Raw genomic sequence first — 144179 nt, forward strand, 5'->3', positions numbered from 1 at the left:
CTACAACTTCTAATTCCAACATTTTGTCCACAGTAGCTTGCCATTGATGCCCGAGAAGTTTCAAAAAGATCGATAAAAATCCCTAGGACGAGTTTTCGTTTGTATCCGTTACTAAAGGTGCTTTTTTATGAAAATTCAAGATGGCCGCCCCTTCCCAAGGTCAAAGGTCAACAAAACTTCTTTGGTTATTGTAGAATCATGGTCTTGGCATGTGTGTGCAATTTCGTGAAAATCGCTTAAACAAAAGTGTCATTTTCCCATATTGTCAAAAAACACGAATATCGCCATTTCTCTGAATTGGCCACAAAATGGCCGCCAAGCCGTAGGTCGTGTGGCCATCCCATAATGATTTCAAAACTTCTTTGGGATATCTCCAACACGCGTGTTTTGGTTTCGTTGCTCTAATTTGAAATAATTTTTTTTGGCCCCATAAGCGATTTTCGGCCCATTCATTTTTTTTACGGGACCGCTCGCTGTGATGTCATCGACTTCGGGGGGGTGACGTTCTCTTTGCCGAAAATTCATTTTCAATTTATCCCAGATGTGTGCCAATTTTGGTGAGTTTTCGGGTATGTGGCGGGGGTCAAAATTAAGCTCAAAGACGCCGTTAGTGTGCAAGAATAATAATAATTAAAGCCGCAAGCGGCGTTGTATGGCCCGCAGACGCAACCCGCCTTCCACGCCCAACTCTACGCACCACCGCCTCCATGCCCAAATTTACGCACCACCGCCTCCCTCACCGCCCACTTTTGATAAAGGCTAATCAAAACGGCATTTGCTAATTATGCTAACTATGCTAACTATCCTAATGTGGCTAAAAGTGCAAGCATAGCGATCAGCATCATCAACTGACTCAGGAAAACACATTTTTAAAAATGCTAATTATGCTTACTATGCTAGTTATGCTAACACAGCTAAAAGTGCTGGCATAGCGATCAGCATCATCAACTGACTCAGAAAAACACATTACCTAAAATGCTAATTATGCTAACTACGCTAGCTATGCTATTGTGGCTAAAAGTGCTAGCATAGCGATCAGCATCATCAACTGACTAGAAAAAACACATTCCTCCATTGGTGAGAGCTATATGTCATAAGTTGATTAAAAAACCCACTTTTTCCAAAATGGCAGCTTTTCTGTTGATTTTATCTCCATAGCAACCATTTTATGTTTTGGTCCCCTTGGGAGGACGAACAGGTTGACGTCAGTTTCGGACAAATCGGTAAAAGTAAACTTTTTGTTGTCCTTAGCAACAGTGGTTTTATGCTAACCACGCCCACATTCCTTATATGTCCATATCCAGTGTTTTTCAACGTATTCTGTTTCAGGCATTAATGCATGCATTCAAATTTCACAGTAGTCCTTTGAAAAACATAGGAGTTATAACAGTGCGCCACTTTGCTAGTTCGCCACGCGCACACCGTTCAAAATCTACAACTTCTAATTCCAACATTTTTTCCAGAGTAGCTGGCCGTTGGTGCCCGAAAAGTTACGAGACGATTGATGAAAATTCCAACGACGAGTTTTCGTTTGTATCTGGTGCTAAAGGTGCTTTTTTGAGAAAATTCCAGATGGCGGCCTTTTCCCAAGGTCAAAGGTCAACGACACTTCTAGGGTGTTTGTAGACTGGAGCTGGCAGCAAGTGTGTGCAATTGCTTGAAAATCGTTCAAACAAAAGTGTCTTTTCCCCATATTGTGGGAAAACACGAAAATCGCCAATTCTCAGAGTTCGCCACAAAATGGCCGCCAAGCCGTAGGTCGTGTGGCCGTCCCATAATGATTTCAAAACATCTTTGGGATATCCCCGACACGTGTGTATTGGTTTGGCGACTGTATTTTGAAGTACATTTTGTTCGGCCCCATACGCGATTTTCGGCCCATTCATTTTTTTGACGGGATCGCTGGCCGTGATGTCATCGTCTTCGGGGGGGTGACGTTGACTTTGTGGAAAATTCATTTGCAATTTATCCCAGGTGTGTGCACATTTTGGTGACTTTTCGAGCATGCGGCGGGGGTCAAATTCTCGCTGAAAGGCGGCGAAGTCGTCGTTCCAACTGCGAAAACAATATGGTCCTTGCAGTCAGTGACTGCTGCTGCGGGCCATAATAAGGTATGAGGAATAGCAGTGCGCGACTTTGCGAGCTCGCCACGCGGACGCCGTTCAAAATCTACAACTTCTAATTGCAACATTTTTTTCACAGTAGCTTGACGTTGATGCCCAAAAAGTTTCGAGACGATCGCGGAAAATTCCAACGACAAGTTTACGATTGAATCCAGGGGTAAAGGCGTTTTTTATAGAAAATTCAAGATGGCGGCCTTTTCCCGAGGTCAAAGGTGGACGAAACTCCAGAGGTAGTTGTGGACTTGCTCTAGCAACATGTGAGTCGAATTTCGTGAAAAACGCTCGAAAAAATGTTTATTTTTCCATATTGTGTAAAAACGCGAAAAACGCAAAACGACAGATTTTGGCACAAAATGGCCGCCAAACCGTAGGTCGTGTCACCATCCCGTAATGATTTCAAAATGTCCTTTGGATATCGCGGACAAGGGTATATTGGTTTCGTTAGTCGATTCTCAAAAAAAAAGTTCCGAATGTTTTCGTTTTTGCCGAGTCGGCACATTTTTTTGCGACGGTTTTTTGCTTACCACGCCCACATTCCTTTATCGATCTTGTCGTGCGTAGCATCGTTTTGTTCAGCGCGGGCCAAGGAATCGCATATTTCCTCTTCACGACGTTCCAATGAAAAATGTGCGAGCTAGCCAAGATGGCAACGGTTGCTAGCTCGCCACGCGCACGCCGTTCAAAATCTACAACTTCTAATTCCAACATTTTTTCCAGAGTAGCTGGCCGTTGGTGCCCGAAAAGTTACGAGACGATTGATGAAAATTCCAACGACGAGTTTTCGTTTGTATCTGGTGCTAAAGGTGCTTTTTTGAGAAAATTCCAGATGGCGGCCTTTTCCCAAGGTCAAAGGTCAACGACACTTCTAGGGTGTTTGTAGACTGGAGCTGGCAGCAAGTGTGTGCAATTGCTTGAAAATCGTTCAAACAAAAGTGTCTTTTCCCCATATTGTGGGAAAACACGAAAATCGCCAATTCTCAGAGTTCGCCACAAAATGGCCGCCAAGCCGTAGGTCGTGTGGCCGTCCCATAATGATTTCAAAACATCTTTGGGATATCCCCGACACGTGTGTATTGGTTTGGCGACTGTATTTTGAAGTACATTTTGTTCGGCCCCATACGCGATTTTCGGCCCATTCATTTTTTTGACGGGATCGCTGGCCGTGATGTCATCGTCTTCGGGGGGGTGACGTTGACTTTGTGGAAAATTCATTTGCAATTTATCCCAGGTGTGTGCACATTTTGGTGACTTTTCGAGCATGCGGCGGGGGTCAAATTCTCGCTGAAAGGCGGCGAAGTCGTCGTTCCAACTGCGAAAACAATATGGTCCTTGCAGTCAGTGACTGCTGCTGCGGGCCATAATAATAATAATAATAATGAAACGAAGCAGAAACAATATAGAAGTTTTTGCAGTCAGGTGGCCTATGTATTTCAATGCGGCCTGTCTTTTACTATAGGCTGGGCATGTCTTTTTGGCTTTAAACCCGTTCTTTGAGGGCCTTTTGGGGTTTTTTTGGTTTTTTGTCGTCATTTTTGCGACTACAATTTTGACGTTTGTGCGTTGGTGTTGTGCGTGTGTGTGTGTATTTTTGTTGTGTTACACAATTGTCGTGTCGTTTTGTGCTTTGGGCGACTTTTAACCCCATTTTTTGGCGTTTTGACGCGTTTTTTTGACGTTTTGGACTTTTTGAGTGTTCGACCCTCGTACCAGTTACAATATGGTCCTTGCAGTCTATGACTGCTGCGGGCCATAATAATAAAAATGAAACGAAGCAGAAACAATATAGAAGTTTTTGCAGTCAGGTGGCCTATGTATTTCAATGCGGCCTGTCTTTTACTATAGGCTGGGCATGTCTTTTTGGCTTTAAACCCGTTCTTTGAGGGCTTTTTGGGGCTTTTTTGTGTCTTTGTCGTCATTTTTGCGACTACAAATTTGTCGTTTGTGTGGGGGTGTTGTGCGTGTGTGTGTGTATTTTTTTTGCGTTACACAATTGTCGTCTCGTTGTGTGCTTTGGGCGACTTTTGACCCCATTTTTTGGCGTTTTGACGCGTTTTTTTGACGTTTTGGACTTTTTGAGTGTTCGACCCTCGTACCAGTTACAATATGGTCCTTGCAGTCTATGACTGCTGCGGGCCATAATAAAGCCGCAAGCGGCGTTGTATGGCCCGCAGACGCAACCCGCCTTCCACGCCCAACTCTACGCACTACCGCGGCCCTCTCCGCCCTCACCGCCCACAAATTAAAAGCTAATCAAGGCTGGATTTGCTCATAATGCTAACTATGCTAACTATGCTAATGTGACTAAAAGTCCTAGCATAGCGATCAGCATAATCAACTCTCTCAGAAAAACACATTTCCTAAAATGCTAATTATGCTAACTATGCTAGCTATGCTAATGTGCCTAAATGAGCTAGCATTGCGATTAGCATCATCAACTGACTCAAAAAAACACATTTCCTAAAATGCTAATTATGCTAACTATGCTAGCTATGCTAATGTGGCTAAAATTGCTAGCATAGCGATCAGCATCATCAACTGACTCAGAAAAACACATTCCTCCATTGGTGAGAGTTATATGTCATAAGTTGCTAAAAAGCCCACTTTTTCCAAAATGGCGGCTTTTCTGTTGATTTTATCTCCATAGCAACCATTTTATGTTTTTGTCCCCTTGGGAGGACGAACAGATTGACGTCAGTTTCGGACAAATCGGTAAAAGTAAACTTTTTGTTGTCCTTAGCAACAGTGGTTTTATGCTAACCACGCCCACTTTCCTTATATGTCCATATCCAGTGTTTTTCAATGTATTCTGTTTCAGGCATTAATGCATGCATTCAATTTTCACTGTATTGTATTGAAACGCATGGGAGTTATAACAGTGCGCCACTTTGCTAGCATGCCACGCGCACGCCGTTCAAAATCTACAACTTCTAATTCCAACATTTTTTCCACAGTAGCTTGCCATTGATGCCCAAAAAGTTTCGAGACAATCGATGAAAATTTCAACGACAAGTTTAAGTTTGAATCCAGTGGTAAAGGTGTTTTTTATATAAAATTCAAGATGGCCGCCTTTTCCCGAGGTCAAAGGTCGACGAAACTCCAAAGGTGATTGTAGACTTACGCTAAGGACATGCGAGTCAAATTTCGTCAAAATCGCTCGAAAAAAAGTTCATTTTTCCATATTGTGTAAAATCGCGAAAGACTCTAAATGGCAGATTTTGGCACAAAATGGCCGCCAAACCGTAGGTCGTGTTGCCATCACGTAATGATTTCAAAACTTTATTTGGATATACCCGACAAAGTTATCTGGGTTTCGTTAGCCGATTCATAAAAATAAAATCCGATTTTTTTTTTTTTTTGCCGAGTCAGCACTTTTTTTTGCGATCGTTTTTTGTTTACCACGGCCACATTCCTTTATCGATTTTGTCGTATGTGATATCGTTTTGTTCAGTGTGGGCCAGGGAATCGCATATTTTAGTTTCAGGCTATTCCGATAAAATATGTGCGAGCTAGCTAAAACGGCGACGGTTGCGAATTCGCCACGCGGACACGTTTCAAATTCTACAACTTCTAATTCCAACATTTTGTCCACAATTGATTGCCATTGATGCCCGAGAAGTTTCAAAAAGATCGAAAAAAATCCCTAGGACGAGTTTTCGTTTGTATCCGTTACTAAAGGTGCTTTTTTATGAAAATTCAAGATGGCCGCCCCTTGCCAAGGTCAAATGTCAAAGAAACTTCTTTGGCAGTTGTAGAATCGTGCTAGTGGCATGTGTGTGCAATTTCGTGAAAATCGCTCAAACAAAAGTATCGTTTTCCCATATTGTCAAAAAACACGAAAATCGCCATTTCTCTGTGTTTGCCACAAAATGGCCGCCAAGCCGTAGGTCGTGTGGCCATCCCATAATGATTTCATAACTTCTTTGGGATATCTCCAACACACGTGTTTTGGTTTCGTAACTGTATTTCGAAATATTTTTTTTTGGCCCCATAAGCGATTTTAGGCCCATTCATTTTTTTGACGGGAACGCTCGCCGTGATGTCATCATCGTGGGGGGGGTGATGTTCTCTTTGCCGAAAATTCATTTTCAATTTATCCTAGGTGTGTGCCAATTTTGGTGAGTTTTCGGGTATGTGGCGGGGGTCAAATTTGCGATCTACGGATCCGTTAGAAACGGGAAGAATAATAATAATAATAATTAAAGCCGCAAGCGGCGTTGTATGGCCCGCAGACGCAACCCGCATTCTACGCCCAACTCTACGCACCACCGCCCTCACCGCCCTCGCCGCCCACTTTTGATGAAGGTTAGTCAAAACTGCATATGCTAATTATGCTAACTATGCTAGCTATGCTAATGTGGCTAAAAGTGCTAGCATAGCGATCAGCATCATCAACTGACTCAGAAAAACACATTACCTAAAATGCTAATTATGCTAACTATGCTAGCTATGCTAATGTGGCTAAAAGTGCTAGCATAGCGATCAGCATCATCAACTGACTCAGAAAACACATTACCTAACATGCTAATTATGCTAACTATGCTAGCTATGCTAATGTGGCTAAAAGTGCTAGCATAGTGATCAGCATCATCAACTGACTCAGAAAAACACATTACCTAAAATGCTAATTATGCTAACTGTGCTAGCTATGCTAATGTGGCTAAAAGTGCTAGCATAGCGATCAGCATCATCAACTGACTCAGAAAAACACATTACCTAAAATGCTAATTATGCTAACTATGCTAGCTATGCTAATGTAGCTAAAAGTGCTAGCATAGCGATCAGCATCATCAACTGACTCAGAAAAACACATTCCTCCATTGGTGAGAGCTATATGCCATAAGTTGATTAAAAAAAAACACTTTTTCCAAAATGGCGGCTTTTTTGTTTATTTTATCTCCATAGCAACCATTTTATGTTTTGGTCCCCTTGAGAAGACGAACAGGTTGACGTCAGTTTCGGACAAATCGGTAAAAGTAAAGTTTTTGTCGTCCTTAGCAACAGTGGTTTTATGCTAACCACGCCCACTTTCCTTATATGTCCATATCCAGTGTTTTTCAATGTATTCAGTTTCAGGCATGAATGCATGCATTCAATTTTCACTGTATTGTATTGAAAGGCATGGGAGTTATAACAGTGCGCCACTTTGCTAGCTTGCCACACGCATGCCGTTTAAAATCTACAACTTCTAATTCCAACATTTTTTCCACAGTAGCTTGCCATTGATGCCCAAAAAGTTTCGAGACGATCGATAAAAATTCCAACGACAAGTTTACGTTTGAATCTGGTGGTAAAGGTGTTTTTTATAGAAAATTCAAGATGGCGGCCTTTTCCCGAGGTCAAAGGTCGACGAAACTCCAGAGGTGATTGTAGACTTACGCTAGGGACATGCGCGTCAAATTTCATGAAAATCGCTCGAAAAAAAGTTCATTTTTCCATATTGTGTAAAAACGCGAAAAACTCAAAATGGCAGATTTTGGCACAAAATGGCCGCCAAACCGTAGGTCGTGTCGCCATCACGTAATGATTTCAAAACTTTCTTTAAATATAACCGAAAAAGTTATCTGGGTTTCGTTAGCCGATTCTTAAAAATAAAATCCTAAAAAAAATTTTTTTGCCGAGTCAGCACTTTTTTTTGCGATCGTTTTTTGTTTACCACTGCCACATTCCTTTATCGATTTTGTCGTATGTGACATCGTTTCGTTCAGTGTGGGCCAGGGTATCGCATATTTCAGTTTCAGGCTATTCCGATAAAATATGTGCGAGCTAGCTAAAATGGCGACGGTTGCGAATTCGCCACGCGCACGCGTTTCAAATTCTACAACTTCTAATGCCAACATTTTGTCCACAGTAGCTTGCCATTGATGCCCGAGAAGTTTCAAAAAGATCGAAAAAAATCCCTAGGACGAGTTTTCGTTTGTATCCGTTACTAAAGGTGCTTTTTTTGAAAATTCAAGATGGCCGCCCGTTCCCAAGGTCAAAGGTCAACTAAACTTCTTTGGCAGTTGTAGAATCGTGTTAATGGCACGTGTATGCAATTTCGTGAAAATCGCTTGAACAAAAGTGTCGTTTTCCCATATTGTGAAAAAACACGAAAATCGCCATTTCTCTGAGTTCGCCACAAAATGGCCGCCAAGCCGTAGGTCGTGTGGCCATCCCATAATGATTTCAAAACTTCTTTAGGATATCTCCAACACCCATGTTTTGGTTTCGTAACTGTATCTTGAAAAAAAAAAAATCGGCTCCATTTGAGATTTCGGCCCCATTCATTTTTTTTACGGTTTTGCCGACTGTGAGGTCATCGGGTTTGGGGGGGGGGCGTTCACTTCGCCGAAAATTCATTTTGAATTAATCCTAGGTGTGTGCCAATTTTGGTGAGTTTTCGAGTATGTGGCGGGGGTCAAATTTGAGCTCAAAGACGCAGTAAGAAAGAAGAAACGTAATAAAAATGAAACAAAGCAGAAACAATATAGAAGTTTTTGCGGTTAGGATTTCCTATGTATTTCAATGCGGCCTGTCTTTTACTATAGGCTGGGCAGGTCTTTTTGGCTTTAAACCCTTCTTTTGAGGGCTTTTTGGGGGTTTTTCGTGTTATTGTCGTCATTTTTGCGATTACAAATTTGACGTTTTTGCGTTGGTGTTGTGCGTGTGTGTGTGTATTTTTGTTGCGTTACACAATTGTCGTGTCGTTTTGTGCTTTGGCGACTTTTGACCCCATTTTTTGGCGTTTTGACGCGTTTTTTTGACGTTTTGGACTTTTTGAGTGTTCGACCCTCGTACCAGTTACAATATGGTCCTTGCACTCTGTGAGTGCTGCGGGCCATAATAATAATGAAACGAAGCAGAAACAATATAGAAGTTTTTGCAGTCAGGTGGCCTATGTATTTCAATGCGGCCTGTCTTTTACTATAGGCTGGGCATGTCTTTTTGGCTTTAAACCCGACTTTTGAGGGCTTTTTTGGGCTTTTGTCGTCATTTTTGCGACTACAATTTTTACGTTTTTGCGTTGGTGTTGTGCGTGTGTGTGTGTATTTTTGTTGCGTTACACAATTGTCGTGTTGTTTTGTGCTTTGGGCGACTTTTGACCCCATTTTTTGGCGTTTTGACGCGTTTTTTTGACGTTTTGGACTTTTTGAGTGTTCGACCCTCGTACCAGTTACAATATGGTCCTTGCACTCTGTGAGTGCTGCGGGCCATAATAATAAAAAAACATTCGAAAAACAATATAGAAGTTTTTGCAGTCAGGCGGCCTATGTATTTCAATGCGGCCAGTCTTTTACTATAGGCTGGGCATGTCTTTTTGGCTTTAAACCCGTCTTTTGAGGGCTTTTTGGGGCTTTTTGGGGTTTTTGTCGTCATTTTTGCGACTACAATTTTGACGTTTGTGCGGTGGTGTTGTGCGTGTGTGTGTTTTTTTTTGTTGCGTTACATAATTGTCGTGTCGTTGTGTGCTTTGGGCGACTTTTGACCCCATTTTTTGGCGTTTTGACGCGTTTTTTTGACGTTTTGGACTTTTTGAGTGTTCGACCCTCGTAGCAGTTACAATATGGTCCTTGCACTCTGTGAGTGCTGCGGGCCATAATTAAAGCCGCAAGCGGCGTTGTATGGCCCGCAGACGCAACCCGCCTTCCACGCCCAACTCTACGCACCAACGCCCTCACCGCCCTCACCGCCCTCACCGCCCACTTTTGATAATGGCTAGTAAAAACTGCATATGCTAATAATGCTAACTGTGCTAGCTATGCTAATGTGGCTAAAATTGCTAGCATAGCGATCAGCATCATTTACTGACTCAGAAAAACATATTCCTCCATTGGTGAGAGTTATATGTCATAAGTTGATAAAAAAACGACTTTTTACAAAATGGCGGCTTTTCTGTTTATTTTATCTCCATAGCAACCATTTTATGTTTTGGTCCACTTCAGAAGACGAACAGATTGACGTCAGTTTCGGAAAAATCGGTAAAAGTAAACCCTTTGTCGTCCTTAGCAACAGTGGTTTTATGCTAACCACGCCCACATGCCTTATATGTCCATACCCAGTGTTTTTCAATGTATGCAGTTTCAGGTATTATTGCAGGCATTCAAATTTCACAGTAGTCCTTTGAAAAACACAGGAGTTATAACAGTGCGCCACTTTGCTAGCTCGCCACGCGCACGCCGTTTAAAATCTACAACTTCCAATTCCAACATTTTTTCCACAGTAGCTTGCCATTGATGCCCAAAAAGTTTCGAGACGATCGATGAAAATTCCAACGACAAGTTTACGTTTGAATCTGGTGGTAAAGGTGTTTTTAATAGAAAATTCAAGATGGCCGCCTTTTCCCAAGGTCAAAGGTCGACGAAACTCCAGAGGTGATTGTAGACTTACGCTAGGGACATGCGCATCAAATTTCGTGAAAATCGCTCGAAAAAAAGTTCATTTTTCCATATTGTGTATAAACGCGAAAAACGAAAAATGGTAGATTTTGGCACAAAATGGCCGCCAAACCGTAGGTCGTGTCGCCATCACGTAATGATTTCAAAACTTTCTTTGGATATACCCGACAAAGTTATCTGAGTTTCGTTAGCCGATTCTTAAAAATAAAATCCGAAAAATTTTTTTTTGCCGAGTCAGCACTTTTTTTTGCGACGGTTTTTTGTTTACCACGGCCACATTCCTTTATGGATTTTGTCGTATGTGACATCATTTTGTTCAGTGTGGGCCAGGGTATCGCATATTTCATTTTCAGGCTATTCCGATAAAATATGTGCGAGCTAGCTAAAATGGCGACGGTTGCGAATTCGCCAAGCGCACGCGTTTGAAATTCTACAACTTCTAATTCCAACATTTTGTCCACAGTAGCTTGCCATTGATGCCCGAGAAGTTTCAAAAAGATCAATAAAAATCCCTAGGACGAGTTTTCGTTTGTATCCGTTACTAAAGGTGCTTTTTTATGAAAATTCAAGATGGCTGCCCCTTGCCAAGGTCAAAGGTCAACAAAACTTCTTTGGTAGTTGTAGAATCGTGTTTGTGGCATGTGTGTGCAATTTCGTGAAAATCGCTTGAACAAAAGTGTCGTTTTCCCATATTGTGAAAAAACACGAAAATCGCCATTTCTCTGAGTTCGCCACAAAATGGCCGCCAAGCCGTAGGTCGTGTGGCCATCCCATAATGATTTCAGAACTTCTTTGGGATATCTCCAACACGCGTGTTTTGGTTTCGTTGCTCTAATTTGAAATATTTTTTTTTTGGCCCCATAAGCGATTTTCGGCCCATTCATTTTTTTTACGGGAACGCTCGCTGTGATGTCATCGACTTCGGGGGGGTGACGTTCTCTTTGCCGAAAATTCATTTTCAATTTATCCCAGATGTGTGCCAATTTTGGTGAGTTTTCGGGTATGTGGCGGGGGTCAAAATTAAGCTCAAAGACGCCGTTAGTGTGCAAGAAGAATAATAATTAAAGCCGCAAGCGGCGTTGTATGGCCCGCAGACGCAACCCGCCTTCCACGCCCAACTCTACGCACCACCGTCCTCACCGCCCATGAAAATAAAGGCTAGTCAAAATTGTATTCGGTAATTATGCTAACTATGCTAGCTATGCTAATGTGGCTAAAAGTACTAGCATAGCGATCAGCATCATCAATTGACTCAGAAAAACACATTACCTAAAATGCTAATTATGCTAACTATGCTAGCTATGCTAATGTGGCTAAAAGTGCTAGCATAGCGATCAGCATCATCAACTGACTCAGAAAAACACATTACCAAAAATGCTAATTATGCTAACTATGCTAGCTATGCTAATGTGGCTAAAGTGCTAGCATAGCGATCAGCATCATCAACTGACTCAGAAGAACACATTACCTAAAATGCTAATTATGCTAACTATGCTAGCTATGCTAATGTGGCTAAAAGTGCTAGCATAGCGATCAGCATCATCAACTGACTCAGAAAACCACATTACTAAAAATGCTAATTATGCTAACTATGCTAGCTATGCTAATGTGGCTAAAAGTGCTAGCATTGCGATCAGCATCATCAACTGACTCAGAAAAACACATTGCCTAAAATGCTAATTATGCTAACTATGCTAGCTATGCTAATGTGGCTAAAAGTGCTAGCATATCGATCAGCATCATCAACTGACTCAGAAAAACACATTCCTCCATTGGTGAGAGCTATATGCCATAAGTTGATAAAAAAACCCACTTTGTCCAAAATGGCGGCTTTTTTGTTGATTTTATCTCCATAGCAACCATTTTATGTTTTGTTCCCCTTGAGAAGACGAACAGATTGACGTCAGTTTCGGACAAATCGGTAAAAGTAAACTTTTTGTCGTCCTTAGCAACAGTGGTTTTATGCTAACCACGCCCACATTCCTTATATGTCCAGAACCAGTGTTTTTCAATGTATTCAGTTTCAGGCATGAATGCATGCATTCAATTTTCACTGTATTGTATTGAAATGCATGGGAGTTATAACAGTGCGCCACTTTGCTAGCTTGCCACGCGCACGCCGTTCAAAATCTACAACTTCTAATTCCAACATTTTTTCCACAGTAGCTTGCCATTGATGCCCAAAAGGTTTCGAGACGATCGCTGAAAATTCCAACGACAAGTTTACGTTTGAATCTGGTGGTAAAGGTGTTTTTTATAGAAAATTCAAGATGGCCGCCTTTTCCCGAGGTCAGAGGTCAACGAAACTCCAGACGTGATTGTAGACTTACGCTAGGGACATGCGCGTCAAATTTCGTGAAAATCGCTTGAAAAAAAGTTCATTTTTCCATATTGTGTAAAAACGCGAAAAACTCAAAATGGCAGATTTTGGCACAAAATGGCCGCCAAACCGTAGGTCGTGTCGCCATCACGTAATGATTTCAAAACTTTCTTTGGATATACCCGACAAAGTTATCTGGGTTTCGTTAGCCGATTCTTAAAAATAAAATCCCCAAAAAATTTTTTTTGACGAGTCAGCACTTTTTTTTGCGATCGTTTTTTGTTTACCACGGCCGCATTCCTGTATGGATTTTGTCGTATGTGACATCATTTTGTTCAGTGTGGGCCAGGGTATCGCATATTTCAGTTTCAGGCTATTCCGATAAAATATGTGCGAGCTAGCTAAAATGGCGACGGTTGCGAATTCGCCACGCGCACGGGTTTCAAATTCTACAACTTCTAATTCCAACATTTTGTCCACAGTAGCTTGCCATTGATGCCCGAGAAGTTTCAAAAAGATCGATAAAAATCCCTAGGACGAGTTTTTGTTTGTATCTGTTACTAAAGGTGCTTTTTTTTGAAAATCCAAGATGGCCGCCCCTTGCCAAGGTCAAAGGTCAACGAAACTTCTTTGGTTATTGTAGAATCATGGTCTCGGCATATGTGTGCAATTTCGTGAAAATCGCTTGAACAAAAGTGTCGTTTTCCCATAATGTCAAAAAACACGAAAATCGCCATTTCTCTGAGTTCGCCACAAAATGCCCGCCAAGACGTAAGTCGTGTGGCCATCCCATAATGATTTTATAACTTCTCTGGGATATCTCCAACACGCGTGTTTTGGTTTCGTAACTGTATTTCAAAATATTTTTTTTTGGCCCCATAAGCGATTTTCGGCCCATTCATTTTTTTTACGGGAACGCTCGCCGTGATGTCATTGTCGTGGGGGGGGTGACGTTCTCTTTGCCGAAAATTCATTTTCAATTTATCCCAGGTGTGTGCCAATTTTGGTGAGTTTTCGGGTATGTGGCGGGGGTCAAATTTGCGATCTACGGATCCGTTAGAAACGGGAAGAATAATAATAATAATTAAAGCCGCAAGCGGCGTTGTATGGCCCGCAGACGCAACCCGCCTCCACGCCCAACTCTACGCACCACCGCTGACCTCACCGCCCTCACAGCCCGCAAATTAAAAGCTAGTCAAGGCTGGATTTGCTAATTATGCTAACAATGCTAACTATGCTAGTGTGGCTAAAAGTAATAGAATTGCGATCAGCATCATCAAGTAACTCAGAAAAACACATTATTTAAAATGCTAATTATGCTAACTATGCTAGCTACGCTAATGTGGCTTAAAGTGCTAGCATTGCGATCAGCATCATCAATGGACTCATATAAATACATTACCTATAATGCTAATTATGCTAACTATGCTAGTTATGCTAATGTGGCTAAAAGTGCTAGCATAGCGATCAGCATCATCAACTGACTCAGAAAAACACATTACCTAAAATGCTAATTATGCTAACTATGCTAGTTATGCTAACATAGCTAAAAGTGCTAGCATAGCGATCAGCGTCATCAACTGACTCACAAAAACATATTACCTAAAATGCTAATTATGCTAACAATGCTAGCTATGCTAATGTGGCTAAAAGTGCTAGCATAGCGATCAGCATCATTAACTGACTCAGAAAAACACATTACCTAAAATGCTAAATATGCTAACTATGCTAGTTATGCTAACATAGCTAAAAGTGCTAGCATAGCGATCAGCATCATCAACTGACTCAGAAAAACACATTACCTAAAATGCTAATTATGCTAACTATGCTAGCTATGCTAACATAGCTAAAAGTGCTAGCATAGCGATCCGCATCATCAACTGACTCAGAAAATCACATTCCTCCATTGGTAAGAGTTATATGTCATAAGTTTCTAAAAAACCCACTTTTTCCAAAATGGCGGCTTTTCTGTTGATTTTATCTCCATAGCAACCATTTTATGTTTTGGTCCCCTCGGGAGGACGAACAGATTGACGTCAGTTTCGGACAAATCCGTAAAAGTAAACTTTTTGTCGTCCTTAGCAACAGTGGTTTTATGCTAACCACGCCCACATTCCTTATATGTCCATATCCAGTGTTTTTCAATGTATTCAGTTTCAGGCATGAATGCATGCATTCAATTTTCACTGTATTGTATTGAAATGCATGGGAGTTATAACACTGCGCCACTTTGCTAGCTCGCCACGCGCACGCCGTTCAAAATCTACAACTTCTAATTCCAACATTTTTTCCACAGTAGCTTGCCATTGATGGCCAAAAAGTTTCGCAACGATCGATAAAAATTCCAACGACAAGTTTACGTTTGAATCCAATGGCAAAGGAGTTTTTTATAGAAAATTCAAGATGGCCGCCTTTTCCCGAGGTCAAAAGTCGACGAAACTCCAGAGGTAATTGTAGACTTATGGTATGGACATGCGAGTCAAATTTCGTGAAAATCGCTCGAAAAAAAGTTCATTTTTCCATATTGTGTAAAAACGCGAAAAACGCAAAATGGCAGATTTTGGCACAAAATGGCCGCCAAACCGTAGGTCGTTTCGCCATCACGTAATGATTTTAAAACTTTGTTTGGATATACCCGACAAAGTTATCTGGCTTTCGCTAGCTGATTCTTAAAAAAAAAATCCGAAATTTTTTTTTTTTAGCCGAGTCAGCACTTTTTTTTGCGATCGTTTTTTGCTTACCACGGCCACATTCCTTTATCGATTTTGTCGTATGTGACATCATTTTGTTCAGTGTGGGCCAGGGTATCGCATATTTCAGTTTCAGGCTATTCCGATAAAATATGTGCGAGCTAGCTAAAATGGCGACGGTTGCGAATTCGCCACGCGCACGCGTTTCAAATTCTACAACTTCTAATTCCAACATTTTGTCCACAGTAGCTTGCCATTGATGCCCGAGAAGTTTCAAAAAGATCGATAAAAATCCCTAGGACGAGTTTTCGTTTGTATCCGTTACTAAAGGTGCTTTTTTTTTAAAATTCAAGATGGCCGCCCCTTCCCAAGGTCAAAGGTCAACAAAACTTCTTTGGTAGTTGTAAAATCGTGTTTGTGGCATGTGTATGCAATTTCGTGAAAATCGCTTAAACAAAAGTGTCGTTTTCCCATATTGTCAAAAAACACGAAAATCGCCATTTCATAGAGTTCGTCACAAAATGGCCGCCAAGCCGTAGGTCGTGTGGCCATCCCATAATGATTTCATAACTTCTTTGGGATATCTCCAACACGTGTGTTTTGGTTTCATAACTGTATTTCGAAATATTTTTTTTTGGCCCCATAAGCGATTTTCGGCCCATTCATTTTTTTTACGGGAACGCTCGCTGTGATGTCATCGACTTCGGGGGGGTGGCGTTTTCTTTGCCGAAAATTCATTTTCAATTTATCCTAGGTGTGTGCCAATTTTGGTGAGTTTTCGGGTATGTAGCGGGGGTCAAATTTGCGATCTACGGATCCGTTAGAAACGGGAAGAATAATTAAAGCCGCAAGCGGCGTTGTATGGCCCGCAGACGCAACCCGCCTTCCACGCCCAACTCTACGCACCACCGCTGACCTCACCGCCCTCACAGCCCTGCAAATTAAAAGCTAGTCAAGGCTGGATTTGCTAATTATGCTAACAATGCTAACTATGCTAATGTGGCTAAAAGTGCTAGCATAGCGATCCGCATCATCAACTGACTCAGAAAAACACATTACCTAAAATGCTAATTATGCTAACTATGCTAGCTATGCTAATGTGGCTAAAAGTGCTAGCATAGCGATCAGCATCATCAACTGACTCAGAAAAACACATTACCTAAAATGCTAATTATGCTAACTATGCTAACTATGCTAATGTGGCTAAAATTGCTAGCATAGTGATCAGCATCATTAACTGACTCAGAAAAACACATTACCTACAATGCTAATCATGCTAACTATGCTAGCTATGCTAATGTGGCTAAAAGTGCTAGCATAGCGATTAGCATCATCAACTGACTCAGAAAAACACATTACCTAAAATGCTAATTATGCTAACTATGCTAGCTATGCTAATGTGGCTAAAATTGCTAGCATAGTGATCAGCATCATTAACTGACTCAGAAAAACACGTTACCTACAATGCTAATCATGCTAACTATGCTAGCAATGCTAACATAGCTAAAAGTGCTAGCATAGCGATCAGCACCATCAAACCACTCAGTAAAACGGCTTTTCTGTTGAATTTATCTCCATAGCAACCATTTTATGTTTTGGTCCCCTCGGGAGGACGAACAGATTGACGTCAGTTTCGGACAAATCGGTAAAAGTAAACTTTTTGTCGTCCTTAGCAACAGTGGTTTTATGCTAACCACGCCCACATTCCTTATATGTCCATATCCAGTGTTTTTCAATGTATTCAGTTTCAGGCATTAATGCATGCATTCAATTTTCACTGTATTGTATTGAAATGCATGGGAGTTATAACAGTGCGCCACTTTGCTAGCTTGCCACGCGCACGCCGTTCAAAATCTACAACTTCTAATTCCAACATTTTTTCCACAGTAGCTTGCCATTGATGCCCAAAAAGTTTCGAGACGATTGATGAAAATTCCAACGACAAGTTTACGTTTGAATCCGGTGGTAAAGGTGTTTTTTATAGAAAATTCAAGATGGCCGCCTTTTCCCGAGGTCAAAGGTCGACGAAACTCCAAAGGTGATTGTAGACTTATGGTATGGACATGCGAGTCAAATTTCGTGAAAATCGCTCGAAAAAAAGTTCATTTTTCCATATCGTGTAAAAACGCGAAAAACTCAAAATGGCAGATTTTGGCACAAAATGGCCGCCAAACCGTAGGTCGTGTGGCCATCACGTAATGATTTCAAAACTTTCTTTGGATATACCCGACAAAGTTATCTGGGTTTCGTTAGCCGATTCTTAAAAATAAAATCCGAAAAATTTTTTTTTTGCCGAGTCAGCACTTTTTTTTGCGACGGTTTTTTGTTTACCACGGCCACATTCCTTTATCGATTTTGTCGTATGTGACATCGTTTTGTTCAGTGTGGGCCAGGGTATCGCATATTTCAGTTTCAGGCTATTCCAATAAAATATGTGCGAGCTAGCTAAAATGGCGACGGTTGCGAATTCGCCACGCGCACGCGTTTCAAATTCTACAACTTCTAATTCCAACATTTTGTCCACAGTAGCTTGCCATTGATGCCTGAGAAGTTTCAAAAAGATCGATAAAAATCCCTAGGACGAGTTTTCGTTTGTATCCGTTACTAAAGGTGCTTTTTTATGAAAATTCAAGATGGCCGCCCCTTCCCAAGGTCAAAAGTCAACAAAACTTCTTTGGTAGTTGTAGAATCGTGTTTGTGGCATGTGTATGAAATTTCGTGAAAATCGCTTTAACAAAAGTGTAGTTTTCCCATATCGTCAAAAAACACGAAAATCGCCATTTCTCTGAGTTCGCCACAAAATTGCCGCCAAGCCGTAGGTCGTGTGGGCATCCCATAATGATTTCATAACTTCTTTGGGATATCTCCAACACGCGTGTTTTGGTTTCGTAACTGTATTTCAAAATTTTTTTTTTTGGCCCCATAAGCGATTTTCGGCCCATTCATTTTTTTTACGGGATCGCTCGCCGTGATGTCATCGACTTCGGGGGGGTGGCGTTCTCTTTGCCAAAAATTCATTTTCAATTTATCCCAGGTGTGTGCCAATTTTGGTGAGTTTTCGGGTATGTGGCGGGGGTCAAAATTAAGCTCAAAGACGCCGTTATAGGACAAGAAGAATAATAATAATTAAAGCCGCAAGCGGCGTTGTATGGCCCGCAGACGCAACCCGCCTTCCACGCCCAACTCTACGCACCACCGTCCTCACCGCCCATGAAAATAAAGGCTAGTCAAAATTGTATTCGGTAATTATGCTAACTATGCTAGCTATGCTAATGTGGCTAAAAGTACTAGCATAGCGATCAGCATCATCAATTGACTCAGAAAAACACATTACCTAAAATGCTAATTATGCTAACTATGCTAGCTATGCTAATGTGGCTAAAAGTGCTAGCATAGCGATCAGCATCATCAACTGACTCAGAAAAACACATTACCAAAAATGCTAATTATGCTAACTATGCTAGCTATGCTAATGTGGCTAAAGTGCTAGCATAGCGATCAGCATCATCAACTGACTCAGAAAAACACATTACCTAAAATGCTAATTATGCTAACTATGCTAGCTATGCTAATGTGGCTAAAAGTGCTAGCATAGCGATCAGCATCATCAACTGACTCAGAAAACCACATTACTAAAAATGCTAATTATGCTAACTATGCTAGCTATGCTAATGTGGCTAAAAGTGCTAGCATTGCGATCAGCATCATCAACTGACTCAGAAAAACACATTGCCTAAAATGCTAATTATGCTAACTATGCTAGCTATGCTAATGTGGCTAAAAGTGCTAGCATATCGATCAGCATCATCAACTGACTCAGAAAAACACATTCCTCCATTGGTGAGAGCTATATGCCATAAGTTGATAAAAAAACCCACTTTGTCCAAAATGGCGGCTTTTTTGTTGATTTTATCTCCATAGCAACCATTTTATGTTTTGTTCCCCTTGAGAAGACGAACAGATGGACGTCAGTTTCGGACAAATCGGTAAAAGTAAACTTTTTGTCGTCCTTAGCAACAGTGGTTTTATGCTAACCACGCCCACATTCCTTATATGTCCATTTCCAGTGTTTTTCAATGTATGCAGTTTCAGGCATTATTGCATGCATTCAAATTTCACAGTAGTCCATTGAAAAACATAGGAGTTATAACACTGCGCCACTTTGCTAGCTCGCCACGCGCACGCCGTTTAAAATCTACAACTTCTAATTCCAACATTTTTTCCACAGTAGCTTGCCAATGATGCCCAAAAAGTTTCGAGACAATCGATGAAAATTCCAACGACAAGTTTACGTTTGAATCTGGTGGTAAAGGTGTTTTTTATAGAAAATTCAAGATGGCGGCCTTTTCCCGAGGTCAAAGGTCGACGAAACTCCAAATGTGATTGTAGACTTACGCTAGGGACATGCGCGTCAAATTTCGTGAAAATCGCTCGAAAAAAAGTTCATTTTTCCATATTGTGTAAAAACGCGAAAAACTCAAAATGGCAGATTTTGGCACAAAATGGCCGCCAAACCGTAGGTCGTGTCGCCATCATGTAATGATTTCAAAACTTTCTTTGGATATACCCGACAAAGTTATTTGGGTTTCGTTAGCCGATTCTTAAAAATAAAATCCGACATTTTTTTTTTTGCCGAGTCAGCACTTTTTTTTGCGATCGTTTTTTGTTTACCACGGCCGCATTTCTTTATCGATTTTGTCGTATTTTACATTGTTTTGTTCAGTGTGGGCCAGGGAATCGCATATTTCAGTTTCAGGCTATTCCGATAAAATATGTGCGAGCTAGCTAAAATGGCGACGGTTGCGAATTCGCCACGCGCACGCGTTTCAAATTCTACAACTTCTAATTCCAACATTTTGTCCACAGTAGCTTGCCATTGATGCCCGAGAAGTTTCAAAAAGATCAATAAAAATCCCTAGGACGAGTTTTCGTTTGTATCCGTTACTAAAGGTGCTTTTTTTGAAAATTCAAGATGGCCGCCCGTTCCCAAGGTCAAAGGTCAACGAAACTTCTTTGGCAGTTGTAGAATCGTGTTAGTGGCACGTGTATGCAATTTCGTGAAAATCGCTTAAACAATAGTTTCGTTTTCCTATATTGTCAAAAAACATGAAAATCGCCATTTCTCTGAGTTCGCCACAAAATGGCCGCCAAGCCGTAGGTCGTGTGGCCATCCCATAATGATTTCAAAACTTGTTTAGGATATCTCCAACACCCGTGTTTTGGTTTCGTAACTGTATCTTGAAAAAAAAAAAATCGGCTCCATTTGAGATTTCGGCCCCATTCATTTTTTTTACTGTTTTGCCGACTGTGACGTCATCGGGTTTGGGGGGGGGGCGTTCACTTCGCCGAAAATTCATTTTGAATTTATCCTAGGTGTGTGCCAATTTTGGTGAGTTTTCGAGTATTTGGCGGGGGTCAAATTTGAGCTCAAAGACGCAGTAAGAAAGAAGAAACGTAATAATAATTAAAGCCGCAAGCGGCGTTGTATGGCCCGCAGACGCAACCCGCCTTCCACGCCCAACGCCACGCACCACCGCCCTAGTCAAAACTGCATATGCTAATTATGCTAACTATGCTAGCTATGCTAATGTGGCTAAAACTGCTAGCATTGCGATCAGCATCATCAACTGACTCAGAAAAACACATTACCTAAAATGCTAATTATGCCAACTATGCTAATGTGGCGAAAAGTGCTAGCATAGCGATCAGCATCATCAACTGACTCAGAAAAACACATTATCCAAAATGCTAATTATGCTAACTATGCTAACTATGCTAATGTGGCTAAAAGTGCTAGCATAGCGATCAGCATCATCAACTGACTCAGAAAAACACATTACCTAAAATGCTAATTATGCTAACTATGCTAGCTATGCTAATGTGGCTAAAAGTACTAGCATTGCGATCAGCATGATCAACTGATTCAGGAAAACACATTATTAAAAAATGCTAATTATGCTAATTATGCTAACTATGCTAACATAGCTAAAAGTGCTAGTATAGCGATCAGCATCATCAACTGACTCAGAAAAACACATTACCTAAAATGCTAATTATGCTAACTATGCTAGCTATGCTAATGTGGCTAAAAGTGCTAGCATAGCGATCAGCATCATCAACTGACTCAGAAAAACACATTACCTAAAATGCTAATTATGCTAACTATGCTAGCTATGCTAATGTGGCTAAAAGTGCTAGCATAGCGATCAGCATCATCAACTGACTCAGAAAAACACATTACCTAAAATGCTAATTATGCTAACTATGCTAGCTATGCTAATGTGGCAAAAAGTGCTAGTATAGCGATCAGCATCATCAACTGACTCAGAAAAACACATTACTAAAAATGCTAATTATGCTAACTATGCTAGCTATGCTAATGTGGCTAAAAGTGCTAGCATAGCGATCAGCATCATCAACTGACTCAGAAAAACACATTCCTCCATTGGTGAGAGCTATATGCCATAAGTTGATAAAAAACCCACTTTTTCCAAAATGGCGGCTTTTTTGTTTATTTTATCTCCATAGCAACCATTTTATGTTTTGTTCCCCTCGGGAGGACGAACAGATTGACGTCAGTTTCGGACAAATCGGTAAAAGTAAACTTTTTGTCGTCCTTAGCAACAGTGGTTTTATGCTAACCACGCCCACATTCCTTATATGTCCATATCCAGTGTTTTTCAATGTATTCAGTTTCAGGCATTAATGCATGCATTCAATTTTCACTGTATTGTATTGAAATGCATGGGAATTATAACAGTGCGCCACTTTGCTAGCTCGCCACGCGCACGCCGTTCAAAATCTACAACTTCTAATTCCAAGATTTTTTCCACAGTAGCTTGCCATTGATGTCAAAAAAGTTTCGAGACAATCGATGAAAATTCCAACGACAAGTTTACGTTTGAATCTGGTGGTAAAGGTGTTTTTTATAGAAAATTCAAGATGGCCGCCTTTTCCCGAGGTCAAAGGTCAACGAAACTCCAGAGGTGATTGTAGACTTTTGCTATGGACATGCACGTCAAATTTCGTGAAAATCGCTCGAAAAAAAGTTCATTTTTCTATATTGTGTAAAAACGCGAAAAACTCAAAATGGCAGATTTTGGCACAAAATGGCCGCCAAACCGTAGGTTGTGTCGCCATCACGTAATGATTTCAAAACGTCCTTTGGATATACCCGACAAAGTTATCTGGGTTTCGTTAGCCGATTCTTTAAAAAAAAATCCGAAAATTTTTTTTTTTGCCGAGTCAGCATTTTTTTTGCGATCGTTTTTTGTTTACCACGGCCACATTCCTTTATCGATTTTGTCGTATATGACATCGTTTCGTTCAGAGTGGGTCAGGGAATCGCATATTTCAGTTTCAGGCTATTCCGATAAAATATGTGCGAGCTAGCCAAAATGGCGACGGTTGCGAATTCGCCACGCGCACGCGTTTCAAATTCTACAACTTCTAATTCCAACATTTTTTCCACAGTAGCTTGCCGTAGATGCCCAAAAAGTTGTGAGACGATCAATGAAAATTCCAACGACAAGTTTACGTTTGAATCTGGTGGTAAAGGTGTTTTTTATAGAAAATTCAAGATGGCCGCCTTTTCCCGAGGTCAAAGGTCGAAGAAACTCCAGAGGTGATTGTAGACTTACGCTAGGGACATGCGAGTAAAATTTCGTGAAAATCGCTCGAAAAAAAGTTCATTTTTCCATATTGTGTAAAAACGCGAAAAACTCAAAATGGCAGATTTTGGCACAAAATGGCCGCCAAACCGTAGGTCGTGTCGCCATCACGTAATGATTTCAAAACGTCCTTTGGATATACCCGACAAAGTTATCTGGGTTTCGTTAGCCAATTCTTAAAAATAAAATCCGAAAAAAATTTTTTTTGCCGAGTCAGCACTTTTTTTTGCGATCATTTTTTGTTTACCACGGCCACATTCCTTTATCGATTTTGTCGTATGTGACATCGTTTTGTTCAGTGTGGGCCAGGGTATCGCATATTTCAGTTTCAGGCTATTCCGATAAAATATGTGCGAGCTAGCTAAAATGGCGACGGTTGCGAATTCGCCACGCGCACGCGTTTCAAATTCTACAACTTCTAATTCCAACATTTTGTCCACAGTAGCTTGCCATTGATGCCCGAGAAGTTTCAAAAAGATCGATAAAAATCCCTAGGACGAGTTTTCGTTTGTATCCGTTACTAAAGGTGCTTTTTTATGAAAATTCAAGATGGCCGCCCCTTCCCAAGGTCAAAGGTCAACAAAACTTCTTTGGTTATTGTAGAATCATGGTCTTGGCATGTGTGTGCAATTTCGTGAAAATCGCTTAAACAAAAGTGTCATTTTCCCATATTGTCAAAAAACACGAATATCGCCATTTCTCTGAATTGGCCACAAAATGGCCGCCAAGCCGTAGGTCGTGTGGCCATCCCATAATGATTTCAAAACTTCTTTGGGATATCTCCAACACGCGTGTTTTGGTTTCGTTGCTCTAATTTGAAATAATTTTTTTTGGCCCCATAAGCGATTTTCGGCCCATTCATTTTTTTTACGGGACCGCTCGCTGTGATGTCATCGACTTCGGGGGGGTGACGTTCTCTTTGCCGAAAATTCATTTTCAATTTATCCCAGATGTGTGCCAATTTTGGTGAGTTTTCGGGTATGTGGCGGGGGTCAAAATTAAGCTCAAAGACGCCGTTAGTGTGCAAGAATAATAATAATTAAAGCCGCAAGCGGCGTTGTATGGCCCGCAGACGCAACCCGCCTTCCACGCCCAACTCTACGCACCACCGCCTCCATGCCCAAATTTACGCACCACCGCCTCCCTCACCGCCCACTTTTGATAAAGGCTAATCAAAACGGCATTTGCTAATTATGCTAACTATGCTAACTATCCTAATGTGGCTAAAAGTGCAAGCATAGCGATCAGCATCATCAACTGACTCAGGAAAACACATTTTTAAAAATGCTAATTATGCTTACTATGCTAGTTATGCTAACACAGCTAAAAGTGCTGGCATAGCGATCAGCATCATCAACTGACTCAGAAAAACACATTACCTAAAATGCTAATTATGCTAACTACGCTAGCTATGCTATTGTGGCTAAAAGTGCTAGCATAGCGATCAGCATCATCAACTGACTAGAAAAAACACATTCCTCCATTGGTGAGAGCTATATGTCATAAGTTGATTAAAAAACCCACTTTTTCCAAAATGGCAGCTTTTCTGTTGATTTTATCTCCATAGCAACCATTTTATGTTTTGGTCCCCTTGGGAGGACGAACAGGTTGACGTCAGTTTCGGACAAATCGGTAAAAGTAAACTTTTTGTTGTCCTTAGCAACAGTGGTTTTATGCTAACCACGCCCACATTCCTTATATGTCCATATCCAGTGTTTTTCAACGTATTCTGTTTCAGGCATTAATGCATGCATTCAAATTTCACAGTAGTCCTTTGAAAAACATAGGAGTTATAACAGTGCGCCACTTTGCTAGTTCGCCACGCGCACACCGTTCAAAATCTACAACTTCTAATTCCAACATTTTTTCCAGAGTAGCTGGCCGTTGGTGCCCGAAAAGTTACGAGACGATTGATGAAAATTCCAACGACGAGTTTTCGTTTGTATCTGGTGCTAAAGGTGCTTTTTTGAGAAAATTCCAGATGGCGGCCTTTTCCCAAGGTCAAAGGTCAACGACACTTCTAGGGTGTTTGTAGACTGGAGCTGGCAGCAAGTGTGTGCAATTGCTTGAAAATCGTTCAAACAAAAGTGTCTTTTCCCCATATTGTGGGAAAACACGAAAATCGCCAATTCTCAGAGTTCGCCACAAAATGGCCGCCAAGCCGTAGGTCGTGTGGCCGTCCCATAATGATTTCAAAACATCTTTGGGATATCCCCGACACGTGTGTATTGGTTTGGCGACTGTATTTTGAAGTACATTTTGTTCGGCCCCATACGCGATTTTCGGCCCATTCATTTTTTTGACGGGATCGCTGGCCGTGATGTCATCGTCTTCGGGGGGGTGACGTTGACTTTGTGGAAAATTCATTTGCAATTTATCCCAGGTGTGTGCACATTTTGGTGACTTTTCGAGCATGCGGCGGGGGTCAAATTCTCGCTGAAAGGCGGCGAAGTCGTCGTTCCAACTGCGAAAACAATATGGTCCTTGCAGTCAGTGACTGCTGCTGCGGGCCATAATAAGGTATGAGGAATAGCAGTGCGCGACTTTGCGAGCTCGCCACGCGGACGCCGTTCAAAATCTACAACTTCTAATTGCAACATTTTTTTCACAGTAGCTTGACGTTGATGCCCAAAAAGTTTCGAGACGATCGCGGAAAATTCCAACGACAAGTTTACGATTGAATCCAGGGGTAAAGGCGTTTTTTATAGAAAATTCAAGATGGCGGCCTTTTCCCGAGGTCAAAGGTGGACGAAACTCCAGAGGTAGTTGTGGACTTGCTCTAGCAACATGTGAGTCGAATTTCGTGAAAAACGCTCGAAAAAATGTTTATTTTTCCATATTGTGTAAAAACGCGAAAAACGCAAAACGACAGATTTTGGCACAAAATGGCCGCCAAACCGTAGGTCGTGTCACCATCCCGTAATGATTTCAAAATGTCCTTTGGATATCGCGGACAAGGGTATATTGGTTTCGTTAGTCGATTCTCAAAAAAAAAGTTCCGAATGTTTTCGTTTTTGCCGAGTCGGCACATTTTTTTGCGACGGTTTTTTGCTTACCACGCCCACATTCCTTTATCGATCTTGTCGTGCTTAGCATCGTTTTGTTCAGCGCGGGCCAAGGAATCGCATATTTCCTCTTCACGACGTTCCAATGAAAAATGTGCGAGCTAGCCAAGATGGCAACGGTTGCTAGCTCGCCACGCGCACGCCGTTCAAAATCTACAACTTCTAATTCCAACATTTTTTCCAGAGTAGCTGGCCGTTGGTGCCCGAAAAGTTACGAGACGATTGATGAAAATTCCAACGACGAGTTTTCGTTTGTATCTGGTGCTAAAGGTGCTTTTTTGAGAAAATTCCAGATGGCGGCCTTTTCCCAAGGTCAAAGGTCAACGACACTTCTAGGGTGTTTGTAGACTGGAGCTGGCAGCAAGTGTGTGCAATTGCTTGAAAATCGTTCAAACAAAAGTGTCTTTTCCCCATATTGTGGGAAAACACGAAAATCGCCAATTCTCAGAGTTCGCCACAAAATGGCCGCCAAGCCGTAGGTCGTGTGGCCGTCCCATAATGATTTCAAAACATCTTTGGGATATCCCCGACACGTGTGTATTGGTTTGGCGACTGTATTTTGAAGTACATTTTGTTCGGCCCCATACGCGATTTTCGGCCCATTCATTTTTTTGACGGGATCGCTGGCCGTGATGTCATCGTCTTCGGGGGGGTGACGTTGACTTTGTGGAAAATTCATTTGCAATTTATCCCAGGTGTGTGCACATTTTGGTGACTTTTCGAGCATGCGGCGGGGGTCAAATTCTCGCTGAAAGGCGGCGAAGTCGTCGTTCCAACTGCGAAAACAATATGGTCCTTGCAGTCAGTGACTGCTGCTGCGGGCCATAATAATAATAATAATAATGAAACGAAGCAGAAACAATATAGAAGTTTTTGCAGTCAGGTGGCCTATGTATTTCAATGCGGCCTGTCTTTTACTATAGGCTGGGCATGTCTTTTTGGCTTTAAACCCGTTCTTTGAGGGCCTTTTGGGGTTTTTTTGGTTTTTTGTCGTCATTTTTGCGACTACAATTTTGACGTTTGTGCGTTGGTGTTGTGCGTGTGTGTGTGTATTTTTGTTGTGTTACACAATTGTCGTGTCGTTTTGTGCTTTGGGCGACTTTTAACCCCATTTTTTGGCGTTTTGACGCGTTTTTTTGACGTTTTGGACTTTTTGAGTGTTCGACCCTCGTACCAGTTACAATATGGTCCTTGCAGTCTATGACTGCTGCGGGCCATAATAATAAAAATGAAACGAAGCAGAAACAATATAGAAGTTTTTGCAGTCAGGTGGCCTATGTATTTCAATGCGGCCTGTCTTTTACTATAGGCTGGGCATGTCTTTTTGGCTTTAAACCCGTTCTTTGAGGGCTTTTTGGGGCTTTTTTGTGTCTTTGTCGTCATTTTTGCGACTACAAATTTGTCGTTTGTGTGGGGGTGTTGTGCGTGTGTGTGTGTATTTTTTTTGCGTTACACAATTGTCGTCTCGTTGTGTGCTTTGGGCGACTTTTGACCCCATTTTTTGGCGTTTTGACGCGTTTTTTTGACGTTTTGGACTTTTTGAGTGTTCGACCCTCGTACCAGTTACAATATGGTCCTTGCAGTCTATGACTGCTGCGGGCCATAATAAAGCCGCAAGCGGCGTTGTATGGCCCGCAGACGCAACCCGCCTTCCACGCCCAACTCTACGCACTACCGCGGCCCTCTCCGCCCTCACCGCCCACAAATTAAAAGCTAATCAAGGCTGGATTTGCTCATAATGCTAACTATGCTAACTATGCTAATGTGACTAAAAGTCCTAGCATAGCGATCAGCATAATCAACTCTCTCAGAAAAACACATTTCCTAAAATGCTAATTATGCTAACTATGCTAGCTATGCTAATGTGCCTAAATGAGCTAGCATTGCGATTAGCATCATCAACTGACTCAAAAAAACACATTTCCTAAAATGCTAATTATGCTAACTATGCTAGCTATGCTAATGTGGCTAAAATTGCTAGCATAGCGATCAGCATCATCAACTGACTCAGAAAAACACATTCCTCCATTGGTGAGAGTTATATGTCATAAGTTGCTAAAAAGCCCACTTTTTCCAAAATGGCGGCTTTTCTGTTGATTTTATCTCCATAGCAACCATTTTATGTTTTTGTCCCCTTGGGAGGACGAACAGATTGACGTCAGTTTCGGACAAATCGGTAAAAGTAAACTTTTTGTTGTCCTTAGCAACAGTGGTTTTATGCTAACCACGCCCACTTTCCTTATATGTCCATATCCAGTGTTTTTCAATGTATTCTGTTTCAGGCATTAATGCATGCATTCAATTTTCACTGTATTGTATTGAAACGCATGGGAGTTATAACAGTGCGCCACTTTGCTAGCATGCCACGCGCACGCCGTTCAAAATCTACAACTTCTAATTCCAACATTTTTTCCACAGTAGCTTGCCATTGATGCCCAAAAAGTTTCGAGACAATCGATGAAAATTTCAACGACAAGTTTAAGTTTGAATCCAGTGGTAAAGGTGTTTTTTATATAAAATTCAAGATGGCCGCCTTTTCCCGAGGTCAAAGGTCGACGAAACTCCAAAGGTGATTGTAGACTTACGCTAAGGACATGCGAGTCAAATTTCGTCAAAATCGCTCGAAAAAAAGTTCATTTTTCCATATTGTGTAAAATCGCGAAAGACTCTAAATGGCAGATTTTGGCACAAAATGGCCGCCAAACCGTAGGTCGTGTTGCCATCACGTAATGATTTCAAAACTTTATTTGGATATACCCGACAAAGTTATCTGGGTTTCGTTAGCCGATTCATAAAAATAAAATCCGATTTTTTTTTTTTTTTGCCGAGTCAGCACTTTTTTTTGCGATCGTTTTTTGTTTACCACGGCCACATTCCTTTATCGATTTTGTCGTATGTGATATCGTTTTGTTCAGTGTGGGCCAGGGAATCGCATATTTTAGTTTCAGGCTATTCCGATAAAATATGTGCGAGCTAGCTAAAACGGCGACGGTTGCGAATTCGCCACGCGGACACGTTTCAAATTCTACAACTTCTAATTCCAACATTTTGTCCACAATTGATTGCCATTGATGCCCGAGAAGTTTCAAAAAGATCGAAAAAAATCCCTAGGACGAGTTTTCGTTTGTATCCGTTACTAAAGGTGCTTTTTTATGAAAATTCAAGATGGCCGCCCCTTGCCAAGGTCAAATGTCAAAGAAACTTCTTTGGCAGTTGTAGAATCGTGCTAGTGGCATGTGTGTGCAATTTCGTGAAAATCGCTCAAACAAAAGTATCGTTTTCCCATATTGTCAAAAAACACGAAAATCGCCATTTCTCTGTGTTTGCCACAAAATGGCCGCCAAGCCGTAGGTCGTGTGGCCATCCCATAATGATTTCATAACTTCTTTGGGATATCTCCAACACACGTGTTTTGGTTTCGTAACTGTATTTCGAAATATTTTTTTTTGGCCCCATAAGCGATTTTAGGCCCATTCATTTTTTTGACGGGAACGCTCGCCGTGATGTCATCATCGTGGGGGGGGTGATGTTCTCTTTGCCGAAAATTCATTTTCAATTTATCCTAGGTGTGTGCCAATTTTGGTGAGTTTTCGGGTATGTGGCGGGGGTCAAATTTGCGATCTACGGATCCGTTAGAAACGGGAAGAATAATAATAATTAAAGCCGCAAGCGGCGTTGTATGGCCCGCAGACGCAACCCGCCTTCCACGCCCAACTCTACGTACCACCGCTGACCTCAACGCCCTCACAGCTAGCAAATTAAAAGCTAATCAAGGCTGGATTTGCTAATTAGGCTAACAATGCTAACTATGCTAATGTGGCTAAAAGTGCTAGCATTGCAATCAGCATCATCAACTGACTCAGAAAAACACATTACCTAAAATGCTAATTATGCTAACTATGTTAGCTATGCCAATGTGGCTAAAAGTGCTAGCATAGCGATCAGCATCATCAACTGACTCAGAAAAACACATTACCTAAAATGCAAATTATGCTAACTATGCTAGCTATGCTAATGTGGCTAAAAGTGCTAGCATAGCGATCAGCATCATCAACTGACTCAGAAAAACACATTACCAAAAATGCTAATTATGCTAACTATGCTAGTTATGCTAACATAGCTAAAAGTGCTAGCATAGCGATCAGCATCATCAACTGACTCAGAAAAACACATTCCTCCATTGGTGAGAGCTATATGTCATAAGTTGATAAAAAAAAAAAACACTTTCCAAAATGGCGGCTTTTCTGTTGATTTTATCTCCATAGCAACCATTTTATGTTTTGGTCCCCTCGGGAGGACGAACAGATTGACGTCAGTTTCGGACAAATCGGTAAAAGTAAACTTTTTGTCGTCCTTAGCAACAGTGGTTTATGCTAACCACGCCCACATTCCTTATATGTCCATATCCAGTGTTTTTCAATGTATTCAGTTTCAGGCATTAATGCATGCATTCAATTTTCACTGTATTGTATTGAAATGCATGGGAGTTATAACAGTGCGCCACTTTGCTAGCTTGCCACACGCACGCCGTTCAAAATCTACAACTTCTAATTCCAACATTTTTTACACAGTAGCTTGCCATTGATGCCCAAAAAGTTTTGAGACGTTCGAAGAAAATTCCAACGACAAGTTTACGTTTGAATCTGGTGGTTAAGGTGTTTTTTATAGAAAATTCAAGATGGCCGCCTTTTCCCGAGGTCAAAGGTCGACGAAACTCCAAAGGTGATTGTAGACTTACGCTAGGGACATGTGAGTCAAATTTCCTGAAAATCGCTCGAAAAAAAGTTCATTTTTCCATATCGTGTAAAAACGCGAAAAACTCAAAATGGCAGATTTTGGCACAAAATGGCCGCCAAACCGTAGGTCGTGTGGCCATCACGTAATGATTTCAAAACTTTCTTTGGATATACCCGACAAAGTTATCTGGGTTTCGTTAGCCGATTCTTAAAAATAAAATCCGAAAAAAATTTTTTTTTAGCCGAGTCAGCACTTTTTTTTGCGACGGTTTTTTGTTTACCACGGCCACATTCCTTTATCGATTTTGTCGTATGTGACATCGTTTTGTTCAGTGTGGGCCAGGGTATCGCATATTTCAGTTTCAGGCTATTCCGATAAAATATGTGCGAGCTAGCTAAAATGGCGACGGTTGCGAATTCGCCACGAGCACGCGTTTCAAATTCTACAACTTCTAATTCCAACATTTTGTCCACAGTAGCTTGCCATTGATGCCCGAGAAGTTTCAAAAAGATCGATAAAAATCCCTAGGACGAGTTTTCGTTTGTATCCGTTACTAAAGGTGCTTTTTTATGAAAATTCAAGATGGCCGCCCCTTCCCAAGGTCAAAGGTCAACGAAACTTCATTGGTAGTTGTAGAATCATGGTCTTGGCATGTGTGTGCAATTTCGTGAAAATCGCTTAAACAAAAGGGTCGTTTTCCCATTTTGTCAAAAAACACGAAAATCGCCATTTCTCTGTGTTCGCCACAAAATGGCCGCCAAGCCGTAGGTCGTGTGGCCATCCCATAATGATTTCATAACTTCTCTGGGATATATCCAACACGCGTGTTTTGGTTTCGTAACTGTATTTCAAAATATTTTTTTTTGGCTCCTTAAGCGATTTTCGGCCCATTCATTTTTTTTACGGGAACGCTCGCCGTGATGTCATCGTTGTGGGGGAGGTGACGTTCTCTTTGCCGAAAATTCATTTTCAATTTATCCCAGGTGTGTGCCAATTTTGGTGAGTTTTCGGGTATGTGGCGGGGGTCAAATTTGAGCTCAAAGGCGCGATAAGAAAGCGGAATAATAATAATGAAACAAAGCAGAAACAATATAGAAGTTTTTGCGGTTAGGATTTCCTATGTATTTCAATGCGGCCTGTCTTTTACTATAGGCTGGGCATGTCTTTTTGGCTTTAAACCCGTCTTTTGAGGGCTTTTTGGGGCTTTTTTGTGTTTTTGTCGTCATTTTTGCGACTACAATTTTTACGTTTTTGCGTTGGTGTTGTGCGTGTGTGTGTGTATTTTTGTTGCATTACACAATTGTCGTGTTGTTGTGTGCTTTGGGCGACTTTTGACCCCATTTTTTGGCGTTTTGACGCGTTTTTTTGACGTTTTGGACCTTTTTGAGTGTTCGACCCTCGTACCAGTTACAATATGGTCCTTGCACTCTGTGAGTGCTGCGGGCCATAATAATAATTAAAGCCGCAAGCGGCGTTGTATGGCCCGCAGACGCAACCCGCATTCTACGCCCAACTCTACGCACCACCGCCCTCACCGCCCTCGCCGCCCACTTTTGATGAAGGTTAGTCAAAACTGCATATGCTAATTATGCTAACTATGCTAGCTATGCTAATGTGGCTAAAAGTGCTAGCATAGCGATCAGCATCATCAACTGACTCAGAAAAACACATTACCTAAAATGCTAATTATGCTAACTATGCTAGCTATGCTAATGTGGCTAAAAGTGCTAGCATAGCGATCAGCATCATCAACTGACTCAGAAAAACACATTACCTAACATGCTAATTATGCTAACTATGCTAGCTATGCTAATGTGGCTAAAAGTGCTAGCATAGTGATCAGCATCATCAACTGACTCAGAAAAACACATTACCTAAAATGCTAATTATGCTAACTGTGCTAGCTATGCTAATGTGGCTAAAAGTGCTAGCATAGCGATCAGCATCATCAACTGACTCAGAAAAACACATTACCTAAAATGCTAATTATGCTAACTATGCTAGCTATGCTAATGTAGCTAAAAGTGCTAGCATAGCGATCAGCATCATCAACTGACTCAGAAAAACACATTCCTCCATTGGTGAGAGCTATATGCCATAAGTTGATTAAAAAAAAACACTTTTTCCAAAATGGCGGCTTTTTTGTTTATTTTATCTCCATAGCAACCATTTTATGTTTTGGTCCCCTTGAGAAGACGAACAGGTTGACGTCAGTTTCGGACAAATCGGTAAAAGTAAAGTTTTTGTCGTCCTTAGCAACAGTGGTTTTATGCTAACCACGCCCACTTTCCTTATATGTCCATATCCAGTGTTTTTCAATGTATTCAGTTTCAGGCATGAATGCATGCATTCAATTTTCACTGTATTGTATTGAAAGGCATGGGAGTTATAACAGTGCGCCACTTTGCTAGCTTGCCACACGCATGCCGTTTAAAATCTACAACTTCTAATTCCAACATTTTTTCCACAGTAGCTTGCCATTGATGCCCAAAAAGTTTCGAGACGATCGATAAAAATTCCAACGACAAGTTTACGTTTGAATCTGGTGGTAAAGGTGTTTTTTATAGAAAATTCAAGATGGCGGCCTTTTCCCGAGGTCAAAGGTCGACGAAACTCCAGAGGTGATTGTAGACTTACGCTAGGGACATGCGCGTCAAATTTCATGAAAATCGCTCGAAAAAAAGTTCATTTTTCCATATTGTGTAAAAACGCGAAAAACTCAAAATGGCAGATTTTGGCACAAAATGGCCGCCAAACCGTAGGTCGTGTCGCCATCACGTAATGATTTCAAAACTTTCTTTGGATATACCCGACAAAGTTATCTGAGTTTCGTTAGCCGATTCTTAAAAATAAAATCCGAAAAAATTTTTTTTGCCGAGTCAGCACTTTTTTTTGCGACGGTTTTTTGTTTACCACGGCCACATTCCTTTATGGATTTTGTCGTATGTGACATCATTTTGTTCAGTGTGGGCCAGGGTATCGCATATTTCATTTTCAGGCTATTCCGATAAAATATGTGCGAGCTAGCTAAAATGGCGACGGTTGCGAATTCGCCAAGCGCACGCGTTTGAAATTCTACAACTTCTAATTCCAACATTTTGTCCACAGTAGCTTGCCATTGATGCCCGAGAAGTTTCAAAAAGATCAATAAAAATCCCTAGGACGAGTTTTCGTTTGTATCCGTTACTAAAGGTGCTTTTTTATGAAAATTCAAGATGGCTGCCCCTTGCCAAGGTCAAAGGTCAACAAAGCTTCTTTGGTAGTTGTAGAATCGTGTTTGTGGCATGTGTGTGCAATTTCGTGAAAATCGCTTGAACAAAAGTGTCGTTTTCCCATATTGTGAAAAAACACGAAAATCGCCATTTCTCTGAGTTCGCCACAAAATGGCCGCCAAGCCGTAGGTCGTGTGGCCATCCCATAATGATTTCAGAACTTCTTTGGGATATCTCCAACACGCGTGTTTTGGTTTCGTTGCTCTAATTTGAAATATTTTTTTTTTGGCCCCATAAGCGATTTTCGGCCCATTCATTTTTTTTACGGGAACGCTCGCTGTGATGTCATCGACTTCGGGGGGGTGACGTTCTCTTTGCCGAAAATTCATTTTCAATTTATCCCAGATGTGTGCCAATTTTGGTGAGTTTTCGGGTATGTGGCGGGGGTCAAAATTAAGCTCAAAGACGCCGTTAGTGTGCAAGAAGAATAATAATTAAAGCCGCAAGCGGCGTTGTATGGCCCGCAGACGCAACCCGCCTTCCACGCCCAACTCTACGCACCACCGTCCTCACCGCCCATGAAAATAAAGGCTAGTCAAAATTGTATTCGGTAATTATGCTAACTATGCTAGCTATGCTAATGTGGCTAAAAGTACTAGCATAGCGATCAGCATCATCAATTGACTCAGAAAAACACATTACCTAAAATGCTAATTATGCTAACTATGCTAGCTATGCTAATGTGGCTAAAAGTGCTAGCATAGCGATCAGCATCATCAACTGACTCAGAAAAACACATTACCAAAAATGCTAATTATGCTAACTATGCTAGCTATGCTAATGTGGCTAAAGTGCTAGCATAGCGATCAGCATCATCAACTGACTCAGAAAAACACATTACCTAAAATGCTAATTATGCTAACTATGCTAGCTATGCTAATGTGGCTAAAAGTGCTAGCATAGCGATCAGCATCATCAACTGACTCAGAAAACCACATTACTAAAAATGCTAATTATGCTAACTATGCTAGCTATGCTAATGTGGCTAAAAGTGCTAGCATTGCGATCAGCATCATCAACTGACTCAGAAAAACACATTGCCTAAAATGCTAATTATGCTAACTATGCTAGCTATGCTAATGTGGCTAAAAGTGCTAGCATATCGATCAGCATCATCAACTGACTCAGAAAAACACATTCCTCCATTGGTGAGAGCTATATGCCATAAGTTGATAAAAAAACCCACTTTGTCCAAAATGGCGGCTTTTTTGTTGATTTTATCTCCATAGCAACCATTTTATGTTTTGTTCCCCTTGAGAAGACGAACAGATTGACGTCAGTTTCGGACAAATCGGTAAAAGTAAACTTTTTGTCGTCCTTAGCAACAGTGGTTTTATGCTAACCACGCCCACATTCCTTATATGTCCAGAACCAGTGTTTTTCAATGTATTCAGTTTCAGGCATGAATGCATGCATTCAATTTTCACTGTATTGTATTGAAATGCATGGGAGTTATAACAGTGCGCCACTTTGCTAGCTTGCCACGCGCACGCCGTTCAAAATCTACAACTTCTAATTCCAACATTTTTTCCACAGTAGCTTGCCATTGATGCCCAAAAGGTTTCGAGACGATCGCTGAAAATTCCAACGACAAGTTTACGTTTGAATCTGGTGGTAAAGGTGTTTTTTATAGAAAATTCAAGATGGCCGCCTTTTCCCGAGGTCAGAGGTCAACGAAACTCCAGACGTGATTGTAGACTTACGCTAGGGACATGCGCGTCAAATTTCGTGAAAATCGCTCGAAAAAAAGTTCATTTTTCCATATTGTGTAAAAACGCGAAAAACTCAAAATGGCAGATTTTGGCACAAAATGGCCGCCAAACCGTAGGTCGTGTCGCCATCACGTAATGATTTCAAAACTTTCTTTGGATATACCCGACAAAGTTATATGGGTTTCGTTAGCCGATTCTTAAAAATAAAATCCCCAAAAAATTTTTTTTGACGAGTCAGCACTTTTTTTTGCGATCGTTTTTTGTTTACCACGGCCGCATTCCTGTATGGATTTTGTCGTATGTGACATCATTTTGTTCAGTGTGGGCCAGGGTATCGCATATTTCAGTTTCAGGCTATTCCGATAAAATATGTGCGAGCTAGCTAAAATGGCGACGGTTGCGAATTCGCCACGCGCACGGGTTTCAAATTCTACAACTTCTAATTCCAACATTTTGTCCACAGTAGCTTGCCATTGATGCCCGAGAAGTTTCAAAAAGATCGATAAAAATCCCTAGGACGAGTTTTTGTTTGTATCTGTTACTAAAGGTGCTTTTTTTTGAAAATCCAAGATGGCCGCCCCTTGCCAAGGTCAAAGGTCAACGAAACTTCTTTGGTTATTGTAGAATCATGGTCTCGGCATATGTGTGCAATTTCGTGAAAATCGCTTGAACAAAAGTGTCGTTTTCCCATAATGTCAAAAAACACGAAAATCGCCATTTCTCTGAGTTCGCCACAAAATGCCCGCCAAGACGTAAGTCGTGTGGCCATCCCATAATGATTTTATAACTTCTCTGGGATATCTCCAACACGCGTGTTTTGGTTTCGTAACTGTATTTCAAAATATTTTTTTTTGGCCCCATAAGCGATTTTCGGCCCATTCATTTTTTTTACGGGAACGCTCGCCGTGATGTCATTGTCGTGGGGGGGGTGACGTTCTCTTTGCCGAAAATTCATTTTCAATTTATCCCAGGTGTGTGCCAATTTTGGTGAGTTTTCGGGTATGTGGCGGGGGTCAAATTTGCGATCTACGGATCCGTTAGAAACGGGAATAATAATAATTAAAGCCGCAAGCGGCGTTGTATGGCCCGCAGACGCAACCCGCCTTCTACGCCCAACTCTACGCACCACCGCCCTCACCGCCCTCGCCGCCCACTTTTGATGAAGGTTAGTCAAAACTGCATATGCTAATTATGCTAACTATGCTAGCTATGCTAATGTGGCTAAAAGTGCTAGCATAGCGATCATTATCATCAACTGACTCAGAAAAACACATTACCTAAAATGCTAATTATGCTAACTATGCTAGCTATGCTAATGTGGCTAAAAGTGCTAGCATAACAATCAGCATCATCAACTGACTCAGAAAAACACATTACCTAACATGCTAATTATGCTAACTATGCTAGCTATGCTAATGTGGCTAAAAGTGCTAGCATAGTGATCAGCATCATCAACTGACTCAGAAAAACACATTACCTAAAATGCTAATTATGCTAACTATGCTAGCTATGCTAATGTGGCTAAAAGTGCTAGCATAGCGATCAGCATCATCAACTGACTCAGAAAAACACATTACCTAAAATGCTAATTATGCTAACTATGCTAGCTATGCTAATGTAGCTAAAAGTGCTAGCATAGCGATCAGCATCATCAACTGACTCAGAAAAACATATTCCTCCATTGGTGAGAGCTATATGCCATAAGTTGATTAAAAAAAACCACTTTTTCCAAAATGGCGGCTTTTTTGTTTATTTTATCTCCATAGCAACCATTTTATGTTTTGGTCCCCTTGAGAAGACGAACAGGTTGACGTCAGTTTCGGACAAATCGGTAAAAGTAAAGTTTTTGTCGTCCTTAGCAACAGTGGTTTTATGCTAACCACGCCCACTTTCCTTATATGTCCATATCCAGTGTTTTTCAATGTATTCAGTTTCAGGCATGAATGCATGCATTCAATTTTCACTGTATTGTATTGAAAGGCATGGGAGTTATAACAGTGCGCCACTTTGCTAGCTTGCCACACGCATGCCGTTTAAAATCTACAACTTCTAATTCCAACATTTTTTCCACAGTAGCTTGCCATTGATGCCCAAAAAGTTTCGAGACGATCGATAAAAATTCCAACGACAAGTTTACGTTTGAATCTGGTGGTAAAGGTGTTTTTTATAGAAAATTCAAGATGGCGGCCTTTTCCCGAGGTCAAAGGTCGACGAAACTCCAGAGGTGATTGTAGACTTACGCTAGGGACATGCGCGTCAAATTTCATGAAAATCGCTCGAAAAAAAGTTCATTTTTCCATATTGTGTAAAAACGCGAAAAACTCAAAATGGCAGATTTTGGCACAAAATGGCCGCCAAACCGTAGGTCGTGTCGCCATCACGTAATGATTTCAAAACTTTCCTTAAATATAACCGAAAAAGTTATCTGGGTTTCGTTAGCCGATTCTTAAAAATAAAATCCTAAAAAAATTTTTTTTGCCGAGTCAGCACTTTTTTTTGCGATCGTTTTTTGTTTACCACTGCCACATTCCTTTATCGATTTTGTCGTATGTGACATCGTTTCGTTCAGTGTGGGCCAGGGTATCGCATATTTCAGTTTCAGGCTATTCCGATAAAATATGTGCGAGCTAGCTAAAATGGCGACGGTTGCGAATTCGCCACGCGCACGCGTTTCAAATTCTACAACTTCTAATTCCAACATTTTGTCCACAGTAGCTTGCCATTGATGCCCGAGAAGTTTCAAAAAGATCGAAAAAAATCCCTAGGACGAGTTTTCGTTTGTATCCGTTACTAAAGGTGCTTTTTTTGAAAATTCAAGATGGCCGCCCGTTCCCAAGGTCAAAGGTCAACTAAACTTCTTTGGCAGTTGTAGAATCGTGTTAATGGCACGTGTATGCAATTTCGTGAAAATCGCTTGAACAAAAGTGTCGTTTTCCCATATTGTGAAAAAACACGAAAATCGCCATTTCTCTGAGTTCGCCACAAAATGGCCGCCAAGCCGTAGGTCGTGTGGCCATCCCATAATGATTTCAAAACTTCTTTAGGATATCTCCAACACCCATGTTTTGGTTTCGTAACTGTATCTTGAAAAAAAAAAAATCGGCTCCTTTTGAGATTTCGGCCCCATTCATTTTTTTTACGGTTTTGCCGACTGTGAGGTCATCGGGTTTGGGGGGGGGGCGTTCACTTCGCCGAAAATTCATTTTGAATTAATCCTAGGTGTGTGCCAATTTTGGTGAGTTTTCGAGTATGTGGCGGGGGTCAAATTTGAGCTCAAAGACGCAGTAAGAAAGAAGAAACGTAATAAAAATTAAAGCCGCAAGCGGCGTTGTATGGCCCGCAGACGCAACCCGCCTTCTACGCCCAACTCTACTCACCAACGCCTACCTCACCGCCCTAACAGCCCACGAATTAAAACCTAGTCAAAGCTGCATTTGCTAATTATGCTAACTATGCTAGCTATGCTAATGTGGCTTAAAGTGCTAGCATTGCGATCAGCATCATCAACTCTCTCAGAAAAACACATTGTTCAAAATGCTAATTATGCTAACTATGTTATCTATGCTAATATGGCTAAAAGTGCTAGCATAGTAATCAGCATCATTAACTGACTCAGAAAAACACATTACCTAAAATGCTAATTATGTTAACTATGGTAGCTATGCTAATGTGGCTAAAAGTGCTAGCATAGCGAGCAGCATCATCAACTGACTCAGAAAAACACATTCCTCCATTGGTGAGAGCTATTCGTCATAATTTAGTAAAAAAAAAAAAACACTTTTTTCAAAATGGCGGCTTTTCTGTTGTTTTTATCTCCATAGCAACCATTTTATGTTTTGGTCCCCTCAGGAGGACGAACAGATTGACGTCAGTTTCGGACATATCGGTAAAAGTAAACTTTTTGTCGTCCTTAGCAACAGCGGTTTTATGCTAACCACGCCCACATTCCTTATATGTCCATATCCAGTGTTTTTCAATGTATGCAGTTTCAGGCATCATTGCATGCATTCAAATTTCACAGTAGTCCTTTGAAAAACATAGGAGTTATAACAGTGCGCCACTTTATTAGCTTGCCACGCCGTTTAAAATTTACAACTTTTAATTCCAACATTTTTTCCACAGTAGCTTGCCATTGATGCCCAACATTGGTTATTGGTTTCGTTAGTCCATTCTCAAAAAAAAAGTTCCGAATTTTTTCGTTTTTGCCGAGTCGGCACATTTTTTTGCGACGGTTTTTTGCTTACCACGGACACATTCCTTTATCGATCTTGTCGTGCGTAGCATCGTTTTGTTCAGCGCGGGCCAAGGAATCGCATATTTCCTCTTCACGACATTCCGATGAAAAATGTGCGAGCTAGCCAAGATGGCAACGGTTGCTAGCTCGCCACGCGCACGCCGTTCAAAATCTACAACTTCTAATTCCAACATTTTGTCCAGAGTAGCTGGCCGTTGGTGCCCGAAAAGTTACGAGACGATTGATGAAAATTCCAACGACGAGTTTTCGTTTGTATCTGGTGCTAAAGGTGCTTTTTTGAGAAAATTCCAGATGGCGGCCTTTGCCCAAGGTCAAAGGTCAACGACACTTCTGGGGTGTTTGTAGAGTGGAGCTGGCAGCAAGTGTGTGCAATTGCGTGAAAATCGCTCCAACAAAAGCGTCTTTTCCCCATATTGTGGGAAAACACGAAAATCGCCAATTCTCAGAGTTCGCCACAAAATGGCCGCCAAGCCGTAGGTCGTGTGGCCGTCCCATAATGATTTCAAAACATCTCTGGGATATCCCCGACACGTGTGTCTTGGTTTCGCGGCCGTATTTTGAAGTACATTTTGTTCGGCCCCATACGCGATTTTCGGCCCATTCATTTTTTTGACGGGATCGCTGGCCGTGATGTCATCGTCTTCGGGGGGGTGACGTTGACTTTGTGGAAAATTTATTTGCAATTTATCCCAGGTGTGTGCACGTTTTGGTGACTTTTCGAGCATGCGGCGGGGGTCAAATTCTCGCTGAAAGGCGGCGAAGTCGTCGTTCCAACTGCGAAAACAATATGGTCCTTGCAGTCAGTGACTGCTGCTGCGGGCCATAATAAGGTATGAGGAATAGCAGTGCGCGACTTTGCGAGCTCGCCACGCGGACGCCGTTCAAAATCTACAACTTCTAATTGCAACATTTTTTTCACAGTAGCTTGCCGTTGATGCCCAAAAAGTTTCAAGACGGTCGCGGAAAATTCCAACGACAAGTTTACGATTGAATCCAGCGGTAAAGGCGTTTTTTATAGAAAATTCAAGATGGCGGCCTTTTCCCGAGGTCAAAGGTGGACGAAACTCCAGAGGTAGTTGTGGACTTGCTCTAGCAACATGCGAGTCAAATTTCGTGAAAATCGCTCGAAAAAAAGTTCATTTTTCCATATTGTGTAAAAACGCGAAAAACGCAAAATGGCAGATTTTGGCACAAAATGGCCGCCAAACCGTAGGTCGTGTCACCATCCCGTAATGATTTCAAAACGTCCTTTGGATATCGCGGACAAGGGTATATTGGTTTCGTTAGTCCATTCTCAAAAAAAAAGTTCCGAATTTTTTCGTTTTTGCCGAGTCGGCACATTTTTTTGCGACGGTTTTTTGCTTACCACGGCCACATTCCTTTATCGATCTTGTCGTGCGTAGCATCGTTTTGTTCAGCGCGGGCCAAGGAATCGCATATTTCCTCTTCACGACATTCTGATGAAAAATGTGCGAGCTAGCCAAGATGGCAACGGTTGCTAGCTCGCCACGCGCACGCCGTTCAAAATCTACAACTTCTAATTCCAACATTTTGTCCAGAGTAGCTGGCCGTTGGTGCCCGAAAAGTTACGAGACGATTGATGAAAATTCCAACGACGAGTTTTCGTTTGTATCTGGTGCTAAAGGTGCTTTTTTGAGAAAATTCCAGATGGCGGCCTTTGCCCAAGGTCAAAGGTCAACGACACTTCTGGGGTGTTTGTAGAGTGGAGCTGGCAGCAAGTGTGTGCAATTGCGTGAAAATCGCTCCAACAAAAGCGTCTTTTCCCCATATTGTGGGAAAACACGAAAATCGCCAATTCTCAGAGTTCGCCACAAAATGGCCGCCAAGCCGTAGGTCGTGTGGCCGTCCCATAATGATTTCAAAACATCTCTGGGATATCCCCGACACGTGTGTCTTGGTTTCGCGGCCGTATTTTGAAGTACATTTTGTTCGGCCCCATACGCGATTTTCGGCCCATTCATTTTTTTGACGGGATCGCTGGCCGTGATGTCATCGTCTTCGGGGGGGTGACGTTGACTTTGTGGAAAATTTATTTGCAATTTATCCCAGGTGTGTGCACGTTTTGGTGACTTTTCGAGCATGCGGCGGGGGTCAAATTCTCGCTGAAAGGCGGCGAAGTCGTCGTTCCAACTGCGAAAACAATATGGTCCTTGCAGTCAGTGACTGCTGCTGCGGGCCATAATAAGGTATGAGGAATAGCAGTGCGCGACTTTGCGAGCTCGCCACGCGGACGCCGTTCAAAATCTACAACTTCTAATTGCAACATTTTTTTCACAGTAGCTTGCCGTTGATGCCCAAAAAGTTTCAAGACGATCGCGGAAAATTCCAACGACAAGTTTACGATTGAATCCAGCGGTAAAGGCGTTTTTTATAGAAAATTCAAGATGGCGGCCTTTTCCCGAGGTCAAAGGTGGACGAAACTCCAGAGGTAGTTGTGGACTTGCTCTAGCAACATGCGAGTCAAATTTCGTGAAAATCGCTCGTAAAAAAGTTCATTTTTCCATATTGTGTAAAAACGCGAAAAACGCAAAATGGCAGATTTTGGCACAAAATGGCCGCCAAACCGTAGGTCGTGTCACCATCCCGTAATGATTTCAAAACGTCCTTTGGATATCGCGGACAAGGGTATATTGGTTTCGTTAGTCCATTCTCAAAAAAAAAGTTCCGAATTTTTTCGTTTTTGCCGAGTCGGCACATTTTTTTGCGACGGTTTTTTGCTTACCACGGCCACATTCCTTTATCGATCTTGTCGTGCGTAGCATCGTTTTGTTCAGCGCGGGCCAAGGAATCGCATATTTCCTCTTCACGACATTCCGATGAAAAATGTGCGAGCTAGCCAAGATGGCAACGGTTGCTAGCTCGCCACGCGCACGCCGTTCAAAATCTACAACTTCTAATTCCAACATTTTGTCCAGAGTAGCTGGCCGTTGGTGCCCGAAAAGTTACGAGACGATTGATGAAAATTCCAACGACGAGTTTTCGTTTGTATCTGGTGCTAAAGGTGCTTTTTTGAGAAAATTCCAGATGGCGGCCTTTGCCCAAGGTCAAAGGTCAACGACACTTCTGGGGTGTTTGTAGAGTGGAGCTGGCAGCAAGTGTGTGCAATTGCGTGAAAATCGCTCCAACAAAAGCGTCTTTTCCCCATATTGTGGGAAAACACGAAAATCGCCAATTCTCAGAGTTCGCCACAAAATGGCCGCCAAGCCGTAGGTCGTGTGGCCGTCCCATAATGATTTCAAAACATCTCTGGGATATCCCCGACACGTGTGTCTTGGTTTCGCGGCCGTATTTTGAAGTACATTTTGTTCGGCCCCATACGCGATTTTCGGCCCATTCATTTTTTTGACGGGATCGCTGGCCGTGATGTCATCGTCTTCGGGGGGGTGACGTTGACTTTGTGGAAAATTCATTTGCAATTTATCCCAGGTGTGTGCACGTTTTGGTGACTTTTCGAGCATGCGGCGGGGGTCAAATTCTCGCTGAAAGGCGGCGAAGTCGTCGTTCCAACTGCGAAAACAATATGGTCCTTGCAGTCAGTGACTGCTGCTGCGGGCCATAATAAGGTATGAGGAATAGCAGTGCGCGACTTTGCGAGCTCGCCACGCGGACGCCGTTCAAAATCTACAACTTCTAATTGCAACATTTTTTTCACAGTAGCTTGCCGTTGATGCCCAAAAAGTTTCAAGACGATCGCGGAAAATTCCAACGACAAGTTTACGATTGAATCCAGCGGTAAAGGCGTTTTTTATAGAAAATTCAAGATGGCGGCCTTTTCCCGAGGTCAAAGGTGGACGAAACTCCAGAGGTAGTTGTGGACTTGCTCTAGCAACATGCGAGTCAAATTTCGTGAAAATCGCTCGTAAAAAAGTTCATTTTTCCATATTGTGTAAAAACGCGAAAAACGCAAAATGGCAGATTTTGGCACAAAATGGCCGCCAAACCGTAGGTCGTGTCACCATCCCGTAATGATTTCAAAACGTCCTTTGGATATCGCGGACAAGGGTATATTGGTTTCGTTAGTCCATTCTCAAAAAAAAAGTTCCGAATTTTTTCGTTTTTGCCGAGTCGGCACATTTTTTTGCGACGGTTTTTTGCTTACCACGGCCACATTCCTTTATCGATCTTGTCGTGCGTAGCATCGTTTTGTTCAGCGCGGGCCAAGGAATCGCATATTTCCTCTTCACGACATTCCGATGAAAAATGTGCGAGCTAGCCAAGATGGCAACGGTTGCTAGCTCGCCACGCGCACGCCGTTCAAAATCTACAACTTCTAATTCCAACATTTTGTCCAGAGTAGCTGGCCGTTGGTGCCCGAAAAGTTACGAGACGATTGATGAAAATTCCAACGACGAGTTTTCGTTTGTATCTGGTGCTAAAGGTGCTTTTTTGAGAAAATTCCAGATGGCGGCCTTTGCCCAAGGTCAAAGGTCAACGACACTTCTGGGGTGTTTGTAGAGTGGAGCTGGCAGCAAGTGTGTGCAATTGCGTGAAAATCGCTCCAACAAAAGCGTCTTTTCCCCATATTGTGGGAAAACACGAAAATCGCCAATTCTCAGAGTTCGCCACAAAATGGCCGCCAAGCCGTAGGTCGTGTGGCCGTCCCATAATGATTTCAAAACATCTCTGGGATATCCCCGACACGTGTGTCTTGGTTTCGCGGCCGTATTTTGAAGTACATTTTGTTCGGCCCCATACGCGATTTTCGGCCCATTCATTTTTTTGACGGGATCGCTGGCCGTGATGTCATCGTCTTCGGGGGGGTGACGTTGACTTTGTGGAAAATTCATTTGCAATTTATCCCAGGTGTGTGCACGTTTTGGTGACTTTTCGAGCATGCGGCGGGGGTCAAATTCTCGCTGAAAGGCGGCGAAGTCGTCGTTCCAACTGCGAAAACAATATGGTCCTTGCAGTCAGTGACTGCTGCTGCGGGCCATAATAAGGTATGAGGAATAGCAGTGCGCGACTTTGCGAGCTCGCCACGCGGACGCCGTTCAAAATCTACAACTTCTAATTGCAACATTTTTTTCACAGTAGCTTGCCGTTGATGCCCAAAAAGTTTCAAGACGATCGCGGAAAATTCCAACGACAAGTTTACGATTGAATCCAGCGGTAAAGGCGTTTTTTATAGAAAATTCAAGATGGCGGCCTTTTCCCGAGGTCAAAGGTGGACGAAACTCCAGAGGTAGTTGTGGACTTGCTCTAGCAACATGCGAGTCAAATTTCGTGAAAATCGCTCGTAAAAAAGTTCATTTTTCCATATTGTGTAAAAACGCGAAAAACGCAAAATGGCAGATTTTGGCACAAAATGGCCGCCAAACCGTAGGTCGTGTCACCATCCCGTAATGATTTCAAAACGTCCTTTGGATATCGCGGACAAGGGTATATTGGTTTCGTTAGTCCATTCTCAAAAAAAAAGTTCCGAATTTTTTCGTTTTTGCCGAGTCGGCACATTTTTTTGCGACGGTTTTTTGCTTACCACGGCCACATTCCTTTATCGATCTTGTCGTGCGTAGCATCGTTTTGTTCAGCGCGGGCCAAGGAATCGCATATTTCCTCTTCACGACATTCCGATGAAAAATGTGCGAGCTAGCCAAGATGGCAACGGTTGCTAGCTCGCCACGCGCACGCCGTTCAAAATCTACAACTTCTAATTCCAACATTTTGTCCAGAGTAGCTGGCCGTTGGTGCCCGAAAAGTTACGAGACGATTGATGAAAATTCCAACGACGAGTTTTCGTTTGTATCTGGTGCTAAAGGTGCTTTTTTGAGAAAATTCCAGATGGCGGCCTTTGCCCAAGGTCAAAGGTCAACGACACTTCTGGGGTGTTTGTAGAGTGGAGCTGGCAGCAAGTGTGTGCAATTGCGTGAAAATCGCTCCAACAAAAGCGTCTTTTCCCCATATTGTGGGAAAACACGAAAATCGCCAATTCTCAGAGTTCGCCACAAAATGGCCGCCAAGCCGTAGGTCGTGTGGCCGTCCCATAATGATTTCAAAACATCTCTGGGATATCCCCGACACGTGTGTCTTGGTTTCGCGGCCGTATTTTGAAGTACATTTTGTTCGGCCCCATACGCGATTTTCGGCCCATTCATTTTTTTGACGGGATCGCTGGCCGTGATGTCATCGTCTTCGGGGGGGTGACGTTGACTTTGTGGAAAATTCATTTGCAATTTATCCCAGGTGTGTGCACGTTTTGGTGACTTTTCGAGCATGCGGCGGGGGTCAAATTCTCGCTGAAAGGCGGCGAAGTCGTCGTTCCAACTGCGAAAACAATATGGTCCTTGCAGTCAGTGACTGCTGCTGCGGGCCATAATAAGGTATGAGGAATAGCAGTGCGCGACTTTGCGAGCTCGCCACGCGGACGCCGTTCAAAATCTACAACTTCTAATTGCAACATTTTTTTCACAGTAGCTTGCCGTTGATGCCCAAAAAGTTTCAAGACGATCGCGGAAAATTCCAACGACAAGTTTACGATTGAATCCAGCGGTAAAGGCGTTTTTTATAGAAAATTCAAGATGGCGGCCTTTTCCCGAGGTCAAAGGTGGACGAAACTCCAGAGGTAGTTGTGGACTTGCTCTAGCAACATGCGAGTCAAATTTCGTGAAAATCGCTCGTAAAAAAGTTCATTTTTCCATATTGTGTAAAAACGCGAAAAACGCAAAATGGCAGATTTTGGCACAAAATGGCCGCCAAACCGTAGGTCGTGTCACCATCCCGTAATGATTTCAAAACGTCCTTTGGATATCGCGGACAAGGGTATATTGGTTTCGTTAGTCCATTCTCAAAAAAAAAGTTCCGAATTTTTTCGTTTTTGCCGAGTCGGCACATTTTTTTGCGACGGTTTTTTGCTTACCACGGCCACATTCCTTTATCGATCTTGTCGTGCGTAGCATCGTTTTGTTCAGCGCGGGCCAAGGAATCGCATATTTCCTCTTCACGACATTCCGATGAAAAATGTGCGAGCTAGCCAAGATGGCAACGGTTGCTAGCTCGCCACGCGCACGCCGTTCAAAATCTACAACTTCTAATTCCAACATTTTGTCCAGAGTAGCTGGCCGTTGGTGCCCGAAAAGTTACGAGACGATTGATGAAAATTCCAACGACGAGTTTTCGTTTGTATCTGGTGCTAAAGGTGCTTTTTTGAGAAAATTCCAGATGGCGGCCTTTGCCCAAGGTCAAAGGTCAACGACACTTCTGGGGTGTTTGTAGAGTGGAGCTGGCAGCAAGTGTGTGCAATTGCGTGAAAATCGCTCCAACAAAAGCGTCTTTTCCCCATATTGTGGGAAAACACGAAAATCGCCAATTCTCAGAGTTCGCCACAAAATGGCCGCCAAGCCGTAGGTCGTGTGGCCGTCCCATAATGATTTCAAAACATCTCTGGGATATCCCCGACACGTGTGTCTTGGTTTCGCGGCCGTATTTTGAAGTACATTTTGTTCGGCCCCATACGCGATTTTCGGCCCATTCATTTTTTTGACGGGATCGCTGGCCGTGATGTCATCGTCTTCGGGGGGGTGACGTTGACTTTGTGGAAAATTTATTTGCAATTTATCCCAGGTGTGTGCACGTTTTGGTGACTTTTCGAGCATGCGGCGGGGGTCAAATTCTCGCTGAAAGGCGGCGAAGTCGTCGTTCCAACTGCGAAAACAATATGGTCCTTGCAGTCAGTGACTGCTGCTGCGGGCCATAATAAGGTATGAGGAATAGCAGTGCGCGACTTTGCGAGCTCGCCACGCGGACGCCGTTCAAAATCTACAACTTCTAATTGCAACATTTTTTTCACAGTAGCTTGCCGTTGATGCCCAAAAAGTTTCAAGACGATCGCGGAAAATTCCAACGACAAGTTTACGATTGAATCCAGCGGTAAAGGCGTTTTTTATAGAAAATTCAAGATGGCGGCCTTTTCCCGAGGTCAAAGGTGGACGAAACTCCAGAGGTAGTTGTGGACTTGCTCTAGCAACATGCGAGTCAAATTTCGTGAAAATCGCTCGAAAAAAAGTTCATTTTTCCATATTGTGTAAAAACGCGAAAAACGCAAAATGGCAGATTTTGGCACAAAATGGCCGCCAAACCGTAGGTCGTGTCACCATCCCGTAATGATTTCAAAACGTCCTTTGGATATCGCGGACAAGGGTATATTGGTTTCGTTAGTCCATTCTCAAAAAAAAAGTTCCGAATTTTTTCGTTTTTGCCGAGTCGGCACATTTTTTTGCGACGGTTTTTTGCTTACCACGGCCACATTCCTTTATCGATCTTGTCGTGCGTAGCATCGTTTTGTTCAGCGCGGGCCAAGGAATCGCATATTTCCTCTTCACGACATTCCGATGAAAAATGTGCGAGCTAGCCAAGATGGCAACGGTTGCTAGCTCGCCACGCGCACGCCGTTCAAAATCTACAACTTCTAATTCCAACATTTTGTCCAGAGTAGCTGGCCGTTGGTGCCCGAAAAGTTACGAGACGATTGATGAAAATTCCAACGACGAGTTTTCGTTTGTATCTGGTGCTAAAGGTGCTTTTTTGAGAAAATTCCAGATGGCGGCCTTTGCCCAAGGTCAAAGGTCAACGACACTTCTGGGGTGTTTGTAGAGTGGAGCTGGCAGCAAGTGTGTGCAATTGCGTGAAAATCGCTCCAACAAAAGCGTCTTTTCCCCATATTGTGGGAAAACACGAAAATCGCCAATTCTCAGAGTTCGCCACAAAATGGCCGCCAAGCCGTAGGTCGTGTGGCCGTCCCATAATGATTTCAAAACATCTCTGGGATATCCCCGACACGTGTGTCTTGGTTTCGCGGCCGTATTTTGAAGTACATTTTGTTCGGCCCCATACGCGATTTTCGGCCCATTCATTTTTTTGACGGGATCGCTGGCCGTGATGTCATCGTCTTCGGGGGGGTGACGTTGACTTTGTGGAAAATTCATTTGCAATTTATCCCAGGTGTGTGCACGTTTTGGTGACTTTTCGAGCATGCGGCGGGGGTCAAATTCTCGCTGAAAGGCGGCGAAGTCGTCGTTCCAACTGCGAAAACAATATGGTCCTTGCAGTCAGTGACTGCTGCTGCGGGCCATAATAATAATAATGAAACAAAGCAGAAACAATATAGAAGTTTTTGCAGTCAGGTGGCCTATGTATTTCAATGCGGCCTGTCTTTTACTATAGGCTGGGCAGGTCTTTTTGGCTTTAAACCCTTCTATTGAGGGCTTTTTGGGGCTTTTTCGTGTTATTGTCGTCATTTTTGCGATTACAAATTTGACGTTTTTGCGTTGGTGTTGTGCGTGTGTGTGTGTATTTTTGTTGCGTTACACAATTGTCGTGTCGTTTTGTGCTTTGGGCGACTTTTGACCCCATTTTTTGGCGTTTTGACGCGTTTTTTTGACGTTTTGGACTTTTTGAGTGTTCGACCCTCGTACCAGTTACAATATGGTCCTTGCAGTCTATGACTGCTGCGGGCCATAATAAAGCCGCAAGCGGCGTTGTATGGCCCGCAGACGGAACCCGCCTTCCACGCCCAACTCTACGCACCACCGCCCTCACCGCCCTCACCGCCCACTTTTGATGAAGGCTAGTCAAAAACTGCATATGCTAATTATGCTAACTATGTTAGCTATGCTAATGTGGCTAAAAGTGCTAGCATAGCGATCAGCATCATCAACTGACTCAGAAAAACACATTACCTAAAATGCTAATTATGCTAACTATGCTAGTTATGCTAACATAGCTAAAAGTGCTAGCATAGCCATCAGCATCATCAACTGACTCAGAAAAACACATTACCTAAAATGCTAATTATGCTAACTATGCTAGCTATGCTAATGTGGTTAAAAGTGTTAGCATAGCGATCAGCATCATTAACTGACTCAGAAAAACACATTACCTAAAATGCTAATTATGCTAACTATGCTAGCTATGCTAACATAGCTAATAGTGCTAGAATAGCGATCAGCATCATCAACTGACTCAGAAAAACACATTACCTAAAATATTAATTATGCTAACTATGCTAGCTATGCTAATGTGGCTAAAAGTGCTAGCATAGCGATCAGCATCATTAACTGACTCAGAAAAACACATTACCTAAAATGCTAATTATGCTAACTATGTTAGCTATGCTAACATAGCTAAAAGTGCTAGCATAGCGATCAGCATCATCAACTGACTCAGAAAAACACATTACCTAAAATGCTAATTATGCTAACTATGCTAGCTATGTTAATGTGGCTCAAAGTGCTAGCATAGCGATCAGCATCATTAACTGACTCAGAAAAACACATTCCTCCATTGGTGAGGGCTATATGCCATAAGTTGATAAAAAACCCACTTTTTCCAAAATGGCGGCTTTTTTGTTTATTTTATCTCCATAGCAATTATATTATGTTTTGGTCCCCTTGAGAAGACGAACAGATGGACGTCAGTTTCGGACAAATCGGTAAAAGTAAAGTTTTTGTCGTCCTTAGCAACAGTGGTTTTATGCTAACCACGCCCACATTCCTTATATGTCCATTTCCAGTGTTTTTCAATGTATGCAGTTTCAGGCATTATTGCATGCATTCAAATTTCACAGTAGTCCATTGAAAAACATAGGAGTTATAACACTGCGCCACTTTGCTAGCTCGCCACGCGCACGCCGTTTAAAATCTACAACTTCTAATTCCAACATTTTTTCCACAGTAGCTTGCCAATGATGCCCAAAAAGTTTCGAGACAATCGATGAAAATTCCAACGACAAGTTTACGTTTGAATCTGGTGGTAAAGGTGTTTTTTATAGAAAATTCAAGATGGCGGCCTTTTCCCGAGGTCAAAGGTCGACGAAACTCCAAATGTGATTGTAGACTTACGCTAGGGACATGCGCGTCAAATTTCGTGAAAATCGCTCGAAAAAAAGTTCATTTTTCCATATTGTGTAAAAACGCGAAAAACTCAAAATGGCAGATTTTGGCACAAAATGGCCGCCAAACCGTAGGTCGTGTCGCCATCATGTAATGATTTCAAAACTTTCTTTGGATATACCCGACAAAGTTATTTGGGTTTCGTTAGCCGATTCTTAAAAATAAAATCCGACATTTTTTTTTTTTGCCGAGTCAGCACTTTTTTTTGCGATCGTTTTTTGTTTACCACGGCCGCATTTCTTTATCGATTTTGTCGTATTTTACATTGTTTTGTTCAGTGTGGGCCAGGGAATCGCATATTTCAGTTTCAGGCTATTCCGATAAAATATGTGCGAGCTAGCTAAAATGGCGACGGTTGCGAATTCGCCACGCGCACGCGTTTCAAATTCTACAACTTCTAATTCCAACATTTTGTCCACAGTAGCTTGCCATTGATGCCCGAGAAGTTTCAAAAAGATCAATAAAAATCCCTAGGACGAGTTTTCGTTTGTATCCGTTACTAAAGGTGCTTTTTTTGAAAATTCAAGATGGCCGCCCGTTCCCAAGGTCAAAGGTCAACGAAACTTCTTTGGCAGTTGTAGAATCGTGTTAGTGGCACGTGTATGCAATTTCGTGAAAATCGCTTAAACAATAGTTTCGTTTTCCTATATTGTCAAAAAACATGAAAATCGCCATTTCTCTGAGTTCGCCACAAAATGGCCGCCAAGCCGTAGGTCGTGTGGCCATCCCATAATGATTTCAAAACTTGTTTAGGATATCTCCAACACCCGTGTTTTGGTTTCGTAACTGTATCTTGAAAAAAAAAAAAATCGGCTCCATTTGAGATTTCGGCCCCATTCATTTTTTTTACTGTTTTGCCGACTGTGACGTCATCGGGTTTGGGGGGGGGGCGTTCACTTCGCCGAAAATTCATTTTGAATTTATCCTAGGTGTGTGCCAATTTTGGTGAGTTTTCGAGTATTTGGCGGGGGTCAAATTTGAGCTCAAAGACGCAGTAAGAAAGAGGAAACGTAATAATAATTAAAGCCGCAAGCGGCGTTGTATGGCCCGCAGACGCAACCCGCCTTCCACGCCCAACTCTACGCACTACCGCGGCCCTCTCCGCCCTCACCGCCCACAAATTAAAAGCTAATCAAGGCTGGATTTGCTCATAATGCTAACTATGCTAACTATGCTAATGTGACTAAAAGTCCTAGCATAGCGATCAGCATAATCAACTCTCTCAGAAAAACACATTTCCTCAAATGCTAATTATGCTAACTATGCTAGCTATGCTAATGTGCCTAAATGAGCTAGCATTGCGATGACCATCATCAACTGACTCAAAAAAACACATTTCCTAAAATGCTAATTATGCTAACTATGCTAGCTATGCTAATGTGGCTAAAAGTGCTAGCATAGCGATCAGCATCATCAACTGACTCAGAAAAACACATTACCTAAAATGCTAATTATGCTAACTATGCTAACTATGCTAATGTGGCTAAAAGTGCTAGCATAGCAATCAGCATCTTCAACTGACTCAGAAAAACACATTACCTAAAATGCTAATTATGCTAACTATGCTAGCTATGCTAACATAGCTAAAAGTGCTAGCATAGCGATCAGCATCATCAACTGACTCAAAAAAACAATGCCTGAAATGCTAATTATGCTAACTATGCTAGCTATGCTAATGTGGCTAAAATTGCTAGCATAGCGATCAGCATCATCAACTGACTCAGAAAAACACATTCCTCCATTGGTGAGAGTTATATGTCATAAGTTGCTAAAAAGCCCACTTTTTCCAAAATGGCGGCTTTTCTGTTGATTTTATCTCCATAGCAACCATTTTATGTTTTGGTCCCCTCGGGAGGACGAACAGATTGACGTCAGTTTCGGACAAATCGGTAAAAGTAAACTTTTTGTCGTCCTTAGCAACAGTGGTTTTATGCTAACCACGCCCACATTCCTTATATGTCCATATCCAGTGTTTTTCAATGTATTCAGTTTCAGGCATTAATGCATGCATTCAATTTTCACTGTATTGTATTGAAATGCATGGGAGTTATAACAGTGCGCCACTTTGCTAGCTTGCCACGCGCACGCCGTTCAAAATCTACAACTTCTAATTCCAACATTTTTTCCACAGTAGCTTGCCATTGATGCCCAAAAGGTTTCGAGACGATTGATGAAAATTCCAACGACAAGTTTACGTTTGAATCCGGTGGTAAAGGTGTTTTTTATAGAAAATTCAAGATGGCCGCCTTTTCCCGAGGTCAAAGGTCGACGAAACTCCAAAGGTGATTGTAGACTTACGCTAGGGACATGCGAGTCAAATTTCGTGAAAATTGCTCGAAAAAAAGTTCATTTTTCCATATCGTGTAAAAACGCGAAAAACTCAAAATGGCAGATTTTGGCACAAAATGGCCGCCAAACCGTAGGTCGTGTGGCCATCACGTAATGATTTCAAAACTTTCTTTGGATATACCCGACAAAGTTATCTGGGTTTCGTTAGCCGATTCTTAAAAATAAAATCCGAAAAAATTTTTTTTTGCCGAGTCAGCACTTTTTTTTGCGACGGTTTTTTGTTTACCACGGCCACATTCCTTTATCGATTTTGTCGTATGTGACATCGTTTTGTTCAGTGTGGGCCAGGGTATCGCATATTTCAGTTTCAGGCTATTCCGATAAAATATGTGCGAGCTAGCTAAAATGGCGACGGTTGCGAATTCGCCACGCGCACGCGTTTCAAATTCTACAACTTCTAATTCCAACATTTTGTCCACAGTAGCTTGCCATTGATGCCTGAGAAGTTTCAAAAAGATCGATAAAAATCCCTAGGACGAGTTTTCGTTTGTATCCGTTACTAAAGGTGCTTTTTATGAAAATTCAAGATGGCCGCCCCTTCCCAAGGTCAAAAGTCAACAAAACTTCTTTGGTAGTTGTAGAATCGTGTTTGTGGCATGTGTATGAAATTTCGTGAAAATCGCTTTAACAAAAGTGTAGTTTTCCCATATCGTCAAAAAACACGAAAATCGCCATTTCTCTGAGTTCGCCACAAAATGGCCGCCAAGCCGTAGGTCGTGTGGGCATCCCATAATGATTTCATAACTTCTTTGGGATATCTCCAACACGCGTGTTTTGGTTTCGTAACTGTATTTCAAAATTTTTTTTTTGGCCCCATAAGCGATTTTCGGCCCATTCATTTTTTTTACGGGATCGCTCGCCATGATGTCATCGACTTCGGGGGGGTGGCGTTCTCTTTGCCAAAAATTCATTTTCAATTTATCCCAGGTGTGTGCCAATTTTGGTGAGTTTTCGGGTATGTGGCGGGGGTCAAAATTAAGCTCAAAGACGCCGTTATAGGACAAGAAGAATAATAATAATTAAAGCCGCAAGCGGCATTGTATGGCCCGCAGACACAACCCGCCTTCCACGCCCAACTCTACGCACCACCGCCCTCACCGCCCACTTTTGATAATGGCTAGTCAAAACTGCATATGCTAATTATGCTAACTATGCTAGCAATGCTAATGTGGCTAAAAGTGCTAGCATAGCGATCAGCACCATCAACTGACTCAGAAAAACAAATTACCTAAAATGCTAATTATGCTAAATATGTAAGCTATGCTAATGTGGCTAAAATTGCTAGCATATTGATCAGCATCATTAACTGACTCAGAAAAACACATTACCTACAATGCTAATCATGCTAACTATGCTAGCTATGCTAATGTGGCTAAAAGTGCTAGCATAGCGATCAGCATCATCAACTGACTCAGAAGAACACATTACCTAAAATGCTAATTATGCTAACTATGTTAGCTATGCTAATGTGGCGAAAAGTGCTAGCATAGCGATCAGCATCATCAACTGACTCAGAAAAAGACATTACCTAAAATGCTAATTATGCTAACTATGCTAGTTATGCTAACATAGCTAAAAGTGCTAGCATAGCGATCAGCATCATCAACTGACTCAGAAAAACACATTCCTCCATTGGTGAGAGTTATATGTCATAAGTTGCTAAAAAAACCACTTTTTCCAAAATGGCGGCTTTTCTGTTGATTTTATCTCCATAGCAACCATTTTATGTTTTGGTCCCCTCGGGAAGACGAACAGATTGACGTCAGTTTCGGACAAATCGGTAAAAGTAAACTTTTTGTCGTCCTTAGCAACAGTGGTTTTATGCTAACCACGCCCACATTCCTTATATGTCCATATCCAGTGTTTTTCAATGTATTCAGTTTCAGGCATTAATGCATGCATTCAATTTTCACTGTATTGTATTGAAATGCATGGGAGTTATAACAGTGCGCCACTTTGCTAGCTTGCCACGCGCACGCTGTTCAAAATCTACAACTTCTAATTCCAACATTTTTTACACAGTAGCTTGCCATTGATGCCCAAAAAGTTTTGAGACGATCGAAGAAAATTCCAACGACAAGTTTACGTTTGAATCTGGTGGTTAAGGTGTTTTTTATAGAAAATTCAAGATGGCCGCCTTTTCCCGAGGTCAAAGGTCGACGAAACTCCAAAGGTGATTGTAGACTTACACTAGGGACATGCGAGTCAAATTTCGTGAAAATCGCTCGAAAAAAAGTTCATTTTTCCATATCGTGTAAAAACGCGAAAAACTCAAAATGGCAGATTTTGGCACAAAATGGCCGCCAAACCGTAGGTCGTGTGGCCATCACGTAATGATTTCAAAACTTTCTTCGGATATACCCGACAAAGTTATCTGGATGTCGTTAGCCGATTCTTAAAAATAAAATCCGAATTTTTTTTTTTTTTGCCGAGTCAGCACTTTTTTTTGCGACGGTTTTTTGTTTACCACGGCCACATTCCTTTATCGATTTTGTCGTATGTGACATCGTTTTGTTCAGTGTGGGCCAGGGTATCGCATATTTCAGTTTCAGGCTATTCCGATAAAATATGTGCGAGCTAGCTTAAATGGCGACGGTTGCGAATTCGCCACGCTCACGCGTTTCAAATTCTACAACTTCTAATTCCAACATTTTGTCCACAGTAGCTTGCCATTGATGCCTGAGAAGTTTCAAAAAGATCGATAAAAATCCCTAGGACGAGTTTTCGTTTGTATACGTTACTAAAGGTGCTTTTTTATGAAAATTCAAGATGGCCGCCCCTTCCAAAGGTCAAAGGTCAACGAAACTTCTTTGGTTATTGTAGAATCAAGGTCTTGGCATGTGTGTGCAATTTCGTGACAATCGCATAAACAAAAGTGTCGTTTTCCCATATTGTCAAAAAACACGAAAATCGCCATTTCTCTGAGTTCGCCACAAAATGGCCGCCAAGCTGTAGGTCGTGTGGCCATCCCATAATGATTTCAAATCTTCTTTGGGATATCTCCAACACGCGTGTTTTGGGTTCGTAACTGTATTCCAAAATATTTTTTTTTGGCCCCATAAGCGATTTTCGGCCCATTCATTTTTTTTACGAGAACGCTCGCCGTGATGTCATCGTCGTGGGGGGGTTGACGTTTTCTTTGCCGAAAATTCATTTTCAATTTATCCCAGATGTGTGCCAATTTTGGTGAGTTTTCGGGTATGTGGCGGGGGTCAAATTTGAGCTCAAAGACGCCGTTAGAAACGAGAAGAATAATTAAAGCCGCAAGCGGCGTTGTATGGCCCGCAGACGCAACCCGCCTTCCACGCCCAATTCTACGCAACACCGCGGCCCTCTCCGCCCTCACCGCCCACAAAATAAAAGCTAGTCAAGGCTGGATTTGCTAATAATGCTAACTATGCTAACTATGCTAATGTGACTAAAAGTCCTAGCATAGCGATTAGCATAATCAACTCTCCCCGAAAAACACATTACCTAAAATGCTAATTATGCTAACTATGCTAATGTGGCTAAAAGTGCTAGCATTGCGATCAGCATATTCAACTTACTCAGAAAAACACATAACCTAAAATGCTAATTATGCTAACTATGCTAGTTATGCTAACATAGCTCAAAGTGCTAGCATAGCGATCAGCATCATCAACTGACTCAGAAAAACACATTACCTAAAATGCTAATTATGCTAACTATGCTAGCTATGCTAACATAGCTAAAATTGCTAGCATATCGATCAGCATCATCAACTGACTCAGAAAAACACATTACCTAAAATGCTAATTATGCTAACTATGCTAGCTATGCTAATGTGGCTAAAAGTGCTAGCATAGCGATCAGCATCATCAACTGACTCAGAAAAACACATTACCTAAAATGCTAATTATGCTAACTATGTTAGCTATGCTAATGTGGCTAAAAGTGCTAGCATAGCGATCAGCATTATCAACTGACTCAGAAAAACACATTCCTCCATTGGTGAGAGCTATGTCATAATTTGATAAAAAAAAACACTTTTTCCAAAATGGCGGCTTTTCTGTTGATTTTATCTCCATAGCAACCATTTTGTGTTTTGGTCCCCTCAAAAGGACGAACAGATTGACGTCAGTTTCGGACAAATCGGTAAAAGTAAACTTTTTGTTGTCCTTAGCAACAGTGGTTTTATGCTAACCACGCCCACATTCCTTATATGTCCATATCCAGTGTTTTTCAATGTATTCTGTTTCAGGCATTAATGCATGCATTCAATTTTCACTGTATTGTATTGAAATACATGGGAGTTATAACAGTGCGCCACTTTGCTAGCATGCCACGCGCACGCCGTTCAAAATCTACAACTTCTAATTCCAACATTTTTTCCACAGTAGCTTGCCATTGATGTCAAAAAAGTTTCGAGACAATCGATGAAAATTCCAACGACAAGTTTACGTTTGAATCTGGTGGTAAAGGTGTTTTTTATATAAAATTCAAGATGGCCGCCTTTTCCCGAGGTCAAAGGTCGACGAAACTCCAAAGGTGATTGTAGACTTACGCTAAGGACATGCGAGTCAAATTTCGTCAAAATCGCTCGAAAAAAAGTTTATTTTTCCATATTGTGTAAAATCGCGAAAAACTCTAAATGGCAGATTTTGGCACAAAATGGCCGCCAAACCGTAGGTCGTGTCGCCATCACGTAATGATTTCAAAACTTTATTTGGATATACCCGACAAAGTTATCTGGGTTTCGTTAGCCGATTCTTAAAAATAAAATCCGATTTTTTTTTTTTTTTGCCGAGTCAGCACTTTTTTTTGCGATCGTTTTTTGTTTACCACGGCCACATTCCTTTATCGATTTTGTCGTATGTGATATCGTTTTGTTCAGTGTGGGCCAGGGAATCGCATATTTCAGTTTCAGGCTATTCCGATAAAATATGTGCGAGCTAGCAAAAACGGCGACGGTTGCGAATTCGCCACCCGGACGCGTTTCAAATTCTACAACTTCTAATTCCAACATTTTGTCCACAATTGATTGCCATTGATGCCCGAGAAGTTTGAAAAAGATCGAAAAAAATCCCTAGGACGAGTTTTCGTTTGTATCCGTTACTAAAGGTGTTTTTTTATTAAAATTCAAGATGGCCGCCCCTTGCCAAGGTCAAAGGTCAACAAAACTTCTTTGGCAGTTGTAGAATCGTGCTAGTGGCATGTGTGTACAATTTCGTGAAAATCGCTCAAACAAAAGTATCGTTTTCCCATATTGTCAAAAAACACGAAAATCGCCATTTCTCTGTGTTTGCCACAAAATGGCCGCCAAGCCGTAGGTCGTGTGGCCATCCCATAATGATTTCATAACTTCTTTGGGATATCTCCAACACGCGTGTTTTGGGTTCGTAACTGTATTCCAAAATATTTTTTTTTGGCCCCATAAGCGATTTTCGGCCCATTCATTTTTTTTACGAGAACGCTCGCCGTGATGTCATCGTCGTGGGGGGGTTGACGTTTTCTTTGCCGAAAATTCATTTTCAATTTATCCCAGATGTGTGCCAATTTTGGTGAGTTTTCGGGTATGTGGCGGGGGTCAAATTTGAGCTCAAAGGCGCGATAAGAAAGCGGAATAATAATAATGAAACAAAGCAGAAACAATATAGAAGTTTTTGCGGTTAGGATTTCCTATGTATTTCAATGCGGCCTGTCTTTTACTATAGGCTGGGCATGTCTTTTTGGCTTTAAACCCGTCTTTTGAGGGCTTTTTGGGGCTTTTTTGTGTTTTTGTCGTCATTTTTGCGACTACAATTTTGACGTTTGTGCGTTGGTGTTGTGCGTGTGTGTGTGTATTTTTGTTGCGTTACACAATTGTCGTGTCGTTGTGTGCTTTGGGCGACTTTTGACCCCATTTTTTGGCGTTTTGACGTGTTTTTTGACGTTTTGGACCTTTTTGAGTGTTCGATCCTCGTAGCAGTTACAATATGGTCCTTGCACTCTGTGAGTGCTGCGGGCCATAATTAAAGCCGCAAGCGGCGTTGTATGGCCCGCAGACGCAACCCGCCTTCCACGCCCAACTCTACGCACTACCGCGGCCCTCTCCGCCCTCACCGCCCACAAATTAAAAGCTAATCAAGGCTGGATTTGCTCATAATGCTAACTATGCTAACTATGCTAATGTGACTAAAAGTCCTAGCATAGCGATCAGCATAATCAACTCTCTCAGAAAAACACATTTCCTCAAATGCTAATTATGCTAACTATGCTAGCTATGCTAATGTGCCTAAATGAGCTAGCATTGCGATGACCATCATCAACTGACTCAAAAAAACACATTTCCTAAAATGCTAATTATGCTAACTATGCTAGCTATGCTAATGTGGCTAAAAGTGCTAGCATAGCGATCAGCATCATCAACTGACTCAGAAAAACACATTACCTAAAATGCTAATTATGCTAACTATGCTAACTATGCTAATGTGGCTAAAAGTGCTAGCATAGCAATCAGCATCTTCAACTGACTCAGAAAAACACATTACCTAAAATGCTAATTATGCTAACTATGCTAGCTATGCTAACATAGCTAAAAGTGCTAGCATAGCGATCAGCATCATCAACTGACTCAAAAAAACAATACCTGAAATGCTAATTATGCTAACTATGCTAGCTATGCTAATGTGGCTAAAATTGCTAGCATAGCGATCAGCATCATCAACTGACTCAGAAAAACACATTCCTCCATTGGTGAGAGTTATATGTCATAAGTTGCTAAAAAGCCCACTTTTTCCAAAATGGCGGCTTTTCTGTTGATTTTATCTCCATAGCAACCATTTTATGTTTTGGTCCCCTCGGGAGGACGAACAGATTGACGTCAGTTTCGGACAAATCGGTAAAAGTAAACTTTTTGTCGTCCTTAGCAACAGTGGTTTTATGCTAACCACGCCCACATTCCTTATATGTCCATATCCAGTGTTTTTCAATGTATTCAGTTTCAGGCATTAATGCATGCATTCAATTTTCACTGTATTGTATTGAAATGCATGGGAGTTATAACAGTGCGCCACTTTGCTAGCTTGCCACGCGCACGCCGTTCAAAATCTACAACTTCTAATTCCAACATTTTTTCCACAGTAGCTTGCCATTGATGCCCAAAAGGTTTCGAGACGATTGATGAAAATTCCAACGACAAGTTTACGTTTGAATCCGGTGGTAAAGGTGTTTTTTATAGAAAATTCAAGATGGCCGCCTTTTCCCGAGGTCAAAGGTCGACGAAACTCCAAAGGTGATTGTAGACTTACGCTAGGGACATGCGAGTCAAATTTCGTGAAAATTGCTCGAAAAAAAGTTCATTTTTCCATATCGTGTAAAAACGCGAAAAACTCAAAATGGCAGATTTTGGCACAAAATGGCCGCCAAACCGTAGGTCGTGTGGCCATCACGTAATGATTTCAAAACTTTCTTTGGATATACCCGACAAAGTTATCTGGGTTTCGTTAGCCGATTCTTAAAAATAAAATCCGAAAAAAATTTTTTTTGCCGAGTCAGCACTTTTTTTTGCGACGGTTTTTTGTTTACCACGGCCACATTCCTTTATCGATTTTGTCGTATGTGACATCGTTTTGTTCAGTGTGGGCCAGGGTATCGCATATTTCAGTTTCAGGCTATTCCGATAAAATATGTGCGAGCTAGCTAAAATGGCGACGGTTGCGAATTCGCCACGCGCACGCGTTTCAAATTCTACAACTTCTAATTCCAACATTTTGTCCACAGTAGCTTGCCATTGATGCCTGAGAAGTTTCAAAAAGATCGATAAAAATCCCTAGGACGAGTTTTCGTTTGTATCCGTTACTAAAGGTGCTTTTTATGAAAATTCAAGATGGCCGCCCCTTCCCAAGGTCAAAAGTCAACAAAACTTCTTTGGTAGTTGTAGAATCGTGTTTGTGGCATGTGTATGAAATTTCGTGAAAATCGCTTTAACAAAAGTGTAGTTTTCCCATATCGTCAAAAAACACGAAAATCGCCATTTCTCTGAGTTCGCCACAAAATGGCCGCCAAGCCGTAGGTCGTGTGGGCATCCCATAATGATTTCATAACTTCTTTGGGATATCTCCAACACGCGTGTTTTGGTTTCGTAACTGTATTTCAAAATTTTTTTTTTTGGCCCCATAAGCGATTTTCGGCCCATTCATTTTTTTTACGGGATCGCTCGCCGTGATGTCATCGACTTCGGGGGGGTGGCGTTCTCTTTGCCAAAAATTCATTTTCAATTTATCCCAGGTGTGTGCCAATTTTGGTGAGTTTTCGGGTATGTGGCGGGGGTCAAAATTAAGCTCAAAGACGCCGTTATAGGACAAGAAGAATAATTAAAGCCGCAAGCGGCGTTGTATGGCCCGCAGACGCAACCCGCCTTCCACGCCCAACTCTACGCACCACCGCCCTCACCGCCCACTTTTGATGAAGGCTAGTCAAAACTGCATATGCTAATTATGCTAATTATGCTAGCTATGCCAATGTGGCTTAAAGTGCTAGCATAGCGATCAGCATCATTAACTGACTCAAAAAACACATTACCTAAAATGCTAATTATGCTAACTATGCTAGCTATGCTAATGTGGCTAAAAGTGCTAGCATAGCGATCAGCATCATTAACTGAATCAGAAAAAAACATTACCTAAAATGCTAACTATGCTTACTATGCTAGCTATGCTAATGTGGCTAGAAGTGCTAGCATAGCGATCAATATCATCAACTGACTCAGAAAAACACATTACCTAAAATGCTAATTATGCTAACTATGCTAGCTATGCTAATGTGGCTAAAAGTGCTAGCATAGCGATCAGCATCATCAACTGACTCAGAAAAACACATTACCTAAAATGCTAATTATGCTAACTTTGCTAGTAATGCTAACATAGCTAAAATTGCTAGCATAGCGATCTGCATCATCAACTGACTCAGAAAAACACATTACCTAAAATGCTAATTATGCTAACTATGCTAGTTATGCTAACATAGCTAAAATTGCTAGCATAGCGATCTGCATCATCAACTGACTCAGAAAAACACATTCCTCCATTGGTGAGAGCTACATGTCATAAGTTGATAAAAAAACACTTTTTCCAAAATGGCCGCTTTTTTGTTGATTTTATCTCCATAGCAACCATTTTATGTTTTGGTCCCCTCGGGAGGACGAACAGATTGACGTCAGTTTCGGACAAATCGGTAAAAGTAAACTTTTTGTTGTCCTTAGCAACAGGGGTTTTATGCTAACCACGCCCACATTCCTTATATGTCCATATCCAGTGTTTTTCAATGTATTCTGTTTCAGGCATTATTGCATGCATTCAATTTTCACTGTATTGTATTGAAATGCATGGGAGTTATAACACTGCGCCACTTTGCTAGCTTGCCACGCGCACGCCGTTTAAAATCTACAACTTCTAATTCCAACATTTTTTCCACAGTAGCTTGCCATTGATGCCCAAAAATTTTTAGACGATTGATGAAAATTCCAACGACAAGTTTACGTTTGAATCCGGTGGTAAAGGTGTTTTTTATAGAAAATTCAAGATGGCCGCCTTTACCCGAGGTCAAAAGTCGACGAAACTCCAGAGGTGAATGTAAAATTACGCTAGGGACATGCGAGTCAAATTTCGTGAAAATCGCTCGAAAAAAAGTTCATTTTTCCATATTGTGTAAAAACGCGAAAAACTCAAAATGGCAGATTTTGGCACAAAATGGCCGCCAAACCGTAGGTCGTGTCGCCATCACGTAATGATTTCAAAACTTTTTTTGGATATACCCGACAAAGTTATCTGGGTTTCGTTAGCCGATTCTTAAAAATAAAATCCGAAATATTTTTTTTTTGCCGAGTCAGCACTTTTTTTTGCGATCGTTTTTTGTTTACCACGGCCACATTCCTTTATCGATTTTGTCGTATGTGACATCGTTTTGTTCAGTGTGGGCCAGGGTATCGCATATTTCAGTTTCAGGCTATTCCGATAAAATATGTGCGAGCTAGCTAAAATGGCGACGGTTGCGAATTCGCCACGCGCACGCGTTTCAAATTCTACAACTTCTAATTCCAACATTTTGTCCACAGTAGCTTGCCATTGATGCCCGAGAAGTTTCAAAAAGATCGATAAAAATCCCTAGGACGAGTTTTCGTTTGTATCCGTTACTAAAGGTGCTTTTTTATGAAAATTCAAGATGGCCGCCCCTTCCCAAGGTCAAAGGTCAACGACACTTCATTGGTAGTTGTAGAATCATGGTCTTGGCATGTGTGTGCAATTTCGTGAAAATCGCTTAAACAAAAGGGTCGTTTTCCCATTTTGTCAAAAAACACGAAAATCGCCATTTCTCTGTGTTCGCCACAAAATGGCCGCCAAGCCGTAGGTCGTGTGGCGATCCCATAATGATTTCATAACTTCTCTGGGATATATCCAACACGCGTGTTTTGGTTTCGTAACTGTATTTCAAAATATTTTTTTTTGGCCCCATAAGCGATTTTCGGCCCATTCATTTTTTTTACGGGAACGCTCGCCGTGATGTCATCGTTGTGGGGGAGGTGACGTTCTCTTTGCCGAAAATTCATTTTTAATTTATCCCAGGTGTGTGCCAATTTTGGTGAGTTTTCGGGTAAGTGGCGGGGGTCAAATTTGAGCTCAAAGGCGCGATAAGAAAGCGGAATAATAATTAAAGCCGCAAGCGGCGTTGTATGGCCCGCAGACGCAACCCGCCTCCACGCCCAACTCTACGCACCACCGCTGACCTCACCGCCCTCACAGCCCGCAAATTAAAAGCTAGTCAAGGCTGGATTTGCTAATTATGCTAACAATGCTAACTATGCTAATGTGGCTAAAAGTGCTAGCATTGCGATCAGCATCATCAACTGACTCAGAAAAACACATTATCTAAAATGCTAATTATGCTAACTATGCTAGCTACGCTAATGTGGCTAAAAGTGCTAGCATAGCGATCAGCATCATCAACTGACTCAGAAAAACACATTACCTAAAATGCTAATTATGCTAACTATGCTAGCTATGCTAATGTGGCTAAAAGTGCTAGCATAGCGATCAGCATCATCAACTGACTCAGAAAAACACATTACCTAAAATGCTAATTATGCTAACTATGCTAGCTATGCTAATGTGGCTAAAAGTGCTAGCATAGCGATCAGCATCATCAACTGACTCAGAAAAACACATTACCTAAAATGCTAATTATGCTTACTATGCTAGCTATGCTAATGTGGCTAAAATTGCTAGCATAGCGATAAGCATCATTTACTGACTCAGAAAAACATATTCCTCCATTGGTGAAAGCTATATGTCATAAGTTGATAAAAAAAACGACTTTTTCCAAAATGGCGGCTTTTCTGTTTATTTTATCTCCATAGCAACCATTTTATGTTTTGGTCCACTTCAGAAGACGAACAGATTGACCTCAATTTCGGAAAAATCGGTAAAAGTAAACTTTTTGTCGTCCTTAGCAACAGTGGTTTTATGCTAACCACGCCCACATTCCTTATATGTCCATGTCCAGTCTTTTTCAATGTATTCTGTTTCAGGCATGAATGCATGCATTCAATTTTCACTGTATTGTATTGAAATGCATGGGAGTTATAACAGTGCGCCACTTTGCTAGCTTGCCACGCACACGCCGCTCAAAATCTACAACTTCTAATTCCAACATTTTTTCCACAGTAGCTTGCCATTGATGCCCAAAAAGTTTCGAGACAATCGATGAAAATTCCAACGACAAGTTTACGTTTGAATCTGGTGGTAAAGGTGTTTTTTATAGAAAATTCAAGATGGCCGCCTTTTCCCGAGGTCAAAGGTCGACGAAACTCCAGAGGTGATTGTAGACTTACGCTACGGACATGCGAGTCAAATTTCGTGAAAATCGCTCGAAAAAAAGTTCATTTTTCCATATTGTGTAAAAACGCGAAAAACGCAAAATGGCAGATTTTGGCACAAAATGGCCGCCAAACCGTAGGTCGTGTCGCCATCACGTAATGATTTCAAAACTTTCTTTGGATATACCCGACAAAGTTATCTGGGTTTCGTTAGCTGATTCTTTAAAAAAAAATCCAAAAAAAATTTTTTTTGCCGAGTCAGCACTTTTTTTTGCGATCGTTTTTTGTTTACCACGGCCACATTCCTTTATCGATTTTGTCGTATATGATATCGTTTTGTTCAGAGTGGGTCAGGGAATCGCATATTTCAGTTTCAGGCTATTCCGATAAAATAAGTGCGAGCTAGCTAAAATGGCGACGGTTGCGAATTCGCCACGGGCACGCGTTTCAAATTCTACAACTTCTAATTCCAACATTTTGTCCACAGTAGCTTGCCATTGATGCCCGAGAAGTTTCAAAAAGATTGATAAAAATCCCTAGGACGAGTTTTCGTTTGTATCTGTTACTAAAGGTGCTTTTTTTTGAAAATCCAAGATGGCCGCCCCTTGCCAAGGTCAAAGGTCAACGAAACTTCTTTGGCAGTTGTAGAATCGTGTTTTTGGCATGTGTATGCAATTTCGTGAAAATAGCTTGAACAAAAGTGTTGTTTTCCCATATTGTGAAAAAACACGAAATTCGCCATTTCTCTGAGTTCGCCACAAAATGGCCGCCAAGCTGTAGGTCGTGTGGCCATCCCATAATGATTTCAAAACTTCTTTGGGATATCTCCAACACATGTGTTTTGGTTTCGTAACTGTATTTCAAAAAAAATTTTTTTGGCCCCATAAGCGATTTTCGGCCCATTCATTTTTTTTACGGGAACGCTCGCTGTGATGTCATCGACTTCGGGGGGGTGACGTTCTCTTTGCCGAAAATTCATTTTCAATTTATCCCAGATGTGTGCCAATTTTGGTGAGTTTTCGGGTATGTGGCGGGGGTCAAAATTAAGCTCAAAGACGCCGTTAGTGTGCAAGAAGAATAATAATAATAATTAAAGCCGCAAGCGGCGTTGTATGGCCCGCAGACGCAACCCGCCTCCACGCCCAACTCTACGCACCACCGCTGACCTCACCGCCCTCACAGCCCGCAAATTAAAAGCTAGTCAAGGCTGGATTTGCTAATTATGCTAACAATGCTAACTATGCTAATGTGGCTAAAAGTGCTAGCATTGCGATCAGCATCATCAACTGACTCAGAAAAACACATTATCTAAAATGCTAATTATGCTAACTATGCTAGCTACGCTAATGTGGCTAAAAGTGCTAGCATAGCGATCAGCATCATCAACTGACTCAGAAAAACACATTACCTAAAATGCTAATTATGCTAGCTATGCTAATGTGGCTAAAAGTGCTAACATAGCAATCAGCATCATCAACTGACTCGGAAAAACACATTACCTAAAATGCTAACTATGCTAGCTATGCTAATGTGGCTAAAAGTGCTAGCATAGCGATCAGCATCATCAACTGACTCAGAAAAACACATTACTTAAAATGCTAATTATGCTAGCTATGCTAATGTGATTAAAAGTGCTAGCGTAGCGATCAGCATCATCAACTGACTCAGAAAAACACATTACCTAAAATGCTTATTATGCTAACTATGCTAGTTCTGCTAACATAGCTAAAAGTGCTAGCATAGCGATCAGCATCATCAACTGACTCAGAAAAACACATTCCCTAAAATGCTAATTATGCTAACTATGCTAGCTACGCTAATGTGGCTAAAAGTGCTAGCATAGCAATCAGCATCATCAGCTGACTCAGAAAAACATATTACCTAAAATGCTAAGTATGCTAACTATGCTAGCTATGCTATGTGGCCAAAAGTGCTAGCATAGCGATCAGCATCATCAACTGACTCAGGAAAACAGATTATTAAAAATGCTAATTATGCTAACTATGCTAGCTATGCTAATGTGGCTAAAAGTGCTAGCATAGCAATCAGCATCATCAACTGACTCAGAAAAACATATTACTTAAAATGCTAATTATGCTAACTATGCTAGCTATGCTAATGTGGCTAAAAGTGCAAGCATTGCGATCAGCACCATCAACTGACTCAGAAAAACACATTACCTAAAATGCTAATTATGCTAACTATGCTAGCTATGCTAATGTGGCCAAAAGTGCTAGCATAGCGATCAGCATCATCAACTGACTCAGAAAAACACATTACCTAAAATGCTAATTATGCTAACTATGCTAGTTATGCTAACGTAGCTAAAAGTGCTAGCATAGCGATCAGCGTCATCAACTGACTCAGAAAAAAACATTCCTCCATTGGCGAGAGCTATATGTCATAAGTTGATAAAAAAAACCACTTTTTCCAAAATGGCGGCTTTTCGGTTGATTTTATCTCCATAGCAACCATTTTATGTTTTGGTCCCCTCGGGAGGACGAACAGATTGACGTCAGTTTCGGACAAATCAGTAAAAGTAAACTTTTTGTTGTCCTTAGCAACAGAAGTTTTATGGTAACCACGCCCACATTCCTTATATGTCCATATCCAGTGTTTTTCAATGTATTCAGTTTCAGGCATTAATGCATGCATTCAATTTTCACTGTATTGTATTGAAATGCATGGGAGTTATAACAGTGCGCCACTTTGCTAGCTTGCCACGCGCACGCCGTTCAAAATCTACAACTTCTAATTCCAACATTTTTTCCACAGTAGCTTGCCTTAGATGCCCAAAAAGTTGTGAGACGATCAATGAAAATTCCAACGACAAGTTTACGTTTGAATCTGGTGGTAAAGGTGTTTTTAATAGAAAATTCAAGATGGCCGCCTTTTCCCAAGGTCAAAGGTCGACGAAACTCCAGAGGTGATTGTAGACTTACGCTAGGGACATGCGCATCAAATTTCGTGAAAATCGCTCGAAAAAAAGTTCATTTTTCCATATTGTGTAAAAACGCGAAAAACGCAAAATGGTAGATTTTGGCACAAAATGGCCGCCAAACCGTAGGTCGTGTCGCCATCACGTAATGATTTCAAAACTTTCTTTGGATATACCCGACAAAGTTATCTGAGTTTCGTTAGCCGATTCTTAAAAATAAAATCCGAAAAAATTTTTTTTGCCGAGTCAGCACTTTTTTTTGCGACGGTTTTTTGTTTACCACGGCCACATTCCTTTATGGATTTTGTCGTATGTGACATCATTTTGTTCAGTGTGGGCCAGGGTATCGCATATTTCATTCTCAGGCTATTCCGATAAAATATGTGCGAGCTAGCTAAAATGGCGACGGTTGCGAATTCGCCACGCGCACGCGTTTGAAATTCTACAACTTCTAATTCCAACATTTTGTCCACAGTAGCTTGCCATTGATGCCCGAGAAATTTCAAAAAGATCGATAAAAATCCCTAGGACGAGTTTTCGTTTGTATCCATTACTAAAGGTGCTTTTTTTTGAAAATTCAAGATGGCCGCCCCTTCCCAAGGTCAAAGGTCAACGAAACTTCTTTGGTTATTGTAGAATCATGGTCTTGGTATGTGTGTGCAATTTCGTGAAAATCGCTTAAACAAAAGTCTTGTTTTCCCATATTGTCAAAAAACACGAAATTCGCCATTTTTCTGAGTTCGCCACAAAATGGACGACAAGCCGTAAGTCGTGTGGCCATCCCATAATGATTTCATAACTTCTTTGGGATATCCCCAACACGCGTGTTTTGGTTTCGTAACAGTATTTCAAAATATTTTTTTTTGGCCCCATAAGCGATTTTCGGCCCATTCATTTTTTTTACGGGAACGCTCGCCGTGATGTCATCATCGTGGGGGGGGTGATGTTGTCTTTGCCGAAAATTCATTTTCAATTTATCCCAGCTGTGTGCCAATTTTGGTGAGTTTTCGGGTATGTGGCGGGGGTCAAATTTGAGCTCAAAGACGCCGTTAGAAAGAATAATAATAATAATAAAAAAACATTCGAAAAACAATATAGAAGTTTTTGCAGTCAGGTGGCCTATGTATTTCAATGCGGCCTGTCTTTTACTATAGGCTGGGCATGTCTTTTTGGCTTTAAACCCGTTCTTTGAGGGCTTTTTGGGGCTTTTTTGGTTTTTTGTCGTCATTTTTGCGACTACAATTTTGACGTTTGTGCGTTGGTGTTGTGCGTGTGTGTGTGTATTTTTGTTGTGTTACACAATTGTCGTGTCATTTTGTGCTTTGGGCGACTTTTGACCCCATTTTTTGGCGTTTTGACGCGTTTTTTTGACGTTTTGGACTTTTTGAGTGTTCGACCCTCGTACCAGTTACAATATGGTCCTTGCAGTCTATGACTGCTGCGGGCCATAATAATGAAACGAAGCAGAAACAATATAGAAGTTTTTGCAGTCAGGTGGCCTATGTATTTCAATGCGGCCTGTCTTTTACCATAGGCTGGGCATGTCTGTTTGGTTTTAAACCCGGCTTTTGAGGGCTTTTTGGGGCTTTTTTGTGTTTTTGTCGTCGTTTTTGCGACTACAATTTTAACGTTTGTGCGATGGTGTTGTGCGTGTGTGTGTGTATTTTTGTTGCGTTACACAATTGTCGTGTCGTTTTGTGCTTTGGGCGACTTTTGACCCCATTTTTTGGCGTTTTGACGCGTTTTTTTGACGTTTTGGACTTTTTGAGTGTTCGACCCTCGTACCAGTTACAATATGGTCCTTGCAGTCTATGACTGCTGCGGGCCATAATAATAATAATGAAACGAAGCAGAAACAATATAGAAGTTTTTGCAGTCAGGTGGCCTATGTATTTCAATGCGGCCTGTCTTTTACTATAGGCTGGGCATGTCTTTTGGGCTTTATACCTGTCTTTTGAGGGCTTTTTGGGGCTTTTTTGTGCTTTTGTCATCATTTTTGCGACTACAATTTTTACGTTTTTGCGTTGGTGTTGTGCGTGTGTGTGTGTATTTTTGTTGCGTTACACAATTGTCGTGTCGTTGTGTGCTTTGGGCGACTTTTGACCCCATTTTTTGGCGTTTTGACGCGTTTTTTTGACGTTTTGGACCTTTTTGAGTGTTCGACCCTCGTACCAGTTACAATATGGTCCTTGCAGTCTATGACTGCTGCGGGCCATAACAAGCGTTACTTAATTTCCTGGCACCAATTTCACATGTTATTACATTACATATGTTCTAGTTGAGATGAAATCCTTCTGGAACCGGAAGAACAGAGTCAAGTGAAGATGAAACAACAGTGAAATCAGGGAATCACTGGAGTGATAAAGGACTTAAGTAATTTTTAAGTCATTGTGCCTGTCTTTAGCTAACAAGAGAAAGGTTGAGGCTCGTCTGACTGGTGGGTCCACCATCATTTCCACTCGTTCCTCTAGGTACGTAATTACAGTGTGTCACTTATGACCAAATGGACTTTATAGGTGTATTATTGAATAACTGTATTTTATACAATGTGTCTAAAAGTAATTACAATCAGTAATGTGAACTGACTGAGAAAAACACTGTACTTAATGTACTAATTATGCGAACTATGCTAGTTATGCTAATGTGACTAAAAATGCTAGCATTGTAATCAGCATCATCAACTGACTGAAAAAGATTGCTTAAAATGCTTATTATGTTAACTATGCTAGTTTTTCTAGTGTGGCTAAATGTGCTAGCATAATGATCAGCATCATCAACCCACTCAGAAAAAACATTAAGATGCTAGTTATGTTAGCAATGCTAACGTGGCTAAGAGTGCTAGCTTAAAGATCAGCTTAAAGAGCATCAAAAACTGACTCAGAAACACACATTGCTTAAGATACTAATTATGCTGACTATGTTAGTTATGCTAATGTGGCTAAAAGTGCTAGCATAGCAATCAGCATAAACTCTCAGAAAAACACATTGCTCAAACAGCTAATTATGCTAACTATGTTAGCCATGCTAATAGGGCAAAAGTGCTAGCATAACAGTCAGCATCATCAAACTGACTCAGAAAAACACATATTTTAAGATGCTAATTATAATAACTATGCTAGCTATGCTAATGTGATTAAAGGTGCTACCATAGCGATTTGCATCATCAACTCTCTAGGATAAACACATTACCTAAAATGCTAATTATGCTAGCTATGCTAATGTGGCTAAAAGTGCTAGCATAGCAAGCCGCATCATGAACTGACTCAGGAAAACACATTGCTCCATTGGTGAAAGCTATGTGTGGTAAATTGATTTTAAAAAAAATCTAACTTTTTTCAAAATGGCGGCTTTTCAGTTGATTTTATCTCCATATTCACCATTTTATGTTTTAGTCGCCTCGAGATGACGAACAGATCGACGTTAGTTTCAGACGAAAAATGCCTTCTGTTGTCCTTAGCAACAGTGGTTTAATGCTAACCACACCCACATTTCTTATATGTCCATATCCAGTGTTATTCATTATGTTTAGTTCCTGACATGGATGCATGCATTCAATTTTCACTGTATTCCAATGAAAGGCATGGGATTTATAACTATGCTAATGTGGCTAAAAGTGCTAGCATTGCGATCAGCATCATCAACTGACTCAGAAAAACACACTACATAAAATGCTAATTTTGCTAACTATGCTAGTTATGCTAACATAGCTAAAAGTGCTAGCATAGCGATCATCATCATCAACTGACTCAGAAAAACACATTACCTAAAATGCTAATTTTGCGAACTATGCTAGCTATGCTAATGTGGCTAAAAGTGCTAGCATAGCGATCATCATCATCAACTGGCTCAGAAAAACACATTACCTAAAATGCTAATTATGCTAACTATGCTAGTTATGCTAACATAGCTAAAAGTGCTAGCATAGCGATCAGCATCATCAACTGACTCAGAAAAACACATTACCTAAAATGCTAATTATGCTTACTATGCTAGCTATGCTAATGTGGCTAAAAGTGCTAGCATAGCGATTAGCATCATCAACTGACTCAGAAAAACACATTCCTCCATTGGCGAGAGCTACATGTCATAAGTTTATAAAAAACCCACTTTTTTCCAAAATGGCGGCTTTTCTGTTGATTTTATCTCCATAGCAACCATTTTATGTTTTGGTCCCCTCGGGAGGACGAACAGATTGACGTCAGTTTCGGACAAATCGGTAAAAGTAAACTTTTTGTCGTCCTTAGCAACAGTGGTTTTATGCTAACCACGCCCACATTCCTTATATGTCCATATCCAGTGTTTACCAATGTATGCAGTTTCAGGCATTATTGCATGCATTCAATTTTCACAGTAATCCTATGAAAAACATAGGAGTCATAACAGTGCGCCACTTTGCTAGCTCGCCACGCGCACGCCGTTTAAAAGCTACAACTTCTAATTCCAACATTTTTTCCACAGTAGCTTGCCATTGATGCCCAAAAAGTTTCGAGACAATCGATGAAAATTCCAATGACAAGTTTACGTTTGAATCTGGTGGTAAAGGTGTTTTTTATAGAAAATTCAAGATGGCCGCCTTTTCCCGAGGTCAAAGGTCGACGAAACTCCAGAGGTGATTGTAGACTTACGCTAGGGACATGCGCATCAAATTTCATGAAAATCGCTCGAAAAAAAGTTCATTTTCCATATTGTGTAAAAACGCAAAAAACTCAAAATGGCAGATTTTGGCACAAAATGGCCGCCAAACCGTAGGTCTTGTCACCATCACGTAATGATTTCAAAACTTTCTTTAAATATACCCGACAAAGTTATCTGGGTTTCGTTAGCCGATTCTTAAAAATAAAATCCGAAAAAAATTTTTTTTGCCGAGTCAGCACTTTTTTTTGCGATCGTTTTTTGTTTACCACTGCCACATTCCTTTATCGATTTTGTCGTATGTGACATCGTTTTGTTCAGTGTGGGCCAGGGTATCGCATATTTCAGTTTCAGGCTATTCCGATAAAATATGTGCGAGCTAGCTAAAATGGCGACGGTTGCGAATTTGCCACGCGCACGCGTTTCAAATTCTACAACTTCTAATTCCAACATTTTGTCCACAGTAGCTTGCCATTGATGCCCGAGAAGTTTCAAAAAGATCGAAAAAAATCCCTAGGACGAGTTTTCGTTTGTATCCGTTACTAAAGGTGCTTTTTTTGAAAATTCAAGATGGCTGCCCGTTCCCAAGGTCAAAGGTCAAGGAAACTTCTTTGGCAGTTGTAGAATCGTGTTAGTGGCACGTGTATGCAATTTCGTGAAAATCCCTTAAACAATAGTTTCGTTTTCCTATATTGTCAAAAAACATGAAAATCGCCATTTCTCTGAGTTTGCCAAAAAATGGCCGCCAAGCCGTAGGTCGTGTGGCCATCCCATAATGATTTCAAAACTTCTTTAGGATATCTCCAACACCCGTGTTTTGGTTTCGTAACTGTATCTTGAAAAAAAAAAAATCGGCTCCATTTGAGATTTCGGCCCCATTCATTTTTTTCACGGTTTTGCCGACTGTGAGGTCATCGGGTTTGGGGGGGGGGCGTTCACTTCGCCGAAAATTCATTTTGAATTTATCCTAGGTGTGTGCCAATTTTGGTGAGTTTTCGAGTATGTGGCGGGGGTCAAATTTGAGCTCAAAGACGCAGTATGAAAGAAGAAACGTAATTAAAGCCGCAAGCGGCGTTGTATGGCCCGCAGACGCAACCCGCCTTCCACACCCAATTCTACGCACCACCGCCCTCACCGCCCTCACCGCCCTCACCGCCCACTTTTGATGAAGGCTAGTCAAAACTGCATATGCTAATTATGCTAACTATGCTAGCTATGCTAATGTGGCTAAAAGTGCTAGCATAGCGATCAGCATCAACTGACTCAGAAAAACACATTACCTAAAATGCTACTTATGCTAACTATGCTAGCTATGCTAATGTGGCTAATAGTGCTAGCATAGCGATCAGCATCATCAACTGACTCAGAAAAACACATTACCTAAAATGCTAATTATGCTAATTATGCTAACTATGCTAATGTGGCTAAAAGTGCTAGCATAGCGATCAGCATCATCAACTGACTCAGAAAAACACATTACCTAAAATGCTAATTATGCTAACTATGCTAGCTATGCTAATGTGGCTAAAAGTGCTAGCATAGCGATCAGCATCATCAACTTACTCAGAAAAACACATTACCTAAAATGCTAATTATGCTAACTATGCTAGCTATGCTAATGTGGCTAAAAGTGCTAGCATAGCGATCAGCATTATCAACTGACTCAGAAAAACACATTCCTCCATTGGTGAGAGCTATGTCATAATTTGATAAAAAAAACACTTTTTCCAAAATGGCGGCTTTTCTGTTGATTTTATCTCCATAGCAAGCATTTTGTGTTTTGGTCCCCTCGAGAGGACGAACAGATTGACGTCAGTTTCGGACAAATCGGTAAAAGTAAAATTTTTGTTGTCTTTAGCAACAGTGGTTTCATGGTAACCACGCCCACATTCCTTATATGTCCATATCCAGTGTTTTTCAATGTATTCAGTTTCAGGCATTAATGCATGCATTCAATTTTCACTGTATTGTATTGAAATGCATGGGAGTTATAACAGTGCGCCAATTTGCTAGCTTGCCACGCGCACGCCGTTCAAAATCTACAACTTCTAATTCCAACATTTTCTCCACAGTAGCTTGCCATTGATGCCCAAAAAGTTTCGAGACGATCGATAAAAATTCCAACGACAAGTTTACGTTTGAATCCAATGGCAAAGGTGTTTTTTATAGAAAATTCAAGATGGCCGCCTTTTCCCGAGGTCAAAGGTCGACGAAACTCCAGAGGTAATTGTAGACTTATGCTACGGACATGCGAGTCAAATTTCGTGAAAATCGCTCAAAAAAAGTTCCTTTTTCCATATTGTGTAAAATCGCGAAAATCTCAAAATGGCAGACTTTGGCACAAAATGTCCGCCAAACCGTAGGTCGTGTCGCCATCACGTAATGATTTCAAAACTTTGTTTGGATATACCCGACAAAGTTATCTGGGTTTCGCTAGCCGATTCTTAAAAAAAAAATCAGAATTTTTTTTTTTTAGCCGAGTCAGCACTTTTTTTTGCGATCGTTTTTTGATTACCACGGCCACATTCCTTTATCGATTTTGTCGTATGTGACATCATTTTGTTCAGTGTGGGCCAGGGAATCGCATATTTCAGTTTCAGGCTATTCCGATATAATATGAGCGAGCTAGCTAAAATGGCGACGGTTGCGAATTCGCCACGCGCACGCGTTTCAAATTCTACAACTTCTAATTCCAACATTTTGTCCACAGTAGCTTGCCATTGATGCCCGAGTAGTTTCAAAAAGATCGATAAAAATCCCTAGGACGAGTTTTCGTTTGTATCCGTTACTAAAGGTGCTTTTTTATGAAAATTCAAGATGGCCGCCCCTTCCCAAGGTCAAAGGTCAACAAAACTTCTTTGGCAGTTGTAGAATCGTGTTAGTGGCACGTGTATGCAATTTCGTGAAAATCGCTTGAACAAAAGTGTTGTTTTCCCATATTGTGAAAAAACACGAAAATCGCCATTTCTCTGAGTTTGCCACAAAATGGCCGCCAAGCCGTAGGTCGTGTGGCCATCCCATAATGATTTCAAAACTTCTTTAGGATATCTCCAACACCCGTGTTTTGGTTTCGTAACTGTATCTTGAAAAAAAAGAAATCGGCTCCATTTGAGATTTCGGCCCCATTCATTTTTTTTACGGTTTTGCCGACTGTGAGGTCATCGGGTTTGGGGGGGGGGCGTTCACTTCGCCGAAAATTCATTTTGAATTTATCCTAGGTGTGTGCCAATTTTGGTGAGTTTTCGAGTATGTGGCGGGGGTCAAATTTGAGCTCAAAGACGCAGTAAGAAAGAAGAAACGTAATAATAATAATAATTAAAGCCGCAAGCGGCGTTGTATGGCCCGCAGACGCAACCCGCCTTCCACGCCCAACTCTACACACCACCGCCCTCACCGCCCACTTTTGATAATGGCTAGTCAAAACTGCATATGCTAATTATGCTAACTATGCTAGCTATGCTAATGTGGCTACAAGTGCTGGCATAGCGATCAGCATCATCAACTGACTCAGAAAAACACATTACCTAAAATGCTAATTATGCTAACTATGCTAGCTATGCTAATGTGGCTAAAAGTGCTAGCATAGCGATCAGCATCATCAACTGACTCAGAAAAACACATTACCTAAAATACTAATTATGCTAACTATGTTAGCTATGCTAATGTGGCTAAAAGTGCCAGCATAGCGATCAGCATCATCAACTGACTCAGAAAAACACATTACCTAAAATGCTAATTATGCTAACTATGCTAGCTATGCTAATGTGGCTAAAAGTGCTAGCATAGCGATCAGCATCATCAACTGACTCAGAAAAACACATTTCCTAAAATGCTAGTTATGCTAACTATGCTAGCTATGCTAATGTGGTTAAAAGTGCTAGCATAGCGATCAGCATCATCAACTGACTCAGAAAAACACATTACCTAAAATGCTAATTATGCTAACTATGCTAGTTATGCTAACATAGCTAAAAGTGCTAGCATAGCGATCAGCATCATCAACTGACTCAGAAAAACACATTCCTCCATTGGTGAGAGTTATATGTCATAAGTTGCTAAAAAACCCACTTTTTCCAAAATGGCGGCTTTTCTGTTGATTTTATCTCCATAGCAACCATTTTATGTTTTGGTCCCCTCGAGAGGACGAACAGATTGACGTCAGTTTCGGACAAATCGGTAAAAGTAAACTTTTTGTTGTCTTTAGCAACAGTGGTTTTATGCTAACCACGCCCACATTCCTTATATGTCCATGTCCAGTCTTTTTCAATGTATTCTGTTTCAGGCATGAATGCATGCATTCAATTTTCACTGTATTGTATTGAAATGCATGGGAGTTATAACAGTGCGCCACTTTGCTAGCTTGCCACGCACACGCCGCTCAAAATCTACAACTTCTAATTCCAACATTTTTTCCACAGTAGCTTGCCATTGATGCCCAAAAAGTTTCGAGACAATCGATGAAAATTCCAACGACAAGTTTACGTTTGAATCTGGTGGTAAAGGTGTTTTTTATAGAAAATTCAAGATGGCCGCCTTTTCCCGAGGTCAAAGGTCGACGAAACTCCAGAGGTGATTGTAGACTTAGGCTAGGGACATGCGAGTCAAATTTCGTGAAAATCGCTCGAAAAAAAGTTCATTTTTCTATATTGTGTAAAAACGCGAAAAACGCAAAATGGCAGATTTTGGCACAAAATGGCCGCCAAACCGTAGGTCGTGTCGCCATCACGTAATTATTTCAAAACTTTCTTTGGATATACCCGACAAAGTTATCTGGGTTTCGTTAGCTGATTCTTTAAAAAAAAATCCCCAAAAAATTTTTTTTGCCGAGTCAGCACTTTTTTTTGCGATCGTTTTTTGTTTACCACGGCCACATTCCTTTATCGATTTTGTCGTATATGATATCGTTTTGTTCAGAGTGGGTCAGGGAATCGCATATTTCAGTTTCAGGCTATTCCGATAAAATATGTGCGAGCTAGCTAAAATGGCGACGGTTGCGAATTCGCCACGCGCACGCGTTTCAAATTCTACAACTTCTAATTCCAACATTTTGTCCACAGTAGCTTGCCATTGATGCCCGAGAAGTTTCAAAAAGATTGATAAAAATCCCTAGGACGAGTTTTCGTTTGTATCTGTTACTAAAGGTGCTTTTTTTGGAAAATCCAAGATGGCCGCCCCTTGCCAAGGTCAAAGGTCAACGAAACTTCTTTGGCAGTTGTAGAATCGTGTTTTTGGCATGTGTATGCAATTTCGTGAAAATCGCTTGAACAAAAGTGTCGTTTTCCCATATTGTGAAAAAACACGAAATTCGCCATTTCTCTGAGTTCGCCACAAAATGGCCGCCAAGCTGTAGGTCGTGTGGCCATCCCATAATGATTTCAAAACTTCTTTGGGATATCTCCAACACATGTGTTTTGGTTTCGTAACTGTATTTCAAAAAAAAATTTTTTGGCCCCATAAGCGATTTTCGGCCCATTCATTTTTTTGACGGGAACGCTCGCCGTGATGTCATCGTCGTGGGGGGGTTGACGTTCTCTTTGCCGAAAATTCATTTTCAATTTATCCTAGGTGTGTGCCAATTTTGGTGAGTTTTCGGGTATGTGGCGGGGGTCAAAATTAAGCTCAAAGACGCCGTTAGTGTGCAAGAAGAATAATAATAATAATAATAATTAAAGCCGCAAGCGGCGTTGTATGGCCCGCAGACGCAACCCGCCTTCCACGCCCAACTCTACGCACTACCGCGGCCCTCTCCGCCCTCACCGCCCACAAATTAAAAGCTAATCAAGGCTGGATTTGCTCATAATGCTAACTATGCTAACTATGCTAATGTGACTAAAAGTCCTAGCATAGCGATCAGCATAATCAACTGACTCAAAAAAACACATTTCCTAAAATGCTAATTATGCTAACTATGCTAGCTATGCTAATGTGGCTAAAAGTGCTAGCATAGCGATCAGCATCATCAACTGACTCAGAAAAACACATTACTTAAAATGCTAATTATGCTAACTATGCTAACTATGCAAATGTGGCTAAAAGTGCTAGCGTAGCAATCAGCATCTTCAACTGACTCAGAAAAACACATTACCTAAAATGCTAATTATGCTAACTATGCTAGCTATGCTAACATAGCTAAAAGTCCTAGCATAGCGATCAGCATCATCAACTGACTCAAAAAAACACATTTCCTAAAATGCTAATTATGCTAACTATGCTAGCTATGCTAATGTGGCTAAAATTGCTAGCATAGCGATCAGCATCATCAACTGACTCAGAAAAACACATTCCTCCATTGGTGAGAGTTATATGTCATAAGTTACTAAAAAGCCCACTTTTTCCAAAATGGCGGCTTTTCTGTTGATTTTATCTCCATAGCAACAATTTTATGTTTTGGTCCCCTCGGGAGGACGAACAGATTGACGTCAGTTTCGGACAAATCGGTAAAAGTAAACTTTTTGTCGTCCTTAGCAACAGTGGTTTTATGCTAACCACGCCCACATTCCTTATATGTCCATATCCAGTGTTTTTCAATGTATTCAGTTTCAGGCATTAATGCATGCATTCAATTTTCACTGTATTGTATTGAAATGCATGGGAGTCATAACAGTGCGCCACTTTGCTAGCTTGCCACGCGCACGCCGTTCAAAATCTACAACTTCTAATTCCAACATTTTTTCCACAGTAGCTTGCCATTGATGCCCAAAAAGTTTTGAGACGATCGAAGAAAATTCCAACGACAAGTTTACGTTTGAATCTGGTGGTTAATGTGTTTTTTATAGAAAATTCAAGATGGCCGCCTTTTCCCGAGGTCAAAGGTCGACGAAACTCCAAAGGTGATTGTAGACTTACGCTAGGGACATGCGAGTCAAATTTCGTGAAAATCGCTCGAAAAAAAGTTCATTTTTCCATATCGTGTAAAAACGCGAAAAACTCAAAATGGCAGATTTTGGCACAAAATGGCCGCCAAACCGTAGGTCGTGTGGCCATCACGTAATGATTTCAAGACTTTCTTTGGATATACCCGACAAAGTTATCTGGGTTTCGTTAGCCGATTCTTAAAAATAAAATCCGAAAAAAATTTTTTTTGCCGAGTCAGCACTTTTTTTTGCGACGGTTTTTTGTTTACCACGGCCACATTCCTTTATCGATTTTGTCGTATGTGACATCGTTTTGTTCAGTGTGGGCCAGGGTATCGCATATTTCAGTTTCAGGCTATTCCGATAAAATATGTGCGAGCTAGCTAGAATGGCGACGGTTGCGAATTCGCCACGCGCACGCGTTTCAAATTCTACAACTTCTAATTCCAACATTTTGTCCACAGTAGCTTGCCATTGATGCCTGAGAAGTTTCAAAAAGATCGATAAAAATCCCTAGGACGAGTTTTCGTTTGTATACGTTACTAAAGGTGCTTTTTTATGAAAATTCAAGATGGCCGCCCCTTGCCAAGGTCAAAGGTCAACAAAACTTCTTTGGTAGTTGTAGAATCGTGTTTGTGGCATGTGTATGAAATTTCGTGAAAATCGCTTTAACAAAAGTATAGTTTTCCCATATTGTCAAAAAACACGAAAATCGCCATTTCTCTGAGTTCGCCACAAAATGGCCGCCAAGCCGTAGGTCGTGTGGGCATCCCATAATGATTTCATAACTTCTTTGGGATATCTCCAACACGCGTGTTTTGGTTTCGTAACTGTATTTCAAAATATTTTTTTTTGGCGCCATAAGCGATTTTCGGCCCATTCATTTTTTTTACGGGATCGCTCGCCGTGATGTCATCGACTTCGGGGGGGTGGCGTTCTCTTTGCCAAAAATTCATTTTCAATTTATCCCAGGTGTGTGCCAATTTTGGTGAGTTTTCGGGTATGTGGCGGGGGTCAAAATTAAGCTCAAAGACGCCGTTATAGGACAAGAATAATAATAATAATTAAAGCCGCAAGCGGCGTTGTATGGCCCGCAGACGCAACCCGCCTTCCACGCCCAACTCTACGCACTACCGCGGCCCTCTCCGCCCTCACCGCCCACAAATTAAAAGCTAATCAAGGCTGGATTTGCTCATAATGCTAACTATGCTAACTATGCTAATGTGACTAAAAGTCCTAGCATAGCGATCAGCATAATCAACTCTCTCAGAAAAACACATTTCCTAAAATGCTAATTATGCTAACTATGCTAGCTATGCTAATGTGCCTAAATGAGCTAGCATTGCGATTAGCATCATCAACTGACTCAAAAAAACACATTTCCTAAAATGCTAATTATGCTAACTATGCTAGCTATGCTATTGTGGCTAAAAGTGCTAGCATAGCGATCAGCATCATCAACTGACTCAGAAAAACACATTACCTAAAATGCTAATTATGCTAACTATGCTAACTATGCTAATGTGGCTAAAAGTGCTAGCATAGCAATCAGCATCTTCAACTGACTCAGAAAAACACATTACCTAAAATGCTAATTATGCTAACTATGCTAGCTATGCTAACATAGCTAAAAGTGCTAGCATAGCGATCAGCATCATCAACTGACTCAAAAAAACACATTTCCTAAAATGCTAATTATGCTAACTATGCTAGCTATGCTAATGTGGCTAAAATTGCTAGCATAGCGATCAGCATCATCAACTGACTCAGAAAAACACATTCCTCCATTGGTGAGAGTTATATGTCATAAGTTGCTAAAAAGCCCACTTTTTCCAAAATGGCGGCTTTTCTGTTGATTTTATCTCCATAGCAACCATTTTATGTTTTGGTCCCCTCGGGATGACGAACAGATTGACGTCAGTTTCGGACAAATCGGTAAAAGTAAACTTTTTGTTGTCCTTAGCAACAGTGGTTTTATGCTAACCACGCCCACATTCCTTATATGTCCATATCCAGTGTTTTTCAATGTATTCAGTTTCAGGCATTAATGCATGCATTCAATTTTCACTGTATTGTATTGAAATGCATGGGAGTTATAACAGTGCGCCACTTTGCTAGCTTGCCACGCGCACGCCGTTCAAAATCTACAACTTCTAATTCCAACATTTTTTACACAGTAGCTTGCCATTGATGCCCAAAAAGTTTTGAGACGATCGAAGAAAATTCCAACGACAAGTTTACGTTTGAATCAGGTGGTTATGGTGTTTTTTATAGAAAATTCAAGATGGCCGCCTTTTCCCGAGGTCAAAGGTCGACGAAACTCCAGAGGTGATTGAAGACTTATGCTAGGGACAAGCGCGTCAAGTTTCGTGAAAATCGCTCGAAAAAAAGTTCATTTTTCCATATCGTGTAAAAACGCGAAAAACGCAAAATGGCAGATTTTGGCACAAAATGGCCGCCAAACCGTAGGTCGTGTCGCCATCACGTAATGATTTCAAAACTTTCTTTGGATATACCCGACAAAGTTATCTGGGTTTCGATAGCCGATTCTTAAAAATAAAATCCGGAATTTTTTTTTTTTGCCGAGTCAGCACTTTTTTTTGCGACGGTTTTTTGTTTACCACGGCCACATTCCTTTATCGATTTTGTCGTATGTGACATCGTTTTGTTCAGTGTGGGCCAGGGTATCGCATATTTCAGTTTCAGGCTATTCCGATAAAATATGTGCGAGCTAGCTAAAATGGCGACGGTTGCGAATTCGCCACGCGCACGCGTTTCAAATTCTACAACTTCTAATTCCAACATTTTGTCCACAGTAGCTAGCCATTGATGCCCGAGAAGTTTCAAAAAGATCGATAAAAATCCCTAGGACGAGTTTTCGTTTGTATCCGTTACTAAAGGTGCTTTTTTATGAAAATTCAAGATGGCCGCCCCTTCCCAAGGTCAAAGGTCAACAAAACTTCTTTGGTTATTGTAGAATCATGGTCTTGGCATGTATGTGCAATTTCGTGAAAATCGCTTAAACAAAAGTGTCGTTTTCCCATATTGTCAAAAAACACGAAAATCGCCATTTCTCTGAGTTGGCCACAAAATGGCCGCCAAGCCGTAGGTCGTGTGGCCATCCCATAATGATTTCAAAACTTCTTTGGGATATCTCCAACACGCGTGTTTTGGTTTCGTTGCTCTAATTTCAAATAATTTTTTTTGGCCCCATAAGCGATTTTCGGCCCATTCATTTTTTTTACGGGACCGCTCGCTGTGATGTCATCGACTTCGGGGGGGTGACGTTCTCTTTGCCGAAAATTCATTTTCAATTTATCCCAGATGTGTGCCAATTTTGGTGAGTTTTCGGGTATGTGGCGGGGGTCAAAATTAAGCTCAAAGACGCCGTTAGTGTGCAAGAAGAATAATAATAATAATTAAAGCCGCAAGCGGCGTTGTATGGCCCGCAGACGCAACCCGCCTTCCACGCCCAACTCTACGCACCACCGCCCTCACCGCCCTCACCGCCCACTTTTGATAATGGCTAGTCAAAACTGCATATGCTAATTATGCTAACTATGCTAATGTGGCTAAAAGTGCTAGCATTGCGATCAGCATCATCAACTGACTCAGAAAAACACATTACCTAAAATGCTAATTATGCTAACTATGCTAGCTATGCTAATGTGGCTAAAAGTGCTAGCTTAGCGATCAACATCATTAACTGACTCAGAAAAACACATTACTTAAAATGCTAATTATGCTAACTATGCTAGCTATGTTAATGTGGCTAAAAGTACTAGCATTGCGATCAGCATCATCAACTGACTCAGAAAAACACATTACCTAAAATGCTAATTATGCTAACTATGCTAGCTATGCTAATGTGGCTAAAAGTGCTAGCATTGCGATCAGCATCATCAACTCACTCGGAAAAACACATTACCTAAAATGCTAATTATGCTAACTATGCTAGCTATGCTAATGTGGCTAAAAGTGCTAGCATAGCGATCAGCATCACCAACTGACTCAGAAAAACACATTCCTCCATTGGTGAGAGCTATATGCCATAAGTAGATAAAAACCCCACTTTTTCCAAAATGGCGGCTTTTTTGTTTATTTTATCTCCATAGCAACCATTTTATGTTTTGTTCCCCTTGAGAAGACGAACAGATTGACTTCAGTTTCGGACAAATCGGTAAAAGTAAACTTTTTGTTGTCCTTAGCAACAGTGGTTTTATGCTAACCACGCCCACATTCCTTATATGTCCATTTCTAGTCTTTTTCAATGTATTCAGTTTCAGGCATGAATGCATGCATTCAATTTTCACTGTATTGTATTGAAAGGCATGGGAGTTATAACAGTGCGCCACTTTGCTAGCTTGCCACACGCACGCCGTTCAAAATCTACAACTTCTAATTCCAACATTTTTTCCACAGTAGCTTGCCATTAACGCCCAAAAAGTTTCGAGACGATCGATAAAAATTCCAACGACAAGTTTACGTTTGAATCCAGTGGCAAAGGTGTTTTTTATAGAAAATTCAAGATGGCCGCCTTTTCCCGAGGTCAAAGGTCGACGAAACTCCAGAGGTAATTGTAGACTTATGCTACGGACATGCGAGTCAAATTTCGTGAAAATCGCTCAAAAAAAAGTTCCTTTTTCCATATTGTGTAAAAACGCGAAAAACTCAAAATGGCCGATTTTGGCACAAAATGGCCGCCAAACCGTAGGTCGTGTTGCCATCACGTAATGATTTCAAAACTTTGTTTGGATATACCCGACAAAGTTATCTGGGTTTCGCTAGCCGATTCATAAAAAAAAAATCCGATTTTTTTTTTTTTTAGCCGAGTCAGCACTTTTTTTTGTGATCGTTTTTTGTTTATCACGGCCACATTCCTTTATCAATTTTGTCGTATCTGACATCGTTTTGTTCAGTGTGGGCCAGGGAATCGTATATTTCATTTTCACGACATTCCGATAAAATATGTGCAAGCTAGCTAAAATGGCGACGGTTGCGAATTCGCCACGCGCACGCGTTTCAAAATCTACAACTTCTAATTCCAACATTTTGTCCACAATTGATTGCCATTGATGCCCAAGAAGTTTCAAAAAGATCGATGAAAATTCCTAGGACGAGTTTTCGTTTGAATACCTTACTAAAGGTGCTTTTTTATGAAAATTCAAGATGGCCGCCCCTTCCCAAGGTCAAAGGTCAACAAAACTTCTTTGGTAGTTGTAGAATCGTGTTTGTGGCATGTGTGTGCAATTTCGTGAAAATCGCTTGAACAAAAGTGTTGTTTTCCCATATTGTGAAAAAACACGAAAATCGCCATTTCTCTGAGTTCGCCACAAAATGGCCGCCAAGCCGTAGGTCGTGTGGCCATCCCATAATGATTTCATAACTTCTTTGGGATATCTCCAACACGCGTGTTTTGGTTTTGTAACTGTATTTCAAAATATTTTTTTTTGGCCCCATAAGCGATTTTCGGCCCATTCATTTTTTTTACGGGAACGCTCGCCGTGATGTCATCGTCGTGGGGGGGGTGACATTCTCTTTGCCGAAAATTCATTTTCAATTTATCCCAGGTGTGTGCCAATTTTGGTGAGTTTTCGGGTATGTGGCGGGGGTCAAATTTGAGCTCAAAGACGCCGTTAGAAACGAGAATAATAATAATAATAATAATGAAACGAAGCAGAAACAATATAGAACTTTTTGCGGTTAGGATTTCCTATGTATTTCAATGCGGCCTGTCTTTTACTATAGGCTGGGCATGTCGTTTTGGCTTTAAACCCGTCTTTTGAGGGCTTTTTGGGGCTTTTTTGTGTTTTTGTCGTCATTTTTGCGACTACAATTTTGACGTTTTTGCGTTGGTGTTGTGCGTGTGTGTGTGTATTTTTGTTGCGTTACACAATTGTCGTGTCGTTTTGTTCTTTGGGCGACCTTTGACCCCATTTTTTGGCGTTTTGACGCGTTTTTTTGACGTTTTGGACCTTTTTGAGTGTTCGACCCTCGTACCAGTTACAATATGGTCCTTGCACTCTGTGAGTGCTGCGGGCCATAATAATAATAATGAAACGAAGCAGAAACAATATAGAAGTTTTTGCAGTCAGGTGGCCTATGTATTTCAATGCGGCCTGTCTTTTACTATAGGCTGGGCATGTCTTTTTGGCTTTAAACCCGTTCTTTGAGGGCCTTTTGGGGCTTTTTTGGTTTTTTGTCGTCATTTTTGCGACTACAATTTTGACGTTTGTGCGTTGGTGTTGTGCGTGTGTGTGTGTATTTTTGTTGTGTTACACAATTGTCGTGTCGTTTTGTGCTTTGGGCGACTTTTGACCCCATTTTTTGGCGTTTTGACGCGTTTTTTTGACGTTTTGGACTTTTTGAGTGTTCGACCCTCGTACCAGTTACAATATGGTCCTTGCAGTCTATGACTGCTGCGGGCCATAATTAAAGCCGCAAGCGGCGTTGTATGGCCCGCAGACGCAACCCGCCTTCCACGCCCAACTCTACGCACTACCGCGGCCCTCTCCGCCCTCACCGCCCACAAATTAAAAGCTAATCAAGGCTGGATTTGCTCATAATGCTAACTATGCTAACTATGCTAATGTGACTAAAAGTCCTAGCATAGCGATCAGCATAATCAACTCTCTCAGAAAAACACATTTCCTCAAATGCTAATTATGCTAACTATGCTAGCTATGCTAATGTGCCTAAATGAGCTAGCATTGCGATGACCATCATCAACTGACTCAAAAAAACACATTTCCTAAAATGCTAATTATGCTAACTATGCTAGCTATGCTAATGTGGCTAAAAGTGCTAGCATAGCGATCAGCATCATCAACTGACTCAGAAAAACACATTACCTAAAATGCTAATTATGCTAACTATGCTAACTATGCTAATGTGGCTAAAAGTGCTAGCATAGCAATCAGCATCTTCAACTGACCCAGAAAAACACATTACCTAAAATGCTAATTATGCTAACTATGCTAGCTATGCTAACATAGCTAAAAGTGCTAGCATAGCGATCAGCATCATCAACTGACTCAAAAAAACACAATACCTGAAATGCTAATTATGCTAACTATGCTAGCTATGCTAATGTGGCTAAAATTGCTAGCATAGCGATCAGCATCATCAACTGACTCAGAAAAACACATTCCTCCATTGGTGAGAGTTATATGTCATAAGTTGCTAAAAAGCCCACTTTTTCCAAAATGGCGGCTTTTCTGTTGATTTTATCTCCATAGCAACCATTTTATGTTTTGGTCCCCTTGGGAGGACGAACAGATTGACGTCAGTTTCGGACAAATCGGTAAAAGTAAACTTTTTGTCGTCCTTAGCAACAGTGGTTTTATGCTAACCACGCCCACATTCCTTATATGTCCATATCCAGTGTTTTTCAATTTATTCAGTTTCAGGCATTAATGCATGCATTCAATTTTCACTGTATTGTATTGAAATGCATGGGAGTTATAACAGTGCGCCACTTTGCTAGCTTGCCACGCGCACGCCGTTCAAAATCTACAACTTCTAATTCCAACATTTTTTCCACAGTAGCTTGCCATTGATGCCCAAAAAGTTTCGAGACGATTGATGAAAATTCCAACGACAAGTTTACGTTTGAATCCGGTGGTAAAGGTGTTTTTTATAGAAAATTCAAGATGGCCGCCTTTTCCCGAGGTCAAAGGTCGACGAAACTCCAAAGGTGATTGTAGACTTACGCTAGGGACATGCGAGTCTAATTTCGTGAAAATCGCTCGAAAAAAAGTTCATTTTTCCATATCGTGTAAAAACGCGAAAAACTCAAAATGGCAGATTTTGGCACAAAATGGCCGCCAAACCGTAGGTCGTGTGGCCATCACGTAATGATTTCAAAACTTTCTTTGGATATACCCGACAAAGTTATCTGGGTTTCGTTAGCCGATTCTTAAAAATAAAATCCGAAAAAAATTTTTTTTGCCGAGTCAGCACTTTTTTTTGCGACGGTTTTTTGTTTACCACGGCCACATTCCTTTATCGATTTTGTCGTATGTGACATCGTTTTGTTCAGTGTGGGCCAGGGTATCGCATATTTCAGTTTCAGGCTATTCCAATAAAATATGTGCGAGCTAGCTAAAATGGCGACGGTTGCGAATTCGCCACGCGCACGCGTTTCAAATTCTACAACTTCTAATTCCAACATTTTGTCCACAGTAGCTTGCCATTGATGCCTGAGAAGTTTCAAAAAGATCGATAAAAATCCCTAGGACGAGTTTTCGTTTGTATCCGTTACTAAAGGTGCTTTTTTATGAAAATTCAAGATGGCCGCCCCTTCCCAAGGTCAAAAGTCAACAAAACTTCTTTGGTAGTTGTAGAATCGTGTTTGTGGCATGTGTATGAAATTTCGTGAAAATCGCTTTAACAAAAGTGTAGTTTTCCCATATCGTCAAAAAACACGAAAATCGCCATTTCTCTGAGTTCGCCACAAAATTGCCGCCAAGCCGTAGGTCGTGTGGGCATCCCATAATGATTTCATAACTTCTTTGGGATATCTCCAACACGCGTGTTTTGGTTTCGTAACTGTATTTCAAAATTTTTTTTTTTGGCCCCATAAGCGATTTTCGGCCCATTCATTTTTTTTACGGGATCGCTCGCCGTGATGTCATCGACTTCGGGGGGGTGGCGTTCTCTTTGCCAAAAATTCATTTTCAATTTATCCCAGGTGTGTGCCAATTTTGGTGAGTTTTCGGGTATGTGGCGGGGGTCAAAATTAAGCTCAAAGACGCCGTTATAGGACAAGAAGAATAATAATAATTAAAGCCGCAAGCGGCGTTGTATGGCCCGCAGACGCAACCCGCCTTCCACGCCCAACTCTACGCACCACCGTCCTCACCGCCCATGAAAATAAAGGCTAGTCAAAATTGTATTCGGTAATTATGCTAACTATGCTAGCTATGCTAATGTGGCTAAAAGTACTAGCATAGCGATCAGCATCATCAATTGACTCAGAAAAACACATTACCTAAAATGCTAATTATGCTAACTATGCTAGCTATGCTAATGTGGCTAAAAGTGCTAGCATAGCGATCAGCATCATCAACTGACTCAGAAAAACACATTACCAAAAATGCTAATTATGCTAACTATGCTAGCTATGCTAATGTGGCTAAAGTGCTAGCATAGCGATCAGCATCATCAACTGACTCAGAAAAACACATTACCTAAAATGCTAATTATGCTAACTATGCTAGCTATGCTAATGTGGCTAAAAGTGCTAGCATAGCGATCAGCATCATCAACTGACTCAGAAAACCACATTACTAAAAATGCTAATTATGCTAACTATGCTAGCTATGCTAATGTGGCTAAAAGTGCTAGCATTGCGATCAGCATCATCAACTGACTCAGAAAAACACATTGCCTAAAATGCTAATTATGCTAACTATGCTAGCTATGCTAATGTGGCTAAAAGTGCTAGCATATCGATCAGCATCATCAACTGACTCAGAAAAACACATTCCTCCATTGGTGAGAGCTATATGCCATAAGTTGATAAAAAAACCCACTTTGTCCAAAATGGCGGCTTTTTTGTTGATTTTATCTCCATAGCAACCATTTTATGTTTTGTTCCCCTTGAGAAGACGAACAGATTGACGTCAGTTTCGGACAAATCGGTAAAAGTAAACTTTTTGTCGTCCTTAGCAACAGTGGTTTTATGCTAACCACGCCCACATTCCTTATATGTCCAGAACCAGTGTTTTTCAATGTATTCAGTTTCAGGCATGAATGCATGCATTCAATTTTCACTGTATTGTATTGAAATGCATGGGAGTTATAACAGTGCGCCACTTTGCTAGCTTGCCACGCGCACGCCGTTCAAAATCTACAACTTCTAATTCCAACATTTTTTCCACAGTAGCTTGCCATTGATGCCCAAAAGGTTTCGAGACGATCGCTGAAAATTCCAACGACAAGTTTACGTTTGAATCTGGTGGTAAAGGTGTTTTTTATAGAAAATTCAAGATGGCCGCCTTTTCCCGAGGTCAGAGGTCAACGAAACTCCAGACGTGATTGTAGACTTACGCTAGGGACATGCGCGTCAAATTTCGTGAAAATCGCTCGAAAAAAAGTTCATTTTTCCATATTGTGTAAAAACGCGAAAAACTCAAAATGGCAGATTTTGGCACAAAATGGCCGCCAAACCGTAGGTCGTGTCGCCATCACGTAATGATTTCAAAACTTTCTTTGGATATACCCGACAAAGTTATATGGGTTTCGTTAGCCGATTCTTAAAAATAAAATCCCCAAAAAATTTTTTTTGACGAGTCAGCACTTTTTTTTGCGATCGTTTTTTGTTTACCACGGCCGCATTCCTGTATGGATTTTGTCGTATGTGACATCATTTTGTTCAGTGTGGGCCAGGGTATCGCATATTTCAGTTTCAGGCTATTCCGATAAAATATGTGCGAGCTAGCTAAAATGGCGACGGTTGCGAATTCGCCACGCGCACGGGTTTCAAATTCTACAACTTCTAATTCCAACATTTTGTCCACAGTAGCTTGCCATTGATGCCCGAGAAGTTTCAAAAAGATCGAAAAAAATCCCTAGGACGAGTTTTTGTTTGTATCTGTTACTAAAGGTGCTTTTTTTTGAAAATCCAAGATGGCCGCCCCTTGCCAAGGTCAAAGGTCAACGAAACTTCTTTGGTTATTGTAGAATCATGGTCTCGGCATATGTGTGCAATTTCGTGAAAATCGCTTGAACAAAAGTGTCGTTTTCCCATAATGTCAAAAAACACGAAAATCGCCATTTCTCTGAGTTCGCCACAAAATGCCCGCCAAGACGTAAGTCGTGTGGCCATCCCATAATGATTTTATAACTTCTCTGGGATATCTCCAACACGCGTGTTTTGGTTTCGTAACTGTATTTCAAAATATTTTTTTTTGGCCCCATAAGCGATTTTCGGCCCATTCATTTTTTTTACGGGAACGCTCGCCGTGATGTCAATGTCGTGGGGGGGGTGACGTTCTCTTTGCCGAAAATTCATTTTCAATTTATCCCAGGTGTGTGCCAATTTTGGTGAGTTTTCGGGTATGTGGCGGGGGTCAAATTTGCGATCTACGGATCCGTTAGAAACGGGAAGAATAATAATTAAAGCCGCAAGCGGCGTTGTATGGCCCGCAGACGCAACCCGCCTCCACGCCCAACTCTACGCACCACCGCTGACCTCACCGCCCTCACAGCCCGCAAATTAAAAGCTAGTCAAGGCTGTATTTGCTAATTATGCTAACAATGCTAACTATGCTAATGTGGCTTAAAGTGCTAGCATTGCGATCAGCATCATCAACTGACTCAGAAAAACACATTATCTAAAATGCTAATTATGCTAACTATGCTAGCTATGCTAATGTGGCTTAAAGTGCTAGCATTGCGATCAGCATCATCAACTGACTCAGAAAAATGCATTACCTAAAATGCTAATTATGCTAACTATGCTAGCTATGCTAATGTGGCTAAAAGTGCTAGCATAGCGATCAGCATCATCAACTGACTCAGAAAAACACATTACCTAAAATGCTAATTATCCTAACTATGCTAGTTATACTAACATAGCTAAAAGTGCTAGCATAGCGATCAGCGTCATCAACTGACTCAGAAAAACACATTCCTCCATTGGTGAGAGCTATATGTCATAAGTTGATAAAAAAAAACCACTTTTTCCAAAATGGCGGCTTTTCTGTTGATTTTATCTCCATGGCAACCATTTTATGTTTTGGTCCCCTCGGGAGGACAAACAGATTGACGTCAGTTTCGGACAAATCGGTAAAAGTAAACTTTTTGTCGTCCTTAGCAACAGTGGTTTTATGCTAACCACGCCCACATTCCTTATATGTCCATGTCCAGTCTTTTTCAATGTATTCTGTTTCAGGCATGAATGCATGCATTCAATTTTCACTGTATTGTATTGAAATGCATGGGAGTTATAACAGTGCGCCACTTTGCTAGCTTGCCACGCACACGCCGCTCAAAATCTACAACTTCTAATTCCAACATTTTTTCCACAGTAGCTTGCCACTGATGCCCAAAAAGTTTCGAGACAATCGATGAAAATTCCAACGACAAGTTTACGTTTGAATCTGGTGGTAAAGGTGTTTTTTATAGAAAATTCAAGATGGCCGCCTTTTCCCGAGGTCAAAGGTCGACGAAACTCCAGAGGTGATTGTAGACTTAGGCTAGGGACATGCGAGTCAAATTTCGTGAAAATCGCTCGAAAAAAAGTTCATTTTTCTATATTGTGTAAAAACGCGAAAAACGCAAAATGGCAGATTTTGGCACAAAATGGCCGCCAAACCGTAGGTCGTGTCGCCATCACGTAATTATTTCAAAACTTTCTTTGGATATACCCGACAAAGTTATCTGGGTTTCGTTAGCTGATTCTTTAAAAAAAAATCCCCAAAAAATTTTTTTTGCCGAGTCAGCACTTTTTTTTGCGATCGTTTTTTGTTTACCACGGCCACATTCCTTTATCGATTTTGTCGTATATGATATCGTTTTGTTCAGAGTGGGTCAGGGAATCGCATATTTCAGTTTCAGGCTATTCCGATAAAATATGTGCGAGCTAGCTAAAATGGCGACGGTTGCGAATTCGCCACGCGCACGCGTTTCAAATTCTACAACTTCTAATTCCAACATTTTGTCCACAGTAGCTTGCCATTGATGCCCGAGAAGTTTCAAAAAGATTGATAAAAATCCCTAGGACGAGTTTTCGTTTGTATCTGTTACTAAAGGTGCTTTTTTTGGAAAATCCAAGATGGCCGCCCCTTCCCAAGGTCAAAGGTCAACGAAACTTCTTTGGCAGTTGTAGAATCGTGTTTTTGGCATGTGTATGCAATTTCGTGAAAATCGCTTGAACAAAAGTGTCGTTTTCCCATATTGTGAAAAAACACGAAATTCGCCATTTCTCTGAGTTCGCCACAAAATGGCCGCCAAGCTGTAGGTCGTGTGGCCATCCCATAATGATTTCAAAACTTCTTTGGGATATCTCCAACACATGTGTTTTGGTTTCGTAACTGTATTTCAAAAAAAAATTTTTTGGCCCCATAAGCGATTTTCGGCCCATTCATTTTTTTGACGGGAACGCTCGCCGTGATGTCATCGTCGTGGGGGGGTTGACGTTCTCTTTGCCGAAAATTCATTTTCAATTTATCCTAGGTGTGTGCCAATTTTGGTGAGTTTTCGGGTATGTGGCGGGGGTCAAAATTAAGCTCAAAGACGCCGTTAGTGTGCAAGAAGAATAATAATAATAATAATAATTAAAGCCGCAAGCGGCGTTGTATGGCCCGCAGACGCAACCCGCCTTCCACGCCCAACTCTACGCACTACCGCGGCCCTCTCCGCCCTCACCGCCCACAAATTAAAAGCTAATCAAGGCTGGATTTGCTCATAATGCTAACTATGCTAACTATGCTAATGTGACTAAAAGTCCTAGCATAGCGATCAGCATAATCAACTGACTCAAAAAAACACATTTCCTAAAATGCTAATTATGCTAACTATGCTAGCTATGCTAATGTGGCTAAAAGTGCTAGCATAGCGATCAGCATCATCAACTGACTCAGAAAAACACATTACTTAAAATGCTAATTATGCTAACTATGCTAACTATGCAAATGTGGCTAAAAGTGCTAGCGTAGCAATCAGCATCTTCAACTGACTCAGAAAAACACATTACCTAAAATGCTAATTATGCTAACTATGCTAGCTATGCTAACATAGCTAAAAGTCCTAGCATAGCGATCAGCATCATCAACTGACTCAAAAAAACACATTTCCTAAAATGCTAATTATGCTAACTATGCTAGCTATGCTAATGTGGCTAAAATTGCTAGCATAGCGATCAGCATCATCAACTGACTCAGAAAAACACATTCCTCCATTGGTGAGAGTTATATGTCATAAGTTACTAAAAAGCCCACTTTTTCCAAAATGGCGGCTTTTCTGTTGATTTTATCTCCATAGCAACAATTTTATGTTTTGGTCCCCTCGGGAGGACGAACAGATTGACGTCAGTTTCGGACAAATCGGTAAAAGTAAACTTTTTGTCGTCCTTAGCAACAGTGGTTTTATGCTAACCACGCCCACATTCCTTATATGTCCATATCCAGTGTTTTTCAATGTATTCAGTTTCAGGCATTAATGCATGCATTCAATTTTCACTGTATTGTATTGAAATGCATGGGAGTCATAACAGTGCGCCACTTTGCTAGCTTGCCACGCGCACGCCGTTCAAAATCTACAACTTCTAATTCCAACATTTTTTCCACAGTAGCTTGCCATTGATGCCCAAAAAGTTTTGAGACGATCGAAGAAAATTCCAACGACAAGTTTACGTTTGAATCTGGTGGTTAATGTGTTTTTTATAGAAAATTCAAGATGGCCGCCTTTTCCCGAGGTCAAAGGTCGACGAAACTCCAAAGGTGATTGTAGACTTACGCTAGGGACATGCGAGTCAAATTTCGTGAAAATCGCTCGAAAAAAAGTTCATTTTTCCATATCGTGTAAAAACGCGAAAAACTCAAAATGGCAGATTTTGGCACAAAATGGCCGCCAAACCGTAGGTCGTGTGGCCATCACGTAATGATTTCAAGACTTTCTTTGGATATACCCGACAAAGTTATCTGGGTTTCGTTAGCCGATTCTTAAAAATAAAATCCGAAAAAATTTTTTTTTGCCGAGTCAGCACTTTTTTTTGCGACGGTTTTTTGTTTACCACGGCCACATTCCTTTATCGATTTTGTCGTATGTGACATCGTTTTGTTCAGTGTGGGCCAGGGTATCGCATATTTCAGTTTCAGGCTATTCCGATAAAATATGTGCGAGCTAGCTAGAATGGCGACGGTTGCGAATTCGCCACGCGCACGCGTTTCAAATTCTACAACTTCTAATTCCAACATTTTGTCCACAGTAGCTTGCCATTGATGCCTGAGAAGTTTCAAAAAGATCGATAAAAATCCCTAGGACGAGTTTTCGTTTGTATCCGTTACTAAAGGTGCTTTTTTATGAAAATTCAAGATGGCCGCCCCTTGCCAAGGTCAAAGGTCAACAAAACTTCTTTGGTAGTTGTAGAATCGTGTTTGTGGCATGTGTATGAAATTTCGTGAAAATCGCTTTAACAAAAGTATAGTTTTCCCATATTGTCAAAAAACACGAAAATCGCCATTTCTCTGAGTTCGCCACAAAATGGCCGCCAAGCCGTAGGTCGTGTGGGCATCCCATAATGATTTCATAACTTCTTTGGGATATCTCCAACACGCGTGTTTTGGTTTCGTAACTGTATTTCAAAATATTTTTTTTTGGCGCCATAAGCGATTTTCGGCCCATTCATTTTTTTTACGGGATCGCTCGCCGTGATGTCATCGACTTCGGGGGGGTGGCGTTCTCTTTGCCAAAAATTCATTTTCAATTTATCCCAGGTGTGTGCCAATTTTGGTGAGTTTTCGGGTATGTGGCGGGGGTCAAAATTAAGCTCAAAGACGCCGTTATAGGACAAGAATAATAATAATAATTAAAGCCGCAAGCGGCGTTGTATGGCCCGCAGACGCAACCCGCCTTCCACGCCCAACTCTACGCACTACCGCGGCCCTCTCCGCCCTCACCGCCCACAAATTAAAAGCTAATCAAGGCTGGATTTGCTCATAATGCTAACTATGCTAACTATGCTAATGTGACTAAAAGTCCTAGCATAGCGATCAGCATAATCAACTCTCTCAGAAAAACACATTTCCTAAAATGCTAATTATGCTAACTATGCTAGCTATGCTAATGTGCCTAAATGAGCTAGCATTGCGATTAGCATCATCAACTGACTCAAAAAAACACATTTCCTAAAATGCTAATTATGCTAACTATGCTAGCTATGCTATTGTGGCTAAAAGTGCTAGCATAGCGATCAGCATCATCAACTGACTCAGAAAAACACATTACCTAAAATGCTAATTATGCTAACTATGCTAACTATGCTAATGTGGCTAAAAGTGCTAGCATAGCAATCAGCATCTTCAACTGACTCAGAAAAACACATTACCTAAAATGCTAATTATGCTAACTATGCTAGCTATGCTAACATAGCTAAAAGTGCTAGCATAGCGATCAGCATCATCAACTGACTCAAAAAAACACATTTCCTAAAATGCTAATTATGCTAACTATGCTAGCTATGCTAATGTGGCTAAAATTGCTAGCATAGCGATCAGCATCATCAACTGACTCAGAAAAACACATTCCTCCATTGGTGAGAGTTATATGTCATAAGTTGCTAAAAAGCCCACTTTTTCCAAAATGGCGGCTTTTCTGTTGATTTTATCTCCATAGCAACCATTTTATGTTTTTGTCCCCTTGGGAGGACGAACAGATTGACGTCAGTTTCGGACAAATCGGTAAAAGTAAACTTTTTGTTGTCCTTAGCAACAGTGGTTTTATGCTAACCACGCCCACTTTCCTTATATGTCCATATCCAGTGTTTTTCAATGTATTCTGTTTCAGGCATTAATGCATGCATTCAATTTTCACTGTATTGCATTGAAAGGCATGGGAGTTATAACAGTGCGCCACTTTGCTAGCTTGCCACGCGCACGCCGTTCAAAATCTACAACTTCTAATTCCAACATTTTTTCCACAGTAGCTTGCCATTGATGCCCAAAAAGTTTCGAGACGATCGATAAAAATTCCAACGACAAGTTTACGTTTGAATCCAGTGGCAAAGGTGTTTTTTATAGAAAATTCAAGATGGCCGCCTTTTCCCGAGGTCAAAGGTCAACGAAACTCCAGAGGTAATTGTAGACTTATGCTACGGACATGCGAGTCAAATTTCGTGAAAATCGCTCGAAAAAAAGTTCCTTTTTCCATATTGTGTAAAAACGCAAAAAACTCAAAATGGCAGATTTTGGCACAAAATGGCCGCCAAACCGTAGGTCATGTCGCCATCACGTAATGATTTCAAATCTTTGTTTGGATATACCCGACAAAGTTATCTGGGTTTCGCTAGCCGATTCTTAAAAAAAAAATCCGAATTTTTTTTTTTTTGCCGAGTCGGCACTTTTTTTTGCGATCGTTTTTTGTTTACCACGGCCACATTCCTTTATCGATTTTGTCGTATCTGACATCGTTTTGTTCAGTGTGGGCCAGGGAATCGTATATTTCATTTTCACAACATTCCGATAAAATATGTGCGAGCTAGCTAAAATGGCGATTGTTGCGAATTCGCCACGCGCACGCGTTTCAAATTCTACAACTTCTAATTCCAACATTTTGTCCACAGTAGCTTGCCATTGATGCCCGAGAAGTTTCAAAAAGATCGATGAAAATTCCTAGGACGAGTTTTCGTTTGAATACCTTACTAAAGGTGCTTTTTTATGAAAATTCAAGATGGCCGCCCCTTCCCAAGGTCAAAGGTCAACAAAACTTCTTTGGTAGTTGTAGAATCGTGTTTGTGGCATGTGTGTGCAATTTCGTGAAAATCGCTTGAACAAAAGTGTTGTTTTCCCATATTGTGAAAAAACACGAAAATCGCCATTTCTCTGAGTTCGCCACAAAATGGCCGCCAAGCCGTAGGTCGTGTGGCCATCCCATAATGATTTCGTAACTTCTTTGGGATATCTCCAACACGCGTGTTTTGGTTTTGTAACTGTATTTCAAAATATTTTTTTTTGGCCCCATAAGCGATTTTCGGCCCATTCATTTTTTTTACGGGAACGCTCCCCGTGATGTCATCGTCGTGGGGGGGGTGACGTTCTCTTTGTCGAAAATTCATTTTCAATTTATCCCAGGTGTGTGCCAATTTTGGTGAGTTTTCGGGTATGTGGCGGGGGTCAAATTTGAGCTCAACGGATCCGTAAGAAAGAAGAAACGTAATAATGAAACAAAGCAGAAACAATATAGAAGTTTTTGCAGTCAGGTGGCCTATGTATTTCAATGCGGCCTGTCTTTTACTATAGGCTGGGCATGTCTTTTTGGCTTTAAACCCGTCTTTTGAGGGCTTTTTGGGGCTTTTTTGTGTTTTTGTCGTCATTTTTGCGACTACAATTTTGACGTTTTTGCGTTGGTGTTGTGCGTGTGTGTGCATATTTTTGTTGCGTTACACAATTGTCGTGTCGTTTTGTGCTTTGGGCGACTTTTGACCCCATTTTTTGGCGTTTTGACGCGTTTTTTTGACGTTTTGGACCTTTTTGAGTGTTCGACCCTCGTAGCAGTTACAATATGGTCCTTGCAGTCTATGACTGCTGCGGGCCATAATAATAATAATGAAACAAAGCAGAAACAATATAGAAGTTTTTGCAGTCAGGTGGCCTATGTATTTCAATGCGGCCTGTCTTTTACTATAGGCTGGGCAGGTCTTTTTGGCTTTAAACCCTTCTATTGAGGGCTTTTTGGGGCTTTTTCGTGTTATTGTCGTCATTTTTGCGATTACAAATTTGACGTTTTTGCGTTGGTGTTGTGCGTGTGTGTGTGTATTTTTGTTGCGTTACACAATTGTCGTGTCGTTTTGTGCTTTGGGCGACTTTTGACCCCATTTTTTGGCGTTTTGACGCGTTTTTTTGACGTTTTGGACTTTTTGAGTGTTCCACCCTCGTACCAGTTACAATATGGTCCTTGCAGTCTATGACTGCTGCGGGCCATAATAAAGCCGCAAGCGGCGTTGTATGGCCCGCAGACGCAACCCGCCTTCCACGCCCAACTCTACGCACCACCGCCCTCACCGCCCTCACCGCCCACTTTTGATGAAGGCTAGTCAAAAACTGCATATGCTAATTATGCTAACTATGTTAGCTATGCTAATGTGGCTAAAAGTGCTAGCATAGCGATCAGCATCATCAACTGACTCAGAAAAACACATTACCTAAAATGCTAATTATGCTAACTATGCTAGTTATGCTAACATAGCTAAAAGTGCTAGCATAGCCATCAGCATCATCAACTGACTCAGAAAAACACATTACCTAAAATGCTAATTATGCTAACTATGCTAGCTATGCTAATGTGGTTAAAAGTGTTAGCATAGCGATCAGCATCATTAACTGACTCAGAAAAACACATTACCTAAAATGCTAATTATGCTAACTATGCTAGCTATGCTAACATAGCTAATAGTGCTAGAATAGCGATCAGCATCATCAACTGACTCAGAAAAACACATTACCTAAAATATTAATTATGCTAACTATGCTAGCTATGCTAATGTGGCTAAAAGTGCTAGCATAGCGATCAGCATCATTAACTGACTCAGAAAAACACATTACCTAAAATGCTAATTATGCTAACTATGTTAGCTATGCTAACATAGCTAAAAGTGCTAGCATAGCGATCAGCATCATCAACTGACTCAGAAAAACACATTACCTAAAATGCTAATTATGCTAACTATGCTAGCTATGTTAATGTGGCTCAAAGTGCTAGCATAGCGATCAGCATCATTAACTGACTCAGAAAAACACATTCCTCCATTGGTGAGGGCTATATGCCATAAGTTGATAAAAAACCCACTTTTTCCAAAATGGCGGCTTTTTTGTTTATTTTATCTCCATAGCAATTATATTATGTTTTGGTCCCCTTGAGAAGACGAACAGATGGACGTCAGTTTCGGACAAATCGGTAAAAGTAAACTTTTTGTCGTCCTTAGCAACAGTGGTTTTATGCTAACCACGCCCACATTCCTTATATGTCCATTTCCAGTGTTTTTCAATGTATGCAGTTTCAGGCATTATTGCATGCATTCAAATTTCACAGTAGTCCATTGAAAAACATAGGAGTTATAACACTGCGCCACTTTGCTAGCTCGCCACGCGCACGCCGTTTAAAATCTACAACTTCTAATTCCAACATTTTTTCCACAGTAGCTTGCCAATGATGCCCAAAAAGTTTCGAGACAATCGATGAAAATTCCAACGACAAGTTTACGTTTGAATCTGGTGGTAAAGGTGTTTTTTATAGAAAATTCAAGATGGCGGCCTTTTCCCGAGGTCAAAGGTCGACGAAACTCCAAATGTGATTGTAGACTTACGCTAGGGACATGCGCGTCAAATTTCGTGAAAATCGCTCGAAAAAAAGTTCATTTTTCCATATTGTGTAAAAACGCGAAAAACTCAAAATGGCAGATTTTGGCACAAAATGGCCGCCAAACCGTAGGTCGTGTCGCCATCATGTAATGATTTCAAAACTTTCTTTGGATATACCCGACAAAGTTATTTGGGTTTCGTTAGCCGATTCTTAAAAATAAAATCCGACATTTTTTTTTTTTGCCGAGTCAGCACTTTTTTTTGCGATCGTTTTTTGTTTACCACGGCCGCATTTCTTTATCGATTTTGTCGTATTTTACATTGTTTTGTTCAGTGTGGGCCAGGGAATCGCATATTTCAGTTTCAGGCTATTCCGATAAAATATGTGCGAGCTAGCTAAAATGGCGACGGTTGCGAATTCGCCACGCGCACGCGTTTCAAATTCTACAACTTCTAATTCCAACATTTTGTCCACAGTAGCTTGCCATTGATGCCCGAGAAGTTTCAAAAAGATCAATAAAAATCCCTAGGACGAGTTTTCGTTTGTATCCGTTACTAAAGGTGCTTTTTTTGAAAATTCAAGATGGCCGCCCGTTCCCAAGGTCAAAGGTCAACGAAACTTCTTTGGCAGTTGTAGAATCGTGTTAGTGGCACGTGTATGCAATTTCGTGAAAATCGCTTAAACAATAGTTTCGTTTTCCTATATTGTCAAAAAACATGAAAATCGCCATTTCTCTGAGTTCGCCACAAAATGGCCGCCAAGCCGTAGGTCGTGTGGCCATCCCATAATGATTTCAAAACTTGTTTAGGATATCTCCAACACCCGTGTTTTGGTTTCGTAACTGTATCTTGAAAAAAAAAAAATCGGCTCCATTTGAGATTTCGGCCCCATTCATTTTTTTTACTGTTTTGCCGACTGTGACGTCATCGGGTTTGGGGGGGGGGCGTTCACTTCGCCGAAAATTCATTTTGAATTTATCCTAGGTGTGTGCCAATTTTGGTGAGTTTTCGAGTATTTGGCGGGGGTCAAATTTGAGCTCAAAGACGCAGTAAGAAAGAAGAAACGTAATAATAATTAAAGCCGCAAGCGGCGTTGTATGGCCCGCAGACGCAACCCGCCTTCCACGCCCAACTCTACGCACTACCGCGGCCCTCTCCGCCCTCACCGCCCACAAATTAAAAGCTAATCAAGGCTGGATTTGCTCATAATGCTAACTATGCTAACTATGCTAATGTGACTAAAAGTCCTAGCATAGCGATCAGCATAATCAACTCTCTCAGAAAAACACATTTCCTCAAATGCTAATTATGCTAACTATGCTAGCTATGCTAATGTGCCTAAATGAGCTAGCATTGCGATGACCATCATCAACTGACTCAAAAAAACACATTTCCTAAAATGCTAATTATGCTAACTATGCTAGCTATGCTAATGTGGCTAAAAGTGCTAGCATAGCGATCAGCATCATCAACTGACTCAGAAAAACACATTACCTAAAATGCTAATTATGCTAACTATGCTAACTATGCTAATGTGGCTAAAAGTGCTAGCATAGCAATCAGCATCTTCAACTGACTCAGAAAAACACATTACCTAAAATGCTAATTATGCTAACTATGCTAGCTATGCTAACATAGCTAAAAGTGCTAGCATAGCGATCAGCATCATCAACTGACTCAAAAAAACAATGCCTGAAATGCTAATTATGCTAACTATGCTAGCTATGCTAATGTGGCTAAAATTGCTAGCATAGCGATCAGCATCATCAACTGACTCAGAAAAACACATTCCTCCATTGGTGAGAGTTATATGTCATAAGTTGCTAAAAAGCCCACTTTTTCCAAAATGGCGGCTTTTCTGTTGATTTTATCTCCATAGCAACCATTTTATGTTTTGGTCCCCTCGGGAGGACGAACAGATTGACGTCAGTTTCGGACAAATCGGTAAAAGTAAACTTTTTGTCGTCCTTAGCAACAGTGGTTTTATGCTAACCACGCCCACATTCCTTATATGTCCATATCCAGTGTTTTTCAATGTATTCAGTTTCAGGCATTAATGCATGCATTCAATTTTCACTGTATTGTATTGAAATGCATGGGAGTTATAACAGTGCGCCACTTTGCTAGCTTGCCACGCGCACGCCGTTCAAAATCTACAACTTCTAATTCCAACATTTTTTCCACAGTAGCTTGCCATTGATGCCCAAAAGGTTTCGAGACGATTGATGAAAATTCCAACGACAAGTTTACGTTTGAATCCGGTGGTAAAGGTGTTTTTTATAGAAAATTCAAGATGGCCGCCTTTTCCCGAGGTCAAAGGTCGACGAAACTCCAAAGGTGATTGTAGACTTACGCTAGGGACATGCGAGTCAAATTTCGTGAAAATTGCTCGAAAAAAAGTTCATTTTTCCATATCGTGTAAAAACGCGAAAAACTCAAAATGGCAGATTTTGGCACAAAATGGCCGCCAAACCGTAGGTCGTGTGGCCATCACGTAATGATTTCAAAACTTTCTTTGGATATACCCGACAAAGTTATCTGGGTTTCGTTAGCCGATTCTTAAAAATAAAATCCGAAAAAAATTTTTTTTGCCGAGTCAGCACTTTTTTTTGCGACGGTTTTTTGTTTACCACGGCCACATTCCTTTATCGATTTTGTCGTATGTGACATCGTTTTGTTCAGTGTGGGCCAGGGTATCGCATATTTCAGTTTCAGGCTATTCCGATAAAATATGTGCGAGCTAGCTAAAATGGCGACGGTTGCGAATTCGCCACGCGCACGCGTTTCAAATTCTACAACTTCTAATTCCAACATTTTGTCCACAGTAGCTTGCCATTGATGCCTGAGAAGTTTCAAAAAGATCGATAAAAATCCCTAGGACGAGTTTTCGTTTGTATCCGTTACTAAAGGTGCTTTTTATGAAAATTCAAGATGGCCGCCCCTTCCCAAGGTCAAAAGTCAACAAAACTTCTTTGGTAGTTGTAGAATCGTGTTTGTGGCATGTGTATGAAATTTCGTGAAAATCGCTTTAACAAAAGTGTAGTTTTCCCATATCGTCAAAAAACACGAAAATCGCCATTTCTCTGAGTTCGCCACAAAATGGCCGCCAAGCCGTAGGTCGTGTGGGCATCCCATAATGATTTCATAACTTCTTTGGGATATCTCCAACACGCGTGTTTTGGTTTCGTAACTGTATTTCAAAATTTTTTTTTTTGGCCCCATAAGCGATTTTCGGCCCATTCATTTTTTTTACGGGATCGCTCGCCGTGATGTCATCGACTTCGGGGGGGTGGCGTTCTCTTTGCCAAAAATTCATTTTCAATTTATCCCAGGTGTGTGCCAATTTTGGTGAGTTTTCGGGTATGTGGCGGGGGTCAAAATTAAGCTCAAAGACGCCGTTATAGGACAAGAAGAATAATAATTAAAGCCGCAAGCGGCGTTGTATGGCCCGCAGACGCAACCCGCCTTCCACGCCCAACTCTACGCACCACCGCCTCCTTCACCGCCCTCACTGCCCAATCTTGATAAAGGCTAGACAAAACGGCATTTGCTAATTATGCTAACTATGCTAGATATGCTCATGTGGCTAAAAGTGCTAGCATTGCAATCAGCATCATCAACTGACTCAGAAAAACACATTACCTAAAATGCTAATTATGCTAACTATGCTAGCTACGCTAATGTGGCTAAAAGTGCTAGCATAGTGATCAGCATCATCAACTGACTCAGAAAAACACATTACCAAAAATGCTAATTATGCTAACTATGCTAGCTATGCTAATGTGGCTAAAAGTGCTAGCATTGCGATCAGCATCTTCAACTGACTCAGAAAAACACATTACCTAAAATGCTAATTATGCTAACTATGCTAGCTATGCTAATGTGGCTAAAAGTGCTAGCATAGCGATCAGCATCAACTCTCTCAGAAAAACACATTACTTAAAATGCTAATTATGCTAACTATGTTAGTTATGCTAACATAGCTTAAAGTGCTAGCATAGCGATCAGCATCATAAACTGACTCAGAAAAACACATTCCTCCATTGGTGAGAGCTATATGTCATAAGTTGATAAAAAACCCACTTTTTCCAGAATTGTGGCTTTTCTGTTAATTTTATCTCCATGGCAACCATTTTACGTTTCGGTCCCCTCGGGAGGACGAACAGATTGACGTCAGTTTCGGACAAATCGATAAAAGTAAACTTTTTGTTGTCCTTAGCAACAGTGATTTTATGCTAACCACGCCCACATTCCTTATATGTCCAGATCCAGTGTTTTTCAATGTATTCAGTTTCAGGCATTAATGCATGCATTCAATTTTCACTGTATTGTATTGAAATGCATGGGAATTATAACACTGCGCCACTTTGCTAGCTTGCCACGCGCACGCCATTCAAAATCTACAACTTCTAATTCCAACATTTTTTCCACAGTAGCTTGCCATTGATGCCCAAAAAGTTTCGAGACGATCGATGAAAATTCCAACGACAAGTTTACGTTTGAATCCGGTGGTAAAGGTGTTTTTTATAGAAAATTCAAGATGGCCGCCTTTTCCCGAGGTCAAAGGTCGACGAAACTCCGGAGGTGATTGTAGACTTACGCTAGGGACATGCGAGTCAAATTTCGTCAAAATCGCTCGAAAAAAAGTTAATTTTTCCAAATTGTGTAAAAACGCGAAAAACTCAAAATGGCAGATTTTGGCACAAAATGGCCGCCAAACCGTAGGTCGTGTCGCCATCACGTAATGATTTCAAAACTTTCTTTGGATATACCCGACAAAGTTATCTGGGTTTCGTTAGCCGATTCTTAAAAATAAAATCCGATAAAAAATTTTTTTGCCGAGTCAGCACTTTTTTTTGCGATCGTTTTTTGTTTACCACGGCCACATTCCTTTATCGATTTTGTCGTATGTGACATCGTTTTGTTCAGTGTGGGTCAGGGAATCGCATATTTCAGTTTCAGGCTATTCCGATAAAATATGTGCGAGCTAGCTAAAATGGCGACGGTTGCGAATTCGCCACGCGCACGCGTTTCAAATTCTACAACTTCTAATTCCAACATTTTGTCCACAGTAGCTTGCCATTGATGCCCGAGAAGTTTCAAAAAGATCGATAAAAATCCCTAGGACGAGTTTTCGTTTGTATACGTTACTAAAGGTGCTTTTTTATGAAAATTCAAGATGGCCGCCCCTTCCCAAGGTCAAAGGTCAACGAAACTTCATTGGTAGTTGTAGAATCATGGTCTTGGCATGTGTGTGAAATTTCGTGAAAATCGCTTAAACAAAAGGGTCGTTTTCCCATTTTGTCAAAAAACACAAAAATCGCCATTTCTCTGTGTTCGCCACAAAATGGCCGCCAAGCCGTAGGTCGTGTGGCCATCCCATAATGATTTCATAACTTCTCTGGGATATATCCAACACGCGTGTTTTGGTTTCGTAACTGTATTTCAAAATATTTTTTTTTGGCCCCATAAGCGATTTTCGGCCCATTCATTTTTTTTACGGGAACGCTCGCCGTGATGTCATCGTTGTGGGGGAGGTGACGTTCTCTTTGCCGAAAATTCATTTTTAATTTATCCCAGGTGTGTGCCAATTTTGGTGAGTTTTCGGGTATGTGGCGGGGGTCAAATTTGAGCTCAAAGGCGCGATAAGAAAGCGGAATAATAATTAAAGCCGCAAGCGGCGTTGTATGGCCCGCAGACGCAACCCGCCTCCACGCCCAACTCTACGCACCACCGCTGACCTCACCGCCCTCACAGCCCGCAAATTAAAAGCTAGTCAAGGCTGGATTTGCTAATTATGCTAACAATGCTAACTATGCTAATGTGGCTTAAAGTGCTAGCATTGCGATCAGCATCATCAACTGACTCAGAAAAACACATTATCTAAAATGCTAATTATGCTAACTATGCTAGCTACGCTAATGTGGCTTAAAGTGCTAGCATTGCGATCAGCATCATCAACTGACTCAGAAAAATACATTACCTAAAATGCTAATTATGCTAACTATGCTAGCTATGCTAATGTGGCTAAAAGTGCTAGCATAGCGATCAGCATCATCAACTGACTCAGAAAAACACATTACCTAAAATGCTAATTATCCTAACCATGCTAGTTATACTAACATAGCTAAAAGTGCTAGCATAGCGATCAGTGTCATCAACTGACTCAGAAAAACACATTCCTCCATTGGTGAGAGCTATATGTCATAAGTTGATAAAAAAAAACCACTTTTTCCAAAATGGCGGCTTTTCTGTTGATTTTATCTCCATGGCAACCATTTTATGTTTTGGTCCCCTCGGGAGGACAAACAGATTGACTTCAGTTTCGGACAAATCGGTAAAAGTAAACTTTTTGTCGTCCTTAGCAACAGTGGTTTTATGCTAACCACGCCCACATTCCTTATATGTCCATGTCCAGTCTTTTTCAATGTATTCTGTTTCAGGCATGAATGCATGCATTCAATTTTCACTGTATTGTATTGAAATGCATGGGAGTTATAACAGTGCGCCACTTTGCTAGCTTGCCACGCACACGCCGCTCAAAATCTACAACTTCTAATTCCAACATTTTTTCCACAGTAGCTTGCCATTGATGCCCAAAAAGTTTCGAGACAATCGATGAAAATTCCAACGACAAGTTTACGTTTGAATCTGGTGGTAAAGGTGTTTTTTATAGAAAATTCAAGATGGCCGCCTTTTCCCGAGGTCAAAGGTCGACGAAACTCCAGAGGTGATTGTAGACTTAGGCTAGGGACATGCGAGTCAAATTTCGTGAAAATCGCTCGAAAAAAAGTTCATTTTTCCATATTGTGTAAAAACGCGAAAAACGCAAAATGGCAGATTTTGGCACAAAATGGCCGCCAAACCGTAGGTCGTGTCGCCATCACGTAATGATTTCAAAACTTTCTTTGGATATACCCGACAAAGTTATCTGGGTTTCGTTAGCTGATTCTTTAAAAAAAAATCCCCAAAACATTTTTTTTGCCGAGTCAGCACTTTTTTTTGCGATCGTTTTTTGTTTACCACGGCCACATTCCTTTATCGATTTTGTCGTATATGATATCGTTTTGTTCAGAGTGGGTCAGGGAATCGCATATTTCAGTTTCAGGCTATTCCGATAAAATATGTGCGAGCTAGCTAAAATGGCGACGGTTGCGAATTCGCCACGCGCACGCGTTTCAAATTCTACAACTTCTAATTCCAACATTTTGTCCACAGTAGCTTGCCATTGATGCCCGAGAAGTTTCAAAAAGATTGATAAAAATCCCTAGGACGAGTTTTCGTTTGTATCTGTTACTAAAGGTGCTTTTTTTGGAAAATCCAAGATGGCCGCCCCTTGCCAAGGTCAAAGGTCAACGAAACTTCTTTGGCAGTTGTAGAATCGTGTTTTTGGCATGTGTATGCAATTTCGTGAAAATCGCTTGAACAAAAGTGTCGTTTTCCCATATTGTGAAAAAACACGAAATTCGCCATTTCTCTGAGTTCGCCACAAAATGGCCGCCAAGCTGTAGGTCGTGTGGCCATCCCATAATGATTTCAAAACTTGTTTGGTATATCTCCAACACATGTGTTTTGGTTTCGTAACTGTATTTCAAAAAAAATTTTTTTGGCCCCATAAGCGATTTTCGGCCCATTCATTTTTTTTACGGGAACGCTCGCTGTGATGTCATCGACTTCGGGGGGGTGACGTTCTCTTTGCCGAAAATTCATTTTCAATTTATCCCAGATGTGTGCCAATTTTGGTGAGTTTTCGGGTATGTGGCGGGGGTCAAAATTAAGCTCAAAGACGCCGTTAGTGTGCAAGAAGAATAATAATAATAATTAAAGCCGCAAGCGGCGTTGTATGGCCCGCAGACGCAACCCGCCTTCCACGCCCTACTCTACGCACCACCGCTGACCTCACCGCCCTCACAGCCCGCAAATTAAAAGCTAGTCAAGGCTGGATTTGCTAATTATGCTAACAATGCTAACTATGCTAATGTGGCTAAAAGTGCTAGCATTGCAATCAGCATCATCAACTAACTCAGAAAAACACATTACCTAAAATGCTAATTATGCTAACTATGCTAGCTATGCTAATGTGGCTAAAAGTGCTAGCATAGCGATCAGCATCATCAACTGACTCAGAAAAACCCATTACCTAAAATGCTAATTATGCTAACTATGCTAGCTATGCTAATGTCACTAAAATTGCTAGCATAGCGATCAGCATCATCAACTGACTCAGAAAAACACAATACCTGAAATGCTAATTATGCTAACTATGCTAGTTATGCTAACATAGCTTAAAGTGCTAGCATAGCGATTAGCATCATCAACTGACTCAGAAAAACACATTCCTCCATTGGCGAGAGCTACATGTCATAAGTTGATAAAAAACCAACTTTTTCCAAAATGGCGGCTTTTCTGTTGATTTTATCTCCATAGCAACCATTTTATGTTTTGGTCCCCTCTGGAGGACGAACAGATTGACGTCAGTTTCGGACAAATCGGTAAAAGTAAACTTTTTGTTGTCCTTAGCAACAGTGGTTTTATGCTAACCACGCCCACATTCCTTATATGTCCATATCCAGTGTTTTTCAATGTATTCTGTTTCAGGCATTAATGCATGCATTCAATTTTCACTGTATTGTATTGAAATGCATGGGAGTTATAACAGTGCGCCACTTTGCTAGCTCGCCACGCGCACGCCGTTCAAAATCTACAACTTTTAATTCCAACATTTTTTCCACAGTAGCTTGCCATTGATGCCTGAGAAGTTTCAAAAAGATCGATAAAAATCCCTAGGACGAGTTTTCGTTTGTATACGTTACTAAAGGTGCTTTTTTATGAAAATTCAAGATGGCCGCCCCTTCCCAAGGTCAAAGGTCAACGAAACTTCTTTGGTTATTGTAGAATCAGGGTCTTGGCATGTGTGTGCAATTTCGTGACAATCGCATAAACAAAAGTGTCGTTTTCCCATTTTGTCAAAAAACACGAAAATCGCCATTTCTCTGAGTTCGCCACAAAATGGCCGCCAAGCTGTAGGTCGTGTGGCCATCCCATAATGATTTCAAATCTTCTTTGGGATATCTCCAACACGTGTGTTTTGGTTTCGTAACTGTATTCCAAAATATTTTTTTTTGGCCCCATAAGCGATTTTCGGCCCATTCATTTTTTTGACGGGATTGCTCGCCGTGATGTCATCATCGTGGGGGGGGTGACGTTTTCTTTGACGAAAATTCATTTTCAATTTATCCTAGGTGTGTGCCAATTTTGGTGAGTTTTCGGGTATGTGGTGGGGGTCAAATTTTGGCTCAAAGTGGAAGAAAGAAAGAAGAAAAATAATTAAAGCCGCAAGCGGCGTTGTATGGCCCGCAGACGCAACCCGCCTTCCACGCCCAATTCTACGCAACACCGCGGCCCTCTCCGCCCTCACCGCCCACAAATTAAAAGCTAGTCAAGGTTGGATTTGCTAATAATGCTAACTATGCTAATGTGACTAAAAGTCCTAGCATAGCGATCAGCATCATCAACTGACTCAGAAAAACACATTACCTAAAATGCTAATTATGCTAACTATGCTAGCTATGCTAATGTGGCTAAAAGTGCTAGCATAGCGATCAGCATCATCAACTGACTCAGAAAAACACATTCCTCCATTGGTGAGAGCTATATGTCATAAGTTGATAAAAAAACCCACTTTTTCCAAAATGGCTGCTTTTTTGTTGATTTTATCTCCATAGCAACCATTTTATGTTTTGGTCCCCTCGGGAGGATCAAAACATAAACAGATTGACGTCAGTTTCGGACAAATCGGTAAAAGTAAACTTTTTGTTGTCCTTAGCAACAGTGGTTTTATGCTAACCACGCCCACATTCCTTATATGTCCATATCCAGTGTTTTTCAATGTATTCTGTTTCAGGCATTAATGCATGCATTCAAATTTCAAAGTAGTCCTTTGAAAAACATAGGAGTTATAACAGTGCGATGCCCAAAAAGTTTCGAGACGATTGCGGAAAATTCCAACGACAAGTTTACGATTGAATTCAGGGGTAAAGGCGTTTTTTATAGAAAATTCAAGATGGCGGCCTTTTCCCGAGGTCAAAGGTGGACGAAACTCCAGAGGTAGTTGCGGACTTGCTCTAGCAACATGTGAGTCAAATTTCGTGAAAATCGCTCGAAAAAAAGTTCATTTTTCCATATTGTGTAAAAACGCGAAAAACGCAAAATGGCAGATTTTGGCACAAAATGGCCGCCAAAACGTAGGTCGTGTCACCATGCCGTAATGATTTCAAAACGTCGTTTGGATATCGCGGACAAGGGTATATTGGTTTTTCTCAGTCGATTCTCAAAAAAAAAGTTCCGAATTTTTTCGTTTTTGCCGAGTCGGCACATTTTTTTGCGACGGTTTTTTGCTTACCACGCCCACATTCCTTTATCGATCTTGTCATGCGTAGCATCGTTTTGTTCAGCGCGGGCCAAGGAATCGCATATATCCTCTTCACGACGTTCCGATGAAAAATGTGCGAGCTAGCCAAGATGGCAACGGTTGCTAGTTCGCCACGCGCACGCCGTTCAAAATCTACAACTTCTAATTCCAACATTTTTACCACAGTAGCTTGCCATTGATGCCCAACGTTGGTTATTGGTTTCGTTAGTCGATTCTCAAAAAAAAAGTTCCGAATAATTTCGTTTTTGCCGAGTCGGCACATTTTTTTGCGACGGTTTTTTGCTTACCACGTATACATAGTATGAGGAATAGCAGTGCGCGACTTTGCGAGCTCGCCACGCGGACGCCGTTCAAAATCTACAACTTCTAATTGCAACATTTTTTTCACAGTAGCTTGACGTTGATGCCCAAAAAGTTTCGAGACGATTGCGGAAAATTCCAACGACAAGTTTACGATTGAATTCAGGGGTAAAGGCGTTTTTTATAGAAAATTCAAGATGGCGGCCTTTTCCCGAGGTCAAAGGTGGACGAAACTCCAGAGGTAGTTGCGGACTTGCTCTAGCAACATGTGAGTCAAATTTCGTGAAAATCGCTCGAAAAAAAGTTCATTTTTCCATATTGTGTAAAAACGCGAAAAACGCAAAATGGCAGATTTTGGCACAAAATGGCCGCCAAAACGTAGGTCGTGTCACCATGCCGTAATGATTTCAAAACGTCGTTTGGATATCGCGGACAAGGGTATATTGGTTTTTCTCAGTCGATTCTCAAAAAAAAAGTTCCGAATTTTTTCGTTTTTGCCGAGTCGGCACATTTTTTTGCGACGGTTTTTTGCTTACCACGCCCACATTCCTTTATCGATCTTGTCATGCGTAGCATCGTTTTGTTCAGCGCGGGCCAAGGAATCGCATATATCCTCTTCACGACGTTCCGATGAAAAATGTGCGAGCTAGCCAAGATGGCAACGGTTGCTAGCTGGCCACGCGCACGCCGTTCAAAATCTACAACTTCTAATTCCAACATTTTGTCCAGAGTAGCTGGCCGTTGGTGCCCGAAAAGTTACGAGACGATTGATGAAAATTCCAACGACGAGTTTTCGTTTGTATCTGGTGCTAAAGGTGCTTTTTTGAGAAAATTCCAGATGGCGGCCTTTTCCCAAGGTCAAAGGTCAACGACACTTCTGGGGTGTTTGTAGACTGGAGCTGGCAGCAAGTGTGTGCAATTGCGTGAAAATCCTTCAAACAAAAGTGTCTTTTCCCCATATTGTGGGAAAACACGAAAATCGCCAATTCTCAGAGTTCGCCACAAAATGGCCGCCAAGCCGTAGGTCGTGCGGCCGTCCCATAATGATTTCAAAACATCTTTGGGATATCCCCGACACGTGTGTCTCGGTTTCGCGACTGTATTTTGAAGTACATTTTGTTCGGCCCCATACGCGATTTTCGGCCCATTCATTTTTTTGACGGGATCGCTGGCCGTGATGTCATCGTCTTCGGGGGGGTGACGTTGACTTTGTGGAAAATTCATTTGCAATTTATCCCAGGTGTGTGCATATTTTGGTGACTTTTCGAGCATGCGGCGGGGGTCAAATTCTCGCTGAAAGGCGGCGAAGTCGTCGTTTCAACTGCGAAAACAATATGGTCCTTGCAGTCAGTGACTGCTGCTGCGGGCCATAATAAGGTATGAGGAATAGCAGTGCGCGACTTTGCGAGCTCGCCACGCGGACGCCGTTCAAAATCTACAACTTCTAATTGCAACATTTTTTTCACAGTAGCTTGACGTTGATGCCCAAAAAGTTTCGAGACGATTGCGGAAAATTCCAACGACAAGTTTACGATTGAATTCAGGGGTAAAGGCGTTTTTTATAGAAAATTCAAGATGGCGGCCTTTTCCCGAGGTCAAAGGTGGACGAAACTCCAGAGGTAGTTGCGGACTTGCTCTAGCAACATGTGAGTCAAATTTCGTGAAAATCGCTCGAAAAAAAGTTCATTTTTCCATATTGTGTAAAAACGCGAAAAACGCAAAATGGCAGATTTTGGCACAAAATGGCCGCCAAACCGTAGGTCGTGTCACCATGCCGTAATGATTTCAAAACGTCGTTTGGATATCGCGGACAAGGGTATATTGGTTTTTCTCAGTCGATTCTCAAAAAAAAAGTTCCGAATTTTTTCGTTTTTGCCGAGTCGGCACATTTTTTTGCGACGGTTTTTTGCTTACCACGCCCACATTCCTTTATCGATCTTGTCGTGCGTAGCATCGTTTTGTTCAGCGCGGGCCAAGGAATCGCATATATCCTCTTCACGACGTTCCGATGAAAAATGTGCGAGCTAGCCAAGATGGCAACGGTTGCTAGCTGGCCACGCGCACGCCGTTCAAAATCTACAACTTCTAATTCCAACATTTTGTCCAGAGTAGCTGGCCGTTGGTGCCCGAAAAGTTACGAGACGATTGATGAAAATTCCAACGACGAGTTTTCGTTTGTATCTGGTGCTAAAGGTGCTTTTTTGAGAAAATTCCAGATGGCGGCCTTTTCCCAAGGTCAAAGGTCAACGACACTTCTGGGGTGTTTGTAGACTGGAGCTGGCAGCAAGTGTGTGCAATTGCGTGAAAATCCTTCAAACAAAAGTGTCTTTTCCCCATATTGTGGGAAAACACGAAAATCGCCAATTCTCAGAGTTCGCCACAAAATGGCCGCCAAGCCGTAGGTCGTGCGGCCGTCCCATAATGATTTCAAAACATCTTTGGGATATCCCCGACACGTGTGTCTCGGTTTCGCGACTGTATTTTGAAGTACATTTTGTTCGGCCCCATACGCGATTTTCGGCCCATTCATTTTTTTGACGGGATCGCTGGCCGTGATGTCATCGTCTTCGGGGGGGTGACGTTGACTTTGTGGAAAATTCATTTGCAATTTATCCCAGGTGTGTGCATATTTTGGTGACTTTTCGAGCATGCGGCGGGGGTCAAATTCTCGCTGAAAGGCGGCGAAGTCGTCGTTTCAACTGCGAAAACAATATGGTCCTTGCAGTCAGTGACTGCTGCTGCGGGCCATAATAAGGTATGAGGAATAGCAGTGCGCGACTTTGCGAGCTCGCCACGCGGACGCCGTTCAAAATCTACAACTTCTAATTGCAACATTTTTTTCACAGTAGCTTGACGTTGATGCCCAAAAAGTTTCGAGACGATTGCGGAAAATTCCAACGACAAGTTTACGATTGAATTCAGGGGTAAAGGCGTTTTTTATAGAAAATTCAAGATGGCGGCCTTTTCCCGAGGTCAAAGGTGGACGAAACTCCAGAGGTAGTTGCGGACTTGCTCTAGCAACATGTGAGTCAAATTTCGTGAAAATCGCTCGAAAAAAAGTTCATTTTTCCATATTGTGTAAAAACGCGAAAAACGCAAAATGGCAGATTTTGGCACAAAATGGCCGCCAAAACGTAGGTCGTGTCACCATGCCGTAATGATTTCAAAACGTCGTTTGGATATCGCGGACAAGGGTATATTGGTTTTTCTCAGTCGATTCTCAAAAAAAAAGTTCCGAATTTTTTCGTTTTTGCCGAGTCGGCACATTTTTTTGCGACGGTTTTTTGCTTACCACGCCCACATTCCTTTATCGATCTTGTCGTGCGTAGCATCGTTTTGTTCAGCGCGGGCCAAGGAATCGCATATATCCTCTTCACGACGTTCCGATGAAAAATGTGCGAGCTAGCCAAGATGGCAACGGTTGCTAGCTGGCCACGCGCACGCCGTTCAAAATCTACAACTTCTAATTCCAACATTTTGTCCAGAGTAGCTGGCCGTTGGTGCCCGAAAAGTTACGAGACGATTGATGAAAATTCCAACGACGAGTTTTCGTTTGTATCTGGTGCTAAAGGTGCTTTTTTGAGAAAATTCCAGATGGCGGCCTTTTCCCAAGGTCAAAGGTCAACGACACTTCTGGGGTGTTTGTAGACTGGAGCTGGCAGCAAGTGTGTGCAATTGCGTGAAAATCCTTCAAACAAAAGTGTCTTTTCCCCATATTGTGGGAAAACACGAAAATCGCCAATTCTCAGAGTTCGCCACAAAATGGCCGCCAAGCCGTAGGTCGTGCGGCCGTCCCATAATGATTTCAAAACATCTTTGGGATATCCCCGACACGTGTGTCTCGGTTTCGCGACTGTATTTTGAAGTACATTTTGTTCGGCCCCATACGCGATTTTCGGCCCATTCATTTTTTTGACGGGATCGCTGGCCGTGATGTCATCGTCTTCGGGGGGGTGACGTTGACTTTGTGGAAAATTCATTTGCAATTTATCCCAGGTGTGTGCATATTTTGGTGACTTTTCGAGCATGCGGCGGGGGTCAAATTCTCGCTGAAAGGCGGCGAAGTCGTCGTTTCAACTGCGAAAACAATATGGTCCTTGCAGTCAGTGACTGCTGCTGCGGGCCATAATAATGAAACGAAGCAGAAACAATATAGAAGTTTTTGCAGTCAGGTGGCCTATGTATTTCAATGCAGCCTGTCTTTTACTATAGGCTGGGCATGTCTTTTTGGCTTTAAACCCGTCTTTTGAAGGCTTTTTTGGGCTTTTTTGTGTTTTTGTCGTCATTTTTGCGACTACAATTTTGTCGTTTTTGCGTTGGTGTTGTGCGTGTGTGTGTGTATTTTTGTTGCGTTACACAATTGTCGTGTCGTTTTGTGCTTTGGGCGACTTTTGACCCCATTTTTTGGCGTTTTGACGCGTTTTTTTGACGTTTTGGACCTTTTTGAGTGTTCGACCCTCGTACCAGTTACAATATGGTCCTTGCAGTCTATGACTGCTGCGGGCCATAATAATGAAACGAAGCAGAAACAATATAGAAGTTTTTGCAGTCAGGTGGCCTATGTATTTCAATGCGGCCTGTCTTTTACTATTGGCTGGGCATGTCTGTTTGGCTTTAAACCCGGCTTTTGAGGGCTTTTTGGGGCTTTTTTGTGTTTTTGTCGTCGTTTTTGCGACTACAATTTTAACGTTTGTGCGATGGTGTTGTGCGTGTGTGTGTGTATTTTTTTTGCGTTACACAATTGTTGTGTCGTTTTGTGCTTTGGGCGACTTTTGACCCCATTTTTTTGCGTTTTGACGCGTTTTTTTGACGTTTTGGACTTTTTGAGTGTTCGACCCTCGTACCAGTTACAATATGGTCCTTGCAGTCTATGACTGCTGCGGGCCATAATAATGAAACAAAGCAGAAACAATATAGAAGTTTTTGCGGTTAGGATTTCCTATGTATTTCAATGCGGCCTGTCTTTTACTATAGGCTGGGCATGTCTGTTTGGCTTTAAACCTGTCTTTTGAGGGCTTTTTGGGGCTTTTTTGTGTTTTTGTCGTCATTTTTGCGACTACAATTTTTACGTTTTTGCGTTAGTGTTGTGCGTGTGTGTGTGTATTTTTGTCGCGTTACACAATTGTCGTGTTGTTGTGTGCTTTGGGCGACTTTTGACCCCATTTTTTGGCGTTTTGACGCGTTTTTTTGACGTTTTGGACCTTTTTGAGTGTTCGACCCTCGTAGCAGTTACAATATGGTCCTTGCACTCTGTGAGTGCTGCGGGCCATAATAATAATGAAACGAAGCAGAAACAATATAGAAGTTTTTGCAGTCAGGTGGCCTATGTATTTCAATGCGGCCTGTCTTTTACTATAGGCTGGGCATGTCTTTTGGGCTTTATACCTGTCTTTTGAGGGCTTTTTGGGGCTTTTTTGTGCTTTTGTCGTCATTTTTGCGACTACAATTTTTACGTTTTTGCGTTGGTGTTGTGCGTGTGTGTGTGTATTTTTGTTGCGTTACACAATTGTCGTGTCGTTGTGTGCTTTGGGCGACTTTTGACCCCATTTTTTGGCGTTTTGACGCGTTTTTTTGACGTTTTGGACCTTTTTGAGTGTTCGACCCTCGTACCAGTTACAATATGGTCCTTGCAGTCTATGACTGCTGCGGGCCATAATAATAAAAATGAAACGAAGCAGAAACAATATAGAAGTTTTTGCAGTCAGGTGGCCTATGTATTTCAATGCGGCCTGTCTTTTACTATAGGCTGGGCATGTCTTTTTGGCTTTAAACCCGTTCTTTGAGGGCTTTTTGGGGCTTTTTTGTGTCTTTGTCGTCATTTTTGCGACTACAAATTTGTCGTTTGTGTGGGGGTGTTGTGCGTGTGTGTGTGTATTTTTTTTGCGTTACACAATTGTCGTCTCGTTGTGTGCTTTGGGCGACTTTTGACCCCATTTTTTGGCGTTTTGACGCGTTTTTTTGACGTTTTGGACTTTTTGAGTGTTCGACCCTCGTACCAGTTACAATATGGTCCTTGCAGTCTATGACTGCTGCGGGCCATAATAATAAAAATGAAACAAAGCAGAAACAATATAGAAGTTTTTGCGGTTAGGATTTCCTATGTATTTCAATGCGGCCTGTCTTTTACTATAGGCTGGGCAGGTCTTTTTGGCTTTAAACCCTTCTTTTGAGGGCTTTTTGGGGCTTTTTCGTGTTATTGTCGTCATTTTTGCGATTACAAATTTGACGTTTTTGCGTTGGTGTTGTGCGTGTGTGTGTGTATTTTTGTTGTGTTACACAATTGTCGTGTCGTTTTGTGCTTTGGGCGACTTTTGACCCCATTTTTTGGCGTTTTGACGCGTTTTTTTTGACGTTTTGGACTTTTTGAGTGTTCGACCCTCATACCAGTTACAATATGGTCCTTGCAGTCTATGACTGCTGCGGGCCATAATAATAAAAATGAAACGAAGCAGAAACAATATAGAAGTTTTTGCGGTTAGGATTTCCTATGTATTTCAATACGGCCTGTCTTTTACTATAGGCTGGCAATGTTTTTTGGGCTTTATACCTGTCTTTTGAGGGCTTTTTGGGGCTTTTTCGTGTTTTTGTCGTCATTTTTGCGATTACAAATTTGACTTTTTTGCGTTGGTGTTGTGCGTGTGTGTGTGTATTTTTGTTGCGTTACACAATTGTCGTGTCGTTTTGTGCTTTGGGCGACTTTTGACCCCATTTTTTGGCGTTTTGACGCGTTTTTTTGACGTTTTGGACTTTTTGAGTGTTCAACCCTCGTACCAGTTACAATATGGTCCTTGCAGTCTATGACTGCTGCGGGCCATAATAATAAAAATGAAACAAAGCAGAAACAATATAGAAGTTTTTGCGGTTAGGATTTCCTATGTATTTCAATGCGGCCTGTCTTTTACTATAGGCTGGGCATGTCTGTTTGGCTTTAAACCCTTCTTTTGAGGGCTTTTTGGGGCTTTTTCGTGTTTTTGTCGTCATTTTTGCGATTACAAATTTGACGTTTTTGCGTTGGTGTTGTGCGTGTGTGTGTGTATTTTTGTTGCGTTACACAATTGTCGTGTCGTTGTGTGCTTTGGGCGACTTTTGACCCCATTTTTTGGCGTTTTGACGCGTTTTTTTGACGTTTTGGACTTTTTGAGTGTTCGACCCTCGTACCAGTTACAATATGGTCCTTGCACTCTGTGAGTGCTGCGGGCCATAATAATGAAACGAAGCAGAAACAATATAGAAGTTTTTGCAGTCAGGTGGCCTATGTATTTCAATGCGGCCTGTCTTTTACTATAGGCTGGGCATGTCTTCTGGGCTTTAAACCCGTCTTTTGAGGGCTTTTTTGGGCTTTTTTGGGTTTTTGTCATCATTTTTGCGACTACAATTTTGTCGTTTGTGCGGAGGTGTTGTGCGTGTGTGTGTCTATTTTTGTTGCGTTACACAATTGTCGTGTCGTTGTGTGCTTTGGGCGACTTTTGACCCCATTTTTTGGCGTTTTGACGCGTTTTTTTGACGTTTTGGACTTTTTGAGTGTTCGACCCTCGTACCAGTTACAATATGGTCCTTGCAGTCTATGACTGCTGCGGGCCATAATTAAAAATAGGGTCCCCCTCCCCGTACCTACACAACCGTCCACTTCTAACACATCTCCCACCCTAGTGAGAATTCAGAAAAAAGAAACAGGCTGAGCACGAAAACGCTGGTAATTGGGACCTCCCTCTCTCTGAACAGCTGCATAGACAGCAAAATGCAGCATCAAGGGCGGGGAGTGCTTCACACAGCTAAGTGGTGATGCAGGTTCCCCATCCAGAGCCGCAGCGGCTGAACAGCAGCCAACCCAGAGGGGGAGGTCCAAACTGAGGAAGCACCGGAAAAAATAAATAAATAAAACATTAAAATATAAAAGAGAATGAAACCTTAAATATATTGATAAAAGCAAAAAAAAAACCATTGAAATAAGATAAATTAAAATTAAATTAACACATTAAAAGCTAGTTTAAGTTCATAAAACAAAATAAAATAGATAAATAAAAATTAATAAATAAGTAACCAAACAAATAGATAAATAAATAGTGGTAGTAAATAATTAGCTGAAAGCCAGGTTAAAAAGATGGGTTTTTAGGCTTTTCTTAAAAACTTCAATGCTCTCTGCGGCTCTCAGGTCCTCTGGCAGACTGTTCCATAAACGGGGGCCATAGTGTTGAAATAATGCTTCTCCGTATGTTTTGGTTTTCACAGTTGGAATGGTTAACAGACCAGTGCCAGAGGATCTCAGGGTCCGCGAGGCTTCATACTTTACTAAAAGATTGGATAAATAAGAAGGCGCAAGACCTTTAAGAAATTTAAAAACAGTTAAAAGTATTTTAAAATAAATCCTGACGCATATGGGGAGCCAATGTAGGGATTTTAAAATTGGGGTGATGTGAGCCCGCCTCCTGGTCTTTGTAAGAACTCTTGCACCAGAATTTTGGAGAAGCTGAAGGTTCTTAATGTTGGTTTTTTGAAGACCAGCAAGCAGGGCATTACAATATTCAATTTTACTTATGATAAAAGCATGCATTAGCATCTCCATATTAGCAAGAGAGAGTAGTGGGTGGACCCTCGCCAGATTTCTAAGATGATAAAAACCAGTTTTAACCACCTGTTTTATATGTGAAATAAAAGTTAGCTTAGAGTCAAAAATAACGCCCGGGTTACTGACTGTATCTGAATGGTTTAATGAAAGTTCCTGTAGCTTCAGAAACTGTTTCTCTCTCTTGGCTTTAGGACCGATAACTAAAATTTCAGTTTTCTCCTGGTTGAGCTCCAGAAAATTATTGGCCATCCATAATTTCACATTTAAAATACAGTTAAAAAGTGCTTCTACTGGCGGTGTGTCATCAGGAGACATAGCTATGTACAGCTGGGTATCATCAGCATAGCTATGAAAGCTAATGTTGTGGCTTCTGATGACATTTCCTAGTGGAAGCATGTAAATGTTAAAAAGTAAGGGGCCAAGGATGGAACCTTGAGGCACACCACAATTAATTTCATGGACCCCAAAAAAGTGTGTGTCCATGCTTACCCTAAAGTTTCTCTCCATGAGATAAGATTTGAACCACTTGATAACAGTCCCTGAAAGGCCAAGACTTTCAAGTCTGTTTACAAGGATCAGGTGATCAACAGTATCAAAAGGTGCGCTTAAATCTAGTAGAACTAATACTGAGATCTGACCTGAATCCAAGGCACACCTGACATCATTAACAATGTTTAACAAGGCTGTCTCAGTACTGTGGTTCGTTCTAAAGACAGATTGGTATATCTCAAAAATGTTTTTTGCAAGAGAAACTCATTGAGCTGAATGAAAACAAGTTTTTCTAAAACCTTGCTTAAAAAGGCAAGTTGGACACAGGCCTGTAGTTATTAAAAACTAAAGGGTCTTCATTAGTTTTCTTTAGTAACGGTTTCACCACTGCCAGTTTAAAGGCAGCAGGAAAAATACCCGTCTGTAGAGAGGAGTTCATGATATTTAAAATCTCACTCTCAAAAGACCCGTAAAATGATTTAAAAAATGATGCAGGGATGGGATCTAAAAAACAGGTCGTTGGATTAACTTGGGAGAAAACTCGACCAAGTGTTGCAGTTTCAACCAAGTCAAAACTGTCCAGTGCTTCCTCAGGTAAGATCAAGCCATCATTACCAATAATGAGGCTTTTCTGATCATTTACAATGTTAGATCTGACAGAATGGATCTTGCTCCTGAAGTGGTCTGCAAAGTCCTCACACAATGAGGCGGAGGCTGGCATTGTGTTTTTGTTCACATTTGAGTTGATCAAGGACTCAATTGTGGTGAAAAGGACTCTGGGGTTATCTTTACTTGCAGAAATGATGTTCGCAAAAATATGAATTTCTGGTCTGTTTTACTGTTTGATTATATAGTTTTAGTTGGTTCTTGTATAGTTGATAGTTTATTTCAAGTTTGTGTTTTCTCCAAAGTCTTTCGACAGATCTACAACATCTCTTCAATTGTTTAATTTCCTCAGTTCTTCAAGGGTGTGTGGCTTTGATACTTATCTTTTTAGATTTTAGTGGAGCAACTGAGTCGAGACTGGATTTTAATTTACTGTTAAAACTGTCAACAAGTAGATCACAGGGGGCCGGCAAGACAGGTGGAGAGTTGGAGCGAACAGATGTAATAAACTTTTCAACCACTTCAGGAGTCAAGTAGCGTTTCTTCACCGTTCTCACAGAGGTCTCTTGTTTTATAAAACCAGTGATGTTAAAAAGCACACAGTAATGGTCTGATACAGCCAGGTCCACAACAGTGGACACACTGGTAGGTAAACCATGACTGATGACGAGGTCAAGGGTGTGCCCTCTGTTGTGAGTCGGCTGCATGACGTGTTGTTTAAAATCAAGAGTCCAAGAAGACAGTCCAAGAACTGAGTGGTGCAATGGTCCGACTTACTGTCTATGTGCAGGTTAAAATCACCTGTTATTAAAATCATGTTAAAGGAAGTGTGGACAGATGGTAGAAACTCAGAAAACTCCTCAATAAAAACAGAGCTTGGTTTGGGTGGCCTGTATCCTGTGATGCATAAAATTGGAGGGGCTGTTAAAAACAAAGGCATGATGTTCAAAGCTGTGGTACTCATCTAATAAAATCTGCTTTACTGCAAAAGACTTGGAAATTGTAGATGCAGTACCCCCACCCTTTTGGTTGAAAAAGCAAAACTAAAATTGGGTGGAGAGGCCTCTGTGAGAACAGTAGATGCATCCGTGCTCAGCCATGTTTCAGTTAAAAAGAGACCATCAATATTGTAATCATGGATAAAATCATTTATAATAAAAGTTTTGTTAGACAGCGATCGAATATTCAAAAGTGCCATGTTAAAAGAGGGGGGTGGAGTGGTTGTGGAAGCTGCTTCCTCAGGCTTTGGTGTTTCCTTTAGTGGACGAAGCCAGTTAATGTTTGCTTTTCTCCCTGCACGCCCCCTCATAGAAGACCTGATTGTAATAATATTCCTAATAGGATAGACTGGGGGGCAGCAGGTTGTGGCAAGGAAGAGTAGCCTCGCAGAATTCTTAGATTTGGACTTGTGTGGAGACAGGACACCCAGGACCACAGTTCAAAAGGGAGCACAAAAAGTTTATTTCAGGGGGGCAATATTTGAGGAGTCTGTTGCTCTGTCCATCCGTTGGAGCCAGGAGCCTCTGTCTATAGAGTAAACACAGAAAAACCCAAGAAGTCCGTAAAAAAGCTAAAACACCAGGCTCAATAAAAAACCCACAAAAAACACACAATTAGTAAAAAAAATAAATAGCAAGCAATTTGTTAAAATGTGGCTCTGGCGACTATACAAAAAGTCTTTCTTGGGTAAAAAAAAAAACAGATTAAACAGCAGATGGGTACTTAGCTCAAAGAGGGGCGGTTCACAACCACACCCCTCTGCGTTCCAACGTCGCTTCCCCCTCTGAACGCTGTCTGGCCCCTGGCTCAGCTGCTCCTGCGGTGCGGGTCAGCGCTCATCCATCTCCGCAGGGCGTTTCCCTCTGTTTGTCTTCCAGCGCCACTTTACTCGGGGATGCCTTACTCCAAGCGCGTTGGTTTCATTTTTCTTTTCTGAACTGATATTTTTAAGATCATCAGTGAGACTGATTTGTTACATGAGTCTTTGTACAACATTTTCCTTGCTTATACAAGGAAACAGTTGTTACATTTAGGAAAAAAGATTTGGATGTAGTTGCATGCACTGATTTTTTAAGGTCAAGAAATGGATGAGCGAACTCCCACTAACTCTCCAGGACCCTAAAGAGGGTGTATAATTGCTCTACCTTTTTCATTATGATGACAGAAACCATATCCCTCCAGGTGCCGCTGTCTTTGCCCACATGGGCATTGAAGTCCCTCAGGAGAATAATGTATCTTCACAAAGTAGATTTTTACTTCAGGTTTTTCATACTTACTCTGTTTAAAGTCCATCGGCTTCTTGGTCATTTCAATGAGGCTGGAATTCATCCTTTCAATAACAGCATTCAGATGCTCAGTCAAATTTTCTTTGCTGTCAGAGATTTCTGACAAATTTCTTACTGAGCCACCATCTGACATAAAATCAGGCCAAAATACAAACTTTATCAGTGACTTAATCACAGAATGGATGGTGGAACAAGTGCAGTCAACATTTTCAAGAACAGAAAAGTTTCATTTTTCTCTTCTGAGCTGATATTTTTAAAATCATTAGTGAGACTGAATTGTTACATGAGTCTTTGTACCACATTTTGTTTGCTTATACAAGGAAACAGTAATTACATTTAGAAAAAGAGTTTTACGTGTAGCTGCTTGCAACGATTTTTTAAAGTCATGTTTTTATAAAAGCTAAAAAAAGATCAAATCTAAAACAGATCTTCATTTGAACTGTGGTCCTTGCCTGTTCAACCAATGGTTTGACGAATTTTTTTAGAGAAGTTGTAAAACTGCCAGACTGTGAAAAAAGTGCATGCAAAGGCAGCATATTACATTGAAGGGATAAAAAAACAACACAGTGGTTTTCACAGTGTTTTCACAGTGGTCTGTTAAGGGTGAAGCAGAAATGGAACATTTATCAATATATTTTACTAATGATGAAGATATTAACCAATAATCTAACCTTGAACATTGTCCACTTCCTGCAGCATTAAATCACTTATATTGCCTGGTCACTGGGTTCTGAATTCTCCAATAATCAACTAAATTGACAACATTCATAAATTCAACAACCAGATCATCAAACTTGTTAAATTGTGCTCTAGGTGGATTTCTGTCTAACCAAAGGTCTGGCACCAAGTTAAAGTCACCTCCAACTATGACATTGTCAGTTAAATGAGCATGTTTAAGGTCTCGAATTTGTTTACATAAGTCTGAGAGGAGAGTTTTGTTTTTAGCTCTTTCATTATAACCATATACACAAACCAAAATAAACATTTCACCATTAAACTCAATTATTAATATCAACCAATGGCCATTAGTGTCCCCAAAGTGGTTTATAACTTTTCTTGGGAATTTGTTTAAAAGTATCACTACACCAGCTGAATGAGAGGTCCCGTGACTGACACAAATAGAATCACCCCACTATAATTTCCAGAAGTTTACATCTTCTTCAACTGAATGGGTTTCCTGCAAAAAAACACATTTTGCTTTCTGCTCCTTGCAAAATAAAAAAATAGTCACTGCTACCATAATTCTTTCAAACATGCTTTCATCCTGCAAGTGCAAGTCCTGCCCACTCCCTATATTTTGCTTTTTAGGATGAGGAGCTTTGACTGGAGTGTGTGCAAGGTTCACTACATTTTCTTTGGACCTCTCTCCATCCCCTGTAGTGACTTCAACAGCTTCCTCACTCATCTCGTGAATATCGGACTGGGAAGGATAGTCGTGCTCGTCCATTTGCATTCAGTTAGCTTACTTTAGATTTTCATAAGGAAGAAAAAAGAAGTTTACGGTAGTCCGCGACTCCTATAACAAACTTTAAATAGAAAACTATAAAAAGCTTGCAGTGTTCTTGGTTAAAGAATGCAAAAAAACACACAAACAAGGGCAGACAAAAAAACTCTTACACCGGAGCCCGCAAAGTACGTTATTTCATTCCGCCATCTTGCCTCCAACCCCAACTCTTGGGTTATCCGTAAAAAACAGATAAAAACAGCAGAGGGGTTCTTAGCTCGAAGAGGGGCGGGTCACAACCACACCCCTCTGCGTTCCAACGTCTCTTCCCCCTCTGAACACTGTCTGGCCCTTGGCTCCTCCGGTGCCGGTCAGCGCTCATCCATCCTCACGGCAGGGCGTCTCCCCTGGAAGTCTTCCGGTGCCACTTCACCCGGAGATGCTTCACTCCGAGCGCGTTATTCTGCCTCTGCCTCCAACTATCCTTAAAAGCAGTCTCATTGGCAAACCCCCAGTGCACACCTGTGTCCAATAATTAAGTGGCCCCTTCAGGGGCATCAGGATTAAAAAAAAACACAAGCAAAAATAATAAAATTTCACCTTTGTTGTATAAAGGAAGCACTATATTCCTCGGACTGGGACTTCTACATCCGCGTCAGGACTCAGATAAGAGAGCACAGGACAAGACGAGCGTTTTAAATATTTATCTTCAGTTTCCTTCAGTTTTCAGTTTCTTACAGAGCTCGCAGCCTTCCCACATGAAGCCTGCCTGCTCCCCTCCCTCCCTCTGTTTCCTCTTTGGACCCCGCTCGTCCACATACATGCCTGAACAAAATGTACTAAACAGAGAGTAATTCACACCAGTGCCTGAACAAAATATCTGAACAGGTGGGAATTTACAACAGCCGCCCCCAGAATAGCAGGCTATTATGAAACAGGTAAATTCACCAAACAGAACAAATTCTCTAGACAAACTACTCAGCTTCTGGAACAGCTGTCAACTGGACAAGACGTGCTACAGGTCGTACATTTGTCTTGTTTCGTACTCTGACCTCAGCTGAACGTATATGTCCATCAGCACTTGGAATCACTTTGACGACTCTGCCGATTGGCCAGTGGGCTCTAGGGAGCTGCGGGTCGACGATCATCACAACTGAATTTAGCTGAAGATCTTCAGTTGGCCTCTTCCACTTGTGACGCACTTGCAGAGAGGGTAGGTAATTCCTCAGGAATTGTGTCCGGAAGTGGTCAGGCATCATCTGACAGTGACTCCACCGTCTCTTGGTGAGCGTTTCAGGTGCGTATGTGACTTGTGGTAGGGAGGCATCTCGCCGCCCCATCAGCAGCATATTGGGAGTCACTGGGTCTGGATGAACCACCTCTGATGACACGTATCCCAAGGGTTAAGCATTGAGGATTCCCTCCACTTATATAAGTAGTGTCAGAAGAACGTCCTCACAGAGGGGTTGATTTCCCAACACTACTTGTAAGGCCTTTTTAACTGACTGTATCTCACGCTCCTGGCGCCACTGTTACGTCCCTCTTCAGAGAGGAGGGAGAAATGTGTAACAAAGAAAATTATGATAACCGGGCGGGGTTAAAGTTGGCCACACAGCCGTTTATTCGGTGACAAATAACAATCATAGGGGGACATAGAGTAAATGTAACAAAATGTAACAAAAGGGCAAAACCAGAATGGTAAATGGCGTATACTTATATAGAGCTTTCTACCTTCTTACGAAGGCCCAAAGCGCTTTACAGTCACAGTCCCATTCTCCCATGCACACACACATTCACACACTGATGGCGGCTCCGCTGCCGAACACTGGTGCCAACCTCCCACCAGAGGCAAGGTGGGGTTCAGTGTCCTGCCCAAGGACAATTCGACACATGGGCGTGCAAGGCGGGAATCGAACCTGCAATCTTGCGATCATGGGTTGACCACCCTACCGCTGCACCACCCAAACCAGAGGCTTTCTCGAGCTAAGGCAGGAAGACTGCAGGGGCAGGCTGAAGAAACAAATTCCCACTCAGGAGCAGAGGATCCTGGGAGCTTTTAAGCTGCCCTCCAAGCCAGGCGATTGGTAGCAGCCTCAATCAGCTCTGCAGAGGGGGCGGAGTCAGCAACTGTGCAGGAGCTGGACTTCTACAGGAGCTGAGAACACATATGCATACACAGACGCACACACAAGACAAGCAGACAACTACCAGGGGTCGTAACAGCGACCAAAAAATAAGGAGCTGCAGGTGGGTTAAACTGGAACTTTATTTGTTTCTGCGAAAGCCTGTCCTGGATCTCTGGCATCATTCTGGTTGTGAGGAGTAAGCTGGTTGATTGTTCACTGTTTGAGTCACAGGGATAACAGTGACGGGGTGATGAACTCGGTAAACAGGTGCAGCTGTGGCGTACAGAGAAGGCTGAGGTTGGCTCACCATTTGTACTGGTTGTGATGGCTGGTAGTTCTGCTGCTGGTATATTTACTGTCCGGTAGAAACAAGGAAAAGCTGGACCTTAGGCTGCCATGGGCAGCTGTTGTGGCAGCCTGTTGTGCGGGCAGCGTCGCGTCCACGTGCTAAAGGTGTGACAAATACGGCCAGCTGTGTAGGTAATTCTTCAGGAGTTTTTACCCAAAGCTTTTTTTTTAGCAAAACTAACTGACATCAGGTGCATTCTACGGTGGCCCTGAAGTATACATCAGATCAACAAATCACTCCACATGAACACACGTTAAAAGTCACAACGACTACTAGAAAAGAAAAACAAATAATAAAAAAATAGAAGTATTAACAATTAATAACAATGATTCAATTCGATATTTGTGGTTGCCAATCCGAAATAATCCAAATAATCCAATTCACTGATCTAAAATCGATCCACAACATCTTTAGCCAAAAAATCAATCATTATGACTAAGTTTTTTTAGATCCCTTGTATTTCTTGCAAAATGATCAAGTGTAAATGAAACAAACAAACAAACAAACAAACAAACAAGTAAACAAGAATTAATGGCAAATCAATTTACATTTTATTTTCACAAAGTTAGGCAACACTGTTTTCCCCCCACATAAAATAGTACAAACAGAATATTATTTGAACATTTGTTGATAATGGTATGCGTCAGTAGATACCACCTGAACTGATATGACTGCTTTGTAACTAAAGAGAGACATGGTTGCCCGTCGTGATTTCTTCAGAATAATTCTGCTGCAGGTAGGCAAAAGGTATTAGCCTACGCTGAAGAATTAAACCTGCTAACAGTACCGTTACACCCCTAATAACTATCTATTGTAACAGTAAAACCTGGTCATTAGCTCTTATTTGTTTGCTCAGCTGCTAGAAACTTAGAAGTTAGAAAGGAAAAAAGGTAAAAGCTGAACTTAGTAGAAATTCTGTTTTATTCACCGCACTTTCAGACATTCACCTCACCCGAGCTTCCTGTCGCAATGCAACTACTGTCACATGACATTGACTTCCCACCACTTCTATAATAACCTTAGACAGGAAAAGCTGTTCAGTATACAAGTCAGTCTGTGACACACTTCACACTTTCTTAGACTTTATATCTTTATAATGGAAGAAATGTATCAAAATGTTGAACCTGAAGATCCTGTCTGCCAGGTTTACGTATCAAATCCACCAGGTAAGAGTGAAGTCACTGATAAAACAAAATGAATTCACTTTATGTTGTCATTGGTTTCAGTTATAATTTTCCTCCTATAACTTCCATCAAGTCCAACAGGAGATGCTATCTCTGTGTTATTACTTTCATGGTGATGCTGAGTGTTCTTCTTCTGGCTGGACTCGTCATCCTCGGCGTCCTCTGTGAGTATTTAACTCACAACAGACCAAATGTGAAAGTATGTTTATTTTTTCTTTTATATTCAAGTCAGAAATGTAATTTCTTAACCTTCCTTAAATTGTGGCATGTAAGACTGCATGATAATGTAGTGGTTTGCACTTTAATTTCAAATGGTTAAGCTCCAGCTGGTCCTTTCTCTGTGGAGTTTGCATGATCTCCATGTGTGTGTGGGTTTTCTCCTGGTTCTCCAGCTTCATCTAACGGCCCTAAAACATGCTTCATAGCTGAATTGGTGACTCTAATTTTCTATTAGGTGTGAATATGTGTGAGTCTGTAATGGACTACAATTGGGTGTAACTCACACTCCTCCTAAAGCAGCAGCGATTCGCTCCAGCAACCCTCACAAGCAGGAATAGAAAACAGATGAATGGAAGTTGTAATGTAGAAAACCTGAAACAATCATCCTGCAGTGTTGTATGGGTCTGTCTATATGATGGTTAATTTGTTTCCATGTGGATTCTTTAATGTTTTTTTTAACTTGTTTCATTGCCTTCATTTAAATTCTTATTGTGTTTATACAACAGGGAGGTGTGTAAGCAACAACATTTGTAATGTTTTAAAATTAATTTGAACAGTTTGAATTAAAATTGTAAAAAAAAAGTATAACCAGGAAGAGGTGATTCATACGTGTAATTTTGATGCAGCAGTCTAACTGGACAGTTGTGCAACAAGGTCAAAGAATCCAAATTCAGTTATTTTAGGTTAATTATAAATAAAATTTTCCTTAAAGTCAGTTAAGGTCTTGAATAGGTCTTCATTTTTTCTGGGATCTATTTCAGTGGAACCCAATAATTTTCAAGGACTATAAGGGTTAAAGCTCAGTTTAATTGTTATTGTTTAATAATTTTTTTTATTAAATCATTTATTCATCTTCTAAAACCCGTTTTATCCATTTGGGGTCGGGCAGGGCTTGAACCAGGGCCTTCTTGCTCTGAGGCAAGAGTGCTAGCCACTGCACCCCTGTACAGTCCAGATTTAGCTATTTATCTCATTATCTCATTTAGTTCATTTATTTATACATTTTTTACGTGTAATTGCAAATACCAGGCTCATGTTTACTTTTGAAAATTGGAATAAAAAATTAATTTCAATATCTTAAATTTGACACATCAGATCTGTTCAGATATGCAAAGGTTGATAGAAAATTAGATAGAAGGGTTTTTTAAATACAGAAAACCACAGTGAAGATCTACAGCTGTGGTAGAAGAAGCAGGAAGTTATGCATGTGAGAGATAAAGCAGCAGATGACAGGATGAAAACATTTTGTTGTAAGAAAAAGCTAATTATGCTGCTTTATGCTTTTAATGCAGTGTGATAAATATTATATAACATTTGTAAGTGTTTTTTAGGCCTTAGTGTTTCATTTGACCCACTTGATTAAAAATTTTTGCTGTAGATTCTGGAAAGCGTCTTTAACAGGAGTTGCTCAAAGCTGTTCTAAGACATTTTTATCTGATCATGTAAATATGTCTTCCTCATAAAGCAGAGTTAGGCGTGGTGTAACACAGGGCTTTGTGCTTGGTCTAATCCGCTTTTGTCTTTACATGTCTGTTGTGAGATTTGATCCCCCTGCACTTACCATACCTGTGGAGGACTGACCACTAGGGGTCAGACGTTGAATGTTTTATGCAGGAGAAAACGTGCCTGTACTTGCTGCACATGGTTAAGCTGCCGTTAAGATTAAAGCAGTGTTATAAACGACAGTTGGTCTCATCCTTCCGCTCATAACATGACATGGTGTCAGAATTGAGGACTTCACGCCGATCTTGAAAAGGAAAAATGGCAAAGTTTGGACCTCCGGAGCAGTTCGATTTTTCCCACCCGGCGAAGTGGCCCACATGGCGGCAGAGGTTCTCCCGGTTCAGAGTTGCCTCAAAGCTGGATAAAGAGACCGGTGAGGTGCAGATTAACTCGCTTTTGTACTCGATGGGGAGGGATTCTGAAACAATCTATGGCTTGTTTGTGTTTCCTGCTGCTACTGAGGCCAGGTCACATCCAGAATTTGACTTTTCACTCGTAATGGCGAAGTTTAATGAGTATTTTTTTCCAAAAAGAAACGTTATTCACGATCGCGCCTGTTTCGGGACCGGATGGTCATTGGTCTGCTGGATAAAGACGTGTCGCAGAAGCTGCAGCTCGAGGCAGACCTGACGCTAGAGAGAGCCATTCAGCTCGCCGGCCAGAGTGAGCAGGTGAAACGGCAGAGCATGGAGCAAGGCGAAACAGCAGTGGACGAGGTGAAGCAGAGAAGATATTACGGCGCAAGGCGGAGCTATGACAAACAGAAGGCACACGTTTATGCACAAAAACACGGTGACAACAAGCAAAAGTGTCAAAAATGCGACAGGGATCACGGGAAAGAAGGAAATTGCCCCGCTCGTGATAAAAGATGTCGAAAATGTAACAAGATGGGACATTTTGCTGTAGTGTGCAAAACAAAGATGCCGAAGGAAGTTAGAGCAGAGGCTGTAACAGATTCAGATGAGGATTCATTTTTCATCGGAGAACTGTTATTGGGTGGTGCAAAGTCAAATCCTACTGTTAGTGATGAGTCAGAGCCAGACACTGACTGGAACATTGAATTGGAGATAAATAGCAATACATTGGATTTTAAAATTGACAATGGTGCAGATACCACTGTTATGACAGAAGTGACTTTCAGTAAGCTCCAGCCTAAACCAAAACTGATCCAGGCTAAACCAACAGTGTAAAGCCCAGGTGGAAAGGTGAGATGCGTTGGTAAATTCCTCGCCACTACCACTTATAAAAAATATAAATACAAGTTTTGGATTACAGTCATAAAAGGACAATATGCCAGTAATTTACTGGGCAGGTTGGTGGAAAAGTGCACAGGACTAGTCACAAGAGTCAATGAGGTGAAAAGTGATCCTCCAGATGATATGTTTGGGGAAATAGGATTGCTGAACTGTGAGAGTGTCAAAATAGAGCTGACTGATGATGCAGTGCCTTACAGTGTCAGTACGCCACGACGAGTCCCATTTCCACTCCTTCCAAAGGTGGAAAAAGAGTTAAAACACATGCTGAACCTCATAATCATAGAGGAGGTTACAGAACCAACTGACTGGTGTGCTCCAATGGTGCCTGCACCAAAACGCAACAAAGAAGAGGTCAGAGTGTGTGTTAACCTGAAACTCTTGAACAAGGTAGTAAAGCGTGAACGTTACATTTTGCCCACACTGGATTACATAACACCCAAGCTGGCCGGTGCTAAAGTCTTCTCCACTCTGGACGCTTCCAGTGGAGTTTGGCAAATTCCACTGGACCCAAGTTGCCAAAAATCAACCACTTTCATCACTCCTATGGGCGGGTTTTGTTTCAGACGCCTGGCATTTGGCATAACCTCTGCCCCTGAAATTTTCAACTTATTGAAAGACTTGGAGGGGACAGTCGTCGTTATGGACGACATTCTGGTGTACGGATCAAACAAGGAGGAGCATGACAACCGTCTCAAAGCTGTCCTACAAACAGTTAAAGCATCTGGACTCAAACTTAACAGGGCTAAGTGCAACTTTGGAAAAATTGAACTGCAGTTCTTTGGGCACATCATTGGAGCAGATCGTGTGAAGCCAGATGAGAGCAAAGTGGAAGGTATCGTGAAGACGTCCAGCCCATCAAATGTGGAGCAGCTGCGCTAGGTGCTCGGACTCATAAACTATGTTGGAAAATTCCTACCTGGCCTGTCGACAGTGTTACATCCACTGACCTCCCCGCTCAGAAAAAGGACTGCATGGGTCTGGGATGAGCCACAGGAACAACCATTTAAGAAGGCAAAGACAATGTTGGTGGCTGCACCTGCACTCCACTACTATGATGTTAACAAGTCTACAGTGGTCAGCGCTGATGCCAGCAGCTATGGTCTGGGCGCTACATTGTTTCAGGACCACAATGGAGAGTTAATACCTGTTGCCTTTGCTTCGCGCACTCTCACTAATGCAGAGAAGCGATACTCGCAGATAGAGAAGGAGTGTCTTGCATCAGTCTGGCCTGTGAACGTTTTGCTCGCTATATCCAAGGCATGGGAAATGTTCGTTTATAAACTGATCACAAGCCATTGGTGCCACTGATCAACTCATATGACCTTGACAAAACACCACTGAGATGCCACAGACTGCTAATGCGTCTGATGCGATTCAATGTAACTGCTGAACATGTTCCTGGAAAACAGCTGGTTGTTGCAGACGCACTTTCAAGACACCCACTGAAAGACAGTTCTGTGCCACAGACTGAAAAACAAGTAAAGGCATATGTAAACGAAATAGTGGCTAGCAAACCAATCAAGTCAAACAAGCTGGAGGAAATCAGTGAAGCAACAAAAGGTGACACAGACCTTCAGAAAGTGATCACATTCACAAGGACAGGGTGGCCCCGCAAGATGGGTAAGAATTCAACGTTGTACAAATTCTTTGCAGCTAGAAACCACCTTTCAGAGTCAGATGGTTTAGTGCTGTATGAAGATCGCATATTGATTCCCTCAGCACTCAGATCCGGTGTGTTGGACCAGCTACACGAAGGTCATCAGGGCCTTACTAAATGTCGAGAGCGAGCCAAACTAACAGTGTGGTGGCCTTACATCGGAGCACAAATCACCAGCAAAGTAAAGTCATGCAACTTTTGCAGAGAACATAAGCCTACACAGAGACGTGAACCACTGTTTACAACTCCCCTCCCCAGTGGTCCATGGCAGAGGATTGCAGTCGACCTGTTTGACCTAGAAGGTAAAATGTATCTGGTTGCAGTTAATTATTTTTACAGAGACATTGAGATTAGTTCTCTCACCTCTATCACCACTAAGCAAGTAATCAACAAGCTAAAGCACATGTTTGTGAGATGGGGGATTCCGTTAGAACTAGTCAGTGACAATAGGACGCAGTTTTCGTCCACTGAGTTCCGAGACTTCAAGAGGTATGGGTTCACTCACATCACCTCGAGCCCCCATTACCCACAGTCCAATAGAGCTGCCAAGAGGGCTGTTCAAACTGTGAAGTACATTTTAAAACAGCCAGATCCTTGCTTAGCACTCATGAGTTACCGTTCTACTCCAATCGCAGCGACTGGTGCCAGTCCAGCACAGTTCATGACTGGTAGACAAATCCAAACCACCGTTCCGGTGTTGGAAAAGACTTTAATGCCAAGTCCAATAAATCCAAATCATGTCCGCCAGAAGGACATAACAGCCAAAGATTCCTATCAATTCTTCTACAACCGCAGACACTCAGCCCAACCACTTTCAGAACTTCACTCAGGTCAAGATGTTCGAGTGAAGCTGGATGGAGAAAAAGGATGGACAACTCCTGCTAAGGTCGTCAGCACGTCCAAGGAGCCGAGATCTTACATCGTGGAGATGACAACGGAAACATAACCCGTCGGAACAGACGACATCTCCAGGCCATTCCAGAGACAGAAAACCTTGTGGATCAACCTCAGATCAACTCTACTACACTACAGAAGGACGACAGCAGTGCTGTAGTGGTTCCACCAGAGTTGCCGCAGAGTCAACCTTCGATGAGCCTTTCTCTAGGTCCTTCCATCCAGCCTGCTACTCCAGTGAAGATGACCTGCAGGGGCCGTGAGATCAAAGTGCCTCAGAGATTTAGAGACTAATATTAAAAGGGCAAAATAAACTCCTTTTAGGACTGACGGCAGTCTACCCCTGTGATGTCCTTTAATGTTCCATGTGGTGTTCATATAAAAAAAAAATGTCATTGAGTCGTATATGTAAAGGAAAAAAAAATAAGAATAGCTCATGTTTATTTTATATGGTTACTGTGCAATGCATGAAGGAAAAGTTTATTTTATATTTACATATTGAAAAAAAAGAAGCTAAAACCTAAAGCCATTATTGTTATATCCAAGACAGTGCAATTTTTTTTTTATTTTTCTAAGAGGGGAGATGTTGTGAGATTTGATCCCCTGCACTTACCATACCTGTGGAGGACTGACCACTAGGGGTCAGGTGTTGAATGTTTTATGCAGGAGAAAACGTGCCTGTACTTGCTGCACATGGTTAAGCTGCCGTTAAGATTAAAGCAATGTTATGAACAACAGTTGGTCTCATCCTTCCGCTCATAGCATGACAATATCTCTTTAAGTTAACATTATCAGGCAGCACAACATAAACCACACTTTTTTTTTCACCATCTGGCAGTTTTGAAACTTCTCTGAAAAGCCTTCAGCTGGTTGAACAAGCTACATCCATAAGTCGGAATATCTGTGTTATATTTGACCTTTTAGCTTTTATTGAAGCAGGACCTTAAGAAATTTTCATAAACAGATAATATAGAAAACAAATTTGGTTCAGAGACTCATGTAACAAATCAGTCTTTAATGAGCTTTGTTAACACATTAACAAGCATTATAAATGAATTTATAGGCTGTTAGTAAGACGTTTATTAGTACAGTTAGTCTAATAAGGTTTATTAAATTACTTAGTTAACACATTTACAAGCATTATTATTAAGATGTTTTTAAGTTGGTAATGATACATTTATTGGGATTATAGATGCCTAACAAATTTGTCAGTGTTAAAAAGCTTAATAAGATTTGCCTTACCATGCCTTCCGGTTCCGGGTTACAGCACAGGACGCGTGTTGGCTCTCTGCGGCTATACAACTAACTTCAAACGACTTAAAAAGTTGATTTTCTCCAAAATAGAGAGCTGAACATGGCCCCTAAGTAAAGCCAGGAATACAAAGACCTTAAAAAGACTCTTGATGATATCCAAGCTACGTTGTTTCCCTTTATGGAACAAGTGAATGCTAAGTTAACGCCTCTCACAGTGCTCACTGTGAGAGGTAAGATAACCGGGTCGACATTCTGGAGAAAAGACTGGACGATGTGGAACAACAAGTAAGGAGGAATAATGTCATTCTCACTGGAGTACCGATCAAACCTCTGGCAAAACTAAATGCAGCTGGAGTTAGCATTGCTAATGCTAATAGCGCTAGACGTCCCTTTCAAATGGAGAGCGGTGCAGACTCTCTTGAGCATCAAGTGGAATCATTGCTCACGTCTAAAGGGATTTCCCTGGATCTCAACACCATCGAGACCTGCCACCCGCTCCCCAGGAGAAAGGAGACGGATAAACCAGCAATCCTCATCAGGTTTGTGAATCAAAAACACAAGCTAGCTCTGATGAATCAAAGGAGGAATCTCAAAGGTTCTGCTGTTTATCTGAACAACCATCTGACCAGAAGGAATGCTGAAATCGCAAAACATGCCAGGCTGCTCAGGAAGCAGAAGCAGATTGAGAACACTTGGGTTAAAGGCTGCAGGATTTACGTCAAACCACTCAGTCCAAAGATCTTACATGCAGACAACTTGACCTCAACTCTTAGGCGCCTTCTTCAGCTGAAGAAGGATATGGACCTCGGTCTAATGTCTGCAGACATAACAGCGGAGAGAACTATAAGCTTTGTTTTAAACCGAGAAGAACAGCTGTTAATCATAGCATTACTTTATCATAAAAAAAGGATAAATAAAAATACAAAAAAAGTAATAAAACAAATGATTAATCAATTATTGAAAGTTGTCAAATTGATTGACTTTTAATTATATAACTTCACTTGTTTAAAAAAATTGATAAGCTAATTCATGAATTTTTCCTATGTAACATAATTTTGTACATATTGTATACTTATGATACTTGACCACATTTTTCTATGAAAATTCCTGAAACAGTGTTTTGTCTATTTTACCGATATAGTATTATTTTTTAATGATATCATTGACTTTTATAAGTAACATAATCTGCATATATTTTGGATGCTTCATTGCTATGTTGATTTCTTAAAGTTATTTTTTACGAAATAATTTAAGTAATTCATCTTTGTCATGTGCTTTCTAGCAACCGGATATTGATAAATCATGTAATAAAATGGTTACAGTAGAACAGGGGTGGGATTATATAAGTTTGCTTCCTTCCAGTCAAGCAATTCTTAATTTTATGTCCAATTATGCTAAGTTTAATTAGTTATTGTATGAAATTATAACTGATGATTGTATTGTTTATGTGTATTATTCCTATTTGATTGCTTGAAATAAACCAGTTCAAATCAAATCAAATCAAAATTTATTAACAACCTTTGTTAACAAATTAGGAAAGTAGTATTAATGTTTGGGGTTCTAGTAAGGCCTTTTATTAGCATTATAGATGTCTCACACAAGCCTAAGTGTTCATAAGCTTATAAGTTTGATTAACTAACTTAACAAATTAATCGGCTTTATAATGTGTAAGATGCTAGTAAGATATTTATTAGCATTATAGATGTCTTGCAAAGACCTGAAAGATTTAATAAGATTTATTAACATCTAAAGTCAGACCATTGTCATCTAAATTCATATTACTAAACTGCTTATAAGCTTAACAAATGTATCAGTTAGCTATGTTAACAAGTTATTAATTGTTTTGCAGCACCTCAACTAAAGTAAGGATGGTTTTTACCACAAACAACCTTCTTCCTATTTCGGCTTCTCCCATCAGGGGTCGCCACAGCGAACAAGTCGCATGGTATATTTGGCAATGTTTTACGCCGGATGCTGTTCCTGACGCAACCTTCTCAAACCGGGCTTGGAACCGGCACAGGGGTAGAGAAGGGAACAGGGAGCAGCCCGGAGTCGAACCCTGGTTTCACGGATGGAAGGCGCCGCAAACCAGCACGAGCTAAACCAGCTCCCCGCTTTTACCAAACAACCACAAAGCATAAAGAGTGTAAAAAGATCTTTGACATTAAAACAGACTAAACATTGTAAGAAAGAAATCTTCGCTTTTCAGTTCTTTCCGTACATGCGTGTTCATTAGTCGAGAGTGGTAAAGCAAACAAGGATTCAACCGGATTAAAAATACATGAAGTTTATTTCCCTGACAATAGTTCTAGAGCACAGATTAAACATTAATGCAGATATATCTGGATTCTCAAGTAAAGATCTACTGACGCACAAGTTACAATGCGAATTACTCGTAGATTTTCATAAGAACAATGGAAAAGTTTGAAAACAGTCTTTTTAAGATGTGTTTGAATCTCCGCCTTCCGGAAAGATCATGGCCGCTGATCCTCTGCCCCTGGTCGCTCTGATTCGTCAGCCGGTATCCCTCGTGCTTCCACCGGCCAATAGCTGAAGGTTGCCAACTCCAGATCCGCTCCGCCTTTCCAGGGATGGGGGCCCTTCACCGGCGCACACAATCCATGATCAAAAGGAGTCCTCCTCTGGTCCAAAGTAAATCATACCAGCCAAAAGAATACTCCATAACCGGAACGAGATCAGAGGTCAGCTTCATCCTCCACATGAGTACACAAATCTGAACACTTTCCCAAGGATAATATGCTCAATCCAGATAGTAGAAATGTAGTCCATGACATATTTATTGCGTCTCTGGAAACTCCTAGATTTGCACAAAGAAGTCCTAGTTGCTGCTGCAACTACAAAGCACAAGTGAAGGTCACTGGAAAATAAGTCCTGATGAGTTCAAAATGAGTTCACTTTACACTAAAAACAAAACTGCAATACAATAAAGAATAAGATATTAAAACATACATTTTCTACAACATACACAAATCTTTCTGTGAAAGAAATATATAACAATTTAAATTGCTGTTCAGCGCTTACCTAGTGGACCGGTTGAGAAGATAAGAGGGACCCGTGAAGCACCTGCAACTAATCCCAACAAGGCCACAAATAAAACACAACTTGTTAAAAAATAATGTGTCAACATTTTGTCTTGCTTAAAATGTCAAATGTGTTTCAGGGAAAACAGGATGTCCTGAGAAATAGATCAGATTTGATTCCTCTTGTTACTTCTTTTCTGAAGAGAGAACGTCCTGGGATAAAGTAAGAGAGTCCTGCAGAGCCAGAGGAGCTGATCTGGTGATAAACACCAAAGAGGAAAATGTCGGTTAATGTCCTTTTGGTGTCATTTGGATTACATCAGCGCGTCTGTATTTAGTTTCTATTTTGGGACAATGTAAACCTAGTTTATTACATTTTAAAATACACGAAAAATACACGAAAGTACTTACCTTACCTTACAGAGTGTTACATCCACAATCATAAAGGTCTACGGGTAGAGGGTACGTGACATAAAACACCCATGGATGACTTTTAAGGTTTTAATTAAGGTAAATAAAAGGAGGAGGGGAGGTAGGGACCAAGGTTGGGCCAAAAGAATGAAAGAAATAGAACAAAACACGGCCTTGCTATTTATTTTTATTTATTTATTTATTTATTTATTTATTTATTTATTTTTTTAACTTGTCCTGTCCAACAGCTGGGCAGACAGATGAGAGCTGAGGGCCTCTTGTGTTGGACATATTTTACTTTAACAAGAGGGGTTATTAATCTTCAGACAAACCAAAGGTATGTCTGAATAAACCCCTTTTGTAATTGAGGCCAAACTTTATTAATTTCAATCATGTCTGAAAATCTTTGGTGTTGGACCGGACGGAAAAGGAAAGAGGGGAAGAAGAGAGAGGGACGTTAGAGAGAGGGGGGGTAGGGGGTGATAATAGGAGGGGAAGGGGGATAAGACCATGAAGCAGCATAAAGCAACAAGTTAACTGGTTGTTAATCATTATAGTAAGGTTCAAATGTAGTACAAAAAGGGCGGAGCCTGTCCACGCACACACTCAAGTGTTATAAACACACCTGCTAGCTGCAAAAATGTCCATCTGTCGACATGTACACAAAACAGATAGTGTTCACACGCATACTTATGCCTTAAAACCAACTAGTGTGAAATATTTCAGTCAATCAGTCACGCAAACTGTTAGTGCAAAGGTGAGCTAACACCAGTGCTCAGGTGAGTGTTTATGTTCTTCTAAAATGGATGGTGGAACGTGAAAAGAAGGAGGGAGAGTGCCCAGCCATCCCCACCCCAAGACCCCCACCGCAGCAGCAGCGGCAGCCGGAATCCCCCCAACGCCACACGGGAACCGGCAGGGAACAACCGCCGCCCGGGCGACCAAGCCCGCCACCCAGGCCAGGGCCAGCAGGACCGCCGCGAGGCCCCCAGAGCCAGAGAGCAGGGAGGCACGGAGGGAAAGAGAGCGCCGCCCCAGCCCAACCAGGAGAGCAGTCCCCCCGCCGCGCCGGGAGAACCCAACGCAGGGCCCCACCGGAGAAGGATGCCCACAGCCCCAGACGAGCACCCCACCACCACCCAGGAGTTCCGGGCATCCCCCCGCCCCAACCCCAGGTACGAGCCAGGACCCCCCAAGGGAGACCCGCTCCGCACTCCAGGCAGCCATCCGCCCGGCCCACGGCTGGTCCAGGGAGGAGCGAGGCAGGGGCCCGCCGCCCCCGCCCAGGAGGGGGGAACCCCGGGGAAAAAAGAGGGCCCACAAGGCGTGTTGTAAATATGGCCCGACCAGGCTCGGCCACAGTTGGAAATTTGGCGGGGCCCAGCACTCGGGAGCAAGGACCCGAACCCACCCCCCAGGGACACAAACACCCCCGGCTCAGATGTAATGTGAACCCCCCCACCGCGCGGAGAGAGCACCGCCGGGCCCAGGAAGCCGGCACCCCGGGGACACGGCCGCCGTTGCAAAGGGGCCCGTACCCCCCACCAGGGAAGAGGCAGGGGACAGATGGTCCCAGGTCCCACCTTCCTTGCAAAAAGTGTGTGCGTGTATGTGTGTTTGAGAAGGTGTGTGTGTGGGCGCCGGACCCGACCCCCCGACCAACGGAGCCCCCACCACCCCCCGCCAGGCACCGGAGGCCCCGACCCCCACCCCGGCCCACGGCAGAAGGGCAAGGAGCAGCGACGACCAGGCCCCCCCCCACCCCCTAAGTCATGGAGTTAGCTATGGGAGATCAGAGAGACCGAATTCTTTCAAAGTTACTTGAACTTTGGGCTGACATTTTTTCCAAGCTGATATGATCAAGCAGCAGATTTCTGTGTTGACTTATATTTATATATTTTTTTGCTTTTCCAATTTATTAAAATAGTTTTTTTAGCAATGCAAAGAGTTATGAAAATGATAGAGTCTAATCCTCTTTCAACATCGATGGCACTCATGTCACCAAGCACACAAAGTGACGGTGAAGCTGTGATTGAAACCTTAAGCCAGACTGATGGATCGGCACATACCTGCTGCCAGAGAGCCTGGACAGGCGTGCAGAACCATAGTGCATGCATGTAATTATCGGGTAGATTACTGTCACAGTGCTGACAAATGTCTGAGTTACTGAGACCCATCTTGAACATCCTCTGTCCAGTGTAGTAAATTCTGTGAAGAGTTTTGAAATGGATTAGCTGCAGATTTGGACTTTTTGTCATTTTAAAGGTGTTTAGACAAAGTTCTGACCAAAAGCTTTCATTTGTGCTGATGCTCAAATCCGCATCCCATTTTGTTGTCGGAAGTGAAATATTGCTATCTAAATTACATAAAAGTTTGTATATTTTGGAGAGAGTTTTATTCATTGAGAAATTGATCAGAGTGGTAACTACATCTGGTAGCTTTAAATCGTTGTCTCTGTATTTAAACTTTTTAGTAATAGTTGATTTAAGTTGCTGATATTCCAAGAAGTTATTTATTCCATGTTTGTCTTGAAGTTCCTGGGGAGTTATGAATCTTCTATCTATAATTATGTGCTCTAGTTGTTTTATGCCCCCTGCTTGCCAAGCTGGGAAGTGGATAATTTTTTTGTTTATGAGGATGTCTGGGTTGTTCCAGATGGGTGTCATTTTGCACGGTTGAATTGATGATTTTGATATTTTGAGAAATTCCCACCAGGCTGTTAAAGTGGCATTTATATTAATACTTTTGAAACAATCCTGTTTTTTAACTATTTGGCTAATAAATGGAAGATCTGACAGGTTGATCTTTCCACATAACGCCTGTTCCAAGTCTAACCATGAGTTGGTTTCTGGATTATTTTTTAACCATTTTAAGATGTATTGTAATCTATTTGCAAGAAAGTAATTGTGGAAGTTAGGTAATTCTAATCCTCCACAGCTTTTTGCAGATTTTAAAGTTTTTAGACTAATTCTTGCAGGTTTATTGTTCCATAGAAAGCTTGATATGGATGAGTCTAATGTTTTGAACCATTTTATTGGCGGTTGTGTGGGAATCATTGAGAAGAGATAATTAGCTTTGGGTAAGATTTTCATTTTTACCGTGGCTACCTTGCCCATAAGGGACAGCGTGTTAGATCGTCCTGTATGTTTTTCAGTAATGGGGTGTAGTTTAGCTGCACCAGTTCTGATATTTTGGGGGAAAAATAAATACCTAGATATTTTATATTGCCTGATTTAACTGGTATTGTGAGTCCTTGCTCCGCATTACTGTTCAGTGGTAATAAAACAGATTTATTCCAATTAATGGAATAGTCTGATATAGAAGAGAATTCATTAATGATTGTTGCCGTTTCATTTACAGAATGTATATTACTTAAAAACAGTAATATGTCATCTGCATAGAGACTGATTTTATGATGGCTGTGTTTGGTTTTAATTCCTTTAATACTCTCATTCTGTCTTATTGCTGCAGCTAGAGGCTCGATAAATATTGCAAAAAGAGAGGGGGAGAGTGGGCAACCCTGTCTAGTTCCTCTTCCAAGAAAAAACCTGTTGGAAGTCTGTTTATTAGTTCTAACTGATGCATTGGGGTTGTGATATAATATTTTGATCCAATTGATGAATGATTCTCCAAACCCAAACTTATGGAGGGCAGCAATGAGGAACTTCCAATTTACTCTATCAAAGGCTTTTTCAGCATCCAGTGATAGTATAGTCATTTCCTGGTTTTTGATGGTGGCCTTGCTATTTTATTTTTCATTTATTTAACCAATAAAGTCCCGTTGAGATTAAAAACCTCTTTTTCAAGGGAGTCCTGGCCAAGCGGCACTAGCGACTAAAATACAGTTACATAATTACAAAGAGCAAAATAACAGGAAATAACAAACCGATTATGAAAAACAAGTGCATGCTAAGGAGTCAGCGTCGAGACCTCTCAGTTTAAATTTAAAAGCATTCAAGGAAATCAACTCTGTCAAGTTCCAGTCCTTCTGCAACATGTTCCATGCATAAGGTGCAGAGTGGACAAAAGCCTTTTTGCGCAGTTCGGTGCGAGCAAATGGAACAGAGAGCAACACAAAATCACGTGTCATTGTGTCATTGTTTTACAGTTAGTAATGAACGTCAGAGAAGAATGATAAACCGTGTCAATCATTGGAAGACATTGAGCTGAAGCATTTATGTAAAACAGGTTTCCATAATCCAACACAGAGAGGAAAGTTGCAGCTATAAGTCGCTTCTTTACTTCAAACAAAAAACACAGCTTATTTCGAAAATAAAAACCCAATTATAGTCTCAGTTTCTTGACAACATTCTCCACATGAGGTTTGAAAGTGAGGGAGTCACAGCTCTAAAACAGAAACAGGAAAACAAAAGTCTCACAGACACAAAAGAGGTATGAAAACATACAAGAGGTGGCACTAATGATGGGTCTGGCAACACCGACGCGTTGGCTCACATAATATCACGTTGGCGTTCATAAAGTGAAACCCCGTGTCACTGCTCGTATCACTTCAGGAGAAGTCACGGGGTCGATACAGCCACTGTGTCGGTGTGTCATAGATAAGGCAAACAAGGAAGCGCGTTTACCAGTGATGCCAGATTATGCAGTTTTCCACTCAATTGGGTTTGATTTTGAAGAGAAAATTTGATTTGGCCGGTTTTCGCGTCAATTTGGCAGGTTTTAGTTAGTTCGTTTTATAAAAAGTCTGTAAGCTTTCATTTAGTTTGAAAGATATTTTATTTTGAAAAATTACCGGATCTTCTCAGTTACATTACTTGGGTGCTAAATAAGTCCAGTGGTGCATGTGAAGGTATCTGCTGTAAATCCAACTATCGCTTCCATCCTTGTTTTTGAGGCTAGGAGCTATGTCCGGTAGGCGAAGCAGCAATTTGTGTTTATGAATGACTTATGACATCAATAATTACTTTGTTCACACGCATGAATGCATGGAAAAAGAATATTATTTTGTGGGAACAAGATATTATTCTGTGGGAACGAAATAGAATTTATTTTTCCATGTCAGGACATGGGCTCTGTAGAAACATTAACACAGCAGCACCAATATATTTAACATTTTAAGTCTGAAGAAATAAGTAAAAAACATTGTGCTGATTTTTTTTCTAAATGATCGATTGTTAATTTATGATCTCAAAAAGTGCAGGTGTTTTACCGCATTACCTGCTGTCCTTACGTCAAATACAGGCGCAAAGAATACATTTATAAGGAAAATAAAGACATGTCTTAAAAATGTCCACAATATGAATCCTAGAACAAGAACAGGCAGGCAGGCCAGAACAGTGTCAGGATATCAGGTCCAAATACAGAGTGGCACAAACAATACTTCACTCTGGGTTCAGATCGGTGCAGTGCTTAAGGATGCTGTGGTTAATTGAGTGAGTGAAAGTCAGGTGTTCAGCATCCAGGAAGTGAGTTCTGGCGTGGCATGGAGATGAAGTGGCTTCAGAACTCTGCAGACTGCTCCTGCTGGTGACCAGAGGAGGAGACAGAACTTTGACTTCTGACAGCTTATCTGTAAATTATGTGTAGGTATCATTTTATCATAGGCAGTTGTCTCATGATCAAAATCAATTTATTTAAAATGCAAAACACAAATACATGTCACATGAAATAAATAGTGCTTATAGCTGTAATGCACAGCACTAATGCACTAATAAATTAGTTGTTTCACATTAAGGAGTACTTACGTTTATTTTTCATTACATGTAGTTGAATGTATAAGTCATATCCGGCCCTTTGAGGACAGCTACTATGCTGATGTGGCCCTCGGTGAAAATGAGTTTGACACCCCTGCCGTAATGTAATTCAGTGTAACAGTAGTTTATGTGATGGTCTTTTTTTAATGTTTTCCTCTTGAATGTATTTATATTCTCATGTGTTTGAATTATTGCTTTCAGTTAAGTTTTAAATTTTTACAAACATCTCATTTGAAAATATGTTGACAAACTGATGAACAGCTTATGTTGTTTTCTGCAGACATTTATTTCTGCATTGAAAAATCAATCTGTTTGGCTTGGATTGTCTGACAGAGACTTGGAGGGGACCTGGAAATTGGTAGATGGAAGTTCTCTGACTGAAGGGAGTGTTCACTTTGGATCAGGGTGTGAATGTGTGTGTGAATGGGTGACTGTGACTGTAAAGCCCTTTGGACCTTAAAGGAAGGTCGGTGCTACATAACCATACGCCATTTACCATTCACACATCCACAAAAAATATTTTTTGTACACTAGTTTTGTGCTCATCCAGATGGGACTGACCTGATGGTTGGTGTGTTGAATTGTCAGCCACATTACTGGGGTTTACATGAGAAGTGTCAGCAGTCTCCAGAGGTCCCCGGTTATACAGTTCAGGCTCTGGTAAATCCAGTTCAGGTGTTGAGGTGGTACGTGCCTGAACTTCCAATCGTAGGAGTTGAA

This window comes from Oryzias latipes, chromosome 21 (genome assembly GCF_053564925.1).
Source record: "Oryzias latipes strain Hd-rR chromosome 21, Olatipes_Hd-rR_3.1".
Taxonomy (NCBI): domain Eukaryota; kingdom Metazoa; phylum Chordata; class Actinopteri; order Beloniformes; family Adrianichthyidae; genus Oryzias; species Oryzias latipes.